The 144,179-nt window shown below is 40.5% G+C and overlaps 1 protein-coding gene across 1 annotated transcript; it reads left to right on the forward strand.

The window, feature by feature from the left end:
* The first annotated feature begins 61,061 nt into the window (after positions 1-61,061).
* cdkn1bb (cyclin-dependent kinase inhibitor 1Bb) lies at positions 61,062-63,993 on the forward strand. Its single transcript, XM_039769972.1, has 3 exons — positions 61,062-62,276; positions 62,546-62,680; positions 63,795-63,993. The coding sequence occupies exons 1-2, from the start codon at positions 61,814-61,816 to the stop codon at positions 62,671-62,673; spliced, it is 591 nt and encodes a 196-aa protein (XP_039625906.1). The 5' UTR covers positions 61,062-61,813; the 3' UTR covers positions 62,674-62,680; positions 63,795-63,993.
* Positions 63,994-144,179: the final 80,186 nt, after the last annotated feature.

The raw sequence follows: 144,179 nt of genomic DNA on the forward strand, positions 1-144,179 counted from the left end.
CCCAATAGAGATATTACATCAATACTTAGTTGAGCCTCCTCTAGACACCTCCTATAGCCTTTGATGAGAGTCTGGATTCTGGATGGAGGTATTTTTGACCATTCTTCCATACAAAATCTCTGCAGTTCAGTTAAATTTGATGGCTGCCGAGCATGGACAGCCTGCTTCAGATCATTCCATAGATTGTTAGGGGACTGACATTCCAGAACGTTGTACTTCTCCCTTTGCATGAATGCCATTGTTGATTTCCAACTGTGTTTTGGGTCATTGTCTGGTTGGAATATCCAACCCCTGCGTAACTTCAACTTTGTGACTGATGCTTGAACATTATCCTGAAGAATTTGTTGATATTGGGTTGAATTCATCCACACAGCCCCACAGCATGATGGAACCTCCACCAAATTTGACAGTAGGTAGTAGGTGTTTTTTTTGGAATGTGGTGTTCTTCTTCCGCCATGCAAAGCGCTTTTTGTTATGACCAAATAACTCAATTTTTATCTCATCAGTCTAATGCACTTTGTTCGAAAATTAATCTGGCTTGTCTAAATGAGCATTTGCATACAACAAGAGACTCTGTTTGTGGTGTGAGTGCAGAAAAGGCTTCTTTCTCATCATCCTGCCATACAGATGTTCTTTGTGCAAATTGCGTTGAATTGTAGAACGATGTACAGATACAGCGAGTTGGATAATGGATGGATGTACAGATACACAATCTGCAGTAATATCTTCTTGCAGATCTTCTGTAACCATTCTCACAATCCAGCGCGTATGCCGCTCCTGTATTTTTCTTGGCCTGCCAGACCTGGGTTTAACAGCAACTGTGCCTGTGGCCTTTCATTTCCTGATTACATTCTTTACAGTTGAAACTGACAGTTTAAACCTCTGAGATAGCTTTTTGTAGCCTTCCCCCTAAACCATGATACCGAACAATCTTTGTTTTCGGATATTTTGAGAGTTGCTTTGATGATCCCATGCTGTCACTCCTCAGAGGACAGTCAAAGGGAAGCACAATTTGAAATTGACCACCTTAAACACCTTTTCTCATGATTGGACACACCTGTCTATGAAGTTCAAGGCTTAACGAGCTAATCCAATCAATTTGGTTTGGCAAGTATTGAGCAATTACATGCATTCAAATCAGCAAAATTACAAGGGTACCAGTTTTTCACATTTGATTTTGTTTCATACACCTAAATACTGCTTCACTAAAAATCTTTGTTTGGAAAACACCACAGTACTCAGATGTTCCTAGGAAATGAAAGACATACCACTGTTATCTTTTTTTTTTGAAAGTAGAGTAAATTATTATTAGGCAGGCTGATAGGGGTTCCCAAAATTTTTCATATGACTGTAAATGTTAAAAAATGCAAGCTATTCTATTATCAGTCTATTCACCAAATCACAACTAAAACCTGAATGTATTGTTGTAAAAATTCAGTTCTTAATTTAAACTTTGGTTTCCTGTTATGTTTAAAACCAATTTAGCTTTCTTCTTTTTACATGTAAACTCTATATTTTATACAGCTATCTTTCAGAATATTCATAGTGATTGTAAAACAAAGGTCCTCTGAAAATTGATAGAATGAAAAAAACTACTACAGGAGATAGGATCTTTAAATACAATGCCCCATACTCTAAATACCAATATCCATTCTTTTGAAATGTTTCACACAATTTGCTATTATTTTTATTGATAGTAGTATTATTTACTCATAAAATCAATTTAATATTATGCCTCCAAAAGTTTGCAAGAAAAAAACTATTAATTCACAAAATAACAGAAATGCAACTTTCATATACAGTGTGGTGGATGACCAGCACCCTTGCCCAGCCAGGACACCTACTTTCCGGAAGGACCAGAACATAGAGTGTGCATAGGGAATTATCTTCCTAGAAAGCGAGATGGTAGAACTCAAGGTAGTGATGGGCTGCTCGACACTGACGTTTCTACACTGTGTCGAGCTTTTGAAGCACTGGTGCTCAAAGCGCCACTTTGGTGCATGTTTCAAATGCGCCCATCATGTGATTTTGAGGCATGCTAGCATAATGACATTGTTGATATCTGCGCAGTCAGCAAATGATTTGGTCAGATACTTGTCTACTGATTTTCTTCAAGTAGATATTACTGCAGACCGGAGTGAAATGGGTGTGACACATCAGTTTTGACTTCAGTCAATCAAATATTAAATTTGTGTATGTCAGGCACTTATCAGCCAATCGAAAATTTAAACATCGCGGTCAATCACCTTTTAATTCAGCAAATTGCCAATCGGTGTTATTTGCCATTCACATTCCACTTTAGCCAATGTGGGAGTAATTTTTAAAGGTGGACGGTCAAGATTAAGTGTATATTCGTGAAATGCATCACAATACAATGGTAGTCTACTAGTGCCAATATCTTACACTATAGCATTCTATTGAGTGCATTTTTAAGACTGCAGTGTATTTCTACCACTGTCGTTTATGATTAGCGGTTTTGAAAATAATGATCATAAAAGTTTGGATATGAGATATTTATTGTTACTAAACAACATCTGAACAAAATTTCAATAAACGTATGAATACAAATTTGTGTCCGCCTAATTTTAATGGATAGACGTGGACTTAAGTGTAGGCTATACTTGATTAATCATTCAGATTAAAACAAATATTTGACTGTTGTTGTTTACTTCAATGTCCAAATGAAGCAGTCACCTAAATTTAACAAGCCACCTTAAAGACAGGCTATAAACATATTACAATTTTAAACTTTGAACAAATCAGAAGAGTTACATTTTTTACTTCTATAATACACAACAATAATATGTGTTTATTACTTTCATTACTATTTATTAACATTTATTTATGTATTCTTAATATTCCATTGTAGCCCCTTCTGTCTGCAGATCAACCTCGTTCTTTGTTTTGCTAATGTGTGTCAAATATTCTGCGGTATTCATGTCTGTTCTCAACATACCAGCAGCTCTAGTGAGTTTGTTGCCTGTGGATCTTGTATTCAGGTTGTTTTAGCTGTATTATGATTACAGAATACTACAAATCAAATACTTGACATTCTCATGTTTATGTATTAGGGAACTGACAACAATAAGAAAGCTGGCAACAAAATTGTGAATTGAAAGCGTTCTTTGGCTGCCTCTACATGTTATCAATGTTAAATGTAAGGAACACAGTTATCATAGAACTAATAGTCACCTTTCAATTATTATTTATATAATGAAATTTACTATGTTACTCTGTGAAGAACAAATATTATGCCTTAAAAAGAGTAATAATTTTGCAGTTTTTGTGACTGTGCACCTGTTAATCAGGCTATTCAATTAGTTGACTTAATTGGACCTTTATTACTTTTGGGATTATTAATACAGTACCTCTTTAAGACCATCAAATACATGTTTATTATAATACATATTACTTATCTAAAAGTTACATTTAGAGATTGCAACTTGACAGATGTTTGTTTGTAGTTTATGTCTCATTTAGCCTCCATTTGACTCCAGACAGGTCCTAGTGGTGTTTTAAACACATCATCCTGTCTATAGTGTCTCTGAGACATCTGTCAAGGCCTTACTGACAAGAGTCAAACTGTATAGCAGGCGCTGATGTGCTTCAGCATCACGACTGTTAACAAGATAGAGATGGCAGATATTTCAGCTGGGCATAATCCTATATGACTACACAAGCAAACAGCATATTAAGAGCACACAGCATGTGTCTACTCCAGTAGAACTGACCCCTATGGCCCTGACATAACCTGTACAATCTATAAATGACTCCACTTTACTGGTCATTTTAGCACACAATACACTGAGTCTGTCAAGTCTTAGCTATTAAAAAGTTCAGTCTGAACAGCTGGGAATTTATTTGGCAATGATATTTCTGGTAAGGCATTTTTTATTCTCGTTTGTCATAGCAAAAAAGTAAAAAACTGGTTTACATCAGTGTAGTTTTCTATAGGAGATATATATATATATATATATTTATATATATATATATATATATATATATATATATATATATATATATATATATATATATAAATATATATATATATATACAGTATCGGGATACAAATTCTACATTTGTGAAATCCATACTTTCTCTGCAAAGAATTATTTGTTTTTTTAAGTACTTGAAATGTACTGATGGCACTGATTGTGCTTAAAATATACCTTTTTAGCCGATCTAATGAAGAGCTTCCAAACGGGCTGCGAGGCGTGAACTCAGCTCTTCGATGCACCTCATTTGATTTTTTCTGGCAAACAAATTTTCAAAAGAAACTGTATTTTACAACTCTAATCAAAGTTGGAGTAATAATTTTGTTGGCGTGGTCATTTTAGATCTGAGATCGGCTAAAATTTAAACGATGACCGTTGTTAATACCCAGCCGTCATTACTCAGTTTGCCAATAGATGTCAGATGCCAAAACCAAAGTGCCCAAAGACAGATTTCGATGTACCAAGCAAATGGTGATACGTTCTAAATTACTTACGGTTCCGGAGCTGTAGAAGGGTTTAAGTCAGTCGACGATGTTACTCCTGGAAAGTACGCCCCACCAAACCAAAGTTCCAAAAACCAACCGAACTTACTGTTATCTGCTCGAACCAACACCAACTTACTATACTCGGCTGTCCAGCAGTGTCACTGAAGCATTCAAACATTGTTAGACAATCATGCAATACTGCGTCCGCGTTTGCCATGTTATGTTCTAACTATAGTGGCAGAGTCCCATTGAATGGATCTAACTTGTATTGAGTCGAGGTATTGACACGAACACCATACATACGGGGTATTGATGCTAACACCATACATACTGATAGTATCAAATTATATATAAGGATATATATATATATATATGTGTGTGTGTGTATATATATATATATATATATATATATATATATATATACAGTATATTGAGAGAGGTCACCCGAACACCATCAGACAAACACCTGTAAGTATAAAACACACGTTTATTTATGGGTGAGGAAGGAATTTGTGAAAGTAAAAGTGATTGGTGTAGTCCGGTTGTATTAGTCCCAATGCAAGACGGTTTGGTTTGATTCTGTATCGATTTCAGGTGCTTGAATACGGTGTGGTGAGGCGGAAGTGCCGTACGAGCACCCGGAAGCACTCTGGGCGTCCCTAGAAGGTTCTTCTTCCGGCTGCCCAGGTGTGGCAGAAGTGCAAATTTCCCAGGCTCAATGATGCTCGGGGCGCCCCCTGGCAGTGGCCACGGGCCCCAATGGGTGTGAGCCTCCTGACGTATAAGCTGCCTTGCGGTCCTTCCAGGCGTACCGGCTGGGTCTGTCCCCCAGCCTCCTGCCACAATATATATATTGTCACACTTGGGTCACAGAATTGCACAGAAAACTCAGGAGATTGTAGAGATGTTGAAGTTTACTCAAACACTTCATGTCTCTTTCAGAAGTGAAACGAGCTCAGTATGTAGTTAGCTGTAGATTAAAGAATAGACATCATGGGAGAGCACAATGGGAGCGGGAACCCCAACAGGAGCAGAGGATGACCGGGGAAGGAGAGAGAGAAAACAAAGCAACCAAAAACCAACCGACAGGTGCTGTTCAGGCTTTTAAGTATGCGGAGTACTGCACGGAAAGCATATTGCGCGACAGAGCAGCCGCAAGTAGGAGGAATGTGGTAGTCTGTCAGTGTTTTTAGGAGGGGTTTTTAGAGAAGCATCCGTATCTTCTAAGGGTGCGTTCACCCCCCCCGCTCACAATATATATATATATTGTCGTCTATGGCCGGCTTGTCATCCCGGCCAATAGCCCAGGCCACCAGATAGAGCCCTCCCTGCAGTATGGAGGTGCCCCGAAAACCAGCAGGGAATCATGGACAATGGAGTTTTCATCCACAGCCCTGCTGGATACCACAGGGGTCACTAGAGGGAGCTGCAGGGAGAGGTAAAGAGTCATATGTGCCCTATAACCTGGAAGTGCGTCATAGGCAGAGCAACGGCAGAAGTGACGTACTTCTGGGATGAAGAAAAGGACTTTTTATCTGACCTGGAAGTGATAAGGATCACATGAACTGGGGATTGGAACACTTCCGGGTCAGGGACTATAAAAAGACTGTGACCGCTCCCACACAGTGAGTGGTGGAGAGTATTGTTAGTGTAATTGATTATTTGTATAAGTATTGTGGAGAAGAGGGTGCTTTGTGCACTGTTGCGTGAGAATAAAGTCAACATTTGGACTTTTATCTGGTGTCTGGAGTCTTGGACAGGGTTTCAAGGGAGCGATACTGCTCCCTATCTGTCACAGTGGCGTAGTCGCAGGATTCTCTTGCGTCATTTGCAGAGGACCTGTTTGCAAATTTTCTGTGGGCAGAGAACCCTGAGAAGACGGCGTTCAGACTCACCACAACAACGACAGAAAACCCGTTTCTCAAATCCGTTATGGGGAACAAGAAGGGTAAGCAGAGCGACAGCGTCGGCGGAGGTTCCACGCTTGTCACAGAGGATGCTCGGGATGAGCTGAAGAACGACTGCACGAGTTGGGAAAGACCTCCAGAGAAGGACGACTGCCAAGAGGTATATGCCGGGGATTCAGTTCCTACCATCTTTAAAATAACACATTTTGTTCCGTGCACATATCTCAAGGAAGATCATCCGGAGGTCTTGCAGGATGCAGACAAAAAATCCGGCGAAAGGGTTACTTCTCGGTCCAGCAGATGAGCAAGAAGGACTTCTGCATGTCGGCTGCTGGTGAGTGACACGTAACTCAAACCGAAGCATTGCGGGAAGGAGGAAGTTCGCATCCTACTGCTTACAGCCTTACCCTTGAAAAGACGGACTCAGACATTCCTAAGGGGAAGGGGGAGATGAGCAAAGCACCGTTTAACCCACGAAAAGGTAAGGAGGGCTAGGAAATGGCTGATTGATCCTCTGACAAATTGATACATGCGGATCGCAGTCAACCAAAGATGGTGGCCCGGTCCTCCGAAATTAAACTCCAAGTCCCAGCAGCCTCCGCGACACCTGTCGGAGCATGTGCCGACAGCAGATGTGCTCATTAGCTCCCGACCGGTAAGTAGGCAGAAGGAGGAAGTAAGCCTACAGCCAGTCAAATTAATTAACTCTTTTGAAGTACTTGAACTCGAAAAACTGATCGAGCCCATACGAGGTGTTTTACAGATGATAACCAAAATCAAGAAGATAGTCGGAGACCTGGGAGCGACAGCTGAAGCGCCAATAAAGAAGGTCGAAGAGTACCTGAGGAGATTTGGTAGGGAGCTTCTAGTATTAAAAAATGTGGCGGTACAGGTAAGCGAGACCTGTACCGTATATAATGAAATAGGGACGCAGAGTGAAAAGGGCACGCATTTAATCCATAGTGGGTGCCAGGTGGATGTGTGCCCTACAAGAGAGGCTGAAACGTATACAGAGTGGTCGGTGGAAGGGCCGATCGAGCCGGAGAAGCTGGATGGTGCTGTCTCTCAGAGCGATTCGGTCCTAAAGACCCCGACCCGGGTTATTAATAAATCCAAAGGGGTGCAGACAGGAAAGGGGCTCTCTTTCTCTCATAGAGAGACCCAAACTGTCGACAAACCCCAGAGTAAGCAGGAGATCCCAAAAATAAAGCGGGGGTCTCCTGACAAAGTGGAAAAGTGCCATAAAAGCACAAGGGTGGCCAATGAATCTTCCTCAGCGGAGAAAAGGGTGGAGCCAGAGAAAGACTACCAAGGGGACCGCGGTTGTGCTATGAATGCCGCAGGCCGGGCCACGAACGGAGAGGTTGTCCTAGGAGGGCTGGGGATCAAAATATTTATTCTTATACTGTTCCTCCTAGGTTTGCACGGGAGTGTCAGCTGTATCACCAAGGCCCGACCTTTGGATCACCTTGGATGAAGATGTCCCTCGCGGGACAGGATGCTCCAAACCAGGGTTTTTCACTGGGGGAGGAGTACTGTGGTCTATGGCCGACTTGTCATCACAGCCAATAGTCCCAGGCCGCCAGATGGAGCCCTCCCTACAGTATAGAGGTGCCCCGAAGACCAGCAGGGAATCATGGACAATGGAGTTTTCATCCACAGCCCTGCTTGATACCACAGGGGCCGCTATAGGGAGCTGCAGGGAGGAGCAAAGAGTCTTATGTGCCCTATAACCCGGAAGTACGTTATAGGCAGAGCGACGGCAGAAGTGACATACTTCCGAGATGAAGAAAAGGACTTTTTATCTGACCCGGAAGTGATAAGGATCGCATGAACTGGGGATTGGAACACTTCTGGGCCAGTGACTATAAAAAGACTGTGACCGCTCTCAGACGGCGATCTGAGCTGGGTGGTAGGAGGGCAACACGTCTGGAAATGGTGGAGAGTATTGTTAGTGTAATTGATTATTTGTATGAGTATTGTGGAGGAGAGAATAAAGTCAACATTTGGACTTTTATCTGGTGTCTGGAGTCTTGGACAGGGGTTCAAGGGAGCGATACTGCCCCCTATCTGTCACTATATATATATATAGCTTCCACAATCCTTTTATATTCCCTGACCCGGAAGTGTTCCCAATCCCCAGTCCATGTGATCTTGTATCACTTCCGGGTCAGGTAAAAGTCCTTTTCTTCGCCCCGGAAGCACGTCACTCTTCCTCTGACACACTTTCGGCTTATAGGGCAGAAAGGAATCTTCGGTCCTCTCTGCAGCTCCCTCTTGCAGCCCCTGTGGTATCCAGCAGGGTCTTGTATAAAAAACTACATAGTCCATGACTCCCTGCTGGTCTTCAGGGCACCTCTATACTGCAGGGAGGGCTATTGGCCATGATGACAAGCCGGCCAACAATCACAGTACTCCTCCCCCAGTGGAAAACCAGGGTTTTTTGTGTCTTGTCCCCCAAAGGACATCTCCCCCCAAGACCGGGTCCCGGAGATGCAGTCGACACTCCCGTGCAAACCTAGCAGGAACAGTATAAGAATAAATATTTCGGTTCCCTGCCCTCCTAGGACAACCTCTCCACTCGTGGCCAGGTCTACGGCATTCATAACACAGCCGCGGTCCCCTTGGTAGTCTTTCTCGGCGGGACTTGAAGCACCTAGGTACCTCTGGCTCTATCCCTGGTCTGGGCCTCTATTTTAAATAAAAAGAGCCCTCTTACTGTCTGCACACCTTTTGTTTTATAAACTGTCCCGCTGCCCCGGATCGATCGGTCCTTCCCCCGACCACTCATTTATCGATCCGACCTCTCTTGTAGGGCACGCCGTGTATTGGCACCCGCTATTCATTAGAAGCGGGCCCGAATTACCCTGCGTCCCTATTACTTTCTTTACGGTACCCGCTTGACTTACCTGTACTGCCGCATAATGACTTACAGGAGGCTCTTCTCCAAATTGCCACATTTAACTCCTCACTTTCTCCAACGGCGCTTTGGCTGCAGCTCCCAATTCCCCGACGATCTTTTCTATGGTCGTCAGGACCTGTAAAAAACTCACAACGGGCTTGATTAGCCTTTCGAGATCCCGTAAATCAATAAGATTATTTACTTCGGACGACAGAAGACTCACTTCCTCGTTTGTCTTACCTGTCGGCCGGGAGCCAATGAGCACGCCCGCTTCTGGCACGTGCTCTGACTGGTCTCGTGGAGGCTGCTGAGATATGGAGTTCTTTTTGGCTAAGGTCGATGGTTGGGTCACTTCCTTCAGCGGACTGTGGTCTGTCTTATTTAATTTACCGACATCCCGAACAGCCATTTCCCAACCTTCCTTACCTTTTTCCGTGGTGAGTGGTACTTCGCTCACCTCCCCCTTCCCCTTTGGAAAGTCCAAGTCCATAACTTCGGGCTCGAAGGCACAAACAGCGAGACGCGGACCTCCTCCTTCCCAGAAAACACCTGGTTTGTTGCCGTGTCCGTCGTTGCCTGCCTCATGCGGAAGTTGTCTTCCTTGTGCCCTGGCTCGAACAGGAGCGTGCCATCGTCTTTGGGGTAGTCTTCATTTCCCCGCGGAGCCTCCAGGTGATCATCTCCGAGGTACATGCACGGAACAAAGTGAGTTATTTTAAATGGGTTGTTAATGACGTTCTCGGCATGTACCTCAGAGTGATCGTTGGTCCCTGGATGTTTCTCCATACTTGTAAGGCCGCTCTGTGACTCCTCCTGAGCGGCGGCCATTGCACACAAGGCTCTCCCATTGGCGTTGTCGCTCTGCTTGCCCTTCCTCTTCCCCATTCCGGACTTGGAAATTTCGGGTTCTGGCGATGCTGTGGTGAGTTCTGACGCCGTTGTCTTCTCAGGGTTCGCTGTCCACAGAAAATTTATATTCAGGTCCTCTGCAATAGACGCTGGAGTATCCTGCCGACTACGCCACTGTGACAGATAGGGGGCGCTATCTCTCCCTTGAACCCATGTCCACAACTCCAGACACCAGGCAAAAGTCCAATAGTTGACTTTATTAAATTGCCACAGTGCACAAAGCACTCTCTCCTCCACTATACTCATACAAATAACAATAATCACAATAATACAATCCTCTGACTCCCAGACGCGTTGCCACCCTTCCACCCAGCTCAGCTCGCCGTCTGGGAGCTCCCACAATCCTTTACTATTCCCTGACCCGGAAGTGTTCCCAATCCCCAGTCCATGTGATCTTGTATCACTTCCGGGTCAGGTAAAAGTCCTTTTCTTCACCCTAGAAGCACGTCACTCTTCCTCTGACGCACTTTCGGCTTATAGGGCAGAAAGGAATCTTCTGTCCTCCCTGCAGCTCCCTCTTACGGCTCCTGTGGTATCTAGCAGGGTCTTGTATAAAAACTACATAGTCCATGACTCCCTGCTGGTCTTCGGGGACCTCCATACAGCAGGGAGGGCTCCATCTGGCAGCCTGGGGGTATTGGTCGTGATGACAAGCCGGCCAAAGTTCACTATATATATATATATATATATATATATATATATATATATATATCTACATACCATAGACACATACATAATGTCAAGATCTTAGAATAACAAGGTTCTAGCTGTGAGTCATGGCTTTAGAATACTGAACTTCAAAATTTTTGACTCTCCATTTATCAGGGGTATATAATCCAGGAGACAGAGCTGGTGGTGACATAGTTAAAGATGTTAAGATTTTTATTGGGTGTGACGAGGATGGACAGACAGATTAGAAATGAGGACATTAGAGGGTCAGCTCAGGTTGGACAGTTGGGAGACGAAGTCAGAGAGGTGAGATTGTGTTGGTTTGCACATGTGCAGAGGAGAGATGCTGAGTATAATGAGAGAAGGGTACTTAGGATAGAGCTGCCACATAATAGGAGAAGAGAAATGACTAAGAGGAAGTTTATGGATGTGAGGTGATGGGTGTAACAGAGCAAGATGGAGAGGACAGGAAGATATGGAAGAAGATGATCTGCTGTGGCAAACCCTAACAGAAGCAGCCGAAAAAAGATGAAGTTCTTCAATCCTTTTCCTTTAATTTTGTACCTATATGTAAAAGATGCATTTTTAGTTAAAAAAGGCAAGTTTTATTGAAAATATGACTCCCAAACAAAAAGATAAGAATCGTATTGTTCTAGACTATGTTTGTAAGTGAACAGCAAAGTCTTGATCACAATGCTCAGATTCCAAGCTGTTTTATCCTGCTGGATTACCAGCGACTCCAGCATGCCATCTGCAGACCATGTTGTTACAAGTGAAGGCTCTGCTCAAATCTATCAATTCTAGTTGTGTTAATACGCAAATTGATTGGGCCATTACAGCTGAAGTATTAAAACTGTAGTATGCCCACTTCTATATTTTATATATAAACAAGCAGAATACCCGCGCTTCGCAGTGGAGAAGTAGTGTGTTAAAGAAGTTATGAAAAAGAAAAGGAAAAATGTAAAAAATAACGTAACTTGATTGTTAATGTAATTGTTTTGTCATTGATATGAGTGTTGTTGTCATATCTATATATATATATATATATATATATATATATATATATATATATATATATATTGTGAACTTGAACCCGGACACAGGCAGACAGACATTGTTGTTTTCACCACACACTCGTTTATTTACACTATGTACAAATCCCGCGCTCAACTCCCCAGTGCCTCTTGCACCGATTCCCCAAGTCCAGGCCTTACAACGCCTCTCTTCCAGGCCTTACAATGCCTCTCTTTCTTCTCCAGGCCTTACAATGCCTCTCTCTTCTGGCCGCCTCCAGTCCTCCCGCTAGCTCTGTCCTCTTCCACCCGACTTCCGCTCTAGACTGAAGGGAGGCGGCCCCTTATATAGTGCTCCCGGATGAGCACCAGGTGTTTCCGGCATTCCCTCCTTGGCCACGCCCCAGCGTGGCAGAAGTGCTGGCTGTCCTCCCAGCAGCTCTCCGGGCGCCACAATAAGTCTTCCCCCCAGCACTTCCTGGTGTGGCGGAAGTGCTGGGCTCCAGGGTTCCTCAGGCTCCAGGGCGCCGCCTGGCGGTGGCCACGGGCCCCTACAGGGTTGGGCTTCCAAGCCCTCTACCCGTGGCCCCCTATACAACCAGGGCGATCGCCCACTTGTGGTCTGGGGGAGGCACAAGCCTTCCTCTGGTCTTCCTGGGCGTCCCGGCCGGGCTCCATCCCCGGCCAGGGACCACACGGGATAAACCGGCATCGGGGCGCCACCTGGCGGTGACCTCGGGTCCCTACAGGGTTGGGCTTCTAAGCCCTGTACCTGAGACCCCCAACCTAACCAGTACAGACGCCCCCTTGCGGTCTGGAGGAGGCGCAAGACCTGGACCACAATATATATATATATATATATATATATATATAGCAAAATACCCGTGCTTGGCAGCGGGGAAGTAAAAAGAAAAGGAAACATTTTAATAATAACGTAATATGATTGACAATGTAATTGTTTTGTCATTGTCATGAGAGTTGCTGGCATATATATATATATATATATATATATACACACACATATATAAACATATATATACACATATATATATAAATATACATATACATACATATATACATATACACATATACAAATATAGACATATATATATACATATATACACATATATATATATACACAGTTAAAGAAGCAAAGAAAAAGAAAAGGAAACATTCTGAAAATAACGTAAAATGATTGTCAATGTAATTGTTTTGTCACAGTTGTGAGTGATGAGTGTTGCTGTCATATATATATATATATATATATATATATATACATATACACATATATATACACACACACATATATACATACATATATACACATACATCCACATATATACATATATATATATCTACATATACACACATACATATACATTGTGACAGATTAGGGTTTTCTCGCACCCTTGTACCCTCAGACCACACGTCAGACACCAGATAAAATCCAATTATTATTTATTATAATAATAATGTGCACAAAGCACGCTCCTCTCCACAATTCTCAATAAACAATCACAAATAACCAATCCTCCACTCCCAGACACTTAGCCACCCTGCCTCCCAACTCAGCTCATTGCCTGGGAGTTCCCACAGTCCTTTTATATTCCCCGACCCGGAAGTGTTCCCAATCCAAAAGTCCACAAGTCCTTATTCCTTCCGGGTCAGGGTAAACAATGCTTTTTCTCACCCCGGAAGCCTGTCGCTCTCCCTATGACGAACTTCCGGGTCATAGGGCATGAAGAACTCTTCGGTCCTCCCTGCAGCTCCCTTTCGTGGCCCCCATGGCATCCAGCAGGGCGGTGCATAAAAACTACATTGTCCATGATGCCCTGCTGGTCTACTGGGGACCTCCATGCTGCAAGGAGGGCTCCACCTGGCGGCTTGGGGGTTTTGGTCAGGGTACATGGCCGGCCATATCTTACAGTACTCCCCCCCCAGTGACGAATCATGATTCGGAGTGGCCAGTCCCGCGAGGGATGTCTTCCTCCAGGAGTAGTTGTTGTTCGGGTCCTGGCGAAGTCCAGAAAATTTCCGGGAGAACCTTGGGGGAATATTAAATAAAAGGATTTGTATTCCACGTCCTCCCAGGACAACTTCGCCATCCATGTCCCGGTCGGCGGCATTCATAGAACAGCCGCCTTCCTCCAGTGTGTATCCCTCTGCGAGTCTGGAAACAGTCTGGAAACTTTCGCTCCGCCCCTTTGTCCACTGAGGAGGGTTCCACGGCCGCTCCTGAGCTCTCAGCTCGCTGCTCAACTTTGTCAGGAGACCCCAACTTTATTCTTGGGATCTCCGGTTTACTCTGGGGCTTGTCCACAGTTTGGGTCTCTCTATTAGTGAAAGAGAGCCCTTTTACTGTCTGCACGCCCTTTGATTTATAAATTACCGGTGGCGGCGTCTTTAGGGCTGTCTCGCTCCGGGAGTCAGCACTGTGTAGCTGCCCCGGATCGATTAGGCCTTCCGCCCACTTTCGGTTATCGTACCAGCCTCTCTTGTAGGGCATGCCGTGTATTGGCACCCGCTATTTATTAAAAGCGGGCCCGGATTACACTGCGTCCCTCTTATTTTATATACGGTATGGGTTTCACATACCTGTACCGCCACATCATGATATACGGGAGGCACCCCACCAAATCGGCGCACGTAGTCCCTCAGCTTCTCCAACGGCGCTTTGGCTACCGCTCCCAATTCCCCGACGATCTTCTCAATGGTCATCAGGACCTGTAAACAACTCTTTACGGGCTCGATCAAGCGCTCGAGTTCCCACAAATCAATATTATATATTTCGACCGGCATAAGACTTACTTCCTCATCTGTCTTCTCTGCCGGCCGGGAGCCAATGAGCACGCCCGCTTCTGGCACGTGCTCTGACGGATTCCGCAAGGGAGCCTGGGACTTGGAGTTCTCTTTGGACGAGGACCGGGCCGCCATCTTTGGCTGACTGTGATCTGCCTGTATTAATTTGTCATCAGATCGACCAGCCATTTCCCGGCCCTGCTTACCTTCTCGTGGGTTGAGCGGTGCTTCGCTCACCTCCCCTTTCCCCTTCGGAAAAATCAAGCCCGTCTTTTCTTGGGCGAAGCCACAAACAGCTGGACACGGAGCGTCACCTTTCTGGAATCCTTCGTGGTACGTCCCGTGTCCCTCGCCGGCACCTGTAATGCGGAACTCCTTTGGGTTACTCGTTTGCCTGAACGAGAGCGCACCATTGCCTTCGGGTTTATCTTCTGCCTCCCGCAGAGCATTCGGATGGACATCTGGGAGGTATGTACACGGGACAACAGGTGTTAAATTAAAAAGACTGTAAAGTACATTCCCTGCACATACCTCGTCGGAGATGTCCTCCTCCGGAAATCTCTCCCGAAACACGTAGCTGCTCCATGGCTCGTTTTGAGCGAAGGCAATGTCGAGCGCTAGACCTCCACTGTTGCTGGTGCTCTGCTTTGTCTTCTTCTTCCCCATGACGGACTTGAAAAAAGTGAGGTTTCTGGCGAATTTTAAATTCAGGTCCTCCGCCAAACTGACGGCCAGAGAATCCTGCCGAAGCTACGCCAATTGTGACAGATTAGGGTTTTCTCGCACCCTTGTACCACACGTCATACACCAGATAAAATCCAATTATTATTTATTATAATAATAATGTGCACAAAGCACGCTCCTCTCCACAATTCTCAATAAACAATCACAAATAACCAATCATCCACTCCCAGACGCTTAGCCACCCTGCCTCCCAACTCAGCTCATTGCCTGGGAGTTCCCACAGTCCTTTTATATTCCCCGACCCGGAAGTGTTCCCAATCCAAAAGTACACAAGTCCTTATTCCTTCCGGGTCAGGGTAAACAATGCTTTTTCTCACCCCGGAAGTCCGACGCTCTTCCTATGACGAACTTCCGGGTCATAGGGCACGAAGAACTCTTCGGTCCTCCCTGCAGCTCCCTCTCGTGGCCCCCATGGCATCCAGCAGGGCGGTGCATAAAAATTACATTGTCCATGATGCCCTGCTGGTCTTCTGGGGACCTCCATGCTGCAAGGAGGGCTCCACCTGGCGGCCTGGGGGTATTGGCGGGGAGACATGGCTGGCCATATCTTACAACATACACACACATATATACACACAAATACATATCTATACTAATAAAAGGCAAAACCCTCACTCACTCACTCACTCACTCACTCACTGACTCATCACTAATTCTCCAACTTCCCGTGTGGGTGGAAGGCTGAAATTTGGCAGGTTCATTCCTTACAGCTTCCTTACAAAAGTTGGGCAGGTTTTATATCGAAATTCTACGCGTAATGGTCATAACTGGAAGCAGTTTTTCTCCATTTACTGTAATGGAGATGAGCTTCAACGCCATGGGGGCGGAGTTTCGTGTGACATCATCACGCCTCCCACGTAATCACGCAGTACATAGAAAACCAGGAAGACCTCAAAAAAGCGCTGAAGAAAACATGCATTATATAATTGAGAAGGCAGCGAAACAATAAGAAGCGAGCGAGTGACATATACAACCATATTCATGAGTTCTGCTACTTCGGAAACAAAGCACGATGTAAACCTACACTTTAAATTAAGTTCATAGACAGGCTGCGCTGGCGTTTGTAATTTAGTGCCTGCCCATATAAGGCCGTCCGTCAGCGGCAATCCAATAGCAAACTGCCACGGGTAAATATTCACGGGTGAAGGACTGTGCTTATGGAGAGGAAGATGAGATGGTCAGGGTGGTGTTTGACACAAACTCAGCGAAACTGCGAGAGAAAGTTTTAAGTGCCAGGACTAAGGTAACATTAAATACAGCCATGGACATAGCACGAGATGGCACCAGCACAGCTGGGAACCTTCGATGCATGTACACCGAGTGGCTCACGTGAACTGGCGCAGTGCACAGATAAAAGCAACAGTTCCAAAGAGCTGAACAAAACCGAATTACACAATTGAAAAGGCAGCAAAAAATATGAAGCGTCTCATACATACAAGCATATTCATAAATCCAACTACTGCGGAAACAAAGCACACGTTGGAAAAAGTCAATGTCCCGCTAAAGGAAGACAGTGTAAAAAAAACCCGTGCATGCAGTGTGTCAGGTCTCAGATAAAGAAGAAGACGAGCTGTTTATTGATGCAGTAAGAAACGAATCGATGAATGAAACCTGTCATCTTTACAGCGATTGACAAACACGGAATGTAACTTGAACACAACACATCCTACAAATACGAACCTGATTGAAAGAAATAATGATAATCAAATCCTTGATGACAGCAACACTCAGTAACACTCACAAAACAAATACTGTATATTGACAGTCATGTTACGTTATTTTTAAAATGTTCCCTTTTCTTTTCTAGCTTTTTAACACACTACTTCTCCGCTGCGATAGCGGGTATATATATATATGTATATATATATAACCCGATCTACATACTCGAATAATGGATACTTTATTAGCCATCAATGATTGTTTTGGTAAAGCCATACTCAGTGTATTCATTAGATGAGCGGTAAAAAGTAAGGGCAGGGAGGATGACTTATTGAGGCATGCAGGCTGTAGTCTTGCGTCAACTCTATCTGAATTGCGCGATCACATTTGAAAAATATATCTTTTCAAGTTCTATTTAGTCCATATGTGTCAAACTCAAGGGCCGGGCCACATCCGCCCGGCGTGTAATTATATCCGCCCCGAGATCATTTTATATACTGTATTATTGTTATTAAAGCCGGGTATATGAAGCGCTGGTAACACAATAAACTACAGATCCCATAATGCAGCGCTTCAGCTGCCTTGCCGAACAGTTACGCGTTAATCAAGTCTACCTTAAGATGCTGCAAGTTATTGCGAAGCTAGCTCACACGATGCTGAAGAGAAAAGTTGATTCTGAAAATAGAGCCTTTAAAACCGATGGGAGGCTGAGTATATGTTTACTGAACCCGTGTGTCTCATTTGTGGAGCTAATGTGGCTGTAATTACAGAATTTAATCTAAGAAGGCACTATAAAACAAAACATCAGGGTAACCTGAAAGACCTGAATGCAATGCAGAAGATACAGAAAGCAGAAGAATTAAATAAGAATCTGACACTTCAGCGGACGTTGTTACCGTGCACAATCACAAAGTGATTTCAATTGAAGCTGCTTTTATGGGAGACACAACCACTTGCCCCACTTTCCCTGTTGCCAAGTAATGTTAAACCAAGTCGTCACTACGGTGTTCCCAAATCGCACTTTGCTGATAAACTGAGCGCACTGAGTTTGCACGGCGCTTTGGTGACTTTGAAGAACAAAAAGTCCGTCTACATGCGGCTCGAACCTTGTGCATGTTTGGTAGCACATATCTGTGTGAGAAGCTCTTCTCAGTGATAAAGACTAACAAAACAGCACACAGGAGTCGCCTCACTGATGAGCACCTGCAATCCATCCTGAGAATCTCCACAACACAGAACCTCACACCAAACAGAAACGAACCTGTTGCCAAAAAAGATGCCAGGCGTCCAGCTCTAAAATGACATATGAGCAAAGACAACTGAATGATTTGATTTGTTATTGCTGAAAGGAACACATTTTATTTATATTTCCAGGTTTTGTTATGCAGCATGTTCATATTTGAATTTGTATAATTTTGACAGGATATATTTTTATGGAGAGCAAAATCTTTTGGGATATTTAAAATCTAAGTTTATTTTTATATATAAAATTACATAAGAGTAAAGAAATTTGAATGTTTGTTCTTTTAATGTTTACTTTATTTCTAACTTGTATAATTTAGACAGGATATATTTTTATGGAGAGCAAAATATTATAAGTTGTTTAAGGTTTGAGTTGATTTATTCAGGAATAATATTCCTGTCTGTTTTACCATTCCTACCAAAGATATTTCTGTCGACTAAATAAAAATTCCTTCTATTTAAAATTTAAATAGAACTTGAACAAATCGATAGTTCATAATATCCACGCAGACTTGCACGTAAGAGCGGGTGTCATCCGTTTTAACAAACAGCGTATTGCACTGATACGAAATAGCTGTGTGTGTATATATGTAGATATGTATGTATATGTATATATATGTTTATATATGTGTGTGTGTATGTATATATATATATGTATTTGTGTGTATATATGTGTGTGTATGTATGTGTGTATGTATATGTATGTGTATATGTATAGATATGTTTGTGTGTGTGTGTAAATATATATATATATATTTATATTTATATTTATATATATATATATATGACAACAACACTCATCACTCACAACAGTGACAAAACAATTACATTGACAATCATGTTACGTTATTTTCAAAATGTTTCCTTTTCTTTTTCATTGCTTCTTTAACACACTACTTCTCCGCTGCGAAGCGCGGGTATTTTGCTAGTATATATATATACATACACACACATATATATATACATATATATACATACATATCTACAGTACATATATACATATACACACACAAACACAACTATCATATATGTTCAAGTTCTATTTAAATTTTAAATAGAAGGAATTTTTATTTAGTCGACAGAATATTATTCCGGAATAAATCAACTCAAACCTTAAATAACTTATAATATTTTGCTCTCCATAAATATATATCCTGTCTAAATTATACAAGTTAGAAATAAAGTAAACGTTAAAAAAACAAACATTCAAATTTCTTTACTCTTATGTAATTTTATATAAAAATAAACTTAAATTTTAAATATCCCAAAAGATTTTGCTCTCCATAAAAATATATCCTGTCAAAATTATACAAATTCAAATATGAACATGGTGCATAACAAAACCTGGAAATATAAATAAAATTTGTTCTTTTCAGCAATAGCAAATCAAATCATTCAGTTGTATTTGCTCTTATGTCATTTTATCAGAGCTGGAAGCCTGGCATATTTTTTGGCAACAAGTTTGTTTATGTTTGGTGTGAGGTTCTGTGTTGTGGAGATTCTCAGGATGGACTGCAGGTGCTCATCAGTGAGGCCACTCCTGTGTGCTGTTTTGTTAGTCTTCATGACTGAGAAGAGCTTCTCACACAGATATGTGGTACCAAACATGCACAAGGTTCGAGCCGTATGTAGACGGAGCTGGAGCATTTTGCGGGAATGGAGTGAATAAACTGTGCGGGCCGTGCAGTATCGTACTTTGCCTTTAGTGTGCCATTACACTGCAGCTCAATCACCTCCATCTGAATCTGCACAGGTGCAGTTTCCACATCGACGACAAATGGGTTGCTAAACAACTCAAAATTCTTTTTGTTCTTCAAAGTCACCAAAGCGCCGTGCGAACTCAGTGCGCAGTGCGCTCAGTTTATCAGCAAAGTGCGTATTTGGGAACACCGTTGTGCCAACTTGGTTCAACATTACTTGGCAACAGGGAAAGTGGGGCAAGTTGCACTGGTGCATTTGTGTCTCCCATAAAAGTAGCTTCACTTGAAATCACTTTGTGATTTTGCACGGTAAAATCGTCTGCTGAAGTGTCAGATTCTTCTTTAACTCTTCTGCTTTCTGTATCTTGTGCATTGCATTCAGGTCTTTCAGGTTATCTTGATGTTTTGTCTCATAGTGCCGTCTTAGATTAAATTCTGTAATTACATTAAATTAAATTCTGTAATTACAGCCACATTAGCTCCACAAATGAGACACACAGGTTTACCGGCAATGTCAGTAAACATATACTCAGCCTCCCATCGGTTTTTAAAGGCTCTATGTTCAGAATCACCTTTTCTCTTCGGCATCGTGTGGGCTAGCTTCGCAATAACTTGCAGCATCATAAGCTAGACTTGATTAACGCGTAAGTGTTCGCAAGGCAGCTGAAGCGCTGCATTATGGGATCTGTAATTTATTGTGTTACCAGCGCTTCATATCCCCGGGCCATTAATAACAATAATATATAAAATGATCTCACGGGCCGGATATAATTACACGCCGAGCTGGATGTGGCCTGTGGGCCTTGAGTTTGACACATATGGACTAAATAGAATTTGAAAAGATATATTTTTTCAAATGTGATCGCACAATTCAGATCAAGTTGACGCGCACTACAGTACATCGAGCCCGCGTGTTATTGCGGTTTTGCCTGCCTGCCTCAATAAGTCATCCTCCCCTCGCTCTTACTTTTTTACCGTTCATCTAATGAATACACTGAGTGTGGCTTTACCAAAACAATCATTGATCACGAATAAAGTATCCATTATTCATAAAGCTTCAATTGGTGATCTGTCTTTCTGCGTTAACCGCATATTGTTTCATATGTCTCAAACCAAGGGGATGCGAGGCTAAAATGTATCGGGAAGCGCGCATACATACTCAGTACATCCCCTCTCAGGAATCGAACCTCGGAAGCCGGCGCTAGAGGCGAAGCCTCTACTATTGCGCCACGGCGTGTGATTTGTCTATTTGACCGTAGCAGTGTAATTCAGTTTTTGTTCAGCCCTCTTTGGAACTGTTGCTTTTTGTCTGAGCACTGCGTCAGTTCATGTGAGCCGCTGAATATGGTTTTATATGTCACTCGCTCGCTTCTAATTGTTTCGCTGCCTTCTTAATTAGATAATGTATGTTTTCATGAGCGGTTTTTGGAGCTCTTCCTGGTTTTCTACGTACTGCGTGATTACGTGGGAGGCGTGATAATGTCACATGAAACTCTGCCCCCCACGACTTTCGAGCTCAACTCCATTACAGTAAATGGAGAAAAATAGCTTCTATTTATGACCATTACACGTAGAATTTCGAAATGAAACCTGCCCAACTTTTGTAAGTAAGCTGTAAGGAATGAGCCTGCCACATTTCAGCCTTCTACCTACACGGGAAGTTGGAGAATTAGTGATGAGTCAGTCAGTGAGTGAGTGAGTGAGTGAGTGAGTGAGTGAGTGAGTGAGTGAGGGCTTTGCCTTTTAAGGCATTTCCAAAACTCTATCAAGCTTCTCACAAAAATCTTTCTACTATAAAATGGATAAGTTAACACAATGCTTGCCTCTATGTACTGCTTAGCGATATAATGTTATTATATCAGACAGGGAGTGTCCTGCCCCACATGTTGTTAGCTGTTAGCTATTACTTGTTGAACTGTGCTCCCTCTTCATCTTGTCATTTATTAACACACCAGTCAGTCATGTCCCACACTCACAGTGGTGCTATAAAAGTCTATTAAAAATTCACGTAAAGCACATAGGTCCCATAATAAACATTTGAATTCAATACACCCCAAGTGTCTCATGTAGGCACCCCTTTATCTCTTATTTCGGTCACGTCCGAAACATATCTTTAGTGTATATAAACCCCTGGGTCTGGTTAGTTGTTGTACGCAGCAATTTGAACCTCTGTCTACACGCTTCTCTTTCTCTTGATCCAAATCACTTGCCTTGTAAGTGTCTTTTAATGCTTTATTGTTTAATATACACTGTCTTCTGTGCATTGATTTGTAAATCATTCTTTATTGTCTTTGGTTGTATACCTGTATATACCTGTATGTTTCTTTTGTATATATTTCAGTTTACAGCGAGGTACGTCCAGTAAAAGCCTTCAAGAAAGCTGACCCCTTGTCGTTTTTATGTGGCTGTACCGAGTTGTTTAAGCTCTCTGCGGAATGAGGCAGAAAAAGTAGGGATGTCCTAGGAAAACAAGGAAAGAACAAAATACATGTGAAAGTCAAACGCTACAAGTAAATTACAAGTTTAACAGATGGTTGTTTGAAATTTACCTCATTTTTCATTAACATCCAATTTCCAGAGAATGTTCTTGTAGCAAGTCGGGTGGAACGAAAAAATATAAATGTCACTTGTAATTAAATTCAAAAGGCTCTGTGCACATCGCAACTGTCAGTCTGAGTCACATACAATTTAGTGGTGCACTGCCCATTGCAGTAAATTCTTTAACAGTTTAGAAATGGCAGGCATCATCTGCACAAAACTACCATGAATTTTAAATTGACGGTACAAAAACATGGCAGATTACTTGATTTTAGACACATTGCTCCAAGAACTCCAACTTAAGAAAGTAAACTGAAAAGAAAAAAGGTAATATTGTGCACCACTGTAGTCAATCTGAACTTTATCAAAAGCCTGGTTCATGACAGAATAACTAATCAAGCGTTTCAAAGATGCTTGTAAATGTTTTTTTTTGTCTTCCATGCAACAGTCAAAGAGTCCTCGTGAAACTTGCCTTGTGGAATTTGAAGAGTTGCCGGGACTGCTGAGTGCCAGCCCACTTCAAGCACTGAATATGCATTAATTACTACAGCGAAAATTATTATTAATAGAAACGTAAAGGTTCACGGTGCAAACATAACCATGCAAAACAAAGTTAGTAAAAATATAAAGAAAACTGTACAAATGCAAATTTCAAATGTTTTAATATTGAAGCACACTCACTTCCATTGTCCAAAATACGAGCAATTAGTTTCGTCGCTTATTCTTCTTTTGTCTAATGGTGTTTCATCGCTTCTGCTTCTTTGTTTGTTTTCTTCTTTTGTTTAATGGAGTTTCGTACAATGGCAGGTTATTTAAGAGTAAACTCTATAAGGCGGAACCTCAAAGAGGTAGGGATCATGAACTGTGTAATGATTGGTTAAAGTTACACTTGATAGACAGTTGATAATAGGACAGGTGAGTTTTTGATTGTCATACAGTAATAACAATCTCATTCGTTGAAGTTCTGAATTAGCACAATATGATTTGCTGTAGTGGGCGGCATGGTGGCGCAGTGGTAGCGCTGCTGCTTCACAGTTAGGAGACCCGGGTTCGCTTCCTGGGTCCTCCTTGCTTGGAGTTTGCATGTTCTCCCTGTGTCTGCGTGGGTTTCCTCCGGGCGCTCCGGTTTCCTCCCACAATCCAAAAGACATGCAGGTTAGGTGGATTGGCGATTCGAAATTGGCCCTGGTGTGTGGGTGTGTTTGTGTGTGTCTTGCAGTGGGTTGGCACCCTGCCCAGGATTGGTTCCTGCCCTGTGTTGGCTGGGATTGGCTCCAGCAGACCCCAGTGACCCTGTATTCAGATTCAGCGGGTTAGAAAATGGTTGGTTGGTTGGTTGATTTGCTATAGTTGAATTTGATTGACAGTTATCCTGCCTTTAGGTCCACCCATAATGTCTCCCATCTGCAGCAATACCCTTTTCATTTTCTTTGGCTCAAAGTGTAAAAGCATTTGTCCCTGCTGCACCGGTAAGGTGTGTTGACACGAGTTCAAATCATAATTAGGGCTCACATATGCTCCATGCCCAAATTAAAAAAAGGATTTTTTAAAAAACAAAGTTATGCAGTACTTGTCTGTAAGTTTACAAATACGTTTAGGAGACATTATGAATGATTCACATGGTGCACCTCGTTCCTTCGTGTGGAATCGCGTCCACCTAGAATCTATAACAAATTGATAAGCATATTTTGCATAAGGCAGCACATATTATAACAATAGTGAATCTATTCTACCCCATGTCAATCATATCAGAGAGGCTAACAAATGCTTCACTAAAGCCGACGTGGTCATTATACCAGTATATGTGCAAGACATTCTTCATTAAACATTTTTACTATCACTGATTCCCAGATCTGTAGCTGATATGTATTTTTGATTTCCAAAAAGCAATGTGAGTAAAAGCGTGTACTGTATAACTAATCACAAATGTCTTTAAAACAGAATCAGTGCAATTGACAGTGTCTTCTACAATTTAGGGAAAGCCTCAGGATTTCTGCTTTAATGCACCTCACTATGCAAACCTATTTATGGCAAAATTGGAGGAAGATTTCATGTCAATGTGCATCTTAAAACCAATGTTATATCTCCGCTACATAGATGACATCTTCATAATCTGGACTGCCATTGAGAAGGACCTCCTCCATTTTCATAACGAATATAATTCTTTTCACCCCACCGTTCAACTGAAAAACAACACCCTTGTAACTTCTGTTTTTCACAAACCAACAGACAGATGGACCTACCTAAGAAGTGACAGCTTCCACCCCAAGCATATAAGGCGCTCCATTATTTTTAGCCAAGCAATACGGTACAATCGTATTTGCTCAGACCCGACAGACCAGGATCAATAACTGCAGGAGCTCAGACAAGATTTCATTAGACAAGCTTATACCCCCAAAACAACAGACACTCAAATAAGAAGAGCTACTGCCATACCCAGAGATAACCTTCTGGAATATAAAAACAAAAACAACAAGAACCGCATCCCCCTTGTTGTCACCTACAACCCACATCTTGAAACACTTCGAAAAATTATAAAAGAACTTCAGCCAATGCTAAACAACGACCAAACACTGAAAAATGTATTTCCTGAACCTCCCCTCCTGGCATACAGTCAACCGCCAAACCTGCAGCAAATAATTGTCCGAAACTCCCTAAATGAACCGACAGAAAATGGCACATCTCCCTGCCTACAGAAAAGATGTAAAACGTGTGCCCACATCTACAATACATACCGTATAGTTATACCAAACTGACGACTTGAACATCACATAAAGGGATCATTTTCCTTCAGATCATCTAATGTTGTCTACCTAATTCTCTGCATGAAAATGTCCTGACACTGCACTCTATGTGGGAGAAACTGGACAAACACTCCGCCAGAGAATGAATTTACACAGGCTCCACATTAAACACTGTCACGCATGCGCGAATAGGAGATCGCGGACGGACCTTAAACCGCTTCGGAAGATGTTCGCCGGCAGGGAGTGGCGGGGTACTAACCTTTCTCCTTTAATTTCTTCCAGGAAAAAAGACGCTCCGCCATCATAAGCCTTCCCGCAGTACGTCTACTTCCGCCCTTCCTCCGCCATCTTTCCTGATGTCATTAGTCCCATCCTCCCTCACGGTTCCTTCCCAGCATTCCTCCACTTCTGGCTCCTCCCCTATAAAATGGCCGCCGACGCCTAGAATGGCGTCGCGCATATGAACCTGTTTTGTGTTTATATTTTGACCAGAGTTTTTGTTTTTTGAATTGTGGAGCAGTTACAATATATGGGGGCGGAAAACCCCAAACCTTTATGCTGTTTATTATTGCATCTTTTACAACACAGTAACACAGATGTTCCTGTAGCGGCCCACTTCAACTGCCATGGACACTGAGAGGGACTTTAAAGTCACAGTGCTTATGGGCAACTTCAAAACACAGCAAGAGAGAAAAGAATGGGAAGTTAAACTCATGTTAAAATTTAATGCATTACAACATGGCTTGAATAGAGACAAAGAGTTTTATAGCCAGGTATGAGGACTGTTTGCACCTCTCAGAATGACAAAGACAACCTGTCTACAGACCCATATTGTTTTCAAAAACTCATCACAAACTTCAAAGGACTTTGTTAGACAGTTATCTTATCTAAAGATCTTGACCATACATTGTTCCTCTCTCTCCTGTTTAATTAATCTTAGCCTGAATGAACCTATTAATTTTTTACATTTAAGATTTTTCATTTAAAATTACTGCAGCACAACAGAGTAAATTATTTATGTAAATAGAATTACTGAATGACTAAGCTTTGTCGCTTCTATATTCTCAAACCATCTTCCAGTTACACAATCCCCTGCAGTCACTGACACGTTTAACGTTCCCTGCTCCTTACCTGATTGTGACCCAAAGAATCAACACTCAGTTTCATTCAAGGCTTTACCATCCTTCCTTTCATACACTTAAAATAAGACACACATACGTGTTCTCTAATAATAATAATAGTAAACTGGCAGGAATGAGAAAAAGCACAAGACAGGAATATGTATGAGAACAGCCTGCATGGCATCAGGGTGAGGAGGTGCCTTGTCTCCCATTACGTAAGCTCATCTGCTGCCCCTCAGTTACACTGGCATGCATTACACTGGGGGCAAATGCAACGGACACCTTCAGAAGTGGAATAAATCGACTGTATACTGAAGCATTCCATTGCCAAACGTAAAAATACAAAGTAGAACATTTCAGATAAATGAGTTTTATTAATCATAATCAATGCAACCTAACTATTATATGTGTTGTTACTTTTTAATTTATTCTCACCAAATGTTACATATTTACATGGGAAATGAACATGGGTAATAACAAACTGAGACACACTGGCCTTTAGGAAATATAAAAAGCATGTGAGTTGTCAATTAAGATAGAATGCATTAACGCCACGCATTCTCTACTGACACAATGTCATGAAAAAAAAGAAACAGTACAGTCCATACAAACTCACATCCTCCTTGATTTTTGACCTGATGATTAATTGTAAATATCAAATAAATAAAGTAATTTTAAGAGGATGACAAGTCTGCTATAGTCAGTTCAATTAACTCTCCATTTAAAATGTTTGCATATCTATACTAATAAAAGGCAAAGCCCTCACTCACTCACTCACTCACTCACTGACTCATCACTAATTCTCCAACTTCGCGTGTGGGTGGAAGGCTGAAATTTGGCAGGTTCATTCCTTACAGCTTCCTTACAAAAGTTGGGCAGGTTTTATATCGAAATTCTACGCGTAATGGTCATAACTAGAAGCTGTTTTTCTCCATTTACTGTAATGGAGATGAGCTTCAACGCCGTGGGGGCGGAGTTTCGTGTGACATCATCACGCCTCCCACGTAATCACGCAGTACATAGAAAACCAGGAAGACCTCGAAAAAGCGCTGAAGAAAACATGCATTATATAATTGAGAAGGCAGCGAAACAATAGGAAGCGAGCGAGTGACATATACAACCATGTTCATGAGTTCTGCTACTGAAACGAAGCACTATGTAAACCTACACTTTAAATTAAGTTCATAGACAGGCTGCCGCTGGCGTTTGTAATTTAGTGCCTGCCCATATAAGGCCGTCCGTCAGCGCAATCCAATAGCAAACTCCCACTAAATATTCACGGGTGAAGGACTGTGTTTATGGAGAGGAAGATGAGATGGTCAGGGTGGTGTTTGACACAAACTCAGCGAAACTGCGAGAGAAAGTTTTAAGTGCCAGGACTAAGGTAACATTAAATACAGCCATGGACATAGCACGAGATGGCACCAGCACAGCTGGGAACCTTCGATGCATGTACACCGAGCGGCTCACGTGAACTGACGCAGTGCACAGATAAAAGCAACAGTTCCAAAGAGCTGAACAAAACCGAATTACACAATTGAAAAGGCAGCAAAAATATGAAGCGCCTGATAAGCATATTCATAAATCCAGCTACTGCGAAACAAAGCACACGGTGGAAAAAGTCAATGTCCCGCTAAAGGAAGACAGTGTAAAAAACCCGTGCATGCAGTGTGTCAGGTCTCAGATAAAGAAGAAGACGAGCTGTTTATTGATGCAGTAAGAAACGAATCGATGAATGAAACCTGTCATCTTTACAACGATTGACAAACACGGAATGTAACTTGAACACAACACATCCTACAAATACAAACCTGATTGAAAGAAATAATGATAATCAAATCCTTGATGACAGCAACACTCAGTAACACTCACAAAACAAATACTGTATATTGACAGTCATGTTACGTTATTTTTAAAATGTTCCCTTTTCTTTTTCTAGCTTTTTTAACACACTACTTCTCGCGATACGCGGGTATATATATATATATATATATATATATATATATATATGCCGATCTACATACTCGAATAATGGATACTTTATTCACCATCAATGATTGTTTTGGTAAAGCCATACTCAGTGTATTCATTAGATGAACGGTAAAAAAGTAACAGCGAGGGAGGATGCAGGCTGTAGTGCGCGTCAACTCTATTTGAATTGCGCGATCACATTTGAAAAATATATCTTTTCAAGTTCTATTTAGTCCATATGTGTCAAACTCAAGGGCCGGGCCACATCCGCCCGGCGTGTAATTATATCCGGCCCCCGAGATCATTTTATATACTGTATTATTGTTATTAAAGCCCGGGTATATGAAGCGCTGGTAACACAATAAACTACAGATCCCATAATGCAGCGCTTCAGCCGCCTTGCCGAACAAGTTATTGCGAAGCTAGCTCACACGATGCTGAAGAGAAAAGTTGATTCTGAAAATAGAGCCTTTAAAAACCGATGGGAGGCTGAGTATATGTTTACTGAACCCGTGTGTCTCATTTGTGGAGCTAATGTGGCTGTAATTACAGAATTTAATCTAAGACGGCACTATGAGACAAAACATCAGGGTAACCTGAATGCAATGCAGAAGATACAGAAAGCAGCATAATTAAATAAGAATCTGACACTTCAGCGGACGTTTTAACCCGTGCACAATCACAAAGTGATTTCAAGTGAAGCTGCTTTTATGGGAGACACAAATGCACCAGTGCACCTTGCCCCACTTTCCCTGTTGCCAAGTAATGTTAAACCAAGTCGTCACTACGGTGTTCCCAAATACGCACTTTGCTGATAAACTGAGCGCACTGCGCACTGAGTTTGCACGGCGCTTTGGTGACTTTGAAGAACAAAAAAAGTCCGTCTACATGCGGCTCGAACCTTGTGCATGTTTGGTAGCACATATCTGTGTGAGAAGCTCTTCTCAGTGATAAAGACTAACAAAACAGCACACAGGAGTGCCTCACTGATGAGCACCTGCAATCCATCCTGAGAATCTCCACAACACAGAACCTCACACCAAACAGAAACGAACTTGTGGCCAAAAAAAGATGCCAGGCGTCCAGCTCTAAAATGACATATGAGCAAAGACAACTGAATGATTTGATTTGTTATTGCTGAAAGGAACACATTTTATTTATATTTCCAGGTTTTGTTATGCAGCATGTTCATATTTGAATTTGTATAATTTTGACAGGATATATTTTTATGGAGAGCAAAATCTTTTGGGATATTTAAAATCTAAGTTTATTTTTTATATAAAATTACATAAGAGTAAAAAATTTGAATGTTTGTTCTTTTAACGTTTACTTTATTTCTAACTTGTATAATTTAGACAGGATATATTTTATGGAGAGCAAAATATTATAAGTTGTTTAAGGTTTGAGTTGATTTATTCACGAATAATATTCCTGTCTGTTTTACCATTCCTACCAAAGATATTTCTGTCGACTAAATAAAAATTCCTTCTATTTAAAATTTAAATAGAACTTGAACAAATACGATAGTTCATAATATCCACGCAGACTTGCACGTAAGAGCGGGAGTCATCCGTTTTAACAAATGCAGCGTATTGCACTGATACGAAATAGCTGTGTGTGTATATATGTAGATATGTATGTATATGTATATATGTTTATATATGTGTATATGTATAGATATGTATATATATATATGTTTATGTGTGTGTGTGTAAATATATATATATATATATATATATATATATGACAACAACACTCATCACTCACAACAGTGACAAAACAATTACATTGACAATCATGTTACGTTATTTTCAAAATGTTTCCTTTTCTTTTTCATTGCTTCTTTAACACACTACTTCTCCGCTGCGAAGCGCGGGTATTTTGCTAGTACAGAATATAAAACAGAATCTCAATGATGCAGGACTTGTCAGTAGTAACAAATAATATGTGACACTGAGAAATTATAATTCATAATAACGGGAACAAGTAAAATCTACGACTTCCTGAAATGGACACTGTAAATATAGGCATTTCAATAAATATTTTAGGAGGCTTGTGTGTGCATTTCAATATCGATTTAAGAACAAAGTAGGCCACCTGTTGTACTAAATGGTAGCTCAAGCAGCACTTAACAGTAAATAGTCTAACAACTAAATATAAGTGAATGAAATGAAGATGCCACTCCACTACAATAAAGGTTCACGCTGTCATTCTGCATGTTTAGATGGCACTGAATGGCTGAAACTGTTTATAGCAAATTGTCCCAGGATGGAAGTGCCGTATAGCGATCAGAAATGAAAAGACATATTTAAGTTTGTTTTTCTACAATACAAATTCAGTACGACACCAGGGTCTCCAAACACTCAAATATTAAGCGTTTTATGTTTTACAGTGAAACTCTTTACATACACATTGTAATTAGGGATATGTGTCGCCTGGCCTACTACGGCGGCCCAACCTTCCCTCAATAGCTCCATTCGCTCGCTATCCGTCCAAGTTGGATTTTTTTTATTAAATGGAGGAATAGAAAAAAAAACTTTTCACAAAAGGAGGATCAACGACACGAACCACTGGTGTCTTTACTGAGAAACAGTTGCAATACCATTGAGCCACCTAATCGGTAAGATTAAATAGCTCCAAACAACTGAACTACTACTGTTCTTACTGCAGCGGATGTAGACAATATATATTGTTTGACATATGCACGTTAAATTGGTTTAATTGACACGAGAGTATCATTGTTGTATTCTCCTAATGAAGACCAAAAAATTATATTCATAGATGTATACTATATGATGTGCGGTTATTAAAAAAATTAAGCGCATAAAAAGGTTGCATGATTTAACTCATCTTTATATATACATACATTTGATATACAGTAATCCCTCACTACATTGCGCTTCAACTTTCGCGGCTTCACTCTATCAAGGATTTTAAATGTAAGCATATCTAAATATATATCACAGATTTTTCCCTGGTTCGCAGATTTCTGCGGACAATGGGTCTTTTAATTTATGGTACATGCTTCCTCAGTTTGTTTGCCCAGTTGACTTCATACAAGGGACGCTATTGGCGGATGGCTTAGAAGCTACCCAATCAGAGCATGTATTACATATTAACTAAAACTCCTCAATGATATAAGATATGCTTCCCGCGCGGTGCTTGATTGTTTGCTTTTCTCTCTGTCTGACATTCTCTGCGCCTGATGGAGGGGGTGTGAGCAGAGGGGCTGTTTGCACAGAGGCTGTTTGCTTAGAAGATACGGACGCTCCTCTAAAAAATGTGCCTTATCGCGGTGCTTCAGCATACTTAAAAGCCCAAAAGCACGTATTGATTTTTTGATTGTTTGCTTTTCTGTCGGGTGCTCTCTCTCTCTCTGACATTCTCTGCTCCTGACACGCATTCTTTGAAGAGGAAGATATGTTTGCATTCTTTTAATTGTGAGAAAGAACTGTCATTTCTGTCTTGTCATGGAGCACAGTTTAAACTTTTGACTAAAGGGTGTTATTTCATGTCTAGAGGGCTCTAATAATGTTAACAGTGTGGGAGAGTTTATAAGGGCTTAAAATATATAAAAATAACCATACAAACATATGGTTTCTACTTTGCGGATTTTCATCTATCGCAGGGGGATCTGGAACGCAACCCCCACGATCGAGGAGGGATTACTGTATGACAATATATCTTTGACACTATGTATCAGACAAAGGCAATCACAAAAGTACACAATAACAATAATGAATTATCAGCAACTACCTGAATTGTTGTTTCAGGCCATCACTTAACTATGTCAACTGAAGTGTGTAGTGTCAATACAAATTACAAAATATAACTAGAGAGTTAAGCGTCAGTAAGACTCTCAAAAATATAGAGGTCAATGCCTCCGAGTGTGTTGAGGCTTCACAAAGCCTCCTTTAACTGCTCACCGCTTCAACCACCTTGACGGTTCATTAACCAGTCTGCATGTCTGCTCGGTGCTTTGAACCGTGTGTCATGATGCAATCCCAGTGCGCATATATGCTTGGTGCTTCGAAATGCCTTTCATGATACAATCCCAGTGCACATGTCTGCTCGGTGCTTCAAACCACGTGTCGTGATACAATTCCAATGTGCATGTCTGCTCAGTGCTTCGAATCATTATTCATCGAGCTCCCATTTGAAGTACATATGACATCAGCAGAGTTCATAAACTCGACAGAATTGCCAGGCGAAATTAATGTTTGTGGATAATCAATACATTTTAAATGATTGTGCCCGATAATACTCAGTGGCAAAAAAATAAAACTATAAATTATCCATCCATCCATCCATCTTCCAACCCGCTGAATCTGAATACAGGGTCACGGGGGTCTGCTGGAGCCAATCCCAGCCAACACAGGGCACAAGGCAGGAACCAATCCCGGGCAGGGTGCCAACCCACCGCAGACTATAAATTATACATCATACAAATGCCGACTTGTAGAATGCATAATGCAGCAAAGAAAATCTTTAGTAATATGGATGACGACCCCTCTCTCATTATAATACTCTTATAAATATCCATTCTTCACCTCATTCAATGTTTTCATGCAACGCTCAACGTACGTCATATAGCATACATCTATATATAATTGTTTTCGTCTTCATTACATGCATAAATAAAAAATATGCGTTATATACATCCACTCTGCTAAAAACAGTAGGGGTGCAGTGCTAGCGCTGCCACCCCATAATAAGGCATGAATGGGTTCAGGTCCCAAATCCACCCAGTGTGAACTGTTACCCAAAAGAGTCTGTTTTTATTTTTTTCTTATTTAACGGCAAATTCCGAAATTTTGTTAATAGCGAGTGTAGCCACCGAAGTATAAGGCGAAGTTGAGCATGGGCAAAACGCGTGCTGAAATTTGTTTTGAAAATATTTACTGAAAGTTAAAAGCAAATAATCCACACAAGAATAAAAGAAAAATAGTTACACATAGAATAAAAAGCAAAAAAAAAAAAGAAAATTGTATCTTGTCTAAACTTAGCTTTTCTTGATGAGCTTTAGTTATTTCTACACTTAAAAGTTCTTCTTCTGTACGCTATAGGCGTACGGCTCTGCGCTTATATAAGCACATTATCTTTACATGTTACTTCACACACACTCAAAGAGCCCGTAGGTGTGGGCGTGAGCATGGTTTAAAATCGTATGCCTCTATACCTTACACATGGCAAGGCTGTCACTAACTGAAGAATAATGTTTGCTCAAAGCTGTTAGAAATGGCAAGAATATACCAATACAATTCTACTTATAGGTATTATAGGAACCTCCCATAGATTATGCATTGTCATCTAGTAAAATATTCATGAATCTTATAGAACTAGGAAAATGGCTCTTATATTTGGCTCTAATTGTTTATGCTAGGGCAGAAGTCAATTACTTTAACTTTACTTAATAAAAGCCTTTACAACTTTTCTGAACTTAAACCAAACTTTAGAAACTTAAAACTTAAATTCTACTGTAAAAACACAAACACAATTAAAATTAGGCATGCAAAAAGAAAAAATAGTCATTTAAATCATTTGCTGCTTCCTGGAGCAGGCACAGTTTGTTCACAGGTCTGTCCAGTGTGCTGGTCTTGGTCTGCACACAAACTCTTCTGACTGCCCCTTTTGCATCTGGCATTGTCTTGATGACTTGACCCTTTAACCAGGAGTTACAGGATGTAGCATCTTGTAATTACACTCACAATGTCCAATTTCTTTATGAACTTGTTGCATAATGACAGTAGCAATATGTGAATTCTTCTGAATGATTGCAGGGTGTTTTGCCTCTTCTGGCATAACAGATTTGCTGAGTCTTCCTCCAACTCTCAATATTCTTTCTGGCAGGACTGGGTACAGTTTGTTGATTTTACCTTTCTTTACAAGCTGATCTTTGCGCAAGGCTTTAACCTCCTCTGGGTAAGCTTGTAGTTGACTGAGGCGAATAAGTTCATCTTCTGCTTTAGGCAAGTCATTTAGAGACATTGGCTTTAGTCTCATTGTTGATTTGTAGTCCTTCAAATGTTCTGTTGTTAGTGGTTTTTGTCTTTCTGGGCTGTGTCCAGATTGACTGACTGTATATTGAATTGACTTTCTCTCTTCTTTCAGATGCAGTGAACCTAAGGAACCAAGCTATTGCTTTCTTTAAACTGAACCATTTTGAGTAATACTTTACAAGTCTTTTTACTGGTTCAGTTTTTTCTTCTACACTTGTAAGGTTTACTACACACCTTTTGATTTCCGGATCGTCGCTAGTAGACAGCTCCACTTCATCCGGTCTCTTAGGCCATTCGTGCTCTGGCTGTAGCAGGATATTTGGGCTTTGTATCCAAGTCTTACTTTTGATGAAGCTTTCTATTATCAATCCTTTTGATGCCTGATTTGCAGGATTTTGTGAAGATGTGACATACCTCCATTGCGAGGGTTGTGTGTGCTCTCTTATCACTGCGATTCTGTTGGCTACAAAAGTTTTGTAATGTGCACTTTCATTTGCAATGTACCTTAGTACTGTGGTGCTGTCAGTCCAAAAGATTGATTCTTGTAGGGGAATCTTTAGTTCTTGTTTTAACATTTTGTCCATTTTGACTGCTACCACTGCTGCTGTAAATTCTAACCTTGGTATAGTGACAGGTTTTAGTGGTGTCACTCTTGATTTCCCCATTAGAAATGAACAATGTCTATTTTCTTTATTAGTCATAAGGAGGTAGGAAACAGTGCCATACCCATTTTTTGAGGCATCTTAGGACGCCTTTCAAAGGATACTTCTCTTGATCAGTTTTGTCCTTTTCCTTCTTGAAGGTATGGCTTTGTATAGCTGAGCCATACACAGGATTCAAAGCTGATGTTGTCTGTTTGTCCAGAAAGTTCACTGAATCAAAGAGAAGGGCTCGCCTGCTTTCCATACTTTCAATACGCTGAACTTTAAATTTCCACGATGCTAGTAGGTCTTGAGGAAGTTTGGAGACTTTAGTACAAAGGTTATTATTACTTTCAAATTGTTGTCCGCTTTGTAAGTCGGGCATAATGTTCATAATGTTTGTATATCCGCCAGGAAATTTCGCATAATCGTTCTCACCTTCTCCATCATTTTGGGTTTATTTGAGGCCAACCCTTTGTCTTTACTCACATATGCATCTGCTTTCTATACCTGGGGCCTCATGTATAAACGGTGCGTACGCACAGAAACGTTGCGTAAGAACTTTTCCACGTTCAAATCGCGATGTATAAAACCTACACTTGGCGTAAATCCACACACTTTTCCACGGTACCTCATACCTTGTCGTACGCAAGTTCTCCGCTCGGTTTTGCAGACTGGCGGCACCCAGCGTCAAAGCAGTGCTACTGTTCCTGTGTGGTTACACCTTATTTTCCTGATGCGGCTTTATAAATATACCGAAACTAACCGCATATTGTTTATTAGTGTAATGCATCTGATTGTAATTAACTTGTAACAATATAATGGTAGAGGGAACAGCCATAGTATTCCAAATACCATAACTGCTTTAGCGTTGTTACTCTCACTTCTTCTTCTTCTTCTTCTTTCAGCTCCTCTTGTTAGGAGTTGCCACAGCGGATCATCTTTTTCAATATTTCTCTCACTGCACCACTCGGAGTATTTATATCACTGTATCTGAGTGTGAATCACAGCAGCAGCTGATCGGAAAGGGAATTATCAGTATACAGCTTCAAGGACACGCTGTCTCAGCCACTGCAAAATGTTTTAAAGTCTTTCCTGTACGGACCTCGCGGTTCAGAAACAGAAACGATATCATTTATAAGGTGAAATTCAGCAAAATATGTTTATTAAATTATACAGATAAAACTTTAACTTCATTTAAATAATCTATATTCTTCACTGGGAGTGTCGTTAAGGATAGAATAATTAAACATGTACTACGAAGATATTTCAATGTTCTTTAAACATTTTGAAGAATCGGCGCTAAGCTTACAGACGGCTTAACGTCTATTACAGAGCTGATTGTATGGCGATCGGTTACTTGGGGAAAGAAAAGCACTGACTGCAGTGACGGCTACGCCAATATATATTGAATATAAAACAGAAAGAAAATAACAACACAGCTAAAAACACAGCGACAAATTTCGGCAAAAGTTAAATGCTTGTGTCATGAGCACGAGGCGGCTATGCAGTGTCCACAATGGACGTAGCCATCCACTGTGCATAAGCTACCTTACTGACAGGCGGGCGAAAGAGCCACCGATTCTTCCTCTGCCCAGTGCCACCACAAGCCTAGAGCCACCCCTGATTGTACTGCTGCAATAAATTATTTCATCGAAGTGAAACACATGTTTAATAACGTGCTTTAACTCCTATCATCATGAAAATGACATCACGTATACATCTCAGTATTTTAGTTATTCAGAGAGCTGTAATGTCATGAATGTAATGGACTCTGTGTCCAGTTGGAGGAAGAGAGCTGGTTTAAGAAGCAAGTAGTGATTCACACACATAGAGCACATAGAAGATCAAATACAAAACAAAGCATTTAACGTGCTACTTTAATTACGATGTGATTTGAGAAACTGGTTAATTAAACGATTTTAAGATGAAGTTTATGATGTTCTACTTTAATGACAAAATAAACTACGTGATTAAAGTGGAAATGTCGAGATTGAAGTTGACATTTCGTGCTTTTTCCTCACTGTGTGCCTTTTTTCTCTGTACCCTAATAAGCTTTCATATGACACTCAGACAGTGGGCTTACAACTCGGCTTTTCACTGCGACTTTGATATGTGACTTCTTTTTTATTTCCGGCACTGTGCGATTTGTGAATGTGAGCTTTCAAGTTTCTCCAACACGCTATGTCACTCGATCAACTTCCTTTTGTTGATTATACCACGGTTTATTTGAACAAATAGTATGTTTTTCATTTGCCTCCACTTGGTATTCGCTGAAATTCTTATATTTTCCCCCGTGCATTTCCCATTGTCTTTTCACAGAAGGCTGCGCTTAAGGGCGATTTATATTGATTTGCATATTCAAATAGGCGTAATTCTGGGAGGATTTGGGGCGTTACATAATGCGCGTGCACGAGCGTTAGTTTTCACGCTAATCGGGATTTATGTAGCGGAAGAAAGTGGAAGTAGGAGTATGCCCAGATTCCTGCATCTGGATTTTTCTGTGCGTAAACACATTTCGGCTTTTGTGCTTACGCCATGTTATAGTGCGAGTTATACGCACGGCGTTATACATGAGGCCCCTGGTTTCCATAAACTTTCGAGTTTCATTCTGGCTTTTTGATAACATTCTAACGGTGAAAAGTATTTACAGTTTTTAACAATCTCGTGAGGTGAACCTTTAATAAACTGTTCCAATAACTCCAATTTACGTTGCAGATTCTCTATTACTTCATCAATAGCTCGGTCAAATGCACCAATAAAATCCACATATTTCAGGGGATTGCCATCAAATATTGGAATCTTTCTGTATGGCACATAAGGCACTTGAGTCTTATTTTGTTGTTCTTTCAGTTGATCATGACACTGTTCATAATGTGGTTGTTGAGGTGCAGGTGCTTTATTCTGTTGATCATAAAGTGGTTGCTGACGATTGTTTTTATTTTCATTGTTACATGGAAAGTCACGAATACTTGCTTCTTGTGGCTTATCGTTTCTCACATCTGGTTTCAGAGGCACATTATAAGAATCCAGTCTTTTTGGGCTGCGATTGCGCCCATTAAGTGCTCTCAATTTTGCATTGGATTTTGCTATAGCTGCCTCCAAAGCCAATTGATCTCTTTTAACTATCTTTCAACTGAAGCATCTGTGCTTCTTCCATATCTAGCGCCTGTAGCCTTCTTTGGTTCTCTGCTTTAGCCAACAGCACAGTGTGTGCTGCCTCTTGAGATCTGATGGCACCACTTGAAGTAACCACTGATCTTGCACAACTTTTAGATTTTGAAAAAACTGCAGGGGAAATGTCATCTTTCATTCTGTAATCCATGAATTGGTTAACAGAAAAATCAGGTTGCAGGCTGAGGCTTTTATTTTGACGTACTTCGAATATTCTAATCAATGTATTTCCCGAAAATGTACGAAAGGTTTTCATTTTAGCATCAAAGTCCTTTTGTAACATTTTCCGTGTATCTTCGTTGCTCTGGATAGATAAAAGTGTGTCGTATAACCTTTTATATTCTTTTCTCAGGTTGAGAAAGTGATTCTCAATAATTATTTTAACATTTTTCCAGTTAAGTTTATTTTGTTGTAAATCCCTTACAATCTTCATCAGAGGATAAAATTGTTTGTATTTGTAATCCATTTCTGATTGAAGTTGAGTTGTCACTGAATTGAATGGCTTTCTGTCGTCTTGGAAATGGTCCCTCATTGAAGCATCATAGTCGTTGTGACTTCTGCTCACACCACTGATACTTTCGTTGGGGGTTCGAAATTTCTTCTGGCTCCCGGATTCAGACGTCAAGGCGATCCCACAAGGTACAATACTTAAACTGCTTTGTAATTTTGACAGTCTCGCGAAGAGCGCAAGCAATTCTCAAATATGTCCAACTCCAATTAAAGACAAAGATTATAAGTACCTGTCAAGTCTTTTCAAGTTGTCTTTGCTTTCTTTCATCTCAGTCCGATTTCAGGTGTGGAACACGCAGGTTACTTTCTTTTTATAATCCATAGCAATTTTCAAGCTTTCAGTCTTAGGTTGGTTTCAATCCTAGGCTGGTTTTAAATTTTAGTGTAGCCACCGAAGTATAAGGCGAAGTTGAGCATGGGCAAAACGCGTGACGAAAGAAATCTCACAGTCCAAAAGTTCATTTTGAAAATATTTAGTGAAAGTTAAAAGCAAATAATCCATACAAGAATAACAGAAGACTGTAAAAAAAAAAAGAAAATTGTATCTTGTCAAATCTTAGCTTTTCTTGATGAGCTTTAGTTATTTCTATACTTAAAAGTTCTTCTTCTGTATGCTATAGGTGTACGGCTCAACACTTATATAAGCATGTTATCTTTACATGTTACTTCACACACACTCAGAGCCTGCCGCGAGCACGGTTTAAAACCGTATACCTCTATACCTTTCACATGGCAAGGCTGTCACTAACTGAAGAATAATGTTTACTCAAAGCTGTTAGAAATGGCAAGAATATACTAATACAATTCTACTTATAGGTGTTATAGGAACCTCCCATAGATTATGCATTGTCATCTAGTAAAATATTCATGCATTTTATAGAACTAGAAAAACAGCTCTTACAGCGAGCAAGGTGAGCTATCGATGTGGGCTTGGATTGCCGTAGGAGGTTGCGCACACCCCTAGTAAAAATATGTCAAATGTGTTTATATATATTTATATATATATATATCATAAATATATATTAATGGGCATCTTGTTTCATGTTTATAACAAAACAAATCATTTGAGTGATGATTTCAACTGTTATTGGGGTTGTTGATGGCGGTTTATATTTTTAAATATTAAATTAATCAGGTGGAATGTGTTCTTACTTTGAGTGTTGGAGGGGCTACATGGTAAATGTGTTAGTGATTGGGATTGCGCCTCTATAACTGGAAGATTGCTTAGGAATGATACAGACTGGACTACTGTCATATTTGTTTAAGGAAATGCTTTATTATTGTACAGTACTGTGACTAAGACAACTTTTTACTGATTGCCTATCCGGACCTTGAACAGTGTGTTCATGAGGGAGGGATGCTGCTGGTAAAGGCAAATGCTTTTTCGACAGCAGATCCAGAAGTGTTTATCTCGCTGCTTTTTGTTGCCTCAGCACTCAAGAGGATCTTTAATGCTGAACTTGATACATGCAATGCTCACCTTGGAGTGTCCTGTGTGTGTCTGTGTGCCGGTGACTAATCTGTGCTGTGTCTCTCAGCCTCTCTGATGTGCTCTGGATTGACACCTTTGAATGTTTGGTGCAACAGAGCAAATTCAACCTGATCTACCACAGTGGGTTTGTTATCACCTTATTTAATGACGGGATTCATGGACGTGAAATGGCAATGAATAGAAAATGGATTATTGTAAATACGTCAGCTGCCTTACGCAATTAATCATCGCATTTTGATGGCAATCGTAAGTGGGGATGATTCCCGAACAGACCTCATATGCAATCCTTCCACTGTATCTCTCAAAATTATTTAGTTCAAATTGGTTATAAAAATCATTTAGTTCAAATTGGCTATAAAGATTTCACTCCTCATCATTTTTTTATTATTGTTAATTTTAGTGACTCTTTAATTTGAATTGAACTCGGGCTTGCACTACGCTCAGTAACATCTGTGATTTAAGGATTTCATCTTTTCTTTCTCAAATGTGCTTTCCTACATCAGTACAGGGATAAACCTTTATTTTCTGTCTACTCCGTTTTAATTAAGTCAGAACAAAGAAAACATTTAAGGATAAATAACATGGCTCATTTTCAATTTATGTTTTTTTTTAACTACAGCATTAGATAAAGGGGATTATCAGAGAAGGACTGGAACAGAAAATCTCCTTATATGCAGATGACATGGTACTGTATATATCGGACCCAGAAAATTCTGTGCCTGCAGTCTTAGCAGCACTCAAAGAATTTCAAAAGATCTCTGGTCTCAGAATTAATCTGAATAAAAGTGTACTCTTTCCAGTGAATTCTCAAGCATATAATATTAGATTAGACACCCTACCTTTTATCATTGCAGAACAGTTTAAATACCTCGGGGTAAACATCACAAGTAAACATAAAGCTCTTTATCAACAAAATTTCGCAGTCTGCATGGAAAAAATTAAACAAGACTTGCATAGATGGTCAACCCTTCATCTCACACTAGCTGGAAGAATTAACACTGTTAAGATGAATATTCTTCCTAAGCTCCTTTTTTTATTTCAAAACATCCCAATATACATTAATAAATCATTCTTTAAGCAATTAGATTCAACAATAACCTAATTTATTTGGAACTCAAAACATCCACGCATCAAAAGAGCGACCCTACAAAGACAAAAGGCAGAAGGTGGCATGGCTCTACCTAACTTCCAGTTTTATTACTGGGCAGCAAATATACAGGCGATAAGAACCTGGACACAAATAGAAGAGCATACACAGGCTTGGACCGCAATAGAAGTAAAATCTTGTAGTACTTCTTTGTATTCCTTGCTCTGTGCTCCAATAAACACACGCTATCGGCAATACACTAATAACCCAATTGTGCTCCACTCACTTAGAATCTGGAACCAATGTAGAAAGCATTTTAAGACGGAGAAGCTTCTATCTGTGGCACCTCTGCAAGAGAACCACCTCTTTCAACCTTCACAAACATATGCAGTTTTTAATATCTGGAAAAAATTTGGAATTAACTTGCTTAGAGATCTTTATATAGACAACGTCTTTGCTTCCTATGAAAATTACATTCCAAATTTAACATTCCAGTTACACATTTCTTTCACTATCTTCAAATCAGGAACTTTGTTAAACAGAACCTTCCAGATTTTCCTCATCTTGCACCCTCAACCATGCTGGAAAAATTATTGCTCAATTTCAAGGAGTTAGACTCCATCTCTACAATATATAAAATCCTTTTACAATCCCTCCCTTTCAAAGATCCAAGAGTACACTGGGAAAAAGATCTCTCAATTAATATATCAGAAAAGGAGTGGAAAGTAGCAATGCAGAGAATTCACTCAAGCTCCATATGCAAAGCATACAATTATACAACTCAAAATTATATATCGAGCACATCTGTCTCGACTAAAACTCTCAAAATGTTTCCAGGACATGATCCAACCTGCGAACGTTGCAACCAAGTCCCAGCCTCAACAGGTCACATGTTCTGGGCCTGCACCAAATTAACATTATTCTGGACAAAAATTTTAATCACCTGTCAGACAGCCTTGGACTCACAATCCCTCCTAACCCATTAACAGCTGTGTTTGGGGTTCTTCCAGAGGGGTTTAAAGTGGAGAAAGACAAACAAATTGTGATTGCATTCACTACACTGTTGGCACGCAGACTCATTCTGATAAACTGGAAGAATCCAAACTCTGCTCTTTGAAGTCAGTGGGAAACCGATGTGTTATATTATTTGAAATTGGAAAAAATCAAATACTCAGTTAGAGGATCTGTACAGACCTTTTTCAAAACATGGCAGGATCTAATCAGTAATATTTTAAAATAAGTTCATAAAGCACAGAGAATTTTTTTTTTTTTTTTTTTAAATTAGGTATGTTTACAAGCCTTAAATTTAACGTTATTTGGCTTGCTCTCTCTCTCAGGGTGGGGATCGATCTGTTCTTAACTAAATTTTTCTTTTTGTAAAATCTTGATTGCTTTGTATGGATTGTAATAAAATTAATAAAAATAAAAAAAAATAAAAAAATAAAAAAACTACAACATTAGGGCCGTGGAACCCCAAACGTCGGGCTATTAAATGTGATCACAAGAAAAGATCAGGTTTAATCATAATACTAATAACAGGATTAGTATTTTGGAATAATCAGGATAGAATTGAGGGTGTAGAGGTGATTGAACCACTAGGGTCAAGTGACTATAATATAATACAATTCTCAGTATTTTGTAAGAGTGCAGATGCAAAGACTAAAATTGTTAAGCTGATCTTTGGTAGGGCTAATTTTGAGCAGATGCTACAATATCTAAGTATGATACACTGGGATAAGCTTTTAAGTGTGAAGACAGTCGAGGAGCAGTGGAACAGGTTTAAAAATGTTTTACATGTAATGCAGGACAGATACATACCTAAATTTGGAATTAATAGGAAACTAAAAAAAACTCCAAGGTGGATTCATAAAGATTTAAAAATGAAATTGCAAAGGAAAAAACTGCTTTATAAGATATATAAGACTAATGACTGCAAAGTGAATAGTAGAGTGTAATAGAACATGAGGGCAACCATTAAGAAGAATATCAGGAAGGCTAAAAGACAGTTGGAGAGGAATATAGCAGATAAGGCGAAAGAAAACCCTAAGAGATTCTTTCAGTATTTTAGTAGTAAAAGAACAGTCAAGGAGGAGGTGAAGTGCATCAGGAATAGTAAAGGGGAATTAAAAGACACGGACAGTGAAATAGCGGATGCCCTAAACTTACATTTTTCTGAGGTGTTTACAAGTGAGCAAGTGGACAACCTCCCAGAGGTAAACGCGACTACTAAGGAGGTACTGAGGGATTTGGAAATTGTAGAGGGAGAAGTGCTGATCAGATTAAATAAGATGAAATCAAACAAATCACCAGGGCCAGATAATATTTATCCTCATGTTCTTAAGGAGGCTAGTGAGTACATATATAAACCCTTGACACATATTTTTAGGAAGTCACTATGCACTGGAGAGATTCCGAAGGACTGGAAAATGGCAAATATCATCCCATTATATAAAAAAGGTGACAGGGCAGATCCAAGCAACTATACGCCAGTAAGCTTAACATGCATCACAGGAAAATTAATGGAAAGAATTATTAAGTATAAGATTAAGCAATACATGGCAAGGACAGGAGTTATTCTGAACAGTCAGCATGGGTTCAGAAGAGAGAGGTCGTGTTTTACTAACATGCTGGAATTCTATGAGGAGGCAAAAAAAGGATACGATCAAAGTGGAGCTTATGATATTATTTATCTGGACTTTCAGAAAGCATTTGATAAGGTGCCACATGAGAGGTTGGGCATCAAATTAAAAGAAGTGGGAGTTCAGGGTGATGTTTTTAGATGGGTGCAGAACTGGCTCAGACACAGGAAGTAGAGGGTGATGATGCGAGGAACCTCATCAGAACTGGCCGATGTTAAGAGTGGTGTTCCACAGGGGTCAGTGCTAGGGCCGCTGCTATTTTTAATATATATAAATGATTTAGATAGGAATATAAGTAACAACCTGGTTAAGTTTGCAGATGATGCCAAGATAGGTGGATTAGCAGATAATTTGGAATCCGTTATATCATTACAGAAGGATTTGGATAGCATACAGAATTGGGCAGATTTGTGGCAGATGAAATTCAATGTCAGTAAATGTAAAGTATTATACAGTACATGGGTAGTAAAAATGTTAGGTTTGAATACACAATGGGTGATCAGAAAATCGAGAGTACAGTGATCCCTCACTATATTGCGCTTCGACTTTCGTGGCTTCACTCCATCGCGGATTTTAAATGTAAGCATATCTAAATATATATCACGGATTTTTCGCTGGTTCGCGAATTTCTGCGGACAATGGGTCTTTCAATTTATGTTACATGCTTCCTCAGTTTGTTTGCCCAGTTGATTTCATACAAGGGACGCTATCGGTGGATGGCTGAGAAGCTACCCAATTAGAGCACATATTACATATTAAATAAAACTCCTCAATGATATACGATATGCTTGCCGCGCACTGCTTCGCACACTTAAAAGCTCTAACAGCCCGTACTGATTTTTCATTGTTTGCTTTTCTCTGTCTCTCTCACTCTCTCTGAGAAATACAGGCAAATACTTATCCATCATGCAATACCATCAGAGAGGTGTATGATTGGCCCCATTATCTGCTCCTGACGGAGGGGGTGTGAGCAGAGGGGCTGTTTGCACAGTGGCTGTTTGCTTAAAAGATACGGACACGCCTGTAAAAAAATGCTGAAAGGCTACCTTCACATTGATCCCTTCATTGCGCCACTTTACCGCGGTGCTTGCATACTTAAAAGCGCAACAGCCCTATTGATTTTTAATTGTTTACTCTCTCTCTCTGACATTCTCCGCTCCTGACGTGCACCTTGAAGAGGAAGATATGTTTGCATTCTTTTAATTGTGAGAAAGAACTGTCGTCTCTGTCTTGTCATGGAGCACAGTTTAAACCTTTGACTAAAGGGTGTTATTTCATGTCTAGAGGGCTCTAATAATGTTAAAAAACATATTTAGAAGGTCGTAAACAGGTTTTCAATGCTCTAACTAACTAAGAAGTAAAGAAAAAGAAAAGGAAACATTTTGAAAATAATGTAACATGATTGTCAATGTAATTGTTTTGTCACTGTTATGAGTGTTGCTCTCATATACTGTATATATATTTACTGTATATATATATATAGCAAAATACCCACGCTTCGCAGCGAAGTTGTGTGTTAAAGAAGTTATGAAAAAGAAAAGGAAACATTTTAAAAATAACGTAACATGATTCTCAAAGTAATTGTTTTGTGTATTTGGCCGTAGCATCACGAAGTTGTTTACGTCTAGCTGCATCAGAAAATGTACCATGATGTCTGACACGCCTCCATTTTAGTGTTTTCTCACAGCTTGGATTGCTGCTGTTATAATTGTTTTGAGTGTACATAAATATATATACATATACATACATATATACATATATATATACACATACATATATACATACCTATCTACATCATATATACACACACATACATACATACACACACAAAAATTATATATATGTGTGTGTGTATGTATGTATGTATGTATGTATGTATGTGTGTGTGTTGTCAGGGATGCCAGGGCCAACGACCCGGCCGAGACGCCGTGGGGGACCGGAAGAGGGTCAAGGCCCACCCTGGATCACGTGGGGGCCACCTTCCTGGTTGCTCTGGGGGCCATGGTTGAAGGCATGGAAGCCCCACCCTGTAGGGGCCCGTTGTCACCGCCAGAAGGCGCCCCAATGCCTTGGGGACCTGTTACCTCAGCACTTCCGCCACACCAGGAAGTGCTGGGGGGAAGAATAAGGACGATACCCGGAGAGCTGCCGGGAGAACAGCCGGCACTTCCGCCATGCTGGGGCGTGGCCAACGGGGGAGTGTCGGAAGCACCTGGAGCTCATCTGGGTCATGTATAAAAGGGGCTGTCTCCCTTCATCTGAGGCTAGAGTCGGGTGGAAGTAGGACGAGGCACGAGTAGAGTGTGGAGGCGGCCCGAAGAGAAGTCATTTGTGGCCAGGACTGTGTTTGGGGTGTTTTGTGCACAATTGACTGGGTCTGAGTGACCATATTTGTAAATAGTTTGTAAATAAAACGTGTGGTGGTTTGATGAACAACATGTCCGCCTTTCTGTGTCCTGGTCGGCTCCACAGTGTGTATATATAATGTAGATAGGTGTGTGTGTGTGTGTGTATATATATATATATATATACAGTAATCCCTCCTCGATCGAGGGGGTTGGGTTCCAGACCCCCCCGCGATAGGTGAAAATCCGCGAAGTAGAAACCATATGTTTCTATGGTTATTTTTATATATTTTAAGCACTTATAAACTCTCCCACACTGTTTATAAATATTCCCCGCAGAGTTATACAGCATAATCCCTTTGTATTCTCTTAGATATTAGGTAAGATTCATTGAAATTGTGTATATAAACACACTGTTTATATACAGTAAAACCTAAATATTATTTTAAAGATATTGAGTGTCTCCGATATCACATGTTACAGCAATTACGATAGACATGCCACCAGCAATAAATACGTACAATGCAACAAAAATAGTATACAGTAAATGTGTGTATAGTGACACTAAACGTACGTACATGTACTAAGTACTGTAAGTAGAAAATTAATTATGGTTACTCACCAACAATGACACGATGACTTGTCTTAAAACAATGAGTTTTATTTTACTGCACAACAAAGGAGAGCGTTACAGCCCTTAAAGGAGCCACTTCAGGCGATTGTGTAGCACTGCCGTTGTTCTTCTTCTGGCAGTCTTCAATCCAAATCCCTAAAGCAGATTCCATCCAGACTACTGCCTTATTACATCCACTTAAAACTCATTTTGCACCCTGGTTAAAAGGACACTGCGGCCGTAGATCTTATATTCCTTTCCTACTTTTTAAATAAAAAGAATCGTAGCCTTCAACAAATCCAAAACGTTTATCTTTTCGACAATCGTTAACATCTTCCGTTTGCGCTTGGGCACGGCCCCTGAAGCAGTAGCAGATCGTTTTGGAGCCATAATGAAGGGCTTGACTATGCACAAAGATAAACACAAAAGAGCACAGCTCTTTACACAGCGAAACACATTGATGCTGAATGAGCGAGACGAGACTTCCTGGTTAACACTGCATTCAGCAAGCAGGAACTTAACTGCGTGCTCTGATTGGTTAGCTTCTCAGTCAGGAGAACTTAACTGCGTGCTCTGATTGGTTAGCTTCTCAGTCATCCGCCAATAGCGTCACTTGTATGAAATCAACTGGGCAAACCAACTGAGGAAGCATGTACAGGAAGTAAAAAGACACATTGTCCGCAGAACCCGCGAAGCAGCAAAAAATCCGCGTTATATATTTAGTTATGCTTTCATATAAAATCCGCGATAGAGCGAAACCACGAAAGTCAAAGCGCGATATAGCGAGGGATTACTGTATACATATATATCTATACTAATAAAAGGCAAAGCCCTCACTGACTCACTCACTCACTCACTGACTCACTCACTCATCACTAATTCTCCAACTTCCCGTGTAGGTAGAAGGCTGAAATTTGGCAGGCTTATTCCTTACAGCTTTCCACTGCATAGTACGGCACGACACGGTTCAGTTCAGCTCACTTTTGGGGGGTTTTCCACTGGGAACAGTACCTGGTACCTGGTCCTTTTTTAGTACCACCTCAGCCGAGGTTCCAAGCGCGCCGAACCGTTACCAAAACGTGACTTGTAAACTCTGCTGGTCACAGTTTGGCCGGAGAAAATCATCATTACTGCGTCACTGAACTTGCGACACGAGACACAACAGATCCGCTAGATTTTTAGCACAGCCAGCGAAGGTTCGGACGCACCATTTTGTTTTAACCAAAAATGGCTGTTTCATGGTCTATTGAGGAAGTATAGACGTTCCTCTCATTGGTAGCCGAGGAGCGGATCCAGCGAGAGCTGGATGGGGCGACGCGGAATGAAAAAGTTTTTCAGGAGGTCGCTTGTGGCGCGTTTACGATGATGTCACGGCAGTAGAGGCGGCGCAACTATAACGACACATGAATAATCCCGCCCACTCTAAAGCGGTACTAAACTGCAGTTGAAACGCAAACCGAGCCAAACTGAGCCGAACCAAGGTGAGCTGTACTGAACCGTGCTATGCCGTACTATGCAGTGGAAAAGCGCCTTTACAAAAGTTAAGCAGGTTTCATTTCGAAATTCTACAGGTAACGGTCATAACGGTCGACAACATCCGCCATGTTGAACTTTCTTATTTATGGCCCCATCTTCACGTGTAGGTAAAAGGCTCAAATTTGGTACTTATTTCGGTGGTATGATGTCACTGTCGGCCGCCATATTGAACTTTTCAAAGGTCTTTGTTACTTATGGGCCCATCTTCAAGAAATTTGGTACACAGGTTCCCAACGCTAACTGAATCCTACTTATGTACATATATACGTCCATAGCCTGCAGCTCGGTCACCGTGTGAGGCGGCGTTGGGTCCCCCATCCAAACGCCTCCCACGTTGTTGGCTGCCTGCCTATATAAGGTCGTCTGTCACTCCAGTCTCTACATTCCCTTCCTTGCTTCGCCATGGGATTCACGTCTCCCTGCTGATAACTACAGCCTTTTTATTTAATCCACGGCTTCTCCGCTGTTTTATTGTTCATTTATTACGATTATAGTTATTGTGTAGGTATTTTAGACTTACTTTACATTGTTCAGGTACCCATTTCCTTTATTATTCCAACCGTACCTGCATTAACATGTCTATCGAGGTGATCACCATCGATTAAAGAACTGTCACTTATCCAGTGGCTTCCATGCCACCTGCACCTGCCTTTTCCATTCTCTTTGTTACATATTGCACGGCCATATCAGGCTCACTCTTGATATCCGGAGGAACATTGTGTCTTATGTATTGAATGACTGAGACAGGTTCAAGGTGTGGACTGATGACAGTACAGGAGATAATTATACTACACAGGACCACTATAAGGCTGAAATGCTTAAGCCCTTCACCTATGCATTTGCATGTGAGTTGATGGCTGCCGCTGAATTTTCGGTTGTCGCTTTCAAGTGTACCTAAATGGCCAAATATTTTACACCTTTGGACAACCACCAATGCCTCTTAAACATCTTAGATTCACAGGTGACGATTTCAGTAGTGGACACTTCGATGTTTATAAATGTTTAAACTCTCAAAAGCTGGATGTTAAGTTATCAATGAAACTGGTTGTATACTTACAACGCTTGATAGATGTCGAATGTCTTTTCAACACAAGTCCTACAAATACTGTCGTAATTGAAACAAACCATGAAACTCAAACCGATTATGACAGCAGCAATCCAAGCTGTGAGATTTGAAACAAGATTACTGTTCACATTGCCAACTGTACGTTGCATGCTTAAGAGTAAGCTCAGCACGCAGCTTGGTCATATTACAACTGGAGGGCCGAACTCACAATGTGCTATACAAAGAGACCCTTAACAAATAATGATTGGTATATTTTCCCTCAGTTTAAAAAGGTTTAATTTTCTTCTTAATAAACATTTTAAGGCAGTATTTCGCCACTGCAAAGCGCGGGTATTTTGCTAGTATATATATATATATATATATATATATATACACATACATACTGTGGAGCCGACCCGGACACAGACAGGCGGACATGTTGTTTGTCACCACCACACGTATTTTATTTACAAATATTTATAATAAATGGTCACTAAGATCCAGTCCAAAATAGTGCACAAACCCCAACACACAGTCCTGGCCACAAAATGCCTTCTTCTCGGGCCACCTCAACTCTGTCTTCTGCCTTGTCCTGCCTCCACCCGACTCCAGCGCTGAATGAATGGAGACGGCCCCTTTTATACAGTCCCCGGATGAGCGCCAGGTGTTCCCGGCATTCCTCGCTTGGCCACGCCCCAGCGTGGCAGAAGTGCCGGCTGTCCTCCCGGCAGCTCTCCGGGTGTCACCCTAAATCTTCCCACCAGCACTTCCTGGTGTGGCGGAAGTGCTGGGGCAACAGGTCCCCAAGGCATTGGGGTGCCTCCTGGCGGTGACCACGGGCCCCTACAGGGTAGGGCTTCCATGCCCTCAACCCGTGGCCCCCAGAACAAATAGGAAGGCGGCCCCCACGTGATCCAGGGTGGACTTTGACCCTCGGCCGGGTCGTTGCCCCTGGCATCCCTGACAATACATACATACACACAGGTATATATATGTGTATATATATGTATGTGTCTATGTGTGTGTGTATAGCTTTGGTCACTGAGTGCAAGGGAAAAATAATAAAATGTAGTCTATAAGTTATTAAACAGTAAAACATTAACGTTTTAAGAAGTAAAGCTACATTGAGCACTACTGGAGTGGTTTCGGGTAAACTACATTTTAAAGACGGTGTAACAGAACAGGTAAGTAGTACTAACAGCAGCTAAAATGTATATGGATGATCTCTCGGTAGTAGATCCCTTTTGAAAGGCGCTACATGACGGCTGTGATATAGAAATTACATTTTCAAAGTCAACGTCCAAATTTCTGCCTCTGGTTATGTGCCTTACCGGCATTACCAGCAATTAAAGAAAATTAGTTTTGTGTCCTCTGCTTAAGAGAGAAAGGCTTTGGTTTGGGATAAAAGGAAAAAAGGTGTAAAGAAAGGAAAGTTGCCTTTTTCTTTAATATAGTGTAGAGAGAGGTCTTCGCTGACGATATGAGCATCGCGTTGGGTCTCGTGTAGACTGGAGAGACTGCCATTAACTGTCCGGGATGGCACTGTCGGTCCTCCACTTCTGTGCATGTCTTCATAATCCGACCTGACGACCTCATAATCGTATACGTGTAAAAGAAAGTGCGAAACGCCTTAATATTAGTTTGCCATGGTCTAGAAATGGGATCCCGTTTTTACAGTTGTCTGGGCTATAGCTCATGGGAAGGGGGAAAAAAATTAAAAGTGTTTACTTTCACTTAAGTCTGAAAGGCTGGCACAGCTACGCACGCACTGGCTGCCCGACTTTTGTAGTATTTTTGCAGTGCAGGAAACGCCACTTTTTGCAGACACGTTCATGTGAGCAAAACTCTCTGCGCTCTTTAGAGGTCTTGCTTTCTCTGCGTACTGCGTTAATAGTCAGTTCACATGAGCCGCTCGGAGTGCATCAAAAGCTTCTGAGCTGTGCCTGTGCTATCTCGTGCGATCTCGCGATGTCTACGGCGTTATTTAATGTTAGCTAAGACCCGGCACTTAAAAGTTTCTCGCTACAGCAATTTTAACTACAAAGTTAAAAGTTAAAGTTAAAAAGGTTACAAAGTGATCCAAAGTCTCGTTTATACCTCGTGTCTTCTCATTAAACTTGTATCTCACGAATAAAGTATTCGCCGTTTTTCTTCAGCGCTCTTTGGGAGCTCTTCCTTCTTTTCTACGTACTGTGGTCACAGTCAGTTCACGTGATTACGTGGGAGGTGTGATGATATCACACGCAGCTCCGCCCCCCATGGCCATCGGGCTAACGTCCATTACAGTATATGGAGAAAAATGGGTTCCAGTTATGACCATTACGCATAGAATTTCTAAATGAAACCTGCCCAGTTTTTGTAAGTAAGCTGTAAGGAATGAGCCTACCAAATTTCAGCCTTCTACCTACACGGGAAGTTGGAGAATTAGTGATGAGTGAGTGAGTGAGTGAGTGAGTAAGTGAGTGAGTGAGTGAGTGAGTGAGTGAGTGAGTGAGTGAGTGAGTGAGGGCTTTGCCTTTTATCAGTATAGATAACCATACAAACATATGGTTTCTACTTCGCAGATTTTTACCTATCTCGGGGGGTTCTGGAACGCAACCCCCGCGATCGAGGAGGGATTACTGTACACCTTATGAGGAGGATTTAGGAGTCATAATGGACTCTAAGCTATCGACTTCCCAACAGTGTTCAGAAGCCATTAAGAAGGCTAACAGAATGTTAGGATATATAGCATGATGTGTGTAGTAGAAGTCCAAGGAGGTTATGCTAAACCTTTATAATGCACTGGTGAGGCCTTATCTTGAGTACTGTGTGCAGTTTTGGTCTCCAGGCTATAAAGGACATAGCAGCTCTAGAAAAGGTCCAGAGAAGAGCGACTAGACTGATTACAGGGCTACAGGGGTTGAATTATGAGGAAAGATTAAAAGAGCTGTGCCTATACGGTTTAAGCAAAAGAAGATTAAGAGATGACATGATTGAAGTGTTTAAAATTATGAAGGGAACTAATACAGTGGATCGAGACTGTTATTTTAAAATTAGTTCATCAAGAACACGGGGACACAGTTGGAAACTTGTTAAGAGTAAATTTTGCACAAACATTAGGAAGTTTTTCTTTACACAAAGAACGAAAAACACTTGGAACAAGCTACCAAGTAGTGTGGTAGACAGTAAAATGTTAGGGACTTTCAAAACTTGACTTGATGTTTTGTTGGAAGAAATAATTGGATAGGACTGGCGAGCTTTGTTGTGCTGAATGGCCTGTTCTCGTCTAGAGTGTTCTAATGTTCTATCTGATAGCAAAGAAATACACAAAAAGTAATATTTAAGCATCCCCAGATACAAGATATACATTTCTCTTGATAAAGCTGATAATGTGGAACTGAGATGTATGAACAGTTAGACAATGTATGCATGGCATAACATTCATTGTTCATTCGGGGACTGAGGAGGCACTTTAACCCTCATTGCAGAGCAATATCATTTCTGGGGAGTGGGACTAGACTATGTGTCATCCTGGGGTATTGCAAACTGGGATCCTGAGCTGTTTCGTTATGTGGTGGGTGCAGTAACAAGCTGTACCAGTGCATGCCCCTCATCCTGACCTGGCCTGACCTGAACAGGTGTGCAATAGTTCAAAAGTACTGACAATAACTGTGATTTACAGAGCACATTGCTCCTTGTTTGAGACCATTTTTCTTGGGTTCAAGACACAAGTAAGTGGTTTACTGGTGCCTTTTTAAGAAACCTGGCGAAGAGTGCAATCAGAAAAAGTTTATATTCCATCTTTATTACAAGTAACTGCCCTTCTGAAATTTCCTTGAATTGACTGAGGACATTCTCTGCCACAAATTCAACACCCACCACTGATTGATACTTATTTTCACTGGTTTCCTGAAAAGAGACCTGGACAATATTCATTGTAGAAGTTGCTTCTCTCAGGGTCTTTTCCTAACAAAATATGCCATGAACCCACTAGACAAGGCACAAATAAAAATTACTCACAAACAATTTAATCCAATTACTTATTTTTTTTTTATAAATGTATTTAACAGTGAATGTCATCACATATAAATACATTTATTTCAACGATAATTCAGAAATTTATTGGTAATATTCTACTCATATTTTAATTACCTGTCATGTAATCTCATTTAATGTACGGTCTAAATTTTTTTTCGTGCCACATGGGGGGATTTCACCAACAGTTTTGGTCCAGTTACTAAAAAATAAAATATTATTATGGTAGCACTACATGTATTAGTGAATAGCAATATTATTCAGGATATAAGAGGCCAAAGAACTAATGCTCTTTCACATACTGTATGACCATATTTTCTATTCTAGTGGTGTTGACAAAATTTCAGCATAAATGTGTCGCAACCTGTGATTTTAATGAAGTTCTCTCTGTGTGCCGGACTGTTTTTGAATAGTGTGATCTAATTCCTACCTACTGAATCTACATTAACCTCAAATTGCATATTATCCTATGTTAATCAATGTCTTGTTCACATCATATAAAAGCTCTGATTGTAACAACCTATTTCCAGTTAATACCGGTCCCACCAATGGACAACTGGACAATATTATTTAGTCCAACCTCTGTTATAGTGTTATTTAATTTCTATTTCTCCATAATGTCTCAAACAGTTACATGTCCCATAAACTCCTGACATACATACCTGTACAGTCAGACCCCATAATTATTTGGACAGTGACCAAATTTTCATAATGTTGTCTCTGTACACCACAACAATGGATTTGAAACAAAACAATTGAGATATGACTGAAGTATAGACTTTCAGCTTTAATTTAAGGGGTTTAACAAAAATATTACATGAGAGGTTTAGAAACAACGAACATTTTATTTCAAAGCCCCCCTATTTTCAGGGGCTCAAAAGTATTTGGGCATACTAACATAATCATAAATATAATTATCATTTTCAATATTTGGTTGAAAATACTTTACAGCCAATTACTGTCTGAAATCTGGAACCCATGGCCATCTCCAAGTGCTGGGTTTTCACTCTAACATGCTTTGCCAGTCCTTTACTGCAGCTGTTTTCACTTGCTGCATGGTTGTTGGAATTTCTGCTATCAGTTTTGTCTTCAGCAAATGTAATGCGAATCCAATTGGGTTGAGGTCAATTGATTGATTTGGCCTTTGAAGCATATTCCACTTATTTGCTTTGAAAAGTACTTGGTTTGCTTTCATGGTATGTTTTGGCTTATTACCCAACTGTACTGTGAAGCATCATCTAATCAGTTTTGCAGCATTTGGCTGAAACTGAGGAAATAGTATAGCCCTATATACTTCAGAATTTGTCCTTCTACTTCTGCCAGCAGTCATATCATCAATAACCACTAGTGACTGACTTCCATTCGTAGTCATGCATGATTACGCCATAAAACTGCCTCCACCATGTTTCACAGATGTTGTGATATTCATTGGATCATGAGCCATTTCTTTTCTTCTCTATACTCTTCTCATTCCAGCATTCTGGTATATATTGATCTTAGGTTCCTTTGTTCAAAGAAAATTGTTGCAGAACTGGACAGGCTTTTAAAAATGTTTTTTTTTTTAGCAAAATCTAATAGCTAATCTAAAATCTAATGTCCCTTCCTTTGCTTGAGGTTTACCAGTGTTTTCCACTTTGTAGTGAATATCTTCAGATATACCTCCCAGAGAGTGATCTTAGTGTGGCTAAAAGTTGTGAAGGGGTTTTTCTTCACCATGGACGTAATTCTGCAATTATCCAACACAGTTGTCTTCTGTTTTTTTTTTCTCCACACCTTCTGGTGCATTCCTTCTTTATAAGAATATAACAAATGGTTGATTTGCCCACTCCTTGTGTTTCTGATATCTCTCTAAAGGGTTTGTTTTACTTTATCAGCCTAATGATGAATTGTTTTTACTTGCATGGAGAGATCTGTGGACCTCATATTGAGAGTTTACAGTGACACCTTCTAAATGCAAATTCCACAGTTGGAATCAATTCCAGATCTTTGATCTGCTTAATAGTTAAGGAAATAATGAAAGAACTGCTCCCACCTGGCTATGGAACAGCTTGTCAGTCAAATGTACATCTACTGGCTTTCATTCCTAAACGGTTCATACAATACTTTTGGTAAACTCCTTAAATTAAAGCTGAAAGTCTATACAAATGATTGCTTTACTTCAAATCCATTGTGGTGGTGCACAGAGCTAAAATTATAAAAATTGTGTCACAGTCCAAATACTTATGGGCCTGACTGTAAATCTGTTTGTTTGAGCTGCAATGTGTGATTGAGTCTCATCAAAATGAAGGTCTTCCTCAGCTTGTTGAGATAATTTTCTGACAAGCATTGATTTACAATAATGAGCAATACCCGATATGCACATTTGTTTCACTACCTGCAATTTCACTGTTGGTGAACATTGTTTTAAACAGATTTTCTGAGAATGGTGAATGATTTGTAAAAATTCTGTCAATCAATTACATTTAACAAGGCAGTACATCGGTTTTGGACAAGGATATTTTGTTTGCCTGGCTTGGAGATCTATTTGCTGTCAGAAAAGACTATTGGAGGTGAAAATGGAAAATATGTATAACATATAAGTTGGTGTAATAACTGCTCTCAAGGTAATATTGAATCTGTAAACTGATTTGTAGTTGAAGTCATACAAAATGCTTCTTTGTTTTAAGATAGAAACTTTTGCAGATTCAATGATGCTTTTCAAATGGAGATTTTGACATTCAAAAGAAGGACTGAAAATTTCTAATGTTTTATATGCCAAAAACCTTTTTTTTTGCCCACCTTAACTTGCATCCAGCCCTGCATGTAGGCCCTCCAACCTGCAGAGAAACATCTGGGGGTTGGTGGCAGAACTGGCACTCCAGCCACCATAAAAAAAACCTCATACTGTTCCATTCCATCTGAACTAATGTGGTGCTGAGGTGTCACCTGTTGCATGGCTGCTATGGGATCCTAATCTAAGATCCTGAGTTGGTTTGTCATGTGGTAGGTGTGGCAATGTGCTGTATCAGTGTGTGCTCCTAACCTCCTCTTCCTACTTCACCTGCTACATTATTATAATATGATATACCTGTTCTTTTTACCTGCTATTATCTAAAAAATGCTTGAAGGTCACTCTGAATATGCCACCCAGTAGCACCCGCTCTGAGAAGATTTATATACATCACAAGTCTCTGATAATAAATTAATGCATTCCCTCTAAAATCCATTGGTCTTGCTCTGCGGTTCTTGGCAATCCTTTAACAAAAAGTATGGCTCATTGAGTTGGGGAGTGAGAGAGATGCTGCCTTGGACCCCATGTGAGGAGCACACAACTCCAAATTGGTAAAGGCAATTAGTTACTACCCTTTCTCATGTGGTTCTAATTGGGTCTAATTAGTTAACAAATAAATCAGCAATTTCCTTGCATGTCATAACACTAAGTTTATATGCACTTTTTGCCATAATAATTTATATTAGTTTGATTATTGAAATAAATGTTAGAAGTTTGCTTGCCTTTAAATTGTTTTCTTAAACTAGTGTAAGTTGATATAAGTGGTATTGCTCTTGTGTTGCACAGCTTCTTATGAAGAAATGGCATGGTCATGGAACTCATAGAAGATTTAATTGCACACCAGTTATATGTTGTCGTACTCTGAGGATTTTTCTATTTTACCATTAGTTCATCCTTAAGTTCCCTTTTTCAGACCAATTACAGACCTGTTCAGATTATTTGTAAAGGAGTCAAATCCACCAATGCTCCATACAGTAACAACAACAACAACAACATTTATTTATATAGCACATTTTCATACAAACAGTAGCTCAAAGTACTTTACATAATAAAGAATAGAAAAATAAAAGACACAATAAGAAAACAAAATAAATCAACATTAATTAACATCGAATAAGAGTAAGGTCCAATGGCCAGGGGGGACAGAAAAACAAAAAAACTCCAGACGGCTGGAGAAAAAAATAAAATCTGCAGGGATTCCAGACCATGAGACCGCCCAGTCTCCTCTGGGCATTCTACCTCACATAAATGAAACAGTCCTCTTTGGATTTAGGGTTCTCGCGGAAGGGCTTGATGATGATGGTCATGTAGACTTCTGCCTTTTAATCCATCCATCATTGTTGGAGCATCATGAAGCTTTGAGTGGGTGGTGGTGGCACACCACCGGAAAAAGGAACAGAAAAAGAGAGTAGGGGTCAGTACGGATTTTAGAGCCACCATGAGTAGTTATTATGAGGAAATTGAACATACAGAGTATCAGGATTAAGTTAAATTGAAGTTATAAAAAGGCCATGTTAAAGTAATGTGTTTTCAGCAGTGTTTTAAAGTGCTCTACTGTATTAGCCTGGCAAATTCCTATTGGCAGGCTATTCCAGATTTTAGGTGCATAACAGCAGAAGGCCGCCTCACCACTTCTTTTAAGTTTTGTTCTTGGAATTCTAAGGAGATACTCATTTGAGGATCTGAGGTTACGATTTGGAATATAAGGTGTCAGACATTCCGATATATAAGATGGGGCGAGATTATTTAAGGCTTTATAAACCATAAGCAGAATTTTAAAGTCAATCCTGAATGATACAGGTAACCAGTGTAGTGACATTAAAACTGGAGTAATGTGTTCAGATTTAGTAAGAATCAACTTAAACTATGTAACATTCTTTGAAGAGATGTAGTCAATCAGCATTAAATAAATCACACCATTGCAGTCACCAGCTAAATAATTAAAACCAATCAAGATCAATAATGAATTGTCAGATAGTCTAAACTTAGCTCTAGGGGGCACATAAAGCTCAGGTTTTCCGTATAGTACACTTTATATACTTCTCAAAACAAGCTGACATGATTGTAGGGTTGGTATTTCTTAAATGACAAGCCAATAATATTAATTTTAATAATAACTAAAAATATACATATTTTAGGAAGATAAATATGAAAGTCTTGCTCTTAATGTCATAATTTATAATGTTTAATTTTTAAAAGTTCTGACTCCAAACACAGCCTTCATTGGATTCCTGTTAAAAATGTTTTGCATGTATGGCATTCAAATCACACCCCACAAAGTATAGTATAGATAATAGGTAAGTATTCGGGGATAACATGTACATAATTGATGATTTCTTGTTTGAATTGTTTTACAGTATAAGTGAATTATTTTCTGGTGGTTTGTGTGCACTTACTTTTTAATTTTTTTTGCTGTGTTTAAATGAGAGGAATATGTTTATTTTTGGAACATCCAACATTTATTGCATACTAATAGTGTGTTTAAAAAAGTATATGGAATAAAGTTCATTTTAAGTAATACTTTTTAACAATTAAATATATTTTTAAAACAAAAAAGAATACAAGATAAAAAAGTAGAAGATACTGAAAAAGACTGTCCTTCCATGCTTATTCTTAACCTAATAAGATGACTAAAAGGTCCCTGAGAGAAAAATAAAAGTAATTAAAACACTGGTCAATTAAAATGGATGTGAATCCCGGAGCTTTCACAATCTGCATGTGAGGTGGAGTTTGCATGGTCTGTGTGTGTGTGTGTGTGTGTGTGTGGAGTGGTTATCTCTCTGTATAGTTCAGATTTCTTCACACATGCTAATTGTGTTAATTAGCTGCATGACTGTGTCTGAATTTGTCTATGTCCAAGGATAGTTTTTGCCTTCTCCAGAGCTGCCTATAAGCTTTGGCCAAAAATTTGAATTTCAGTAGGTTAAAAATTTCATAAATAGAAATCCTATGAAAGTGTAAATTTGACAGAAACAATTGGCCAAGAGTAGGCATGATGAATTTAGCTTTTTAATAATTTGGTATGGTAACACTTTAGTTTAGGTGTTCTTTATAAGCAGCTATTAACAGTCAGTAAGCATTTTATTATTAACATTAATAACCAATTATTGCACACAATAAAATTCTTGAATTATGCTATTCTGATTTTGGTTTGTCTTATATCCCAAATGACACTTTATAAAACCTCTTATAATATGTCTTATATATTAGGTTATTAAATATTACTTGTAAAACATTGTCCTGAGGGCAGCACAGTGGTAGCGCTGCTGCCTTCCAGTAAGGAGACCTGGGTTTGCTTCCCCATGTCTGCATGGGTTTCCTCCAGGTGCTCCGGTTTTCTCCCCAGTCCAAAGACATGCAGGATAGATGCAATGGCGATCCTAAATTGTCCCTAGTGTGTGTGCCCTGCGGTGGGCTGGCACCCTGCCCGGGGTTTGTTCCTGCCTTGCGCCCTGTGTTGGCTGGGATTAGCTCCAGCAGACCCACTGTAGTTAGGATATTATGTGGAAAAAAGCAGACTGATGATGGCATTTCAAAACGGAAAACAAAAAGAGAAACAAGTCACTGCAAAACAGGAGTGTACATAGAAAGCAAGAACTGATTAAGAGTCTATTTGGTCAGCTTGTAGACAATCACGGCATGCATCCACATTATTCATAGATATTGCCTTTTGAATATGTATTGAATAAATTTTAATACAAAGGCAACCTCACAATTGCCCGGTGTTAATGGAAATGTGCTGAAAGTATATAAGCAATAATTCAAATGTATCACTAAATGTGGTGAATCCCACACCTGCTAGTTGCTGTTTGCAGGTTCTCCCGGTATTGGACAGGCTGTTCCTCACATGTCTACAAAGAGTTGCAGGTTTCGTTCATTGTTTATTTTAAGCTGGCAGCGTATGGATGTATGAGTGGGTGTACCCCGTGATGAACTGATTCCTTCCTTCCACCCTATGCTGCCTGGGTAGGCTACAGTAACAATTACCCCAAACTTGATTAAGTACGTTTGAGAATATGATGTTATTTCGAATATTATACATATTAATACAAAACTTTCAAACACTCCAGTCACTTAAACTTAAACAAAACGTGCCATGTCCGATTATAGCAAGATTTTCAACTTTTGCCTGTTATTTTATCACATAAATGTTCCGAGATTAGCGATGCCGACTGATAGCTTCGGGATACTTGATTCTAATCCAACCCAGTCGTCTAGGTGACGTTTCAAATCTCTCCCCGTTTTCGCATGGGTTTTATCTAGGTTATTCAACTTTCCTCTAACATTCAAAGTATGTACGTACTCTGTGTAATTGCTCCTTATTGCAATCGACCGACGACCCATCTATACCTGGTTCCTGTTTTACAACCTCGACCACTCTAAAATTTAACTAAGTTGATAATGCGAATATGTAGTTGCATTTTCTGCAACACTGCGAATCGTTTTAATTTTATCCTATGTTTATTCAAATCTTCTATTATCTTAAAATATAACAACTGGTGTGTGTAAGGCCCAATATGTTGTACCCATTATTATGTCGCTGGTTGATCCCTAGCTGAATGTGATGCACAACAGTTCTAGTTTTCATGTATTTATACTGATAGAAACAAAAAGCAGGTACTTCTCAATATGACCCGCATACTGCATTGCGCGATACTTCCTGTAGTAAATTACGATTTGCACGAGCTGCGCGCGCAAGCATCCAGCATTGGAGTATTTACTCGCTGGAACTTCCTGTGCCGCAATCATATTGGATAATCCGAGGAAGGGTGTTCTTAATGTACTCCGCCCAGTGGCCCCGTTGAAATCGTTCCCGATGGAGGTGCAACATTCTGCAACGATGCGATTTGGTGTGTTCAGTTCTAGTTTAGTATTTTTCGAACATCTGCAACACATTTCTCCAAAGTAATCGCTTTTCAACTAATGCTACTAGTTTCAACATTGATCTGATTACCGACTTGTTTATACAGGATACCCAGAATACATGGCGTTCCTTATATTGAAAACTATGCTAAAATGCGTATTCCTGTCTAGAAGCATAACGCACATACCATCATGAAACACTTGAAAAAATAATGAGTCTTATGTTTCCGCCGGCGAAAAATGCAAGTCCAAAGAACTGTTTTCTATAGGCTACATATTATAATGGTTGAAAGGTTGCATACCGCTTTAAGAAAAGTTGGGCGGTTCCCGTCATTTAACCAATGGGTCTCTTCTCTGTTTAAATAGATTTGGATGTCAATCAATTTCTTGTTACTCAGCCTCCCTTCAATCGCCATATTGGTTCGTAACAGTGACTCGTCTTTTTTACTTTTGTTTTACTACAAAGCGAAACACACTGGAATGACTTTATCTTGTGCTTGTCATTTCGACCATCACCGATTATATTAGCATAGGCTTGGACTACCACTTATTGCATGGACGATTTTGTTTATTGCTGTATCCTCACTGGTATATGCAGAAACAATATTGTGTTTTTGATCGAATTTGTGCGTTTTGTTTAAGGATTTATTTTTGTATTCCATAATTCAGTTTTATGGGAAAAGGATGTCAAACGTCCGCGTTTCCAACGGTAGCCCAACTCTGGAGAGAATGGATGCGAGACAGTCAGATAACCCGAAACCTTCTGCTTGCAGGATTCTTTTCGGTCTACCGGATCACGAAGAGTTAAAGAAAGAATTTAAGAAGCAGAAGGAAAGTATTGAAGCATCGTCCCGCGACAGGTTCAATTTTGACTTCGTCAATTACCAACCACTGCCTGGGAGGTACAAGTGGGAAATTGTTGATGGGAAAGATTTACCTGAATTCTACACTCGAGCCCCCCGGGTTAAGAGGAAACCAGACCAAAATAACGTGGATCATAACGGGAATTCTAATACTTCTAGTGTGACATCGTGCCAGGGCAGTTTTGAAACCAAAATATCGCAAGAGCAGGGCCCAGGCAACAGTGCCATGCATAAAGACTGCAAAGATAATAGCACCGGGCAAAGAAAAAGAACTGCGTCCAACGGTAAGTCTGGACTTCTGCATAGATCACATTGGAATAAGAATGTATCCTTTCGATGCCACCGTTAAGCATATCCTGGCATTAACCTTTGTAAATAAAACCTCAATGTACGGTCATTTGCCCTGTTCCGCCCAACACTCTTGCGTCTTCTCTTGTTTTGGCTGACGGTGTGAATTTGTTTCGGAAATGCTCATTGAATCGGATTTGCAAGCGTAAGACACATACACGCCCCTTCCCTAACTTTTATTTATTTATTTTTTGTATGTTCAAAGAGTTTTCTTCTCAGAGTAAAAGGGCAAATACCGGCACAACTTTGGAAGAAGATGAAAAAATCCGTTGTCAAGCTGTGGCCATGATCGAGCAGACTCCAAGGAAATCTAGTCCAAGTCAGCACACGTAAACACCAGGTAAGTTGTACTACAGTGACTATTCAATTTGGGAAAGGAATCATTATGGAGCTTGAAACCATTTTGCGTTAAGTTTTACTGTATATTTTTTTTTATTTTGGTTTTGCTAAAGTTTGCATTTCGCTTTCATTTGCTTCTGTCAAAGCATGAGAATGGACAATTAACGGGGATTTTCAGCATAGTTAAAATGGGATCGGAGCAGACTCGAGTCTTCTTTCTTGAAAGGCAAGTTCGAAAATGCATTAGCAACGGCTCGTTCGTATATATGTAATCATTTGTAATTTTTGTTGCATTATATTTTGGGGCAGCTGCATAAATGTCAGTTTATCTAGTGTTAGTCAATGCTGCAATCCTGATTTATTTTGAGTTCTTGAAGGGGTAAAAAAGCAGTCGGTAAAAACTGTAAAACGGGCCAAGACCGTTGTAATAACAATGAATAGAAACATATATATATATAAGTCGCTTTTACAAACATTTACCCTTGGGTACTTTTCAGAACCAGCGGTCAAAGGTTATTTTAAGTAAATACCATCTGGTCTGCGAATGTCTTGCTTTGGCATTTGAAAATTATCATGGTTTCTAATCATAGTAAATGTGGTTCAGTATGTGCTCTCACATTAATAATACCTACCGTTGTATGTTGTAAACCATGACCACGTTTTCAGATATTATAGAATAATCATTGTTTGTGTTAACTTTTTATAAAAATTCTAACCAATACCGTACTTTGAATCTGGAAATAATGCCATTTAATTCAAATATCTAATGCCTTCCATTTACAGGCATGGCTCCTCGACGTTGTCTTGTTCAGTAATAAAGGCTCGTGAAGCAAAATTTGAATGCATCTGTGCACAGAAGAAATATATGTGCAAACATACAAGTATTCTTCCATCCATTATGAAATCAATACCATTTAGTATTGCGTTGATATTGGCTGTAATTATATGCAGACTTTTTTACTCCACGGATTCGGCGGGTTGGACAATGGATGGATGGACATACGGTGTTAAGAAAACAAATAAGGGAGGGAATCCATAAGTTAACACTTCATTAAACAGCCTTTAGTTAAGTATAGATGCAGTAGCTATTTTAACTAATTCTTATTTTTTTGTAGGCCAGAAGATCTGAATCCTTCGTCAGATACAAAATGTCTTTGATCTCGAAACATTGGGGAAAAAAACAGTTCAAATATACATATCTTTTTTTTGTGATAGAAATACTGTACAAGCACTGAGGGGGGGGACACTAATTATTTGGCACTTAAATGTCTCTAAAGCAGTGGATGTAGCGGTGTTTTAATTAAGATGACTTTTTTTTTTATTAAAAACTACCTTTTGTATATATAATTCTTATATGTAGCACATACAAATATGGTCCAGCAATACTTATTACGTGTTGGAGTATTTTTGGCTTTTATATATAATTTTATATAAATTTTTTAAACTTGAAAAGATTGCAGTGCAGAATGTTTTCTTTTTAGGTGATCTCTCTCTCTCTCTCTCACTCTCCACTTACTTAGAGTGAAGATACATATGTAGCATTTTAAAGCCAAATGGCTTTTTTTTTTTTTGTTGCTTTATTGTTATTTTGATGTAAATGCACTATTGATTTGTAGTTTTCTTTCTCTCTCTCTCTCTCTAATTTGCCTAAAAATATGCAAAGAGCTGCATGCATCAGGGACACAACCAATTTTCATGTGATTGCCAATATAAATAATGACTCCTAGAGTTTTTTTTTTAACCCCCTAACTTCTGTGATTTTTGTTTCATTCTGGTAATGGATATTTCACAATATATAATTTTAAAATCAGTGGTTGCATGCCTGTTGCACAAATCAGTTAATTATTGCACATATATTCCTATATTCAAAACTGATTAAACTTTAGGAATATATCCCTTATGTTTTTGTATGTTCAGAATTGTGTAAAAAACGTTAATGTAGGAAAACTTTCATAAACGTTATTTGCAGAGTATTGTTGTTATAAATCCTAGTTTTTTTTACTTAAATATATACATATTATATACAGCAATATGCAGATATTTGATTTGACAGATGACTAATTTTAAAATACATTCTGAAAAACAGTTCAAATTCGGTAAAAACATAGAATTGTAAAACAAGATACTGTTGAATTCAGCAAGCCCTTCCCCATCTGTTACCATCTATTGTACTAATTTAGCCATATGAAAATGTTTTGTGAAGTTAACTTTTTAAAACTGTCATGCTGATTTGTTGCCAGAATAAATTTTGAATACTTCTTCTGAAATGTCTTTTGCAGTGTGATCCGACTTTTACAGTGAAAATCATTCCACACACACAGTGTGTGTATGTTTGTATATGTGTGTATGATATATATAATTTTTACTTCATGTTACCTGTTTGTTTTCTTTTGTAAAAATGTACCTGTTGTACATAAACACACTGAGAAATTATACTAACTTATTTATGTTTTTTTTTTTTTATTGTCATTTATTTGTACTTGCTTTTGTTATTTTGTAGAATTAGCAGCTGCATTTTTAATCATAATATGCAGACTGAGCCAGATTGAAATATTTGATATATTCTGTGTGTTTTTAATATGCTGTTAATAAAAAAAACTGAAATACTGTGGTGTTTGAAGAAAATTCTGTGCATGTAATGTTATGCTTTAAATATGTATTTCTTGTATTTTGCCTTTTTCAAACAATTTTGTAATAAAATTTGACAGTATCATTGAACCTACAAATACAATTTTAAGTAGTTCTTGATAGTTATGCAGAAATCTTCAATAATTTCTGTTACACTTTCCACACTTTTGTATTTTTTCCACAAAATAATTTTGAAAGTTTATCTAGTTCTGTTACTGTTGTGTTCTTCAGATTAATTTTGCAGACTCAAGTAAGCAGCAATAACAGACAGGTCCTGCTGAAGCTTCAGTTTACCTACCTTTAGTTCATACTCTTTCGTACTGGTTGGTGGTGTGGGGTTTTTTTTTTTTTTGAAACCACAGATCAGTTCTTGCCTTCTAATGATATGAAATTTCTGCCTCATGACACTTAAGTCCTTTTTAAGAATTTGTTCCTTTAAATTGAAGTACATGTTCCTATGTGAAATGCAAGTACCAAATTGGCTCAGTTTTGAGTGAATGTGTACCATCCAGAGCAGGGTACCTGTCTTAGTCCCTGTTGCCCAGTGCATGTTTTCTTAGGGTACATTTCTACCCTTGCTAGGCAAGTTTATACACCAATTTAGAACTGTTTGCTTTTTTTTTTTTTAAAAAAAAAAAAAAAGTTGACGATCTGAGTTATGATTGTGTCTAAAAGCTTTTAAACAAAATCTTCAATCATTTTTCTAAGCAAGTGGTTTCTAATCCCGGTCCCTTGGGAGTACTGGGACAAATGGCTTTCAATCATTTTAAAGTTCTTAATCAAAGGTCAGTTTCTTCCTGTATCTCCTTTCCAAAAAAAAAAAAAAAGTTTTTATTTTATGATTTTGGAAATGTCTAACAGTGTAGGTTAGCAGAAATTTGTATTTAAATCTAACAGAAGGCTTTGCCCCTTTAATATTCCTACTGTAAATATTTGCTTAAGTAATAGAGACACACACATAGGTGTAACACAAAGTTACCTTCTGTGATGTTTGACTTTTTGCACCTAATTTGAACAGTGCTTTTCCCATGTTCAAAGTACTGTGCACATATAGATCTATAGGACATGTAAATCAAATTGTGCACAGATGGATTGTGACTTCCTGAATGTCACGCAGGGAGTTAGGTGGTGATAGAGCCAGGAGTCTTACAGTTTTTAATCTGATGCTCGGCCATTAGCTGTTAAGTGGACATGGACTTTTCTAAAAATACTGTAGTTTGGTGGTTTCAATCTTAGTGAGAAAATTTCATGTAGTTGTAAAGCAACGTATGTAATTTTAGTTTTAAAAGCTTATTAAAGTAAAAACATTATTTCTGAATTGGCATATCAAATCTATTCTGAGATCCATGTTCTGTAGTCATTAGTGTATATCCTGCAGGAATTAAGGGTCCAGCACTTCCAGCCCATGGTCATTTTATTGAATGCATTTATTCCTGGAGCCTAGGAAACCTTGAATTAATAAAGTAGCACTACATTTTGGAAATGATCAGTTTTCAGCTTTCAATAGGTTCAGATGTGATATTGAAAAGTGATTCAATGGTTTAAAACGTCTCGTGAGTCTAACTACCAGAACAGTTTATATAAACTTCTTTACTAGGGATGGAGTTTGTTATTGAGGCTGATATAGATAATTGTGCTTGTATTGATGTTTACATTAGTTGATCAGCTTGTTGACATTTAATTTGTTTAAAGTACTGTAAAAACGTTACATTTTGTAACCACTATTTCAGCATTGTCCTATAATTTACCTCATATGCAGCTGGGTTCACTAAATGACCTGAAATTCTTGATGTACAGTACATCCTCTTTTGAAAGGAGTTTAATTCCATTACACTGATATACAAGCATATGAGGAGGATAATAGTAATAGCAAATTGCTATTGCTAAACCAGGGGAGATTAGACCCAAGTTCTTGCATTGTTTGACACTTCTTGTTAATTTTTAAATTCACAGTGAATGCAAAAACAAGAAAATTGCACACATTTAGTGGAGCACCAGTTTACAGCCAAGAAGTGGTTTCTGATTAAATGTATGTTTAGAATGAAAATATGTAACTTTTTTGAGAGCCAAGGTCAATTTCTATGCTTTAGAGCTTAAGGAAACATTTGCATGGGATAATTTTTGAAATTAGCTTAATTTCCAGTGGTTAGCTGATGGTAGTACTCTATTATGTACTGAAACTGAGATTACCAAATCAACCCCCTTACATTTAGGTGGCATTTCACCCAATGGGTCTTGTTTTATATGGAGAAATAGGCTGAAGGGGACATTCTGCTATTTAAAGGACTATATACAGTATTCCTCCATGATAATTCCAGGACATGCAACAAAAATTTTCACTCTTGGATGGTCTGGGAAACCTACAGAGGGGTGATTGCTGAGGAATAGAACACCTGTCCTGGACTATTCTACTTTACAATATAACTCATGCTGGGAGAGGTGGATGAAAAAAATAAACCACTATTGTACCATTTAGTTGAGTGTCTTTTGAAGTTCAAATATTCTAAAAACTGAATTTTCCATAATCCTAATATTTTTCATGTACACTTTACTATATTTCTAATTCTTTATAGGTTTGACAGCTGAATTGTTTTAATGTTTTATATGAGACATTCTCAAGTAAAGTTTTTTTCTTTATTCTCATATTTAATCTGTGAATCTTTTTTTTTCCTTTTTACAAATTAATGCTTTAACATTCCTAATAAATTATTTAAGTACATTTCACCCACTTTCAGTGTTCTTTTAATTATACATTTGACTTCTTCTGTTGGCTGCTTGCTCCCATTAGGGGTTGCCACAGTGGATCGTGTTTTTCCATTCCTTCCTGTCCTCTGCATCTTGCTGTGTTATACCCACCATCTGCATGTCTTCTCACACCACAACCATAAACCTTCTCTTAGGCTTTCCTCTTTCCCTGTTGCTTGGCTGCTCTATCCTTAGCATTCTTTTCCCAATTTACCCAGCATCTCTCTTCTGCACGTGTCCAAACCAATGCAATCTCGCCTCTCTTGACTTTGTCTCCAAACTGTCCAACCTGAGCTGATCCTCTAATGTACTCATTTCTAATCTTGTCCATCCTTGTCACACCCAATGCAAACCTTAACATCTGTAACTCTACCACCTCCAGCTCTGTCTCATGTTTTTCTGGTCGGTGCCATTGTTTCTAGCCCATATAACATAGCTTGTCTCACTGCCGTCTGTCACAAATTACTCCTGACACTCTTCTCCACCCATTCCACCCTGCCTGCACTCTTTTTCACCTCTCTTCCACAACCCCATTACTCTGTACTGTTGATCCCAAGTATTTAAACTCCTTCACCAACTCTATTCCCTGCGTCCTAACCATTCCACTGACCTCCCTCTCATTTGCACACAAGTATTCTGTCTTGTTCCTCTCCTCTCTAGAGCATATTTCTACCTCTCCAGGGTCTCCTCAAACTGATCCCTACTCTTGCTATACAGGGAGTGCAGAATTATTAGGCAAGTTGTATTTTTGAGGATTAATTTTAATATGGAACAAACACAGTGCTATCAGTCAATCCAAAATGTTAATAAACCTGAAACCTGAATGTTTCACAACGGAAATGTGAGTGTGAACATCATCAGGGGAATAAATATGTGCGCACAATTATTAGGCAACTATTAGTGTGCAGATTTATTATGCAACTAAAGGAAAAATGAAAATTTTCCCATCTCACTTGTTTATTTTTATCTGTTATAGTGAGAATAATAAACAAACACCTCAAAATTTACAAATAAACATCTCTGACATTTCAAAAAAAATAAATCAATCAATCAATGACCAATATAGCCACCCTTCTTTCCAATAACAGTCATAAGCCTTTCCATTCATGGAGTCTGTCAGTTTCTTGATCTGTTGACGATCAGCTTTTTGTGGAGCAGTGACTACAGCCTCCCAGACACTCTTCAGAGAGGTGTATTGTTTTTTCTCCCCCGTAAATCTAGCGTTTAAGAAGTGCCCACAAGTTCTCGATAGGGTTTAGGTCAGATGAGGAAGGGGGGCCATGTCATTATTCCTTCATCTTTAAGGCCTTTACTGGCTGGCTGGCTGGCCACGCAGTGGAGAACTTCGATGCAAGTGATGGAGCATTGGCCTGCATAAAAATCATGGTCTTTTTCCTGTATCACTGTTTGAAGAAAGTGTCTTGAAAAACTGGCAGTAGGTTTGGGAGTTGATTTTGAGTTCATCTTCAATGCAAAAAGGTCCAACTAGCTCATCTTTAAAAATACCAGCTCATACCAGTACCCCACCTCCACGTTGGCGTGGAGCTCTGTGCCCATTACTGATCCACAGGTCCATCCATCTGGTCCATCAAGAGTCACTCTCATCTCATCGGTCCATAAAACTTTTGAAAAAATCTGTCTTCAGATATTTCTTGGCCCAGTTTTGACGTTTCAACTTATGTTTCTTGTTCAGTGGTGGTTGGGTTTCAGCCCTCCTTACCTTGGCCATGTCTTTGAGCACTGAACACCTTGTACTTCTGGGCACTCCAGGTAGGTTGCAACTCTGGAATATGAAAGTACTGGAGGATAATGGGTTCCTGGTAGCTTCACGTTTGATTCTTCTCAAATCTTTGGCAGCTAATTTGCGTCTTTTGTTCTCAACACGTTTCTTCCGACCCTGTTGACTATTTGCAACAAAATGTTTGATGGTTCTGTGATCACACACCAATATCTTAGCAATTCCAAAAGTGCTGCATCCCTCTGAAAGACTTTTTACAATTTTTGACTTTTCAGAGTCAGTTAAATCTCTTTTTTGGCCCATTTTGCCTGAGGAAAACTAGCTGCCTAATAATTCTGCACACCTTGATATAGGGTGTTGATCTCCTTAGGCCACACCCTCCCTCATTACACAAATACACATCACCTGATGTGCTTAAATCCAATAAGCATTCAAGTTAATACAGCTTGGAGTTGGAATATACGCATTAAAAATGATGATACGGTCAAAATACTCACTTGCCTAATAATTGTGCACACAGTGTAGATTACAATGTCATCAGCAAACATCATAGTCCACGGGAACTCATCTAATCTCCAGGGTTCAGAGCTGATCCCTGATGTAATCCCATCTCCACGTTGAATGTATCAGTCACTCCTACCGCAGACTTCACCACTGTCACACTTCCCTTGTACATATCCTGTACAACTTTTACATACTTCTCTGCCACTCTTGACTTCCTAATACAATACCACAACTCCCCTTCAGGCACTCTGTCCTATGATTTATCAAGGTCCACAAAGACACAATGCAGCTCAATCTGGCCTTCTCTATACTTCTTCATCAACACCCTCAGAGCAAACATCATATCTGTGGTGCTTTTTCCTGGTATGAAACCATACTGCTGCTCACTAATCATCACCTCCCTTCTTAATCTAGATTCCACTACTCTTTCCCATAACTTCATGCTGTGGCTCATCAGTTTTATCTCCCTGTAGTTACTGCAGCTCTGCACATCCTCCTTGTTCCTTCCAGTTCTTAAAATATGTATTCACCATAGCCATGTTAATCCTTTTCTCAAAATCCACTGTCATCTGAGCTTTTTCATTCCTCCCCTTGACAGCATACCTATCCATCACCTCCTCATCTCCTCTGTTCGCTTCACCAGCATGTCCATTGAAATCCATTGCAATCACCACTCTCTGTTCCTTGGTTACACTCAACATCACTTCATCCAACTCACTCCTGAAATCTTCTTTCTCATCGAGTGTACACCCAACTTGCGGGGCATATGCAGTAATAACATTCATCATCACACCTTCAATTTCCAGCTTCATAATAATCACTGTGTCTGACACGCTTTTCACCTCCAAAATACTCTTGACTGTTCCTTCAGAATTACCCCTACTCCTCCCATCCACACCATGATAGAACAATTAGAATCCACCTCTGATCCACCTGGCCATATTCCCCTTCCATTTAGTCTTTTGCATACACAATATATCAACTTTCCTTCTCTCCATTACATCAGTTAACTCCCTTCCCTTCACTTCCCTTACCAGTCAAACTGCAAACATTCAAAGTTCCAATCCTCAGTTCCACTTTCTTTACCTTCTTTCCTCCTGCCTTTTCTTCTTCTTCAGCCAACCATATCCCAATTTTCACCAGCACCCTGTTGGCTAACAGTACTGGTCGCTGCCATTGTTAACTTGGGCCTTGGAACGATCCAGAATGGATCTGTATTATTGCCTGCTTATTGGCAAAAGTTTATGCTGGATGTCCTTCCTGACATAATCATCCTCATTTATTTGGGCTTGGGACCAGAACGAAGAAACACACTGGTTTGTGCATTCCCTTTGGCTGGGTTTAGTTATTCATTTGACATTTCACGCAAAACTATCTATATATATATATAATTCACTAAGGGCACGCAAGACAGTGAGCGCAAGCAAGACAGAGAGCCACGCCCGCCAACTCTAAGACCATGAGATATGCTCGACAAATCCCCACCCGCCAACTCTAACTAAGGGCAAGCAAGACAGAGAGCACACTCAAGACAGAGAGCCATGCCCGCCCCCCCGCCCACTCTAAGGGCAAGCAAGACAGAGAGCTCCGCCCACCAACTCTAAGACCATGGGATACGCATGATAGAGCCCAGCCCGCCATCTCTAATCCTCCTTCCGCGTCCACCGTCGCTCTCGATCAAACAGCAATAATTAGCAAACAAACAGATAACTGGCAGTAACAGTGCAAAATTCGCAATTGGTATGCCAATTTGAAAAGATAAGTTTTGAGGGTAGTTTTAAAATGTGTTATTGAATCGAGCTGATGTATATGAGAGTGAAGAGAATTCCCCAGTTGAGGAGCACTATGAGAGACGCTCAAGCTCCCATTGCACAGAGCTTGATGTGTGGTACAGAAAGTACAGCTGCAAATGAGAATCAGAGTGAGCGAAACGAGTGTCAGTCTGTAGGAGATCAGTGAGGTTGTGGAGAGCTTTAAATGTTAAGAGCGGTATTTAGTATTGTATTCTGTAGTTAACAGGGAGCCAGTGAAGTTAAGAGAGAATAGGTGTAGTATGTTCACTGGATTTCGAACTGGCAGCAGAATTTTGAATAAATTGTAAGCGATGGATACGTTTTTGTGGGATGACAGAATAGCATCACAGTAATCTATACGTGAGGTGACTCGGGCATTAACAAAAACTTTAGTACTGTGTTGCGTAAGAACAGGACGAAGTCTAGAAATGTTTCAGAGATGGAAGAAAGCAGTCCGAGAAATGTTACTTATACAGGAGGAATTATTTAATTATTTTAGAATTGGCATTATTAGTTTATAAATGGATATAAATAATTGCATGTAAATGATTTGCCAAAATCTGTTGTATGTAAATGATACTGTTTAAAACATTACTGTTTTTTCATCAGAAAACCCGGTTTCCACGTCTACCTGTATTAGTTTAAATGGCACTTTTACCACTCGCAATAGGGCGGACGCGCTGACTTATCGTGTAGACTGGGCAACACAGGGATTGTGGCATCTATCTATATATGTCTATGTTTTCCGTAGCCTGCTACAGGAAGGTATTCTCTCGACCATTGGCATTGGTTTCGCTCCTTGCTATTTTCGTAATACTGCGACGGTGGTTTCCTAAGCCTTTGTTATACTGAATTCCTTTCTCACCGTTTTCCGTTCCTATTCTTACACCGGGCTTTGGCTAGTTTTAAATATAACTTCAAAATACTGTCATGTCATTTTCTAACTGCTTAATGCAGACCAGGGTCTTTGGGTGGCTACAGCCTATCTCAGCTACCATAAGTGCATTGCAGGGCAATCCCACAACACCACACGCCAGGCACACACTAGGGCCAATTTAGAGTTGCCAGTTCACCTAACCTGCATGGCTTTGGGCAGTGGGAGAAAACCGGAACACCTGGAGGAAACCCATACTGACATGGGGAGAACATGCAAACTCCTTTGAATCTACAAGGGCCAAAGGAGATACTGAACATTAATGAACTGATGAAATAAAATAAGGGGCAGCCTGGTGGCGCAGTGGTAGTGCTGCTGCCTCGCAGTAAGAAGACCTGGGTTCGTTTCCCAGGTCCTACCTGCGTGGAATTTGCATGTTCTCCCTGTCTCTGTGTGGATTTCCACTGAGTGCTCCAGTTTTCTACCACAGCCCAAAGACATGCAGGTTAGGTGCATTGGTGATCCTAAATTCTTCCTAGTGTGTGACTGGTATGTGTGTGTCCTGTGGTGGGCTGGTACTCTGCCTGGGATTTGTTCCTGCCTTGCACCCTTTGCTGGCTGGGATTGGCTCCAGCAGAACCCCGTGACCATATGGGTTGGAAAATGACTGACTGGAATAAAATGATCATTTTCCACAGGGAGCATCTGAGCAGACAATTGTGTCGTCAGTATAAGTACAAAATTATCATTGGAGCTGATTAATTAGATATGACTAATATAAATAGCTTGCCGAGGATGACCATCACATTTTACTTTTATTCTTCCACATTGTCAGCAATTAATAAGACACAGCTCTCCGATAAAGGTATAGGGTTTAAATTGGCAAATCATCACAGGAAAGTGAATGCTACTTCTTTATCTAAGTACCGTTGGTAATGAACCCAACCCCATGCATTTTTTTGCAACGTAAGTCCAATTAGAATCGGACACTTGTAAACAGTATAGGGTGGTCCAGATCTAATTATGCAATTTTCATTACGCTATAACTTATTAAGTTTATTACATAGAAAATCACCCAAAAAATCCCGGACCATCGAGAAGTGTGCATACTGACAACATGAATCTTCGCACCGAACTGGAATCGTCCCCGCATAAATCAAAGTCATCCAGATGATCTGGATCTACATAGTTAGATCTGGACCACCCTATACAATACCGAATTTAATTGCGTATATCCAACAGTAACATTTCAAGTATATTCATTTAAAGTGAATAAAACATTCAAAGATGTAAATGTTGATTTGTTGGATGAGCACAGTAGCACCACCATGGATAGATTACATTTTTTAAAATGTTAAACTATGTTTTGCAACCTTTCGTTCCATCTTTTGTGTAGTCATATTAGAAGAAACTATGTGCTTATATAATTTTTGTAAACACAGCGCTGTTAATGTAGTAAGTTGTAATAACAAAATTACTTTTAGAAAAAACTTGGTAAACAAGTCGATACTGCAAAAAAACGGGAAGTCCTTCCAAAAAAAGAAACTGTTTAAATGATTCACACATTTATGATCCAATCATGATTTTACTTTAAAAACACACCACTCAAACTAACTAATGGAAATAGGAAATTGGCAAGGACCGGTCCTTTTTTAACCCCTCCTAATATATTCAGCTAGAAAGAATATTACTGACTGTCCATGACTATGACATAGTATATTTTTTAATTTGTGCGACATTGATAAGTTGCTGATGCAAGCGTATTTTAAAGTTGGGTGTGGCTACGCCCTAAGTTCGTTGTTTTGGTCAGTTGTTTTGTGAGAAAAAACGGTGGCAGAGCAGTTAAGCTTTACAAATACTTAATTTTTTTTTTATCTTTTTGCGTTGATGTAAATATATCAAACTGCAATGCTTTCAGCAGTTTAAAATTACTTTTATGTTCATAGGTACTGCATTTCTTTCTTTCTTTCTTTCTTTCTTTCTTTCTTTCTTTCTTTCTTTCTTTCTTTCTTTTAATAGCTGTAGTCAATCAAAAATACTTGAGGTGCAGTACCTGTTAATGCTTGTTTAATGATTAACATTGTTTTAATTTCTTCCTTTCTAAAAAAGAAAATCATGGACATTAAAAAATACTGTGCATTCATTTTTCTCAAAATCAAAATCTCCACTTGCTGCAGGGACATCGAACTGTTGGCCGTAAGTGTGCGTCCCTATTACTTGCCCAGAGAGTTTGGACACGTGATTGTTGTTATTGTTTACATCCCCCCTCAAGCGAACACGGAGATAACGAGTGACATCATCCATTCCACAGTTTGTTATTCCACAGTTGCTAAGTTACAAACGCAGTACCCTGAGGCACTTCTGCTAATCTCTGGAGACTTTAACCATGTGACGCTGGACAAAACATTACCTGCCTTCTCCCAGTATGTGGATTGTAACACCCGGGGAAATAGGACTATTGACCTACTGTATGCAAACGTTAAAGACGCATACAGCGCCACCCCGCAGCCTGCGCTTGGGAAAGCAGATCATAACCTGGTTCTGCTTCAGCCTCAATACAAACCAAGAGTGAGGGTGCTACCTACAACCACACGCTCATTCAGGAAGTGGTCCCCTGAGGCAGAGCAGGCTCTGAGAGACTGCTTTGGAACAATGGACTGGGATATCCTGCTGGGGTCACATAGTGAGAACATTGAAGAGGCTGTTGAATGCACAACTGATTACATCAACTTCTGTATGGACATTGTAGTTCCAGTAAGAACAGTATGCTGCTATGCTAACAACAAGCCATGGATTACAAGTGACATCAAAGGGCCTTTTGAACCAGAAGAAAAGGGCTTTTAAAGGTGGTGATCAGCATGAGCTCAAGTGCATGCAGAAGGAACTCGAGTCCAGCTCAGGGCGCGAAAGAGCAGTACAGGAGAAAGCTGGAGCAGAAGTTGCAGAACAACAGCATGAAGGAAGTGTGGGATGGGATGAAAATTATCACTGGCTGCAGCTCGAAGCAGGGTGCCACCATCAAGACAGACGTGGAGAGAGAAAACCAAATGAACAACTTTAATATGTTTGATCACCCTAACCCACTCTCACCTCGGATTACTGCATCCTCCAACCATCCTTCTGCTGATACCAGCATAGGTGAGACATCCCCACCCACAATTACAGCAGCCCATGTGCGCAGAGAGCTGAGAAGACTTTGTGCCAGCAAAGCAGCGGGTCCAGATGGTGTATCGCCACGACTGCTGAAGGCCTGTGCATTGGAACTGGGGAGTCCTCTACAGCACATCTTCAATCTGAGCCTGGAACAGGGGAGAGTCCCAAGGCTTTGGAAAACATCTTGTATCACCCCAGTTCCAAAGATATCACATCCTAGTGAGCTGAATGACTTCTGGCCTGTTGCTCTGACGTCACATCTGATGAAGACCATGGAGCGGCTGCTGCTTCACCACCTGAGGTCACAGGTCCGCCACGGCCTCAACCCTCTGCAGTTCGCATACCAGGAGAAGGTGGGAGCGGAGGATGCCATCATCTATATGCTACACGATCCCTCTCCCACTTGGACAGAGGCAGTGGTGCTGTAAGAATTATGTTTTGGACTTCTCTAGCGCCTTCAACACCATCCAACCTCTGCTCCTTAGAGACAAGCTGACTGAGATGGGAGTAGACTCACACCTGGTGGCATGGATCGTGGACTATCTTACAGACAGACCTCAATATGTGAGTCTTGGGAACTGCAGGTCTGACATTTTGGTCAGCAACACAGGGGCGCCGCAGGGGACTGTACTTTCTCCGGTCCTATTTGATCTATATACATCATACTTCCAATATGACTCGGAGTCCTGCCGCATGCAAAAGTTCGCTGATGACACTGCTATTGTGGGCTGCATCAGGAGTGGGCAGGAGGAGGAGTACAGGAAGCCAATCAAAGACTTTGTTAAATGGTGCGACTCAAACCACTTACACCTTAACACCAGCAAGACCAAGGAGCTGGTGGTGGATTTTAGGAGGCCCAGGCCCCTCATGGACCCTGTGATCATCAGAGGTGACTGTGTGCAGAGGGTGCAGACCTATAAATATCTGGGAGTGCAGCTGGATGACAAATTGGACTGGACTGCCAATACTGATGCTCTATGTAAGAAAGGGCAGAGCTGACTATACTTTCTTAGAAGGTTGGAGTCCTTTAACATCTGCAATAAGATGCTGCAGATGTTCTACCAGACGGTTGTTGCAAGTGCCCTCTTCTACGCGGTGGTGTGCTTGGGAGGCAGCATAAAGATGAAAGACGCCTCAGGCCTGGACAAATTTGTTAAGAAAGCAGGCTCTATTGTAGGAGTAAAGTTGGACAGTTTAACATCTGTGGCAGAGCGACGGGCATTAAGCAAACTCCTGTCAATCATGAATAATCCACTGCATCCACTGAACAGTGTCATTTCCAGGCAGAGGAGTAGCTTCAGTGACAGACTTTTGTCACTGTCTTGCTCCACTGACCGACTGAGGAGATCGTTTCTCCCCCACACTATGCGACTCTTCAATTCTATCCGGGGGAGTAAATGCTAACATTATTTAAAGTTAATGTCTGCTTTTACATGCATTTTTATTACTATTTAATGTAATATTTTTTTTTATATCAGTATACTGCTTTTGGATTATGTGAATTTCCCCTTGGGATTAATAAAGTATCTATCTATCTATCTATCTATCTATCTATCTATCTATCTATCTATCTATCTATCTATCTATCTATCTATCTATCTTTTTCATGATGCACTATTTTTAAACATCATTAATACAATTTTTCTTTTCTGTGCAAGAAAGGCTTATCAACAGTTTTCACTTTTTCAGTTTCTTCTCTGTTTCATACTTAAGTACAATAATTTGTTGATCCTGACTGAAAACATAAACATTTATTTATAACAACAAAATGAATAGTTGCCATAAAAAAGTTGAAAGGAGCTTGCCAAAAAGTCATGTTCAGTACAAAAATAAGTATTTCACTAGGAGAAATATAATATCCAATTAAAGGCTGTTGGCTCATACTGTAAATTAGGAGGAAATAATAAATGATGCATTACTCATTTGTCTAACAACCCTTTCATACATTTTCCAGTTCTATTAATCCAATTCATCCAGTTCAGACTTGTGGGATGGCAAAAGACTATGCAGGCATAAATCAGCCTCACCAATTCATCACAGGGTGAGTTTAAAGGCATGTCCAACTCATATATAATGAATTATATTCATTTGTATGTAGTACTATTATATTGATATATTAATTTTTTATTCTTTACTATGGGCTTTACTAGCATCAAAAATTGGTATACATTATTAATTACTATTATTAATGGTATACATATATTATTACAACACCATATCAAGTACAAACAATGCAGTATTGTCAGATTAAAGAAGTATCTGGCAAGTATTAAGCTGCATGTACCAAAAAGATCTATTCATATCAGCCATGCTATTATATTCAACTACTAGCATTGGCACATTACACCAAAGACAATACAGAATAAATTCGAAGTTGAGCTTCTGTTGCCAGCAGAGCAGGATAGTTTATTATACAATGGTTGTAACTGTATTTTCTCGGTAAATAGTAGGAAAATACTACTGAAAACTTGTGAATGATGGGACCAAAATGCAAAAGTTAGAACAGGTGGTTTTTCATTGTGCACTATATATCAGGACAAAGGCAGTGTCTCAAATAAAGATTGGAAGAGACCCATGAAGAGCAGGTTGTACAAGTGCTTTAAAATCCATTAAAAAACAGTTTGGGTAGAGGATCCTCTGCAGTTTTATGATTTTAGGGTTGCTGTTTGACACATTCAGCATTTCTTCTAGAGCACACCATGCAAACCCATAAGGAAAACAAAAACAAAAAGGCTGCCTAAGAATTAAATAAATTCTACAGAGCTGGATATCCATTTTCTAAGATGGTTATCAAATTCAGGATCTTGGGGAGCTGACTCCTACTTCAGTAACCCTGGACACAAGACAAGAAGCTTGATGGGATTCCAGTCCATTTTAGGAAATGCACACACACACACACACACAGATGGCCAATATAGAGTTGTCAATTAACCATACTCATATATGTTTTGCAAACTTTGAAATACATACACAAACATCAATAGAGCAGGTAAATTCCAGGTAGGCAGTGCTTTCGCTCGAATTCAAACATTGAACTCTGCATCTGTTATGAATCAGCACTATATACAGGTTCTGCTGAAAAAGTAGGATTTTGTTTAATTTCATTTTGGTTACCTTTGTTTTTTCCTTGTCTAATTGTTCCTTGTGTGAGCAGCAGTTAGATTAGATTAGATTAGATTAGATTAGATTAGATTAGATTTGATTAGAATAGATAAAATGTATTAATTCCATTGGGAAATTCAGATGCATACAGTAGCAGAAACATAAAAAACAAGGATACAGACGTACAGAATAGATAATACAGCCAATCATTCATAGATAGATAGATAGATAGATAGATAGATAGATAGATAGATAGATAGATAGATTCATTTAACAAGTACATATGTGGAAACATTGAATTGACTGATAGCAGAGGACAGAAAAGAGGCATTTCTTAGCACCCCGTGGTGGAATAGGCCGGAGGCTAAAATGACTGGGGCTTAGCACTACCTATTTTGAAAGATGAAAAATTCTAGTATACCCAGGAGGTGGGTAAACACAAAAAGCATTTTATTGTCATTTAAAAGAAGCCAGGGCATACCAGCTAGTGAAGAGAGGGACTGTTTTGTTTGTGTTATATTAGAGAATGCTTTAACTGACTTGTTCACAGTGTGACACTGCCTGTATGGCATCAATATACAATAATTCTAGTAACCATGACTTTCACTGTCAAATGTCAGGAACCAATCATTTTACTGTGAATAAAATAAGAAATTGTGTGCCAAGGACAAAAGACAAGATCATATACAGTATATGATTATAAGAACAAAAGAAGGTTGGATGGTAGTTGGGCAAAAATACTCAGTCTATTAAGCTTTCTTAGCCAGCAAACACCCCAGCTTATCCCAATATTTCAGCCAGATGCTTTTTAAAGACTAACAAGATTTCTACTTCATCTACGTGACTTATTATTATATTCCAGATCCCTATAAGTCTTTGTGTGAAGAAGTACATTCTGGCTTCAGTCTTGAATACACATGGCTTTAATTTCTACCAGTGTCTTAAGTACACAATTCACTACTTAGTTGAAGGAATTCTGCCAGATCCACTTTACCAAGGACTTTGAAGAACTAAGTTAAGCCCCTACATACTGTAGCCCAGGGGTGCCCAATGTGTTGATCGCGATCGACCGGTAGATTGCAAAGGTAGTGGAGGTAGATTGCGTTGCATTCAAAAAAAATTTTTTTAAATGTTAGTTTATCATATATTCTTCCTATGGCATTTGCCACTTAATTGACATATAGCGCGGCCATCCTGAGATCTCCTTTCTTCTAATACACTGGTCATCCCGCACGCACGATCAAACACGCAAGCTACTGCAAAACTTCGGCTGTGATCTAGTTAGCCTTCCAATTTATATTGACTGAAGAAGGTATTTTAAAAAAAATTGTTTGGTGAGGGTATGGTCTGGTTGTGGAATTGGAAGAGGATTTTTTTCTCACAATGTCACAATCGAAGTGCGTTTGTCTGATCTGTCAATCTTTCATTGCTATTCCAAAGAAGGAAAATGTGGAAAGGCACTTTCGAACTGTTCATAAAAACTACGAAACTGACTTACATCCAAAAAATGATCTGAGAAAGAGAAAGGAGAGAGAAATAAAATCACAGTTAATCGGACAGCCATCATTTTTCACTCAGCTGAATTCAAATGCTTCTTGACTGCATTATTCGGCTCTACTTATTTATGCGAGTCAGCCTTTTCCCACATGAAGATTATTAAATCCAAATACTGTAGTGACCATAAATGTATTGAATTGTTATTGTGCCATAAAGGTTATTCAGTTATGCAAGGTACGACAACATATATTTTATGTATAAAGTATATCTCTCGCTCTCTCTCTCTCTCTATATATATATATCTTCTATACTAATAAAAGGCAAAGTCCTCACTGACTGACTGACTGACTCATCACTAATTCTCCAACTTCCCGTGTAGGTAGAAGGCTGAAATTTGGCAGGCTCATTCCTTACAGCTTACTTACAAAAGTTAAGCAGGTTTAATTTTGAAATTCTACGCATAACGGTCATAACAGTCGTCCGCCATGTTGAACTTTCTTATTTATGGCTCCATCTTCACGAAATTTGGTAGGCGGCTTCCCTGCGCTAACCGAAACCAATGTACGTACTTATTTCGGTGGTACAACGCCACTGTCGGCCGCAATATTGAACTTTCCAACGGCAGACTCAATGACTCACTCATCACTAATTCTCCAACTTCCCGTGTAGGTAGAAGGCTGAAATTTGGCAGGCTCATTCCTTACAGCTTACTTACAAAAGTTAAGCATGTTTCATTTCGAAATTCTACGTGTAACGGTCATAACTGGAACCTATTTTCGTCCATATACTGTAATAGACTGCAGTTCGATGACCGTTGGAGGCGGAGTTGCGTCCTTATTTCGGTGTTACGACGCCACTGTCGGCCGCCAAATTGAACTTTCCAACGGTCTTTGTTACTTATGGGTCCATCTTCAAGAAATTTGGTACGCGGCTTCCCAACGCTAACTGAATCCTACTTACATACATATATACTTCCATAGCCTGCAGCTCGGTCGCCGTGTGAGGTGGCGTTGGGTCCCCCATCCCATTGCCTCCCACGTTGTTGGCTGCCTGCCTATATAAGGCCGTTTGTCATTCCGGTTTCTTCATTCCCTTCCTTGCTTCGCCATGGGATTCACATCTCCCTGCTGATAACTGCAGCCATTTTATTTAATCCGCGGCTTCTCCGCTGCTTTATTGTTTGTTTATTATGATTATAGTTATTGTGTATGTATTTTAGACTTACTTTACATTGTTCAGGTATCAGTTTCCTTTATCATTCCAACCGTACCCCCATTAACATGTCTATCAAGGTGATCACCATCAATCAAAGAACTGTCACTTACTGAGTGGTTTCCATGCCTGGAGATGGCACCTGCATTTTCCATTCTCTGTGTTACATATTGCACAACCATATCAGGCTCACTCTTGATATCCGGAGGAACATTGTGTCTTATGTATTGAATGACTGGGACAGGTTCAAGGTGTGGACTGATGACGGTACAGGAGATAATTATACTACATAGGAGAACTATAAGAGTGAAATGCTTAAGCCCTTAACCTATGGTTCTGCATGTGATTTGATGGCTGCTGCTGAATTGTTCGGTTGCCGCTTTCAAGTGTACCGAAATGGCCAAATATTTTACACCTTTGGACAACTGCCAATGCCTCTTAAACATCTTAGATTCACAGGTGACGATTTCAGTAGTGAACACTTTGATGTTTATGAATGTTTAAACTCTCACTGGATCAAAGTTATCGATGAAACCGGTTCTACGCTTACAACACTTGACGGATGCTGAATGTCACTTTAACACAACAAGTCCTGCAAATACTAACGTAATTGAAACAAATCATGAAACTCAAACCAATTATGACAGCAGCAATCCAAGCAGTAAGATCTGAGGCAATATTGCTTTTCACATGGTCAACTGTATGTTGCATACTCAAGAGTAAGCTCACAGCACAGCTTGGTCATATTACACCTGGAGGGCGAAACTGACAACATGGTATACAAAGAGATCCTTAACAAATAATTATTGGTATATTTTCCCTCAGTTTAAAAAGGTTTACTTTTCTTCTTAATAAAAATTTTAAGGCAGTAATTCGCTGCAAGTGCGGGTATTTTGCTAGTATATATATATCTCAATATATATATACATATATATATATATATATACTAATAAAAGGCAAAGCCCTCACTGACTCACTGACTGACTGACTCACTAATTCTCCAATTTCCTGTGTAGGTAGAAGGCTGAAATTTGGCAGGCTCATTCCTTACAGCTTACTTACAAAAGTTAAGCAGGTTTCATTTCGAAATTCTACACATAACGGTCATAACTGAATCCTACTTATGTACATATATACGGCCCCAACCTGCACCACCACGCCTTCCACGTAATTGAGTGCCTGCCCATATAAGGCCGTCCATCAGCAGCAATCCAAGCTGTGAGAAAACAGTAAAAAGGAGGCATGTCAGACGTCGTGCTACATTTTCTGATGCAGCTAGACGAAAAAAACTTTGTGACGCTGCCACCAAATACTCACACAAAAATCCACAAGTTAATAGACATGCTGCCGCTAAATACTTGCGGGCTAATCCACAAGTTCATAGAGACACTGCCGCTAAATACTCTTGGTCTAATCCACAGGTTCATAGAGACGCTTTCGCTAAATACTCGCGGGCAATTCCACAAGTTCATAGACACGCTGCCGCTAAATATTCGCAGGCAAATCAAAAAGTTAATACCGGGAATGACTGTTAAACATCTTAGATTCACGAGTAGCGATTTGTGTGGTGAGATGTCTATCGAGGTGATCACTGTAATATTTATATGTCATTGAAATGTATTATCAGGCATGGTTTAGGCACCCATGTCATCAGGAAGACACCAGAAAAATAGACCTCAAGGTTTACTATTATGGAAGTTAATTTAGAGCACGGATGCCGTGAATGTTAGAGCTGTAATAAATAAAGTTCCCTTGCATACTTTTAAAGAAAGTCTTGCCATCATTTCATTTTTCACAATTTGTCAGAATAGAGAACAGTCATGGATTTTGTTGGAGTTCCCTCGCCACGAATTGACTGGGATTCTCTTAACCTGCCGGGAGAATGGAAAAAGTTCCGACAGCACGTGGAGCTGATGTTTTCTGGTCCGCTAAAAGGCAAAGACGAGAGTGAGAAATGCAGCTACCTGCTCTTGTGGACTGGGGAAAAAGGAAGAGACATTTTTAACACATGGACTTTCACCCAGGAGGAAGCCAAGGTACTGAAAACTTATTATGACCGTTTTGAAGCGTTTGTCATGCCTAAGACAAATACGATATTCGTGAAATACAAGTTTAATGAGAAGACGCAGGGTATAAACGAGACTTTTGATCAGTTTGTAACGCAGTTAAAATTGCTGGTGAAGGACTGTGCTTATGCAAACGAAGATGAGATGGTCAACGATAGAATAGTGTTTGGCAAAAACTCAGCGAAAGTGCGATAAAAACTTTTAAATGCCGGGTCTGAGCTAACATTAAATAAAGCCGTGGACATCGTAAGATCACACGAGATAGCACAAGCACAGCTGAGAACCTTCGATGCATGTACTCTGAGCGGCTCACATGAAATGACTGTGAACGCAGTATGCAGACAACAAGCAAGAGCTCCAAAGAGCGCTGAACAAAAAACGCATTACACAATTGAGAAGGCAGCAAAAGAATATGAAGCGAGTGACGCATACAACCATATTCATAAGTGCAGCTACTGCAGAAACAAAGCACACGGTGGAAAATGTCAATGTCCAGCTAAAGGAAGACAGAGTAAAAAATGTGGTACATTGAACCACTTCGCTAAAGTTTGCAGGACTGGGAAAGGTAAACCCATGCATGCAGTGTGTGATGTTTCAGATAAAGAGGAAGACGAGCTGTTTATTGATGCAGTAAGAAAGGAACAACCCTCTGAAACTGAACAAGCCTTTGTAGACATATCAATAGGAACACAAGGTATAAAGCTTAAGTATAAATTAAGTTCATAGACATGCTCCCGATACATATTCGCAGGCAAATCCACAACTTAATACCAGGAATACCCGGATGACAGCAACACAGTCACAAAACAATTACATTGACAATCATGTTACGTTAATTTTAAAGTTTCTTTTTCATAACTTCTTTAACACACTACTTCTCTGCTGCGAAGCGTGGGTATTTTGCTAGTATATATATGTGCCTCCTCCAGTCCTCGAGGGGGCGACCGCCCTGGAGGCCTCGGGTAAAGAGCTGGGAAGCTCGACCCTGTAGGGACCAGGGGTTACCACCAGGGGGACCCCAATACCAGGAAGACCCGATGCCTAAGCACTTCCGCCACACCAGGAAGTGCTGGGTGGAAGAGAAAACGGGGACACCAGGAGTGCTTCCGGGGAGACAGCCGGCACTTCCGCCACACTGGGGCGTGTCGGTGGGAGATTGCCGGGAACACACCTGGAGCACATCCGGGTGCTTATTTAAAGGGGCCGCCTTCCTGCAGAAGGGACAAGAGTCAGGTAGAAGATAGGACAAGGTCTGGAGAAAGCAGGAGGCGGCCTGAAGAAACAAGAAGAGAGAAGGCATTGTGTTGGCCTGGACTGAGGGGAATTGGGGCTGGTGAGCATGGACTTTTGTAAAATAGAGATGAAAAATAAACGTGTGTTGGGTGACTTGAGTGTGTCGGCCTGTCTGTGTCCGGGGCATTATATATATATAATTTTTAATGTAGGTAGATCATTTCGACCTGGTCATTTTAAAAGTAGCTTACAACCCGAAAAAGTGTGGGCACCCCTGCTGTAGCCTTATCTACCTGAGACTAGAGACGTTTCACTTTCTGAGCATGTCAGAATAGGATGTGCCCTTTAGTGCAGATCTTGTAGTGCTGCTGTGTCTTTTTACTTTCTTGTATAGATAGTTTAGAGAAAGTATAGGAATCATGAAAAAAATTCAACCTCGAGATTTTCTGAGTCAAAAAATCTAATTAAATCAAATCAAAAAATCAAAATCTTTATTGTCATTGTAGCAATGAGACATTGTACAACAAAATTTTAGGTGCAATTTTCCAGTGCAAAAAAAAAATAAAAAACATACCACAATAACTTAAGTTAAAGCTAAAATAAAAAGTGAATAAAATAAGTACCTAAATAGTCCATAACAGCAGAACAATGTTTTCCACTCATACATATGTCATATTTCACTTGTCCCTTATCCAAAGTTAACTTAGAGCTGTATTGTGAACATGAGAGTGCATTGTATTGTAAACATGAAGGTGCACTAGGTCAGATTGACCACTTAGCAGCATTCAGCATGGTGATGGCTGAAGGATAGAAACTGTTTCTCAGTCTATTTGTCTTAGGCCTTGTTCACACGGGCGTTAAAATCGAGCGTTTTTGCGTTCGTAGTGTCCGGTGAGCGTGGATCAAGCCGGTGTTTTCTACACCTAGGAGTCAATGAGAGTGTTCACATGGGCTTTGGTGACATGCGTTTGTCCGGCAGCGCATTTATACGGCATCAAAAACATTGCATGCAGATTTTTCTTGGCGTTCAAAACCCAACGAACGCAAGGAAACCGCTTCTAGTTCGTTTTCTGCGCGTTTATTTTACGCTTCGAAGGACCAGATATATCCCATGATATTAATATTTTTATGTTTTCATATACAACAAATATTTTCATATATGCTTATTTTATTTTATTGTCTCATGTAATTTGTAAACCATGAACCTATTAATATAATATTTGATAACGATTATGTAGGGGGGCAATCCATGGCGGGGGGGCATTTCAGTGCATAACACCGGTGTAAGCGCACACTCGACTACTGTTTCCTTACCTCAAAGTGACAACTAGTGTTTCTTCGGGGCTAACACCAAGTCGCATATTGGTTGATCGGCGTGCAATGTGGCATTGCACCAGCTGCAGCAGACAATCAAAAGTGGAAACCGACATCCGACAGTAATTAAAAACTTGCGGAAATTTCCGCATTTCTTCATAAAGCACAAAAAAACTTCCTTTAACCCGACGTTGTGCAGTCAGAGGATGAACCCAGTAGCGGCGGCGATTTTTCTCTCCTCGCGCCAGATACGGTATTTTAAAACAAGAAGATTAATATCTAACATAGCAAAATGGTCCATATTGAAAGGAGGCACCTCAAATAAAACGACAAGGGCTTTCATATCCAGTTCCCGACACTGCCTCCACAGGTTAACACACAAACTACAATTTGGGCTGCAGGCTGGCGTTAGAAGTCAATCGATCGCCACCACAAAATGCAACATAAACGTCTAGGACGTTCAGAGCAAGTTCGTTTATCCAAAAACTTAACGCCCGTGTGAACAAGGCCTTAGTCTTTATGAATCTGAAACATCTGCCTGAAGGCAGGCGTTCAAACAATGCATCTCCTGGGTGTGATGGGTCCTGAAGAATTTTCTTGATGTTCCGGAGACAACAGGAGCTATGTAGTTCTTCTAGTGAGGGTAGAGGACAGCCGTCTATCTGCTGGGTGACCTTAATGACCCTGTGGAGCTCTTTCCTCTGTGCTGCTGTGCAGCTGGAGAACCATACACCGAGACAGTAGACCAGGATGCTCTCTACTGTGCAGCAGTAAAAGGACACCAGCAGTTTCTTAAGGATTATGTTGACTCTGGTGCTTCAGAACAGGGCTCTTGACAAATAAATGAGGGAAGGAAGCAGCTCTTCAATTCAAAAGCATGCTTCCTTGTATACAGGCTTCCTGTTTGTGGATACTTTCATTTTCTGGCAGTATATATTTAATAATAATTTAGCAAAAATGCATGAGTTTTGCACGTGCCATATGAATGAATGAATACCTTAAAGTGGATTATGCGACATTAGTAATGTGAAATGTTTACATGAGCATTGTTGATGTTTGTTGTTGTCCAGCCTTGGTCAGCCTAGGCTCTCATTCTATCACAAACATTGCTATGTCCATTCTTCATGAAGCCATGAAATTAAAATTGTTTTTCAGCCATCATCACAAACCACATGGAGTAACTAACATGCAAAATATATAAATTTTGTGTGGAGTATTCCTTTAAAGATCCTCTTTGCAAGAAAGAACATATTGTCACTTTTTATATTATTCATTTTTATTTTCTTTACATTCATCCATTTTTTTCAGTGTAGGCATGCAGGAGGTAGAAGTCAATATTTCAGCAATAGGCACCACACCAGATTTAATTCTAAATGGATTACTCATATACAGGGCACACACTTATCAAAGGCGAGTTTAGGATCACCATTCAATCCTAATGTGAATGTTTTTAGAATAAAGGAGGAAACCCATGTGAAGTCACGAGAACTTGCATTGCCAATGCCAAACAGACTACATGGAGTGGGATCTGAACACATAAATGTGCTGATGCAAATAAAATATATTTATAGGGAGTTATCTATATTTTACTGAGAACTTTGTTCAAGTTAAAGTTTATTGACATGTATATATAGCATACCTCACATAATTACATTCTTTCATATTTTTTCATGAAAAGTACCAACATAAACATACAAAAATATATATATAATGAGGTTCTCAAACTCAGTCCTGGGGATCCACTGTGGCTGCAGTATTTTGTTCCAGCCAGATTTATAATCAACAAGAACAATTGATAACACTGGTCTTATTTAATTGGCTGGTATTTTTTTCTCTTCTCTTATTGTACATTCAGAATAGCACAAGAGTATGATGTTTACAATAATAAGAGATTTAGAAATATTTCTGCTTTTGGTACAGATTTAAATACTTAACTATCTTTAGTTCATTTCATTATATTTTGTCCTTACTCAGTGCAGTTTGCTCCCTTCATTGTATCTTATTAATGACAATTAATAGAGCAGACACCAAGGCAAATACCACTAAATAATCAAAGTACACAACTACTTTAGCGTCAGACCCACTAATTAGTAAATAATGAACTAATTAAACAATTAGAACACCTGGAAAAGTAAAATGAAAATCAAGATGAAAATATTGTTAAAAAGAAAAAAAAAACATTATTCTCACATAACTTCTTGGTAAATTTTAATATACAGCGTGAGTCAAAATTATGTTAACAGTAATGGTCCTGCTATGCATATACAGCCATATGAAAATGTTTGGGAACCCCTCTCAGCCTGCATAATAATTTGTTCTACTTTTAACAAAAAAGATAACAGTGGTATGTCTTTCATTTCCTACGAACATCTGAGAACTGGGGTGTTTTCCAAACAAAGATTTTTAGTGACGCAGTATTTAGTTGTATGAAATTAAAGCAAATGTGAAAAACTGGCTGTGCAAAAGTATGGGTTACCCTTATAATTGTGCGGATTTGAATGCATGGAACTGCTCAATACTGATTATTTGCAGCACCAAATGGATTGGATTAGCTCATTAAGCCTTGAACTTCATAGACAGGTGTGTCCAATCATGAAAAAAGGTATTTAAGGTAGTCAGTTGCAAGCTCTGCTTCCTTCTGACTCTCCTCTGAAGAGTGACAGCATGGGATCCTCAAAGCAACTCTCAAAAGATCTGAAAACAAAGATTGTTGAGTATCTTTGTTTAGGAAGGCTACAAAAAGCCTTCTCAGAGGTTTAAACTGTCAATTTCAACTGTAAGGAATGTAATCTGGAAATGGAAGGCCACAGGCACAGTTGCTGTTAAACCCAGGTCTGGCAGGTCAAGAAAAATACAGGAGCGGCATATGCGTAGGATTGTGATAATGGTTACAGACAACCCACAGATCACCCCCAAAGACCTGCAAGAACATGTTGCTGCAAATGGTGTATCTACAGTGGTGTGAAAAACTATTTGCTCACTTCCTGATTTCTTATTTTTTTGCATGTTTGTCACACAAAATGTTTCTGATCATCAAACACATTTAACCATTAGTCAAATATAACACCAGTAAACACAAAATGCAGTTTTTAAATGATGGTTTTTATTATTTAGGAAGAAAAAAAATCCAAACCTACATGGCCCTGTGTGAAAAAGTAATTGCCCCCTGAACCTAATAACTGGTTGGGGCACCCTTAGCAGCAATAAATGCAATCAAGCGTTTGAGATAACTTGCAATGAGTCTTATACAGCGCTCTGGAGGAATTTTGGCCCACTCATCTTTGCAGAATTGTTGTAATTCAGCTTTATTTGATTCAGGTCAGGACTTTGACTAGGCCACTCCAAAGTCTTCATTTTGTTTTTCTTCAGCCATTCAGAGGTGGATTTGCTGGTGTGTTTTGGGTCATTGTCCTGTTGCAGCACCCAAGATCGCTTCAGCTTGAGTTGACGAACAGATGGCCGGACATTCTGTTTCAGGATTTTTTGATAGACAGTAGAATTCATTGTTCCATCTATCACAGCAAGCCTTCCAGGTCCTGAAGCAGCAAAACAACCCCAGACCATCACACTACCACCACCATATTTTACTGTTGGTATGATGTTCTTTTTCTGAAATGCTGTGTTCCTTTTATGCCAGATGTAACGGGACATTTGCCTTCCAAAAAGTTCAACTTTTGTCTCATCAGTCCACAAGGTATTTTCCCAAAAGTCTTGGCAATCATTGAGATGTTTCTTAGCAAAATTGAGACAAGCCCTAATGTTCTTTTTGCTTAACAGTGGTTTGCGTCTTGGAAATCTGCCATGCAGGCCGTTTTTGCCCAGTCTCTTTCTTATGGTGGAGTCGTGAACACTGACCTTAATTGAGGCAAGTGAGGCACGTAGTTCTTTAGACGTTGTCCTGGGGTCTTTTTTGACCTCTCGGATGAGTCGTCTCTGCGCTCTTGGGGCAATTTTGGTCAGCCGGCTGCTCCTGGGAAGGTTCAGCACTGTTCCATGTTTTTGCCATTTGTGGATAATGGCTCTCACTGTGGTTCGCTGGAGTCCCAAAGCTTTAGAAATGGCTTTATAACCTTTACCAGACTGATAGATCTCAATTACTTCTGTTCTCATTTGTTCCTGAATTTCTTTGGATCTTGGTATGATGTCTAGCTTTTGAGGTGCTTTTGGTCTACTTCTCTGTGTCAGGCAGCTCCTATTTAAGTGATTTCTTGATTGAAACAGGTGTGGCAGTAATCAGGCCTGGGGGTGGCTACGGAAATTGAACTCGGGTGTGATACACCACAGTTAGGTTATTTTTTAACAAGGGGGCAATTACTTTTTCACACAGGGCCATGTAGGTTTGGATTTTTTTCTCCCTAAATAATAAAACCATCATTTAAAAACTGCATTTTGTGTTTACTTGTGTTATATTTGACTAATGGTTAAATGTGTTTGATGATCAGAAACATTTTGTGTGACAAACATGCAAAAGAATAAGAAATCAGGAAGGGGGCAAATAGTTTTTCACACCACTGTATACATCGTTCTACAATTCAGCGCAATTTGCACAAAGAATATCTGTATGGCAGGATGATGAGAAACAAGCCCTTTCTGCACTCACGCCACAAACAGTTGCTTGTTGTATGCAAATGCTAATTTAGACAAGCCAGATTTATTTTGGAACAAAGTGCTTTGGACTGATGAAACAAAAATTGAGTTATTTGGTCATAACAAAAAGCGCTTTGTGGAAGAACACTGCATTCCAAGAAAAACACCTGCTTCCACTGTCAAATTTGGTGGAGGTTCCATCATGCTGTGTGGCTAGTTCAGGGACTGGGGCTCTTGTTAAAGTCAAGGGTCGGATGAATTCAACCCAGTATCAACAAATTCTTCAGGATAATGTTCAAGCATCAGTCACAAAGTTGAAGTTATGCATGGGGTTGGATATTCCAACAAGACAATGACCCAAAACACAGTTCGAAATCTACAAAGGCATTCTTGCAGAGGGAGAAGTACAATGTTCTGAAATGTTCAAGTCATAGTCCCCTGACTTGAATGCTAACATTATTCAAAGTTATTATCTGCTTTTACATGCATTTTTATTACTGTTTAATATTGTTTTTTGTACCAGTATACTGCTGCTGGATTATGTGAATTTCCCCTTGGGATTAATAAAGTATCTATCTATCTATCTATCTATCTATCTATCTATCTATCTATCTATCTATCTATCTATCTATCTATCTATCTATCTATCTATCTTATCATCAAAAATCAATGGAATGATTTGAAGCTGGCTGTCCATGCTCGGCAGCCATCAAATTTAACTGAACTGGAGAGATTTTGTATGGAAGAATGGTCAAAAATACCTCCATCCAGAATCCAGACACTCATGAAAGGCTATAGGAGGCATCTAGAGGCTGTTATATTTGCAAAAGAAGGCTAAACTAAGTATTGATGTAATATCTCTGTTTGGGTGCCCAAATTCATTCACTTGTCTAATTTTGTTATTGCATATTTTCTGTTAATCCAATAAACTTAATGTCACTGTTGAAATACTAGATAGATAGACAGATACATACTATTTCCATAAGGCATGTCATATATTACATTATAGTTGCTACTTTGAAAATTCAGCCAATAATAAACAAAAATCCAAAGATTTAAGAGGGGTTCCCAAACTTTTTCATATGAATGTACCTATGTACAATTTTTGTGCCACATATGGTACATGTGTTGAACATGGTGGCGAATAGGTTGAAACAGTCCTGTAAATCATCTTGCGCATATGAAGTATGTTTTGTGAATAAACTGTTTCTGCCATTGAAATGTTAGCATAATTTATATATATATATATATATATATATATATATATATATATATATATATATATATATATATATATATATATATATATATATATATATATATATATATATATGTATATACACAGTATATTTGTAGTTGGAGATCCACAAAGGGAGACAATGAATCATGTATCATAAAGTAGTTTTTATTCCTGAGCTTTCATAGTACATAGACATAGTAAATTCGTCACTAGATACTGGGGTCTTCCCAGACTGTCTTAAGACTGCTGTAGTTAAACCCCTTCTTAAGAAACATAATCTTGACCCCTCGGCTCTTGAAAATTTTAGACCCATCTCTAACTTGCCCTTCTTAAGTAAAGTTCTAGAGAAGGCAGTCATTATGCAGTTAAATGACCACCTAAATAAACATGCTATTCAAGATAAATTTCAGTCAGGTTTTAGAACAAATCACAGCACAGAAACGGCACTCGTTAAAGTAGTAAATGACTTGCGGGTAAATGCAGACAGAGGCCATTTATCTGTTCTCATCCTCTTAGATCTGAGTGCTGCATTTGACACCATTGATCACAACATTCTTAGAAATCGCCTTAGTCAATGGGTGGGCCTCTCTGACAGTGTCTTAAATTGGTTTGAATCCTACCTGACAGGGAGAAAATATTTTGTTAGTTGTGGGAATTACAACTCGAAGACACATGATATCCAATATGGTGTTCCACAAGGCTCTATCCTGGGTCCGCTGTTATTCTCAATCTACATGCTTCCATTAGGTCAGATTATCTCAGGGCACAACGTGAGCTACCACAGCTATGCTGATGACACACAGCTGTACTTATCAATAGCACCTGATGACCCCAATTCTATTGATTCACTAACAGAATGTCTGACTAGTATCTCAGAATGGATGAATAGTAATTTTCTCAAGTTAAATAAAGAGAAAACTGAAATTTTAGTGATCAGCAATAATGGATACAATGAAGCTATTAGAAATAAACTGGATACATTAGGATTAAAAGTCAAGACGGAGGTAAAAAGCTTAGGGGTGATTGTTGACTGTAATCTGAATTTTAAATCACATATTAATCAGATCATTAGGACAGCATTTTTTCACTTAAGAAACATAAGTAAAGTTAGACCTCTTTATCACTGAAAGATGCTGAGAAATTAGTTCACGCGTTTGTTTTCAGTAGACTAGATTACTGTAATGCACTCCTCTCAGGACTACCCAAAAAAGATATAAATCGTTTGCAACTAGTGCAGAATGCAGCTGCTAGAATCCTAACTAGGAAAAGAAAATCAGAACACATCACACCAGTCTTAGCGTCACTACACTGGTTACCTGTGTCATTCAGAATTGACTTTAAAATTCTGCTTATGGTTTATAAAGCCTTAAATAATCTCGCCCCATCTTATATATCGGAATGTCTGACACCTTATATTCCAAATCGTAACCTCAGATCCTCAAATGAGTGTCTCCTTAGAATTCCAAGAACAAAACTTAAAAGAAGTGGTGAGGCGGCCTTCTGCTGTTATGCACCTAAAATCTGGAATAGCCTGCCAATAGGAATTCGCCAGGCTGATACAGTAGAGCACTTTAAAACACTGCTGAAAACACATTACTTTAACATGGCCTTTTTATAACTTCATTTTAATCGTAATTTAACTTAATCCTGATACTCTGTATGTTCAATTCATCATAACAACTATTCATGGTGGCTCTAAAATCGGTACTGACCCCTACTCTCTTTTCTGTTTCTTTTTCCGGTTTCTTTGTGGTGGTGGCCTGCGCCACCTCCACCTACTCAAAGCTTCATGATGCTCCAACAATGATGGACGGATTAAAAGGAAGAAGTCTACGTGACCATCATCATCATCAAGCCCTTCCGTGAGAACCCTAAATCCAAAGAGGACTGTTTCATTTATGTTAGGTAGAATGCCCAGAGAGGACTGGGCGGTCTCATGGTCTGGAATCCCTACAGATTTTATTTTTTCTCCAGCCGTCTGGAGTTTTTGTTTTTTCTGTCCCCTGGCCATTGAACCTTACTCTTATTCGATGTTAATGTTGATTTATTTTTTATAATTATGTCTTTCATTTTTCTATTCTTTAATATGTAAAGCACTTTGAGCTACTGTTTGTATGAAAATGTGCTATATAAATAAATGTTGTTGTTGTTGTTGTTTCAGCTCCTGCCAGGAGCCGTCATCAGAAGATAATGATTAGACATTTGGATACGAACCCAGCATATGCAAACTTAAGAAGAAGAACATCCTCATAATAAATAAATCTTTATGACCACCACCCTCCTAACCCCACCTCATTACCCCCATACCCCCACACCTAATTTTGCTATATATTGCCTTTGATTCTTGTATGTCTGATCATTATCCTTTGATGACAGCTGAGCAGGAGCTGAAAGCTCAGGGATAAAAACTACTTTATGATACATAATTCATTCTCTCCCTTTGTGGATCTTAAACTACAAATATGCAAACTCGTATCACAAACCTTCGCTTAAAATATATACAGTGTATATATATATTTATATATATATATATATATATATATATATATATATATATTAGCAAACTTAGTTTTCTAATGTCTATGTTATTCCCAAAACACTGAACCTGGTAAATAACAGTTTACTTAATTAGCCCAGGAGTCAAATTAAAAACAGAAACTGGTTGGAACAAAAACGTGCAGCCACAGTGGGTCCCAAAGACTGAGTTTGAGAACCCGTGGCATACAACATATACAGCATTTTTTCTATGTGTTGTATATGGTGTATAGAATTATGTACAATACATATTTCAAATATTTGTTTATATTAATTTAGTGCTGTTCCATCATTATTTCCACTGAAGCGGTTGCCAGGTTTGCTCCTTCATGTACAAAGTACAAATGGAAACAAATGACCACACTTTTGCACATTTATGCAAATGAAGCAATCAATAGGTACTATTCCATCCCCAAATGCTGTATTTGTGAGGCTTCTCTCCTAAGACCCAGTCCGTATGGAGTGTGTGTCGCCCCACTGGTTGTAGTGAATGTGGACAGATAGCTTTACTCAAGGCTGAGAATCCGTATACTTTAATGTAGATTTCTGGCAAGAAGTCATACAGAGTATTAGGACGTGAAAACTATTGACAACTTAAAGGTAAAAGGACAACAATTTCCTTAACCTAATATACAACTTGGCGGAAGGTAAAGCAAAGACTAAAGAAGCACCAATAGCAAAAAGGGAGCTAGGGACATACTAATATGTATTAATTAAATGGGGTGGGGGTAGGAAACAGGACTGTACCAAACAGTCTAATAACAATATTAACACAGACTGCTGTAGCAGCATACTCCCCGTCTGTTATCGTCAGGTGGCACCATTAATCTTGAATACTAACATTACAATCATTACATTTTTTTTTCTATAACAAGTCTGTAACATAGTAGGTATCCATCCTTGGGAACCTGAAAAAACAAGAGAACAGCCACAATCAATAATAAACTTTAAATGAGTTCTCAGATTCAATAGTCACTAGTAAAAACTTCTTATAAACTGAAGATGGTGGAGATTGGTGTGACTTCTGAAAGTTCAGGTTACATCAGCAGTGGTAGGTACTGAATTGGTCTTTCTGATGAATTAACAGGACAACCTCGTGACTGGTCTGCAGAAGGTCTTAACAGTCCAGTCTCTGGCAGTCTTCATTTCAATCTTGCAGACCCTTCTGTCATCACTGGGCATGGTTTTTACAATGAGACCCATGGGCCAATTGACCTGATGAGCTTGGTGATCCTTCAGTAAGACCAAATCCCCTTCTTGAATGTTAGGCATTTGTACTTGCCATCTTCTGTGGTCTTGTAAAAGGTTCAGATAATTCTTTCTCCATCTTTTCCAGAAGCAATTGGCAAGGTGTTGTACATGTCTCCACTGGCTTTTGTGAAGGTCGTGGCTGTCAAAGACTCCATGTGGAGTTGGAATAACCCCATTTTTCTGTGTCAACAGGGCAGCTGGGGTCAGAATAATGGGATACTCTGGATCTGAAGGAATTGGGCTTAAGGGTCTTGAATTAATTATTGCTGTCACTCCGACTGGTTCTTTCCTGAATTGTGTGAGCATTCCAATAAGGTTCTTAGGTTTGGACCTGTTAAAAGTACATTTTTGAGAGATAGGCCTCTGTATTGTGTACTCGAATCAAAGATCACTCTAATTTGTCCTGACTTGCGAGGATGGCATACGCTAAGGGTTGAAAGACACCAGCATTCTTCATCTTCCCTCAATGGTGGAGATGGTGCAGCATGATTGTTATCCAGTATTTTCTGCATGAATGTTATGAAGTGCTCATTCATCTTTGGTCGATTCTCCATTGTTCTCTTTAGTGAAGCCAATCTTGACACCACTTGCTCATAATTATTTGGAAGAATAAGTCTTGGATTGTAGAACGGTAATGGAGCTACCCAACTGTTAGAACTACAGTATCTTTATAGAATCTTGGTCCATGATTTTGATGAAGTCCTTATCTTTAACAGAAGGAGCTACCTTATTGTTGTCACTGGTGGTCTGGAAAACTTTATGACCAGGGTCGTCTTCAGGCATAACCATACTGAGCTCTTGTATGTTATCATGCGTCTCTGTATGCAGATTAGGTCTCTCTTTCACGAAATAGTGGCATGGGAATTGTTTAAAGTAAGAGACACTCCCCCTTCTAGTCACACTTGTATTGTAAGAATGGATGCTGCAAGGTCTGTGTGTTTTATTTATGGAGACATCTCCCACGGTGACCTAACCTAAATCAAGTCTATGGACATAAGGGGCATCATTAGGGCCATTACACTGTTGACATACATTATGGACTCTTAGAATGTCTCTGCTCAGCAAAAGCAAGATGTTAGCATATTTGTCAAGAGGTGTGATACACCTGGCTATATGCTTCAGGTGAGGATGGCACCGTGCTACTTCAGGCGTGGGAATTGCCTCCCTGTCACTTGGTAATTGATCACATTCAATCAGCATAGGAAGTGGAAACTGTGTATTCCCTCGCACAACTTCCACAATTAAACCATCCACTCTTCTTCCTGTAGCATTCACTAGGCTTCTCTAGAGTGAAGAGTTCCCCTTTATATTGAACAGGTCAAAGAACTCTGGATTTGCAAGTGAATGATTGCTCTGTTTGCCTAAGATAGCATACATTTTAATGGCTTTCTCTGGCAGTTCCTTGTGGAACACCTTAACAAGACATACTGTATTTTGGCACAGGATTTTCCACAAAGTCCTTCTCCACATACTTCGGTACATTTAAATGATACTGGCCTTGGCACTTGTTCAGAGCTCTCCCCGCCATGCCTGGAGAAGGGGATAGAGTCCTCTTGGGAATTTGGATGGACAGCAGTAACATGCTGGTCGCTGCCACACTCATAGCAATGAATAGTAGCCTTACTTTTTCTGGCAAAGTGCTCCGTTGAAGCACAGCACCTGTAGCAGATTTCATGTCTTTGAAGAAATTCCTTGCGCTTTTGCATGGGTTTCTCTTGGGTTTTTTATGTATTGGGCAGTAGTGGTTGGGATTGTCAACTTTCTCTTATGTTACATCCTTGCTGGCAGTTGATGTGTTATCTGAGATTCCTGTCTTACAAATGGAAATAATGCCCCTTAAGTCCTTATATCTAGCACTCAAGTTCTCATACCGTGCTGTTGTTGAGCTTGGCACGTGTGCTTCATTCACTGAGAAGCTTGGATCATGTTTGGCCTTGGCAATCTGTCTAACAAATTCTGAGAAAAAGGAGAAACGTGGAAAAAAGACTTGATATTGCTGTTTGTACTTGGAACCCGTCAAAGTCCACTTCTCTTGAAGATGGTATGGCAGTTTTGCCACCAAGGGGTTAACACCATGAACAGTATCTAAATAACTGAGGTCGGGCAGATGTGGATCTGTTTTAGTAATTTCAAGTTCAAGAAGAAGGTCACTAAGTTCCAAAAGCTTGCCGTCATCCTTGCTGGACAGTTTAGGAAAGTCCTGTAGTCTTTTGAATAAGGAAAGCTCAATGACTTCAGATCCTCCAAACGTTTAGTTTAGTCTCTCCCAGACAAGGGTGAGGCCTGTGAATGGATTGTTTACTTTGACATTTTTAAGTCTTTTGGCATATTCTGTCGATTGGGGCCAAAGCCATCTCACCAGTAGATCTAGGTCTTCCATAGGTGAGATGTGTAAGTCGTGGATTGCTGTCTTAAATGTGGATCTCCAGCTCCTATAGTTTTCTGGGTGGTCGTCAAACCTTGTGAGACCAGTATTGATGAGTTCTCATGTATCTTGTAAATTCCGATATTTCAGCTCTTTCAGATTTCATGCCCACAGGTATTCCTTGTACATTACTGTAGCTGATGTCATCTGGTGGATCATGCTTAGGTACTAATGGGGTAAATGGAGTTGCAGATGGATTCAGCTCAGGTTGTCCAAAGCATAACACAACTCATTGAAGAAAACTGAGTCTCTGGAAGCAAATGGCATTTCCTTGGAGGTTTAATGAAATTCTGATTATCTGCATCTGGGAAAGGTCTTTGGAGTGCATGAGTAGGTGGTATGACTTTTGAATACTTGTGGGGATTCATGGCACTCACAATGGGGGCTGGATTAGAGTAGTCTTCCCAACTGGGTGGTGTGGCATCTTCTGGCAGGTTATGTGCTTGGGCATTGTATGTAAAGCTTTCTACTGTGGGCTTAAAGGCATTGTCAGTATTCTGATCTAAGACAAACTGGAAAGTTAATTTTGCGGGATCTTCTGTGGTGGTCAGCTTGAGAGGATGGTAGACTTTGTCCTCTTCTTCTATGGCCTCTTCCAAAATACTCAATTTAGCCAAAGCTGCTGCTTCCTCTCATTGCTTTTGGATCAATGAATGTACGTCGCCCAATATACTCGTCCCCTGCGTGCTGGCAAATTACACTGAAACACGACTACAGCCGGTTGCAGCATTCAATGAATATACATCGCCGAATATACTCGGCGCCGGCGTGCTGGCAAATTGCACTGAGAAACAACTTTAGCTGGTTGCGGAGTTCAATGAATGTATGTCGCTGCATATACTCGGCTTCGGCATGCTTCCAAATTGCACTGTAAACTGACTCTAGCTGGTTGCGGTGGTTTAAGGGTTAAGTGAATAGAATTTCAGTTATGTTTGCTAACGTGATTGGAGCTGTATTAAACGAGTAAATAGTTGTAGCTGGGGCGGCGTGTTGGCGCAGTGGTAGCGCTGCTGCCTATCAGTTAGGAGACCTGGGTTCACTTCCCGGGTCCTCCCTGCGTGGAGTTTGCATGTTCTCCCTGTGTCTGCGTGGGCTTCCTCCGGGCACTCCGGTTTCCTCCCACGATCCAAAGACATGCAGGTTAGGTGGATTGGCGATTCTAAATTGGCCCGTGTGTGTCCTGCAGTGGGTTGGCACCCTGCCCAGGATTGGGCCTGCCTTGTGCCCTGGGATTGGCTCCGGCAGACCCCCGTGACCCTGTATTCGGATTCAGCAGATTAGAAAATGGATGGATGGATAGTTGTAGCTGAGTCGTCCTTGTTTTTTTTTCTTCTTTTTTTGTATAATATTTGAGTTCATATGAATAGTAAACCATCTCTAACGTTAGGTAACTTGTGTTTTGGAGTATATCAGTAACTAGCAGAATACCCGTGCTTCACAGCGGAGAAGTAGTGTGTTAAAGAAGTTATGAAAAAGAAAAGCAAACATTTTAAAAATAACGTAAGATGATTGTTAATGTATATATATATATCAAAATACCTGCGATTGGCTGCGGAGAAGTAAAAAGAAAAGGAAACATTTTAATAATAACGTAACATGATTGACAATGTAATTGTTTTGTCATTGTCATGAGTGTTGCTGGCATATATATATATACACACACATACACATATATATACAGTTATATATATATATACATATACACACATACATATATATACATATACATATATATACACATACTGTATATATACACACACACATATATACATACTGTATATACAACATATACATATCTACATATATACTGTATATACACATATATATACAAATCTACATATATATATCTACATATATATATATATTAGGTGGGACTCGATTAAAAAATTAATCCAATTAATTAGAGGCTGTGTAAGAATTAATCTTGATTAATCGTATGTAATCGACACGTAAATTTGCCCCAAATCGCAAATGTTTTTTTTTAATTTAAAACGGTTTTAGTGGGCTTACAGAATCAAATAATAGACATGGACATGAATATTGTAAACTGAAGCTGTTTTAATTTCTGAAAAAAGCTTTTAAACTGCATTTGAATTCAAAACAGAAACAAAAATATCATCCCTGGTTAAAATTGGGCAGACTTAAAAATAAAGTGGTAGTTTAAGTACTTTAAGTACATTTTCAGAATAGTATTGTCTTTAAATAATAATAACCAAAATTTCAACATAAAGTGCAGTTTTTCTTCTTAAAAAAATAAGTCAGAAACATAAAAGGTAATTTGACCAGCTTACTCTTTAAACTCTGAGTAACATTAGCCAAAATTATTTTGTACATTAGGCTAAAACAGTGTGATCATTGAACATTTTGTAATTAGATGTATTTAGAATTACTAACGGTCACGGAAGTCCAATGATCCCCAGTAAGAGCCACAAAGTCCGCTTTCTGTAATGCATCTAATTTTGCTTGCTTTTCAGTGTGCACAAAACCATGCTTTTATCAAGGCTTCGCTCGGTAGTCGAAATGATCAGTCGTAGGAACGCGCTTTATTCCGACTCTAACATTTTTGTAGCTGTGATGTGTGCATCAGTGTAATGGATGTACCAGGAAATCATGCATTGACAAAAGTTCCCGTTTGCTTGGAATTGAAAGTGTGATTAAATGCGTTATTTTATGGAGTACATGCATCGAAGCTTCTCAGCTGTGCTTGTGCTAAGAAAGGGAAAATTTTAAAAATAACGTAACATGATTCTGCTAACCTAATATTTTTTCATACGTCCCAAACCAAGGAGATGCTAAGGTAAAATGAAGCGGTAGCGCGTACATAGTCAGTACATCCCTCTCGGAATCAACCTCAATGTCGGCGTTAGAGGTGAAGACTCTACAATTAGCCACAGCGTGTGGCTTGTCTATGCTAAAGTATGTATTGTAGATCGGGTATATATATACATTTATATATATACCCGTACCGCAGTGGAGAAGTAGAAGTTATGAAAAGAAAAGGGAACATTTTAAAAATAACGTAACATGATTGTCAATATACAGTAATTGTTTTGTGAGTGTTATTGAATGTTGCTGTCATCAAGGATTTGATTATCATTATTTCTTTCAATCAGGCTCGTATTTGTAGGATGTGTTCAAGTTACATTCCGTGTTTGTCAATCGCTGTAAAGATAAGAGGTTTCATTCATCGATTAGTTCCTTACTGCATCAATAAACAGCTCGTCTTCCTTTTATCTGTGATGTGACAAACTGCATGCACGGGTTTTTTTACACTGTCTTCCTTTAGCAGGACATTCACTTTTTCCACCGTGTGCTTTGTTTCCGCAGTAGCTGCACTTATGAATATGATTGTATGTATAAGACGCTTCATATTTTTTTGCTGCCTTCTCAATTGTGTAATTCGGTTTTGTTCAGCACTCTTTGGAACTGTTGCTTTTGTCTGTGCACTGCGCCAGTTCACGGAGCCGCTTGGTGTTCTTGCATCGAAGGTTCCCAGCTGTACTGGTGCCATCTCGTAATGTCAGCTAAGACCCGCACTTAAAAGTTTCTCTCGCAGTTTCAATGAGTTTGTGCCAAACACCACCCTGACCATCTCATCTTCCTCTGCATAAGCACAGTCCTTCACCCGTGAACATTTACCGGCAGTGTTTGTATTGGATTGCCGCTGATGGACGGCCTTATATGGGCAGGCACTAAATTACAAACGCTAGTGGCAGCCTGTCTATGAACTTAATTTAATATAAACTTACGGTTCACGCCGTGCTTTGTTTCCGCAGTAGCTGTACTTATGAATATGCTTGTATGCATCATTTGCTTCATAATGTTTTCCTGCCTTCTCAATTGTGAAATGGCGTTTTGTGCTCATCGCTGTTTGGAGTTCTTCCTTATTCTCTACGTACTTACGTAGGAGGCATGATGATGTCACACGAAACTCCGCCCCCCACGGCCATCTCCAACTCAAGACTCCATTACATTATATGGGGAAAAATAGCTTCCAGTTATGACCCTTATGCGTAGAATTTCGAAATGAAACCTGCCCAACTTTTGTAAGTAAGCTGTAAGGAATAAGCCTGCCAAATTTCAGCCTTCTACCTACACGGGAAGTTGGAGAATTAGTGATGAGTGAGTGAGTGAGTGAGTGAGTGAGGGCTTTGCCTTTTATTAGTATAGATTAGCTTGTTACATATTTTAGTCTGTTGCACTGCAATCAGGAATATATGAACTGAATCTTTTATAAACTGCACATTATTGTTTTATTTTATTTGTGTTGAAGCTTTATTTAAACTTTTGGACTTTAAGACACACCAGTGGCCATTTTTGGTTAAGTTAAATGCACGTATTTTGTTTAAAGACTATGTGCACTTTAGTTTGTATTGTTTAATGTATTTCTCTTTTATTGTGATGGTCACACTAATATAAAACATGATTATTTTCAAATTCATATGTTTCACTGGTTATTTTAATTTAATTTCAAAGATGGCGCAGACTGGTGTAGCTGGCCCTCTGCTCGTCTCCCTGATCTATGTTTTAGTTTATCTCAATAGCCACTGTCCTACGAACGTGATTCTTTACTTAACATATTTTCTTGCTTGCTGTCCTCTCAATTTTCATCTCCTAATGGGATATTATGTGAACCTCCACCTTTGTTTTATTCATCTGCTGTCTTCTTCGCCTGGACGCCGGTTTTCACCTGTATCAGTGAGGTGAATGCCTCACAGAGACGCAAATGCACCCGCCGCTGTTGTGGAAAAAGAGCCGGTATTGCTGTTAAACAACGCCAACTCACGTCCCAGAGCTTGGATTCCCGATGCCTGAGAGTCGTCTATGACCCATCTTCTCCTGCACAGGACTCCATCCCTGGTTCATCGGTGCTAGATTTAATTCCTGTATTTCAAGGCCGCGGCAGCACTCTTCCTTGGTGTGCTCTGGGGGAGTAAATGCTGCTAATCTTCGCACGCTCACCCATGTTTATCCTGCAGCAAGCTCTTCAACTTCTATCAAGGCTGCTCTCTTGAAAGTGAGATCTGTGTTTAATAAAACTTTTATTCTGCAAGTCTTTATTATCTCAAACAATATGGATTTCTTTTTCATCACTGAGACCTGGATTGTAAATGGTGACTCTTCATGTTTTACTGACTTGGTACCATCAGGTTATTCATTTTTAAACTATCCTCGGCTGACTCGTCATGGTGGGGGCATTGCCATTGTTTTTAAAAGTATGTTCTTGTGTCGGAGCCTTACAAGGGGTCTGTTTAGTAGCTTCGAACTACAACTTTTCAAAGTGTGCAACTCCCCTTCTTTGTTGTTTGCTGTGGTTTATAGACCTCCTGTAATTAATGATATCTTCATTTCTGAATTCTCTATCTCCTGGCTGATATCACCCTCTCCTATGACAAAGTATTTATTGTTGGTGATTTTAAAATTCATGTTTGTTGTCAATCAAAATCTTTGGTTAATAACTTTTTATCACTATTGTACTCATTTGATTTTATCCAGCATATTAATACGGCAACTCTCTCTCTCGGTCACACCCTTGATCTTGTTCTTACACGTGATATTTCAGTTAATAATATTGATTTATCGATGTTTCCTTTACTGATCACTTTTCTATAATGATGGATTTGAATATTACTGTAGATGTCCCTGCTACTAATTGTGCTCCGTGCTGCTCTCACAATTAAAATTCTTCTATTATACCCGATTTTAAAACCATATTCTCCAAACTTGATGTGCATGTCCAATATGATGGTATAGTCTGTCTTATAATTTAATTCTAATTGTAAAATGGTTTTAGACTTAATTGCTCCGCTCAAGATACGCTGTAATAAGGGAAGACCTGCTCCCTGTCTAAATGAAACTACGCGATCATTGTGCCACGGAACAGCGTTGGAAAAAAGATGGACTGATTGTTTCTCAACAGATTTTTAGGACTTCTCTATTCAACTTCCAGGTTGCAGTTAAGAAAGCTAAACATGATTTCTTCACTGATGTAGTATCCCGTCATTCTAAGAATCCTAGGGTCTTATTTATTTCAATTAATGCGGCCATTCACCCTCATTCTGTGATGGGATTAAATAGCACTGTTCTTTCATGTGAGCAGTTTCTTTCATTCTTTGTCAGTAAAATTGATAAAATCCACTTTGGTATTGTTCCAACTGGCTATGAACTTCCTACTGTTAATCATGGTATTGTCTTGGAATCTTTTGAGCTTGTCTCACTTTCACTGTTAAAAGAACTATTGACACCCTTAAACCAGCTCTCAGTCCTCTTAATATTGTACCACCATGCCTCATTGTGGAAGCCTTTGATGTTTTGTGTCCACCTTATGATGTATAATAGTGACGCACCTTTACTACTAAGAATTTGACAGGTGTATGTCCTGCCCCCTTGGCATTTCCGGTACTCACCTGCTGCCAACTTGGTTATTGGGCGGGGGTGTTTCCCTGGCTCTCTTAGGTGTCTCTGCCCCCGTTGTCCTAGGCGCGATGTTTGACAGGCATCAGACCTTTTGTCAGTCGTGCGTAAGGAAAATGGTCGGCCGATCTTGGCCTTGGTCCTAAAAACAGAGTGATCGGTTCTGTAAGCTGAGACGGAGCTTCGGGAACCTGTAAGGTGTTAAAAAGGTTAGTCAGCAATGGGGCGGAGCAGACATCCTGCTCCTATCTGCGTACAGCGCCAGTGTGTGTACAGAGAGTACAGAGAGCATACAGGTGCCGGTCATAAAATTAGAATATCATGACAAAGTTGATTTATTTCAGTAATTATATTCAAAAAGTGAAACTTGTATATTAGATTCATTCATTACACACAGACTGATGTATTTCAAATGTTTATTTCTTTTAATTTTGATGATTATAACTGACAACTAATGAAACACCCAAATTCAGTTTCTCGGAAAATTAGAATATTGTGAAAAGGTTCAATATTGAAGACACCTGGTGCCACACTCTAATCAGCTAATTAACTCAAAACACCTGCAAAAGCCTTTAAATGGTCTCTCAGTCTAGTTCTGTAGGCTACACAATCATGGGGAAGACTGCTGACTTGACAGTTGTCCAAAAGACAACAATTGACACCTTGCACAAGGAGGGCAAGACACAAAAGGTCATTGCTAAAGAGGTTGACTGTTCACAGAGCTCTGTGTCCAAGCACATTAATAGAAAGGCGAAGGGAAGGACAAGATGTTGTAGAAAAAAGTGTACAAGCAATAGGGATAACCGCACCTGGGAGAGGATTGTGAAACAAAACCCGTTCAGTACTGTGGGGGAGATTCACAAAGAGTGGACTGCAGCTGGAGTCAGTGCTTCAAGAACCACCACGCACAGACGTATGCAAGACATGGGTTTCAGCTGTTGCATTCCTTGTGTCAACCCACTCTTGAACAAGAGACAGCGTCAGAAGCGTCTCGACTGGACTGCTGCTGTGTGGTCCAAAGTTATGTTCTCTGATGAAAGTAAATTTTGCATTTCCTTTGGAAATCAAGGTCCCAGAGTCTGGCGGAAGAGAGGAGAGGCACAGAATCCATGTTGCTTGAAGTCCAGTGTAAAGTTTCCACAGTCAGTGATGGTTTGGGGGTGCCATGTCATCTGCTGGTGCTTCCTGCTGCTGACGAACTTTATGGAGATGCAGATTTCATTTTCCAACAGAACCTGGCACCTGCACAAAGTGCCAAAACTACCAGTACCTGGTTTAAGGACCATGGTATCCCTGTTCTTGATTAGCCAGCAAACTCGCCTGACCTTAACCCCATAGAAAATCTTGTATTGTGAAGAGGAAGATGCAATACACCAGACCCAACAATTCAGAAGAGCTAAAGGCCACTATCAGAGCAACATGGGCTCTCATAACACCTGAGCAGTGCCACAGACTGGTCGACTCCATGCCACGCCGCATTGCTGCAGTAATCCAGGCCAAAGGAGCCCAAACTAAATATTGAGTGCTGTACATACTCATACTTTTCATGTTCATACCTTTCAGTTGGCCAACATTTCTAAAAATCCTTTTTTTGCATTGATCTTAATTTATATTCTAATTTTCCGAGATACTGAATTTGGAGCTTTCATTAGTTGTCAGTTATAATCATCAAAATTAAAAGAAATGAACATTTGAAATACATCAGTCTGTGTGTAGTGAATGAATCTGATATACAAGTTTCACTTTTTGAATGGAATTACTGAAATAAATCAACTTTGTCATGATATTCTAATTTTATGACCGGCACCTGTAAGTGACTGACCCAGCAAGAGGACGTACAAGAAAACTTTAGAGAGAATTTATTACACACCCAAGGAACCTGGCAGTTTTGGTGGTATTAACAGCTTGTTGAGAAATGTATCAAGTCGTCGGAAAAGTGTTAAGCGAAAAAACATATTGGAATTGATGAGTGGACAATATACCTACAGTGTGCACAAACCAGCATGGCTCAGGTTCAAGAGAAACAGAACCATTGTTTCAACGATTGATGACCAGTGGCAAGCAGATTTCATAGAGATGTCCATCCATCCATCCATTTTCTAACCTGCTGAATCCAGGTCACGGGGGTCTGCTGGAGCCAATCCCAGCCAACATAGGGCACAAGGCAGGAACAAATCCTGGGCAGGGTGCCAACCCACTGCAGGACACACACAAACACACCCACATACCAGGGCCAATTTAGAATCGCCAATCCACCTAACCTGCATGTCTTTGGATCGTGGGAGGAAACCGGAGTGCCCGGAGGAAACCCACGCAGACACGGGGAGAACATGCAAACTCCACGCAGGGAGTACCCGGGAAGCGAACCCAGGTCTCCTAACTGCGAGGCAGCAGTGCTACCACTGCGCCACCGTGCCGCCCTAGAGATGTCTTATTACTCAAAATTCAATGATGGTCATAAATTTATCCTTACGTGTATCGATGTGCTTTCAAAATATGCTTGGGCTGTGCCATTAAAGTCTAAGACTTTAAGAAAGAAAGAAGTTATTCGGGGTTTTAGTTTGATCTTTAGACAGGGTAGAGTTCCTAAGAAGCTACAGACAGACCAAGGCGAAGAATTTCATAACACATTGGTATAAAAACTTCTAAGACAGAACAATATTGTACATTTTGTCACGAACAGCGATGTAAAAGCCAGCATAGTACAGGGTACGCACAAAGTCCGTATACCCATATCTTTATGAGCATTTACAGGAATAACCATGACAATTTGGTTCCTGTGGACATCAGCCCAAGTCTTCCTGGTATTTCGAGGTATGTTTCCGACATCCTGTCTGGTGCTGCCACCTGCTGCCACTCAAGAAATCGCAACAACATGGCGGTCGTTCCAAGATGAAGCAACGGGTGGCACAAGTGTTTTCACGATCGAGGAGCGTTTGGTGGCCACTATGTGGGTTCATGAGCAGCCTGTTACTGGGAAATCGATCTAAAATGTCATGGATGACTTTGTTGTGCATTTTGGGAAGGCATCGCTGACAAAGAGGACGTTTTTTTCAGTGGGAGAAAGAAGGCTTTTGCAACGGGCAGCGTCCAAGATATGCCGCGAAGTGGAAGACCATCCACAAGGCATGAAATGTGTGCAGATGTGGCAGAGTCTGTCCAATAATCCCCAATGAAATCCACTTGTAAACCTGCTGCTGAGTTGGGAATAGCAGAATCGACAATGCGAAAAAACATCAAATAGGTCTTGCAAATGAAATTTTGGCGTCCATTGCACGTTAACGAGTTATCAGATGCTGACTTGGATTGATGTCAGGAAGCTTATGATCTGATGCTGCACCAATTTCCAACAAATGCTGAGAAGGAAAAGATTATGTTCTCTGATAAGTGCGCGATTTATCACAGCTCCCACAATCGAAACGCGTTTTCAAAATCCTCCAAAAGATAGGAGTATACAGACTTTGTGCGCACCCTGTAGATCAGTTCAATAGAACCTTAAAATCCAAAATGCGGAAATATTTTACATATGCCAATACTTTTCGGTATATAGATGTCCTGTCAGACTTTCAGCAGTTATAACCACAGTTTTCACACCACGATTTAAACAAGACCTGTAAATGTGACTTCTGAAAATGCTCTGTGTGTTTGGAAAACAGTCTATGGTAGGGCCGGGCAAAGAAATTCTACTCCGTGCACTTTGAAAATAGGTGATCATGTCCGAGTTTCAAAATTAAAAGGTGTATTCGAAAAAGGCTATGAGCAGTCGTTTACAGATAAAATATTTATTATCGTGGACTGTTTTAAACGGATCAAACCTGTATATAAACTAAAAGATTACACAGGTGATGAAATTCAAGGGACGTTTTATGCAGAAGAGTTACAAAAAAGTAAACCCTGATGCTAACCAGGTGTACCGCATCCAGAAAATTCTAGCCACTCGTGGGTGTGGTAGAAATAAGCATGTATTGGTAAAATGGCTTGGCTGGGAAAATAAAATAAATAAAATAAAATAAATAAACTGTTAAATAAATTTAACAGTTGTGTCAAGGCTTCAGAAGTGAAAGACATAAGGAGTTGAGAAAGCAAGAAAAAAAAAATGTCTACAGTCAGAAATGGATTTTATGTGACACTGCCAAGTAATTCATCAGCCAGGACTTTTCCCAACAACATGATAGCATCATTCACCATTCAGCTAGCCAAGACAATAGAACTGTGCAGAGACTGGGAAGTGGCATTGGTGGAACTGACTTATCCAAAAACGTTCAATTCCATCACTCAGCCAGCAACTTTTATACTAATGAATGAGGAAACAAGATCAACAAAATGGATATACACTTTAAACAAAGGCTATTTCAGCAATATAGAAGCATTGTTGTCGGAAATTAATCATGTCATTAATACCAACCCATCATCACCTAAGCCAATACTTAAATACAATCCTGCCAGTAGAACTGTTCGTCTGATGGATGATTAAAGCATTTTGCTCCAAGTGTCCGGGGAGCTGGCTTACATTCTCGGGTTTGATCCAGATAAGCCATCTAACAAGTCACATCACTCTGCTGATATCACAGGTGGTAATTCCACCATGTTTGTGTATACAGATACTATTGAACCAGAACTTGTTGCATGTGCCATTACTGAGATGTGTAAACATAAAAGGTGAAGACGGTGCAAATGTCACCATATTTTTTGAAAAGCCACACTACATACCTCTTGCCATGCAAAGCTTCAATACTATAAGGATTGAAATTAAGATGGACCAGAATAAACCAGTTCCGTTCCAGTATGGTAAGGTAATAATCAAGTTGCATTTTTGTCCCGCAAGATCTATGAATTTTTAAACATGCTTGTAACAAAAAACTATGGAGATCCACTCACCTAAGCATCTTATTACAAGATACCAGCTGGCTATGGTCTACCAGGGTTTCATGGTCTCCCGGTCCAGTACGGTGGTGGTATTGGTGGTGTTTTTAAAGCTCTCTTCAGAAAAGCAGTGCCTCTGTTTAGACGTGGGCTAGAAATTGCTAAACCTCATGTCAAGTCTGCAGCGAAAAGCATTGCTAATTATGTTACATGGCAGGTGCTGTAATGAATAAAGTTGCAACACCCCAACAAGAAAGTTCTGGTATGATTGTTATAAAAAGAGGTGTTAAAAGAAAAAGACACACACCCCATCTAGCACTGCTCAGGCCACCTGCACGGCCCAGGAAGAGAGCAAAAAGGAAAAAAGCTCGACAGTCTGTCAAAAGAAAAAGAAAGTTAACCAAGAGAAGATCCAGAACTAAGCAAAATTCTGGTGATATATTCTAAATATGGCTTTTGTACATTGTGCATCAGAAGAATGTGCAAAATCGGAAGCATTGAAAAAAGCTACTATGTTGAAGTGCCGCCTCTCACAGCATTGTCAGAAAGTGCTCCACTTGAGTTTTCGATTGCCGAAAATGATCAATACCTGGACTTCAACAACACACTCACTTCAACAACACAACACTTAAGCTGTAAAATAAATAAAAATGATGGAACAAATCTGGCCGCCGATGCACGTGTTGCCCTTGTAAACTACCCGATTGCTTCTCTGTTCAGTCAGGTGGACATCACCATCGGGGACAGACTGATTAGCCAGAGCAATAAGTATTACCCATATCGAGTGTTTATTGAAACCGTACTAAATTACGGAGACGAGACCCTGAAAACAGAATTTTCAGCTAAACTGTTCTATAAAGACACACCCGGTCACCACAAAGCCACTGCTCTGGATAGCCCAAATTTGGGGTTCAATAAAAGGGCTGCTTACTCTTCCAGAAGTTGCAAGGTTGATTTATTGGGTCACATCAATGCAGATCTGTTCTTTCAAGAGAAATTATTAATTAATGGGGTTGATATGAAAATAAAGTTGGTACGGAATAAGGATGACTTTTATCTGATGAGCAATGGTGATCAATTTAAGGTCACCATATTATCAGCATCATTGTTTGTAAAAAGAGTTCAAGTCAACCCTGGAGTCAGACTGGGTCATGCAGAAGCCTTGATGACCAGCACCGCAAAATACCCAGTCGACCTGGTTCAGATGAAGGTGTTCAGCATACCTACAGGTAGTCGTGTCTGCAACCAGGAAAACCTGTTTCTGGGACAGCTGCCAAAATTGGTTGTTTTGGGATTTGTTGACAATGCAGCTTTCAGTGGCAACTTTACACACAACCCCTTTAATTTTAAACATAACAACATCAACTTCATGGCTCTTTACCTGAATGAAGAGCAGATACCCAGCAAGCCTCTGCAGCCTGATTTTGCTAATGGTCACTGTGTCAGAGAATATTTTCAACTGGTGGAAACCGCAGACAAGAGGATGAAAGATAAGGCCCTGTTTAGTCGATCGTGAAGAGTTTGCTAAAGGCTATTCACTTTTTGCATTCAACCTAAGCCCTGATATGGAATCAACAGGACACTATTCACTCAACAAAACAGAGAACCTCAGGACTGAAATAAGATTTGCTGAACCGCTGCAAGATACAGTGAATATGATTGTGTATGCAGTTTTTGACAACATCATTGAAATTAACATGCGCCGGCAAGTTATTTACAACTACAATTAAGCCATAGACATGTTCAGACATGCAGCCTCTGGACACCGAGCAGCTCAGGACCACCTTTGCATCTGGGCCACTAACACGCATCCATTTTCTGGATGTATTCCCTTCAGATCAGCTGCCCAAGGAGAAGTTGGTTGCCAGACCTCTGTTTATGATCGTAAACACAGACCCCCATAATAAACCCAGAAAGCACTGGATTGCCATTTACCTTGCAGATTATGGAAAAGCTGAATTTTTTGACTCGTATTGCATTCCCCCAGATTCTGAAATATTTCCCGAAGTTATTATGAAATTTCTGAAGATTAATGCTAACTGCATTACTTACAACCATATTCAGTTACAGGAGTTTTTATCCACAACCTGTGGTCATCATTGTATTTACTATTTGAATCAAAAAAGCAAAGGACTTACCATGAACCAGATATTGGAGTTGTACCCAGGAGATGTTCATCTAAATTATCAGATGGTTGTTACTGTAGATATTTTCATCAAATAAAAAGGAGACAAACTGAAAATATGAAACTGGACATGTTTACCCAGAAATCAGAAATAAGTCAGTCATGTGTTTGCTTTTGCTGAATATTATATCCAAAATATTATATGCAGAATATTATATGTAAAAAAATTATATATAGAAAAAAAAACTATGTTTATTCCCTTTGGTTGAAAATAAATAAATGAGCTATTAACCAACATAAAATTGTCTGTGGTTATTATAGCGAAGAATCCAATAATCAGACGGATAAAAATTAAAGGGTTTGTATGTTTATATTTTATTTATTTATTTATTATTTATTTTTTAAAATGTTCACACAGTAATAACACATGTTGTAAAAGTATTTTCACAGAGTTTTCAGAGTCATGATACATTCAAACAAACAAAATGATCTAAATGAAAATACTAATAATAGTCATAATACACAATAATAAAAATCTGTACATTAAAAGAAGTTGCTTCATTAATTTTCTAATCATTAATACAGTAATGTAAAAGTATTTTCACAGAGTTAACAGTGTTTTGACACAATTAAACAAAATGATCTAAATTAAAATACTAATAATAGTACAATACTATACAATACAGTTTATTTTTGTATAGCCCAAAATCACACAGGAAGTGCCACAATGGGATTTAACAGGCCCTGCCTCTTGACAGCCCCCCAGCCTTGACTCTTGACAGTTCAAAGAGAGACCCCTTTCCAGGTAGGTTGGACGTTGAGTTGCAGTGCATGTCAAAAGAAGGGGGTCAATACAATACAATACACAGAACAAATCCATAATACAGCATAAAAATCTAAATTTTAGAAGCAGAATTTAACAGTAGATGATACCACATAATAAGATTTGGATATTTCTAGAGTCCTGGAGACCTCCTCCATCAAGCTGCTTCACCCATTTGGCCATTCCACGGCTGAAACTGTGCTGGGCCAGCCAATCCGATGAAAGGACCCCTCTTTCCCATGATTCCTGTGATCCTCCATCAGGGATGACTTTACCTTAGGCAGGCAAACAACTTGGCAGGTGGGCCGTGGCACCAATTGCCACATTTGAGTACCGAGAACAGAACCAGAATAGGTGAGGGTTAGTATTCAATTATAACTATCATGTTACTTATGTTTTAGTGCTAATGACTAACAACAGAGATGCAGTATGTACAGTTATTCAGCAGCTCTAGTCAGGATATGCTAAACTGAAGTAGTGAGTCTTCAGCCGGGATTTAAAGGCTGAGACCGAAGGGGCATCTCTTATAGAAGCAGGAAGACCATTCCACAGTTTAGGGGCCCTGTAACTAAAAGCTAGACCTCCCACTGTTATTTTATTAATCCTTGGAATCATAAGCAGACTGGCATCTTGAGATCTTAATGTGCGCTCAGGTTTGTAAGTCATGATAAGATCTGACAAGTAAGCCGGACCTTGGCCATTTAATGCTTTATATGTTAAAAGGAGGATTTTGAAATCTGCCCTAAACTTAACCGGGAGCCAGTGTAAGGATTTAAGAACTGGAGTTATGTGTTCATATTTTCTTGTTCTTTTAATAATTTTTGCGGCCGCATTTTGGATTAACTGGAGGCTGTATAAAGAACAGTTTGAACAGCCAGTGAACACCGCATTGCAGTAGTCAATCCTACTAGAGATAAATGCATGAATTAATTTCTCAGAATCCTGTTTATTTAGAAAGCGCCTTAATTTCCTAACATTTTTAAGATGGAAGAAACATGTTTTGGACAACTTTGTAATATGTGCTTTAAATGACAAGCTAGAATCAAAGATAACTCCTGGATTTGCGGGCTGATTCAGTAAAATTAATTGGGATTCCAACTGAGTTAAATGATGACAAAATATTTCTGTGATCAGCGTCATTCCCTCCAACAATTAACATCTTTGTTTTATCTGTATTTAAAGACAAGTAGTTATCATTCATCCACTCCTTTAACTCATTAACACAACTAATTAAAGACAACATCTGAGAAACTTCATTTGATTTAAATGAAAGGTATAACTGGGTGTTATCTGCATACAAGTGAAAATTAACATTATGTTTCCTAATGAGAGATCCCAGTGGAAGCATGTAAAGTGAAAACAGTAAAGGTCCCAGTACTGAGCCCTGCAGGACACCATATTGAACTTCTGTGTATAATGATGGAGTACTGTTAGCACATTTCTGTGCATATTGGAATCGATTTGATAAATAAGAACTAAACCAAGCGAGCACGGAGCCTGTAAGCCCAACATCGTTTTCTAGCCTGTGCAGTAAAATAGAATGGTCAATGGTGACAAATGCTGCACTTAAGTCTAACAACATAATTACAGTGGAATTTCCTTCATCAGAGGATATCAGAATGTCATTTACAACCCGTGTTAGTGCAGTTTCTGTACTATGACCAGTGCGAAAACCAGACTGGAATTTCTCAAATAAACTGTAATGCGTAAGGTGTGACTGAAGCTGACTGGCGACTACTTTTTCTAGTATTTTAGAGAGAAACGGTACATTTGAAATAAGCCTATAATTATTTAGTATGTGTGGGTCTAGTTCTGACTTTTTAAGTAAAGGTTTAATGACTGACACTTTTAGTGCATCAGGTACGGTGCCATGCAGTCATGAACTATTGATAATGGTTAGAATAGGCGCTGCAAGAACATCCATTGCACTTTTTACTAATTTTGTTGGCACTGGATCTAGGGAACAAGTAGTGGGCTTCATTTTAGTAATTAAAGTTAAGACTTCCTGCTCAGCAACAGGATTAAAATTATTAAAGTGCTGAAGCAATGTGAGACAGGGTCTGCTAAGCTAGTATTTGGTTTGTACTGTGATGCTGAGATCTGGGATCTTATATTTTTAATTTTCTCATTGAAGAAATTCATAAAGTCTGTACTGCTAATATCTTTTGGTATTTTGCACCGTTCATCTGAATTCCCATTTGTTAATTTAGCCACTGTTCTAAACAGTACCCGAGGATTTTTATTATTGCTATCTATTAATGTAGAATAGAATTCTGAGCGAGCTTTAAGGCACAGTTCTTTGCTAGTTGCCCCAGAGTAACGGAGTTAGGAGTATATACAACTGTCTTTTGATTAGCCTCATGCTCGACACGATCAGGCATTAGAAATCCATTCTTTTACTACTCCATCCCGAACGCCATATTAACGAGGCTTCCCTCCCAAGACCCAGTCCGTACGGAGTGTGCATCGTCCCACTGGTTGTAGTGAACGTGGACAGATAGCTTTACTGTCCAAGAAACTCAAGGCTGAGAATCCGTATACTTTCATATAGATTTCTGGCAAGAAGTCATACAAGTATTAGGACGTGAAAAACCATTGACAACTCGAAGGTAAAAGGACGAAAATTTCCTTAACCTAAAATACATTATAGCAGAAGGTAAAGCAAAAAGGAAGGTAGGGACATACCAGTATGTATTAATTAAATAGGGGTTGGGGTAGGAATGTACCAAATAGTCTAATAACAATATAAACACATGCTGCTGTAGCAGCACAGGTAGAAACAAATGTAAACAAATGATTTGCATGAAACTTTTTCAGCTGCAGTAGTCTTTTTTTCAGAAAATAACTACTATAATTGCAAAGTTGATTTATCTGCCTGCTTCAGGTAAACTTTGTTTGTAAGGAACAACATTCATCCTTCAATCCAACTTTCCATACATTAAGCCACCTTACAGTGCTTGCAAAACTGTATTTACCAATTCATGTATAAATTGTGTCTAAAAGTATTTTTAAGTAAAATTGTGTTTCTTAGCTTGTTTCATACTGTATGATATATTATTCTAAACCAAATTTAAGAATAATCTGACCACAAATTCACCAAACATTTTATTTCTTAAATTGTTATTTAACAATTTCAAATTACGTTATACTAAAAATTCATTAATAAAAGCCAATGCAAATGCATTTTTCGGTGCCAATTAAATGACAAGATGTAACACATATTTTGCAGGTAATTGAGCCTGTTTACATTAATTCTTCTGTTTGTAAAGCAAACAGGTAATGAGTAGAAAAGCCTAAGATAGGTACAAAACTGGAATGTGTAAACTACATTAAAGTACTTGACAAGTTAAAAATATATAGTTTAAATATTAATTATTATTAAACCATTTATATTTTATTAAATCAATTTACTTTTTGATATGGAATATGTTGTATAAAATCATTTCTGAATGAAATTAGCTAAATAAATTCAGTAATGAGAATGGAATCACAATCTACATTTTAAAAGTAAAAAAATTCCTCCCCAAATCTGGACTGAAATGGCAAGGATATGTTAAAATCAATGTTACTTCTTTTCCTGCAATAATATTGAAGAGCATAAATGTTCACTCTCTGTAGCAAAAATGTGCAATCACCATAATTAACTCAAAATTGGACTGGTCCATTGTAATTGTCTGGTTTACCTGTTGTTTCCTACCTGCTGGTTCCTGATTGGTTTATGACAGCAGGTGTAAGAGGATTCAGAAAACAGCAAAATTTAAAAAGTACATAATTAATTAATGGAAGTGTTTCAGTTTATATCTCTGACCTTTTCTGGATTTTATTTCTGTGATTCTTACGGAGAAATTATCATTCATGCTACAGGTTGGAGTATTAGGAATCCTGTCGTTATTCATTGTATGTGTGACCTCTGACTTTTCCTTGAAATGTATCCGTTATTTTGTGTTTGAATTTCATCTTTGATCAAATATAATGACAAAGATGCTAGCCTGAGAGTACAGTACCATTTATTTATTAACATGAGATGTACTAATAGTCCAGCATCCATGTAAGCTGAAAAACTGAGAGAATGAATTATTATCTACAAACATATGTAATGTTGGGGATAGTTTTTAATTACTTTGTTCTATTGTTTTTGTTCAAAAAATGAAGAAACAATTAGAAACTATCTAGGCCTACCAGTTTCTTCACTTCAGATATGTAAGACATGCCCTCTTCCACCAAGTAAACCATGTTTCTACAGAGCCCAGCCAGACTTTTAAAAATAAGCAGCACTCTGCATGGGTTTCATCCTTCCTGCAGGTGTTACAGAAATCGCAGGATGCTTCTGCAGTGCTGACCAAGGAAAGTCATGCAGCCACACTACTGTGAATTTGTTAAAGATAAAAAGAGTTTTTAGGTGTGCTTGTATTATAGTATGACATGCACCTTCTGCAGTTGTTGATCATGTTTATCTGTCCATGTGAAAAGATACTGATTTTGTTGAAATTTGTCAAACGTATTTCGTGAACTGTTTAGAATGTCTCCCTTTTTAGTAATCTGTCTTGTTTGGCCAGTTTAACAATGGCAACTAAACTAATAACAATAATTCTTTACATTTATAAAGTGCTTTTTTCACTCCTCAATGCACTTCAGTGAGTGGAGAGTCACTGTGTAGCATCCACCTGGATGATTTGACAACTGCCATTTTTATGTCAGAACCCCGTACATTCACCATACATTAGCTTTTAGGTGATGAAGTGATATGAAAGATAGTCAGAGACAGGGAATAATTAGGGGGCCAGAATGACATGGCTGTTGTAAGCAATTTAGCCTGGACATTGGGATACACCCTACCATTTACGAAGTATGCCCAGGGATCTTTTATAATCATAGAGAGTTAGGACCTCAGTTTTATGTATCCTCTGAAGGGCACCATTTATACAACACAGTGTCCCAATCACTGTACTGGTGCATTGGGATCCACAATTCAGACCACAGGGTAAACTCCCCTGCTGGCCTCACCAACACCTCTTCCAGCAGTAGCCCAGGTTTTCCTTGATGGTCTCCCATCCAAGTAGTGGCTAGGCACGAACATGCTTGGGTTCAGGTACATATCTTTGAACCTTGGAAGAAAACCTATAGAAGCATAACAGACATAATCTTCAATGCAGAACATCTCAGAAAAGACATGAATCAAAGCCTGATTGCGGTGATGCAGCTGAGCTAGCTACCTTTTATGTCTGAACATCAGCAATATGACATTATCTTGTTGTCACTTACACAAACTATTGCTTGATGCACATTTGCAAGTGTTTTACAGTTATGTATATTAAGTCTCATACATCTACATAGTTTTCTAGTGTCAGGTTCTAGGGTTCTTTAACATCACTTTTAGATTTTTATTTTTACTCTTCTTTCAGTAAGTGCTCAGAGATTGTTTATTACTGTTCATTTTTTCACTCGCTTTAGTTCAAGGTAGTGCAGTACTGACTGCAAAGCAGAAACCCACCCTAGGTGGATCATCAATCCATCACAGGGTACATTGGCCCACACATGCCAATATAGCCATACTCGTCAAATTTAGAGTTGCCTCACAAAATTGTAAATACATTAGTTCCTCATGTGCTTTCATGTTGCTTGTTGTTTCTCACCACATATGCACACTATTCAGTGTAATGCTACCCCTGCCATTTAATAAACAGAAAAGTTTCACATATGACAATAGGGTTTAATATGTGGATGAAAGTTTTGAATCTTTCTAGGTTTTCAAAATTTTCAAATTAATTGTGGCATTCTAATGATGCTGGCACACTCACAGGAGGAATAACATGGACTTTGTTGATCGAAATACTGGACTGTCATTACTGATTTTGCTTGAGATTAGAGTGGAAATGTGGATTTTAATCTTGACATAAATGACGAGAATAAAGTGGAAATGTTGAGAATAAAGTCAACATGTCAACTTTAATCTCAACGTAAATGGAGAGAATAAAGTGGAAATGTTGAGAATAAAGTCAATATGTCGACTTTAATCTCGACATTTAGTTTTTTTTTTCTTCACGTGTCTGTATTTTTTTTTCACGGTGGCCCTAATACGCTTCCGTAGAGATTGAACCAATATCAAAGGATTTTCCACAGAAAAGTGGAAAAAGAGTTTCTATGACAAACACAGTTAATAGTGGATATACTATTTTTCACGTATAGTAATGTTACTAGTCAAAAGTTTGAATACACTTAGGTCACTTTAGATCTTTTTTCATAGTTCTGTATATATATTTACAGTACATAATGGAAGATTTTAACAAGTAGCTACAAACAAAGTTCAAGTGTTAAAGCAATATTCAATTACTTCCTGTTCAAGAAAGTTCAAATTAGACTCTAGACAATGGGGAAAAGAACAGCCAGTTATTATTATTATTGTTGTTATTATTATTATTATTATTATTATTATTATTGTTATTATTTTGTGTACCACAGGTAGTGCTTCCTAATTCTCAGTTTAAAGATTCTAACCCTAATTTTATATATTTGAACTTCACAAAAGATCTTTGACCAACATGTCACAAAACAGGCCTCCAGTGAGGCCTTCACTGACTTGTGTCTTTCTTCAGCCCTATGTTGTGTCAATGGCATTATGAGGGCAGAGAATAGTGGTCTTAAAAATGGGAGTTTTGTGTGCTCTAACTAATTTATTAAATGGCAATTATTTCTGTTTCCAGTAATTCCAGACAAGATAGGGAACAGCAAGGACCTTTCTCTCTCTGCCCCTTCTTTTCCATTACTGAAGCATATGCTGCCTATCTCTCCTTTTCTCACTCCCTCACACATTTCTCAAGGGCTTGATATTGTGTATGCTTATTCCATATGTAATAATGTAAAATATATTTTGTAAAAGTATAATGTGGTATGAGGCTTTTGAACTGGAATACAGGAAAAAGTCAAGTGTTTTCACCAATAAATACCCAAACATTTATATAAAATGCATGTATTTTTGAAAATGTTGACTGAATTATTTATGCCAGTACAATTAATAGTATCACATTTAGTTTACTGTTCCTAAAATCTGGACAATGAATGGATTCATAGGCTTGCTTTTTAACTTTTTTCCTTGTTCCTCAAAGATCAGTTTCATCTGTGGCATTAAGTAGCATTAACTGAATTTGCAGCTCAGCGTATTTATGGTTATGTGGTGTTGTTAGCAAATTGTAATGTATTAAAATTATTGAAATGCTACATAATTGACTTGCAGAAATGCATAATATTTAGTAATCTGTATTACTGTGCATTGTAGCATGGAAAATGTGGTTCTCACAACCTTCTTTATCCAAACAAAGGGTCACGGGTGTCTGCTGGAGCCAATCCCAGCCAGCACAAGGCAGGAACAAATCCCTGGGCAGGGCGCCAGCCCACCGCAGGGCACACACATACACACCCACACACCAAGGGACAATTTAGGATTACTAATTGACCTAACCTGCAAGAAGTCTTTGGACTGTAAGAGAAAACCCAAGCAGACACGGGGAGAAGTGAACCCAAGTCTCCTTACTGCGAGGCAGCAGCGCTACCACTGCACCACCGTGCCGCACTGTTTAATAATTTCCATCTTTTGTAATGTTTAAAATGTGCCCATCTATTTATTCATCCTTTTCATGTCCATAACAGTCAGTGTGTTGTATGTGATAACTCATTTTATAACTAACTACACTTACTCAGACTTCATACTAAATTTTAACTTAGTACAGTTGTGGTTGAAAGTTTGTCAACCCTTTAGACTTTTCTATATTTATGCATAAATATGACCTAAAACATCATCAGATTTTCACTCAAGTCCTAAAAGTAGATAAAGAGAAACTAGTTAAACAAATGAGACAAACATATTATACTTGGTCATTTATTTATTGAGGAAAATGATCAAATCTATACTAATAAATGGCAAAGCCCTCACTGACTCACTCACTGACTGACTGACTGACTCATCACTAATTCTCCAACTTCCCGTGTAGGTAGAAGGCTAAAATTTGTTAGGGTTATTCCTTACAGCTTCCTTACAAAAGTTGGGCAGGTTTCATATCGAAATTCTACGCGTAATGGTCATAACTGGAAGCTGTTTTTCTCCATTTACTGTAATGGAGATGAGCTTGAAACCCGTGGGGGCGGAGTTTCATGTGACATCATCATGCCTTCCACGTAATCACGCAGTACGTAGAAAACCAGGAAGAGGCCCAAAAAGCGCTGAAGAAAACATGCATTATATAATTGAGAAGGCAGCGAAACAATAAGAAGCGAGCGAGTGACATATACAACCATATTCATGAGTTCTGCTACTTCAGAAACAAAGCACGATGTAAACCTAAACTTTAAATTAAGTTCATAGACAGGCTGCCGCTGGCGTTTGTAATTTAGTGCCTACCCATATAAGGCCGTCCGTCAGCGGCAATCCAATAGCAAACTGCCACGGGTAAATATTCACGGGTGAAGGACTGTGCTTATGCAGAGGAAGATGAGATGGTCAGGGTGGTGTTTGGCACAAACTCAGCGAAACTGCGAGAGAAAGTTTTAAGTGCCAGGACTAAGGTAACATTAAATACAGCCATGGACATAGCGAGATGGCACCAGCACAGCTGGGAAACTTCGATGCATGTACACCGAGCGGCTTACGTGAACTGACGCAGTGCACAGACAAAAGCAACAGTTCCAAAGAGCACTGAACAAAAAACGAATTACACAATTGAAAAGGCAGCAAAAAATATGAAGCGTCTGATACATACAAGCATATTCATAAATGCAGCTACTGTGGAAACAAAGCACATGGTGGAAAAAGTCAATGTCCCACTAAAGGAAGACAGTGTAAAAAAAAAAAACCCGTGCATGCAGTGTGTCAGGTCTCAGATAAAGAAGAAGACGAGCTGTTTATTGATGCAGTAAGAAACGAATCGATGAATGAAACCTGTCATCTTTACAACGATTGACAAACACGGAATGTAACTTGAACACAACACATCCTACAAATACGAACCTGATTGAAAGAAATAATGATAATCAAATCCTTGATGACAGCAACACTCAGTAACACTCACAAAACAAATACTGTATATTGACAGTCATGTTACGTTATTTTTAAAATGTTCCCTTTTCTTTTTCTAGCTTTTTAACACACTATGTCTCCGCTGCGATACGCGGGTATATATATATGTATATATATACCCCGATCTAAATACTCAAATAATGGATACTTTATTCGCCATCAATGATTGTTTTGGTAAAGCCATACTCAGTGTATTCATTAGATGAACGGTAAAAAAGTAAGAGAGAGGGAGGATGACTTGTTGAGGCATGCAGGCTGTAGTGCACGTCAACTCTATCTGAATTGCGATCACATTTGAAAAATATATCTTTTCAAGTTCTATTTAGTCCATATGTGTCAAACTCAAGGGCCGAGGCCACATCCGCCCGGTGTAATTATATCCGCCCGCGAGATCATTTTATATACTGTATTATTGTTATTAATGGCCCGGGTATATGAAGCGCTGGTAACACAATAAACTACAGATCCCATAATGCAGCACTTCAGCTGCCTTGCCGAACACTTACGCGTTAATCAAGTCTAGCTTATGATGCTGCAAGTTATTGCGAAGCTAGCTCACACGATGCTGAAGAGAAAAGTTGATTCTGAAAATAGAGCCTTTAAAAACCGATGGGAGGCTGAGTATATGTTTACTGAACCCATGTGTCTCATTTGTGGAGCTAATGTGGCTGTAATTACAGAATTTAATCTAAGATGGCACTATGAGACAAAACATCAGGGTAACCTGAAAGACCTGAATGCAATGCAGAAGATACAGAAAGCAGAAGAATTAAATAAGAATCTGACACTTCAGCGGACGCTTTTTACCCGTGCACAATCACAAAGTGATTTCAAGTGAAGCTGCTTTTATGGGAGACACAAATGCACCAGTGCAACTTGCCCCACTTTCCCTGTTGCCAAGTAATGTTAAACCAAGTCGTCACTACGGTGTTCCCAAATCGCACTTTGCTGATAAACTGAGCGCACTGAGTTTGCACGGCGCTTTGGTGACTTTGAAGAACAAAAAGTCCGTCTACATGCGGCTCGAACCTTGTGCATGTTTGGTAGCACATATCTGTGTGAGAAGCTCTTCTCAGTGATAAAGACTAACAAAACAGCACACAGGAGTCGCCTCACTGATGAGCACCTGCAATCCATCCTGAGAATCTCCACAACACAGAACCTCACACCAAACATAAACGAACCTGTTGCCAAAAAAAGATGCCAGGCGTCCAGCTCTAAAATGACATATGAGCAAAGACAACTGAATGATTTGATTTGTTATTGCTGAAAGGAACACATTTTATTTATATTTCTAGGTTTTGTTATGCAGCATGTTCATATTTGAATTTGTATAATTTTGACAGGATATATTTTTATGGAGAGCAAAATCTTTTGGGATATTTAAAATCTAAGTTTATTTTTTATATAAAATTACATAAGAGTAAAGAAATTTGAATGTTTGTTCTTTTAATGTTTACTTTATTTCTAACTTGTATAATTTAGACAGGATATATTTTTATGGAGAGCAAAATATTATAAGTTGTTTAAGGTTTGAGTTGATTTATTCAGGAATAATATTCCTGTCTGTTTTACCATTCCTACCAAAGATATTTCTGTCGACTAAATAAAAATTCCTTCTATTTAAAATTTAAATAGAACTTGAACAAATACGATAGTTCATAATATCCACGCAGACTTGCACGTAAGAGCGGGTGTCATCCGTTTTAACAAACAGCGTATTGCACTGATACGAAATAGCTGTGTGTGTATATATGTAGATATATATGTATATGTATATATATGTTTATATATGTGTGTGTGTGTATGTATATATATATATGTATTTGTGTGTATATATGTTTGTGTATGTATGTATGTGTGTATGTATGTATGTATATATATGTGTATATGTATAGATATGTATATATATATGTTTATGTGTGCGTCTAAATATATATATATATATATATATATATATATATATATATGACAGCAACACTCATCACTCACAACAGTGACAAAACAATTACATTGACAATCATGTTACGTTATTTTCAAAATGTTTCCTTTTCTTTTTCATTGCTTCTTTAACACACTACTTCTATGCTGCGAAGCGCGGGTATTTTGCTAGTATTACATATTTGTGAGTAGCAAAAGTATGGGAACCTCTAGGATTAGTAGTTCGTATGAAAGTGAAATTAGAGTCAGGTGTTTTCAGTCATTGGGATGACAATCAGGTGTGAGTGGGCACCCTGTGTTATGTAAAGAACAGGGATCTATCAAAGTCTGCTCTTCACAACGCATGCTTTTGGAAGTGTATCATGGCACAAAAAAAGGAGATTTCTGAGGACCTCAGAAAAAGAGTTGTTGATGCTCATCAGGCTGGAAAAGGTTACAAAATCATCTCTAAAGAGTTTGTACTCCACCAGTCCACAGTGAGACAGATTGTGTACAAATGGAGGAAATTCAAGACCATTGTTACCCTCCCCAGAAATGGTTGATCAACAAAGATCACTCCAAGAGCAAGGCATGTAATAGTCAGCGAGGTCACAAAGGACCCCAGGGTAAATTCTAAGCAACTGAAGGTTTCTCTCACATTGGCTAATGTTCATGCTTATGAGTCCACCATTAGGAGAACACTGAACAACAATGGTGTGCATGGCAGGGTTGCAAGGAGAAAGCCACTACTCTCCAAATAAAACATTGCTGCGCGTCTGCAGTTTGCTAAAGATCACGTGGACAAACCTGAAGGCTATTGGAAGAATGTTTTGTGGACGGATAAGAACAAAATAGAACTTTTTGGATTAAATGAAAAGCGTTATGTTTGGAGAAAGGAAAACACTGCATTCCAGCATAAGAGCCTTATCCCATCTGTGAAACATGGTGGTTGTAGTATCATGGTTTGGGCCTGTTTTGCTGCATCTGGGCCAGGACGGCTTGCCTTCATTGATGGAACAATGAATTCTGAATTATATGAGAAAATTCTAAAGGAAAATGTCAGGACATCTGCCCATGAACTGAATCTCAAGAGAAGTTGGGTCATGCAGCAAGATAACGACCCTAAGCACCCAGGTCGTTCTACCAAAGAATGGTTAACGAAGTCCTGACCTTAATCCAATTGAAATGTTGTGGAAAGACCTGAAGCGAGCAGTTAATGTGAGGAAACCCACAAATATTCCAGAGCTGAAGCTGTTCTGTACAGAGGAATGGGCTAAAATTCCTCCAAGCCAGTGTGCATGAATGATCAAAAGTTACCGGAAACTTTTAGTTGCAGTTATTGCTGTAAAGGGGGTCACATCAGATACTGAAAGCAAAGGTTCACATACTTTTGCCACTCACAAATATGTATTACTAGCAAAATACCTGAGTAGTTATATGCATGGACCTTCTGTCACAATGATTTATGACCCTTAAGCCCCGGCCCTTTGTACTTTGGACCGGAAGTCCCGCCCTATGATTGATGACCCTTAAGCCCCACCCCTATGACGCAATACCGGAAGTCCCACCCTGCCGATGCAATACCAGAAGTCCCGCCCCTGCTGACGTAATTTCTCCTCCCACGTGACCTGGCCCCTGATTGGCTCAACTTTCTGTCAAGGGCCTTTTGATGGATGTCTGCCCCTCCTTGAACCCGCCCACCAGCACCTGATTGGCTCTACTTTCTGTCAAGGGCCTTTTGATGGATGTCTGCCCCTCCTTGAACTCACCCCCGGCACCCGATTGGCTCTACTTTCTGTCAAGGGCCTTTTGATGGATGTCTGACCCTCCTTGAACCCGCTCCACGTCACCTGATTGGCTCTACTTTCTGTCAAGGGGAATTTGATGGATGTATGACCCCTGTTTGAACTCATCCCACAGGTGCTTAATTAAACAAACTGTCAAGAGCAGCCCCCCTCCTTGAACGGGCATGCCCTGGGCATGTCCTGACAAATCCAGGCCATTTACAGACCTGTTGGTGCCCTGCTTCTCTCGAAGACACACAAGCGTTTCAAGGGGCAGAGCTGCCTGCCTCTACGGTTTGGGTAAGAACTCCTGTATCTATCTATTATTTAAAATAATCTACGACTTTAAAGATTGTCACGCTCGCGCGAGTAGGAGGCCGCGGACTGATTCGACCGCACCTGGGAATGTGTTCGGCAGGAATGGTGGGGTACTAACTTTCTCCCTCTGCTTCCTCATAGGAAAAAGGACCTCCCTCCCTCATAGCCGGGTTTTGACCATGGTGCGGCACTTCCGCCCTTCCTCCGCCATCTTGCCCTGACGTCACCCTTCCCAGCCACCCTCACGGTCCTTCCCAGTATTCCTCCACTTCCGGCTCCTCCCCAATAAAATGGCCGCGACGCCATGCTTCGGCGTCACGTTATGAATGTTTATTTTGACTGCATAACTAGACTGTGGATTATTATTTTCTGTACAATATACAGGGCTGGCGGACCCCAAAACTTTGTGCTGTCTCCTGTTACGTATTTTACAGTGGCGTAGCCGGCAGGATAGAGGATCCCCAAGAATGACAGAGGGACAGGACCTTAACACCGTGCTGCAAGGTATGAATGCCCAGCTCCAGGCCCTGCAGCAAGCGCAAAGCCGCAACCACCAGGGAGCTGGAGGCTACCAAGGCCAGGTTGGTAGAGGCCCAGAGAGCCCGGCCAGACCCGACTAAACTGACGCCTCAGCCGTTGGTGCCAATGACCGACGCCGACAACGTCGAGGCTTATTTGGGCGTTTTTGAATGGACGGCCACCCGGAACGAGTGGCAGTGGTCCGAGTGGGCGTCCATTCTGGCGCCATTCCTGAAGGGACCCGCACAGCGGGCCTACTATGACCTCCCAGAGGAGGAGGCTGCGAGCTATTACCTCCTGAAGTCTGAGATCTTGGCGCGCTAGGGCATCACTCCGGGCCAGCAGGCATCAGAGTGGCGAAACTGGGCATTTGACCCTGAAAAGCCTGCACGCGCCCAGGCGTTCGAGTTCTGGGGCAAAATGGGGCGCTGGCTACGGCCAGAGGGACCCCAGGCTCGGAGAGTTGTTGAGCAGGTGGCTTGTGAAGGCCTGGTTAACGCAATGCCCAGCGCCCTTGCCCAGCAGGTCCGGGGGCACGCTTATAAGGACATGCCAGGCCTCTTAGACGTTCTGGAGCGTCAGCTCGCGGTCCTCCAAGCCGGGGGGCTGGGAGGATCTGCTCGTGGGAACCGACAGGGTCGGGCGGCCCACCCCGAGCCCTCTCGACGCGCTGCAGAAGCGCAGCCGAGGCCCAGAGAGAAACCAGTCCCGCCGCGCTGTTACAAGTGTGGCGAGACCGGCCACCTGCTACCAACCTGTCCCCTCAACACCATGGCGGAGCCCATGGATTGCACCTGGACGACCCTGGAGAGGTACTGTACCCCGCCGCATCCCTTGGCGACTCCGAACACGGGGGTAGTGTTGTTGAATGGGCACTCAGTGGTGGCTTTGTTCGATTCCGGCAGCAACATTACCATTGTATTTGGTCTTACCGCGACAATGGCGGAAAGAACATTTGTTGGTCACTTGTGTACATGGGAGGACCAAGTCGTATCGTTCCGCGCAGTGCTATATCACTTGGAAGGGGGAAGTAACCCAATTGACGGTCGCTGTGCTACCTGAACCCCCCTATCCAGTGATTTTGGGACAAGACTGGTCAAAAAGAATGAGCGGTAAGACCCCCACTGCCGGGGCCTTGTTGGATCTAGTGATGGAGGGGGCAGGCAACCCTCCCGCGGTCTCCACGCCGTGCATAAGGGCAGGCCCTAGTGGCGCTGGTGCTTCGGGGGACGTTCCGGCGGCTATGGACTCGGACCCGGAGGACTCCGCCGGGGAAGGGACTAGCCAAGGAACTCTTCCGGGGGCCAGGTCACAAGACCCTCTCGGCAGCCTGGACCACCAATACCGGTCCACGCCAGCCTCATTTAAGAGAGAGCAGTGGAATGATGACTCCCTGCGCTTTGCCCGGAATGCTGTCGTTTTGCCAAATAGCTCATTAGCCGACGGTACCACGCCCCGGGAGCCCTTTTTCATCCTTGAAAATGATCTGAAATACCGGGTGGCAACCCATGGGGGCAAGGTGCGGAAGTTGCTGCTAATCCCGCGTACCTTCCGGCGGGAGGTATGTGAGTTAGCACACGCTCACCTCCTTGGCGCCCACCTCGGGGCCGAAAAAACACTGGAGAGAATTAAGCTCCATTTTTATTGGCCGGGAATTAATGAGGAGGTCCGGCGTTTCTGTCAATCCTGTCCGGAGTGTCAGATACACCAGATTCCTAGGAGGGACCGTGCTCCTTTAGTTCCCATACCCCTGATTGATGTCCCTTTTGAAAGAATAAGGGTCGACCTAGTAGGGCCCCTGGAGCCCTCATCCCGTGGCTATAAATACATACTTGTCATGGTGGATTATGCCACTCGGTACCCAGAGGCGGTTCCCCTGCGCTCCGCTAATACTAAGAGCATCGCACGGGAATTAGTCAACTTATTTTTCAGGGTCGGTATTCCCAAAGAAGTCCTCACGGACCAGGGTACGCCCTTTACTTCAGATACGTTCAGGGAAGTAGCCAAATTACTGAAAATAAAGCACCTGAAAGCGTCTGTCTATCACCCGCAGACTGACGGGCTGGTCGAGCGATTTAACCAGACGCTTAAGCAGATGCTCCGCAAGGTAGTCAGCGCGGACGGTAGGAACTGGGATCAACTCCTCCCACTTGTGCTTTTTGCTTACCGGGAGGTACCTCAGGCCTCTACAGGCTTCTCCCCCTTTGAGTTATTGTATGGGCGACAACCCGAGAAATTCTCGACATAGTAAAAGAAGGCTGGGAGGCTGAGGCCCTTCCCTCCTCCAACATATTAGAGTACGTAGCGCAACTGCGCGATCGACTCACTAAAATTGGACCCCTCCTAAAGGAACACGTGACTCGTGCGCAGGCAGTGCAGGCCCGGTGCTACAACCGCAATTCCGTCCTCAGGGAGTTCCGCCCTGGAGACCGAGTTATGGTGCTCGTTCCTACCTCCCACTCCAAGTTGCTCGCTCACTGGCAAGGGAGAGAAAAGGGCTCGTCGACTATTTGGTAAAACAACCCAATCGTCGACCGAGTGAGAGGATCTATCACATTAATTTGTTAAAACCTTGGAAAGACCGGGAGGAGCTTCCTACCTCCCATAGGTCACTCTCCCTTTTCACGAGCACAACCGCCCTTAACCTCGGCGAAGAGCTAACCCCCAGGCAGCGGCAGGAACTGACCCAAACCCTCCGTGCCGGACCTCGCTGATTGCCCATGACATCGTCATGGACCCCGGGGTGATCGTCCGGGAGAGACCCTATAGACTCCCGGAGGCAAAACGCGCAGAGGTAGAACTGGAGGTGCAACGAATGTTGGACATGGACATAATCGAGGAAAGCCATAGTCCCTGGTCCAGCCCTATCGTCCTCGTGTCCAAGCCGGACAGCTCCTGGAGGTTCTGTAACGACTTCCGGCGTCTGAATCAGGTCTCCAAGTTCGATGCCTACCCGATGCCCCATATTGACGACCTCCTTGAGCACCTGGGTACGGCACGCTACTTGACTACTCTTGATATGACAAAAGGGTATTGGCAAATTCCCTTAACGGCATCCGCCAAAGAGAAAACAGCCTTTAGCACCCCTAGCGGGCACTGGCAGTACAAGGTTCTCTCATTTGGGCTGCACGGGGCCCCAGCGACTTTCCAGCGTCTGGTAGATAGAGTGCTAAAGCCCCACCAGTCCTATAGTGCCGCCTACCTGAATAACGTCGTCATCTATTCCGGCACCTGGGAGGAGCATCTACTGCAGGTCGCAGCTGTCCTCCGAACACTGGCTAAAGCCGGCCTCCGCATTAACCCCCGGAAGTGTTATTTTGGCTTAAAGGAGGCCAAGTATTTAGGCTACCTAGTAGGACGGGGACAGGTGCGACCTCAGTGCTCAAAAGTTAAAGACATCCTAGAATGGCCCCGTCCGAGTACCAAGAGGCAGGTGCAGGCTTTCTTGGGGCTAGCGGGGTACTACCGCCGGTTTGTTCCCTGCTTCTCCGAAAGGGCAGCACCCTTGACTAATCTGACAAAAAAGGGCGCTCCCCTGTATGTGGTGTGGACCGACAAGGCGGAACGAGCATTCTCTGACCTAAAGAAGGCCCTGACGTCGGCACCTGTGTTACGGTCGCCCGATTTTGGGCTCCCGTTTATTCTCCAGACCGACGCTTCGGATACAGGCCTGGGCGGCGTGTTAAGCCAAAGCGTCGTCGGCGTCGAGCACCCTGTGATGTACTTAAGCCGGAAACTGATGGACCGCGAGACTCGGTACGCGGCAGTGGAGAGGGAGGCCTTGGCCATTAAGTGGGCAGTGACCCATCTCCGCTACTACCTGTTGGGCCGCGAATTCGCTCTGGTGACCGATCACGCTGCACTTCAGTGGATGTCCCTACATAAAGAGACGAATCCGCGGGTCACCAGGTGGTTTCTGGATTTACAACAATATAAGTTCACTGTCGCTTATCGCCGGGGCACCCTTCAGGCCAATGCCGATGCCCTCTCTCGTGTTCACGACCTCTCGGTTAGGTCCGCCCGACCTGACGGTCATGGGCTAAGGGTGGGATCGTGTCACGCACGCGCGAGTAGGAGGCCGCGGACTGATTCGACCGCACCTGGGAATGTGTTCACCGGCAGGGAATGATGGGGTACTAACTTTCTCCCTCTGCTTCCTCATAGGAAAAAGGACCTCCCTCCCTCATAGCCGGGTTTTGACCGCGCGCACTTCCGCCCTTCCTCCGCCATCTTGCCCTGACGTCACCCTTCCCAGCCACCCTCACGGTCCTTCCCAGCATTCCTCCACTTCCGGCTCCTCCCCAATAAAATGGCCGTGACGCCATGCTTCGGCGTCGCGTTATGAATGTTTATTTTGACTGCATATCTAGACTGTGGATTATTATTTTCTGTACAATATACGGGGCTGACAGACCCCAAAACTTTGTGCTGTCTCCTGTTATGTATTTTACAAGATCTAAACCTTAGTTCAGCACTTGTAAACCGTTTTTTTATTTTTTCTAAGTCAAGCCCCCAGACATTCTCTGCACTGACAAGCTGTCCCTTCACTCACTCTACACAGTTGATGCGTGAGAGCTGAGAGCTGAGACAGCCTCTGCTGGGTCGAAGCTCCAAGCGTACATGCAGTCAAGTTCGAAAGACACATCCCAGTCCCCCACACGTCCTTGCCAGTTCTGAAAGGCCGGTATAAAAAGCGAAGCATTTTGTTCTATCTACGTTTTTAAGATGAACACACAATTAAAACATCTCATCTTTGCTTCAAACTAAGTCAAGCTGCTTTTTTTCCATCTCACAGACAGATCCTGCAGTAAAAAGCAGCCTTAACGGTGGTTCGAGCTTCCCACCTCACAGAAATCAAGCAGCCCGGCTTTTTAGCAGCCCCTGCTCTCTCAAAAAAAATGACAGGCTCTGTGTAGACAGAGAGAGTCGGACAGGCCCCTGCACGGCCCTGCGAGGTCTATAGCTGCAAACTGTATGAGGCCGGAGCTCTGCTGACAGAAACACCCCCACACCCTTGCTGTGTTCTGCGAGCGCATGCTTGTCAACCCCCCACCCTAACCTGGAACGGGAGCGCGCATCAAGCTCGCACATTCGTTCAGCTGCTCAGTCCGGGAGAACAAGTTACGTTTGTAACTTTTAAAGTTAAAGGATTTAAAAATCACTCGCACAGTTAAATAATAGGCAACAGGGACCTTTTAAAGAACGTTTGAGACGCTAACCTCGGATGTATATTTTGTATATCTGTAAAAAAAGCCCTGTTCCATCCATCATCTCCCATTTTAAATAATCAGCTGCCCCTAAGGAAACAGATCGCTAAAGCACGCTAATAGTTTTCTAAAAGTTAGAATTGTATTCAGATAATCCCAGAGTGAACGGAGCACAAATATTTACCAGAAGCGGTATTCGAAAACCACGCTAGCATTTATCCCTTGAATCTTAAAACCATAGCCGTAAACAGGTCGGACCTCTGGGGATACAGAAATGCGCTTCACAGCCCAGAGATGGCAGGTGTTTGTGTGACCGGTTAGGGGGAAAGGATGGGGCGCTATTCAGAGCACCTAGCAACAAAAATTGCCTTACCTTGTGGAATGCCGCTTGTAAAACAAAGGATGTTTTTAGGAGACATTCCAAAGACGCTGTGCAACGAGCATGGCTTGTGTCCGGTTCAAATGATTGGCAAACATAAAGCACTTCCAAAATAATGCTTTATAAAGAGAGATGCTTTAAAATTGTTCTAAAACCTTTTTCATCCCCATTTAAATATATTCCGGTTCAAATGATTGGTAAACATTAACATAAAGCACTTCCAAAAATACAGCTCTATAAAGAGAGATGCTTTAAGAATGATCTAAAAACTTTTTCCATCCCCGTTTAAATATATTTTGATATAAGCCTTGTAAAAATCACACAGTTAAATAATAGGCAACAGCACCCTTTTTAAATGGCTTATTTTTTAAAAAAGCTATCCTCGGTCTATAAAAAGTATTTCCCCAAACTTAGATTTTATTTTTTTTAGACATTTATAGGTCTAAAAGTTAGATCGCCTTCAATATGCCGTCATTCTGGGGAAAAAAGGTAAAGACGCTTTGGCAAGCCACGGATACGGAGGACATTTTCCCAATACATGTGACGCTCGCCTAAAGCTAAAGTGGTGATGGGGGGGTGCACTTCACAGCCCAGAGATGGTAGAGTAGGGAGGAAAGGATGGGGAGCGATTCAGAGCACCTAGCAACAGATTGCGTCCCATGTGAAAAATTGCCTTACCTTGTGGAATGCCGCTTGTAAAACAAAGGATGTTTTTAGGAGACATTCTAAAGACGCGGTGCAACGAGCGTGGCTTGTGTCCGGTTCAAATGATTGGCAAACATAAAGCACTTCCAAAATACCGCTTTATAAAGAGAGATGTTTTAAAATTGTTTTAAAACATTTTTTTTATCCCCATTTAAATATATTCCAGTTCAAATGATTGGTAAACATTAAAATAAAGCACTTCCAAAATACGGCTCTTTTCTCAATAAAAAGAGAGGCTTCCATAACCAAATCCATATCTCCGATCGCCCTGAGAACGACAACATGAATTTCAGCCACCACGGTGCGTTTTGACGAACTTCTTAATGATTTCTACTTTTAGCAACTAGAATTAAATGAAAAATAATTATCGTTCATACAGGAATCCCTGCAGAAACCGGGCGCTCTCCGAATCAAGGTAAGTCCCTTTCATGATTCTTATAAGCGTTAAACGAGCATGTTTTTAAAATGGAGTTTTGAATCCTTTTTTTATATTTTTAGAGGGTTATATCCCCGTAGAGTCTCCGATTTATTATACGGATTCAGGTAAGACCCTTTTTTAAAAATGCTTTAGGCTTGCAAGGTGCTTCAGAGCACTCATGCGTTTGCATTTGGGCACGCGCATGTGTCCAAAGTCCGGGCGACTTGTAAACGTCTCCAGTGTATTGTTCATGTGTAAATGAATAGGATTAAGAACTAGGGTGTCTGTTTTGAAAAATGTTTTTATCTTGGTGTAGGGATTGAGGTTTCAGGTAGTTACAAAATAACCTATTTAGTTTGAGATTCTGTTTAGCTAACGTAAAATAGAATTTTTTATACGGACAAGCATCTAGCGGAATAGAGTCTGCAGGGAGATGCATGAGCTGTGGTTGTATGTATGTGTGTGTGAATGGATTGATATAAAAAGAGCGCACGCGTGTTTTTTAATGAACCGAGGCAAACCTTGGAAGCTTAGGACTTTTTGTTTTTGTTTTTAGAAGCTAGTCCTTTGCACACTGAAGAAGTTTCTCAAAAGGGCTTCCTCAGGGTTGAACAATTGCAGTGTCATTTCAGTTTATCGACGGCATACAAATGTGAAATGATGCCTTGTACTAAAAAAAAGTTCATACGTTGTATTTACAGACCACAGTCTCCCGGGTATTTTAACGCAAGTGCTGGACGGTTCAGAAATTCTAAACCTGTATCGTAACTGGAAGAATCTACAAACCCCTACTCTCTCCGAGATCGGTGTCCAGTATTCTCCGGCGCATTTTGAGAATTGTGTCCAGTATTCTCCGGCGCACCCTGGAAGCGGTGTGCAGTATTCTCCAGCGCCCTCTTTTTCTAACAGGTGTTCGCCTTTGTCGCCATCGCTTCACTCTGAACACGGATATCAGCCTATAAACCGTTATTCCCTCCGTCCTGAACACCAACGGAGACATCGACAAAGACTGGAGCGGCTGACAGAGCAACTTCGCCAATTACTGGTGGACTTTGTAGAATTGGAGGCTCCTGTGTACAACTCCACACCCGAAATGTGTTTAGACTTGATGCATATGAATGCCTTTTACATCCATCTAACCCGTAAGTAAAGGAGCCACTTTATATTATTTTTTATGAAAATAATATTTTTTGCAAAATATTATATTCTGTGTTCATAATTGCATATTATATTCTGTGTTCATAATTGATATTATATTCTGTGTTCATAATTGTAGGCTTTGATTAAATTTAGGTCATGCCTGAAAACAGTTCTAGCGGAAGCAGTGACGGTAGTGACGGTAGTGGCAGTGAATGTGAACATCCTGAAGGGCGTAAATGTAGGAAAAGACCGTCCAGTGAAAACCTGAGACTATTAAAAGAGATGTCTGATAACTTAGAATATTCCATAAAGCCCCCTAAAATTCCCGCCCCTCCACGATCTCCTCAAATTGTTCAGTCACCACATCCTGTGACCCATCCGATCGACAATTTTGATCTCATTAATAATGCGCTCCAGGTTCTAAATTCTGATGAAATAGCTGTAGTTAACGCTCTGCTGGAGCTTTTGAAGAATACCTCTTCTGAGGCTGGAACGTCTTCAGGTCCGGCCCAACAACCTAAGACCCTAGATCCGAATGTAAAAAGCCCACAACCTTCTACTTCAGGTACCTCTGGGGCAAGTAGTTTCTCGCTTCGACATCACCCTGTCAGCGAAGCGTTAATACAACGTTCTACCTCGCATCAGCACGCGCCTGCTGATGATTTAACAGAGTCGGATACTTCCGAAAAACAGACTCTCCACAGCCATCTACCTCGCATCAGCACACGCCTGTTGACGCTTTAACAGGGTTGGATACTTCCGAAACAGACTCTCCACACCCGTGTACCTCGCAGCAGCACATGCCTGCTGACGCTTTAACAGGGTAGGATTCTTCAAATCCTCAGACAGGCTCCGGAGTTACTAAGCCGTCCGGGGTAAACTCGAGTCTCGGCTCTCCACAGCCCTCTACTTCGAATACAGACAATCCTTCCTCTCCAGATCCGCATCCGTCCACTTCTATAACGGAGCGTCCAAAATTTAACAATATCGAGATTAGACACCGTTTCAATTTTTCTGAGGCCTACACACTCGATTCATTCGCCGAGGTTTTTAATCATATACACGAGACCGTTCAACAAATATTAGACAGTTTTACGAGCACTTTGGATCCTAGGGATCTAGTGCAGTTAGAATTACAGGCTGAATCACTCAATCCCAGTGTTTTTTCCCCAACCCCCGCGGGTATGCTTTCTGTGGAGGATTTTTTTAATCAAATTGAATTACTTCTCCAGAGTCACGCTACTATTTTAGCCGATTCCAGTCTGACGCTAATCGTTCAGGTAGTGAGGGTTCCATCTGGGGGATCTAGGCGTACCGCTTCTGGTAAATATTTGTGCTCCGTTCATGTAATCGTTCAAAAGAAACGGAAACACCTATGGATCTCCTTCAACCCGGATGATCAGTGTTGTTTTGCCAGATGTTTGCTGGCTGTATTAAATGCTAGATTCAGAAACAATCAGAAACAATCAGAAATTGTGTGAACAAAAGGCTCGTCGATTGCACGTCAGGGTCGGATTATCAACGGATCAGAAAATAACGTTTTCAGATATTGAAAAGTTTGAGAGTTTAATGGGAATTAAAATTATCGTCTGGTACCATGAACCGAGCACTAGCACACTATCAAAATTTGAAGCGTCAGGGGCCAGAAATACAAAGAAGGCTTTCCTGTTTTTACATCACGAGCAGTATTACGGTATTTTGAATCTAAAAGGCTTTCTGGGATTTGACTACATCTGCGATTTTTGCTACACAGGGTATTCTAACCCTTCACGACATCGTTGTGAGCAACACTGTGACGTCTGTTTATCTACAGACTGTCGCTGGGTTGACGGAAAGGCTTTCCGATGTTCCGACTGCCAGCGTTTCTGTCGATCAATGCTTTGCTTCGAAATCCATAAAACGCCCAAATGGAATGAAAAGACGCGCAGGTCTGAAAGTATCTGCGACGTCCATAAAGTCTGCCCCCTCTGCATATTGAGATACACCTCGAAAGACAATTCAAAACCTCACGTGTCGAACCAAACAGTGTCGCGTTTGTAGAATGGTCCTGAAAAAATCGGATGAAAATCATCAGTGTTTTATTCAAAGTTTACCGCTAAGACCGCTCCAGGAAAAGTACGTGTTCTATGATTTTAAGTGCCGTCAAGATGACGGCATCCACGTCCCCAATTACATCCACTGCATGCATTGGAACGGTCTGTGTCACAGAGTTCTTCCACAGATATCGATGATCGAAATACCAAGAGTACACGTTCATAGCTCATAATTCTAAGGGGTATGACGGTTATTTCCTACTGAAATATCTTGTCGAGAGTGGGCAAACTCCGACAGTTACAGCTCAGGGTTGTAAACTACTTTGTTTTATAGAAGAAGATTATGAATTGAGATTTATCGACTCGTTGAGCTTCTTACCCATGAAAGTGAGCGGGATGCCCAAGGCCCTGGGATTCCAGGCTCAAAAAGGATACTTTCCCCATTTCTTTAACACCGCTGAAAATCAAAATTACATCGGACCGTACCCCGAGCCTAAATATTACGGCATTCAATACATGATGAGTCGGGAAAGAGAGGAATTTCTGTCTTGGTAAGAATCGATTAAAAGCGGTACCTTCAACTTTAGATGAGAAGTGGCTTTCTACTGTAGAAACGACGTGGTTATTTTGAGAACGGCGTGCATGAAATTTAGAGAGGAAGTGCTCAGGATCGGTAATATCGATCCTTTTCAGTGTATGACCCTAGCTTCTCTCTGCCTGTCCATGTACAGACAAAATTGCATGCCTGATAACACGATTGGAATCATTCCGAGTGATCATTACAAAAGCACTCACAAAGCTTATTCTAATGCTTCTATTCAATGGCTGATGTTTCTTTCCGAGAAGGAAAATATAAACATTCGACACGCCCTGAATCACGGTGAAGTAAAGATGGGGTCCTTTTATCTAGACGGTTACGCCGAAGTTCAGGGCGTCCCGACGGCCTTTGAGTTTGCCGGATGCTTTTATCACGGCTGCCCCAAATGCTACGACGCGAGCTAAACATCCTCTCATGGGGACGCATTTTGCCGAATTGTTTAAGACGTTTGACGACAAGGTGAAGGAATTGCGTGAAAAAATTAATCTGACGGTTAGAGTTCTCTGGGAACATCAATGGGTAAGCATGAAAAAAGAGGATTCGGAGCTTCAGGATTTCTTAAGACGCTTTGAGTGTCCTGAACCTATCAACCCCCGTGATGCCCTGTATGGAGGGCGCACCAACGCTATCAAATTATATCATAAGGTTCAAGGCGCCGAGCAAATGCATTATTACGATTTTACAAGTCTATACCCTTACGCCAACAAAACAAAAACCTACCCGATCGGCCACCCGACCTTTGTTTTTGAGGACTTTGGGGATCTTAAAGATTACTTCGAGCTTATTAAAATCATCATGCTAGCCCCTCGTAATCTGTATTTTCCGGTCTTCCCTTTAAGAATTTCCGGTAAATTGATGTTTACTCTGTGTTGTACGTGTGCAGAAACCCAAACAACTACCAGCCTTTGCCGTCACAATGATCGGGAAAGGTCTTTAACAGGAACCTGGTGCAGCGTCGAAATACTAAAAGCCTTAGATAAAGGGTATAGAGTTTTAAAAATACACGAGATATGGCACTACGAACAGAGCACATCCAATTTATTTGCCGATTACATCAAAATTCATCTGAAAGGCAAACAGGAAGCCTCCGGGTGGCCCTCGTGGCCCAGGAAGGGGCCTCCCGCTGGCGCTATGTTGACGACTATTTCATAAAAGAAGGCGTCTTATTGGAGAGTAAAAACATCACCTCCAATCCCGCTAAGAGACAAATTTCCAAGTTATTTCTGAATTCTCTTTGGGGAAAATTCGGTCAGAAACCTAATCAACCGACCACAACATTTGTTAAACACAGCCAAGAGTTCTTCGATTACCTGTTCTCAGACATGTACAGGGTGTCCTATTTTGGTTTCGTCAGCGACGAAACCGTTCAAGTGCAGTGGAGGTATGTGGATGACAGATACGTTGTACCCGGCCCCGTCAATGTGGTGATTGCTGCTTTTACCACGGCCTATGCTCGCCTAGAATTGTACGGTTTGCTGGAACGTTTAGTGTCGAGGATTCTGTATCATGATACAGATTCCGTTATTTTCACAGCCTCGCCTGGCAGTACACTCCGCCGGGGACTATTTAGGGAACTCACCAGCGAACTAGATCCTGACGATTTCATAGAAGAGTTTGTTTCTGGGGGTCCGAAAACGTATGCGTACAGAACGTTCAAAGGCAAGGTCTGCATGAAGGTAAAGGGCATTACTCTCAATCACGAAATGGCTCAAGCGGTAAACCTATACTCGCTATTGGATTTAGTGCTTAGTTTTGTGGAATGCGATCTCGCGAAAGAAATAACGGTTCATGGCGCTCAGATTGATAGGAACAAAAAGAACCTGACGTTACAAACTCGTCCACTCAGAAAAAGATTCAGAGTGGTGTACAACAAAAGGGTTCTGTTACCCGATTTCACCACTCTCCCCTATGGATACTAAAGAGGGTTTTGACGTTAGACTTCAACATCCGTTCTCGAAAATAGTCTCGGGACCCTCTTGTTCGGGCAAATCGCATTATGTGAAAAAGCTCTTGGAGCACGCGGACCATGTGCTTTCTCGCCGCCCTGACAATATAGTCTGGTTTTACAGCTGCTGGCAGCCTCTGTACGACAAGCTACTAGCTCGATTTCCCAAAACCAAATTTTTGGAGGGGCTACCCGTCTCCTTAAGCGACGACGAACTACTGCCCCCTGACCGCGTTAACCTGGTGATCGTCGACGATTTAATGGAACAGGCGAGTCATAGCGATGAGATAGAGAGGGCCTTCACAAAATATACTCACCATAGGAATCTGTCCATCATTTACTTGGTCCAAAATTTATTTTTTCAAGGCAAGAAAAGTAGAACGATAAATCTGAATGCCAATTACATTACCCTCTTTAAAAACCCTAGAGATAAACTGCAAATTACCAATTTAGTGCATCAAATGTACCCTGGGAGGGTTAAATTTTTCTTGGAGGCCTTTGAGGATGCTACAAGACAACCTTACGGTTATCTGTTGGTGGTTCTAAAAGCCCCTACGCCTGACGAATTTCGTTTACGTACCGGATTGTTTCCTCCCGACTGGCCCGCGGTCGTGAAAAGATAAAGACGGGCAATTTTCCGAGTATTTGAGAAAGAGCCGACATGTCGCAGAATAAAAAGAAATCTCCCTCTGCTCAAGACCCTACACAGGGTTCCTGTCGTCGAAGAAAAGCGTTGCTGAGCGAGGCTCCGGACGATTTAATTTACGCTCTGTCAGAAATAGCTCTCAATACTTTAAAAGGCCGTGTCCCCCTGACATCCAGACAGTTCAAGTTGTTGAAGAAGCATCGTTGCTCCGTTAAAAAACTTGCCGTTAAAAACTCACCGTTAAAAAGAAAAAAGCCCTTTTAAATCAGAAAGGGGGGTTTCTCGGTGCCCTATTAAGCGCCGCCATTCCTTTTATTACTAGTTTAATAGGGTCGAGAGTATAAATATGGAATACACGTGCAAGATGTACCTGGTCCCTCAACAACAAATGGCTCAATGGCATCAGAAAGCCCCAAATTCCACCGGCCTTTTAAGCGCTACGGAAAGTGAACTGGATAAGCAAGTGAAACTCATACCTGAACGCGGTGACTTGAGCGCCAACGCAAAAGTAAAACTTTATACGACCGTCTTGCAAAGATACCTGACCTTTGTGAAAAAAGCGGATAAACAATCTGGTTCTCTGACGTTATTGCTGCCTGACGAGAGCCAGGAGGAACCGTCGGGAGCTCTCAAACAGGCTCCTAGTACCCCAGAAGAAAGGGTGTACAACGAGATTTTGAAAAGTGCTCCGGATAAATCAAAGAAATATACCGAAATTATTTTACAGAAAATGTCGCATCACCCTAATACAACTTACTGGAATGGCTTGGGAGAGTTTGTGTTTCGCGGAGAACCTTTACCTGGTACGAATATGGTCGATCTAATGCGAAATTTAACCGCCCGTCACAACATACCGTCCTATCGGAGACCCAGGGGTGGAAAGAATTTATTAAGGCCCTGGCCGGTTTGAACATTCCGACCTCTGCCGTACCAAATATCGACACGAGAGAACTTCTAGAGAGTTTCAAAACTTCTCCTCCGGACGGGAGTTCTGCCTTTGCTGCCTCTGCTGCCTCTGCTGCCTCGGTCCCTGCTTCCGCTACACCTGTGAGCAAGAAAACCAAATCTCGCAAAAAGAATGAATGGATTCCTTATTGAAATGTAATTATATTTTTGTTTAATAAAATATTACATTTGATTATACAGACTGTCTATTCTTTATTAAGATAATGACAGGGCATAGAACTTTGCATGCAGGGAAGATCCTGAAAACCTCGGGAAGTGTTCTTAGACAAAGTTTTGATAACTTTTTGAACCATATCATCGTTCTTGGTGACTTTATTAAAATACAGGTTCATAACCTCTTGATAAGAACGTCCTTTTCCTCTGTGATGCAGGAAAAAAATACAGTTGCCCGCAGACGCTGGAAAACCAGCTTTGAAGCTGTCGGGTATGGTGAATAATTTCTTTACAGTTTCTGTTTAAAAAGTGGTATATTTCCTCAGGAAAATAGATAAAGTCTGGCGGACAGCCGTAAGAGTCAAAAAATTCACCAATTCCGTCTTCTCTGAGATGTATCGCCAACCAGTGCTCTCCGGGTTGGTTTTGACGGTGAGTATTGATGATGATCATGGCCGGGAGATTCGTAAGTATTTTTTCCGGCAGTTCGTCGCACGCCAACACTCCGTAAAATAGATTTCCTGTGTACGGATTACCAGTTCCTCGATCTGCAGTGTGTTCATGCTTTTTTAGTAATCATAAAGGATGTTTCTTCTCTGGATTATTTTAATAATGTTGTCAAAGACGGCGTACACTATTAGATTCACAGTATGGGGTAGGGGCTGTCGAAAACGGATTTCAATTCTCATGTTCCCGGTTTTCACCAAGGAGAAATGGTCTCCGCATTCTTGATCGGGCGTCAAATCAAAGGCAAACAGGGTGTATCCCCGGGAGAAGTCAGAACGACTGATGGCTAGAGGCTGGTCTTTCAAATGCTTTCCGGAGGCCAACACGAGGTTGTAATATTCTCTAGCTGTGATGTCATTCGCAAAATCAGGTTGAAATGGTTTGGCTGGAATCTGCTCTCCGTCCAAATACAAGGCCAGGAACTCCACCTGGTTATGCTTGAAATTGAAGGGGTTTCTGGCGTAATCTCCTGAAAAGGCATCATTATCCACCAGGCCTAGGACCACGTACTTGGGTATCTGTCCCAAGAACAGGTTCTCCTGATTGCTCACTCGTATCCCGGCTGGCATACTGAGAACTTTCATATTCACTCTTTCCACGGGGTACTTGGCATTGGCAGTGGTGAGAGCTTGGGCGTGCCCTATTTTCACCGCCGACGAAACTTGACAAAAAGAGCGGCAGATAAAATGTTTACTTTGTAACGCTCGGCATCTCTGGACATCAGACAGAATTAATTTTTTCTCCGTACCATTTTTATTCTGACATCCACCCCATTTAGAATTAATTTTTCTTGAAAAAATAGGTCGGAATGAATAGGCCCGAGGAGTTCTACTGCTTTTCCCTGGGCCATATATCCGTTTCTTTTTTTGAAACCCTCATTCGGTCCATCCAAGGCGGTGTTTTCATGTTCGTTGGCCGTGTCTTTGTAAAAAGACCCGAAGCAAATTGGAACTTGAGAGTTTCATTGCTGTAATTTAACAGTTCCTCAAAAAGGGCCCTGTACGGGTAAAGGCTGGAACTCTGGGATATTAAGCGATCTCCCAAGGTGACATCCACTTGTGAAAATAAAGCGGCTATCGGATAATTAACCAAGGCTACCCGGGCCCCTTGGCCCGGATTAGTTCCGTCGGCATTGACGATTTTGCATCGGATGTGTAGAAGCGTGTTATTCAGGTCCAAGTAGTCTTCCCCATTCCCGGTAATCAGAAACTCCAACGGGGCGACTTCCGATAGAGCTGAGAGAGGGGGGACCTCGACGTAGATGCTTTTTTCTACACTAGTCTGAGTATAAGGTACCGTAAACAAGTCCAGTTCAGATTTCACACACTCTTGAGACATTGGATGAACAAAAGACATCTTGAACTAAAAAATGTTTTTCGATTTCTTTTTTCTGCGGGACTTACCCTTGTGGCGGAGAGAAGAAAATGATGTAAAAGCCGAACGGCGCGTCTTTTTGAGGTCGAGTCCGGCTCGTGATCCGGGCGGTCTCTTACGCTTAGCTTTCCTCATCACCATCAGACCCGACCCCGATTGATTTTCTTCGCTTCCTCGAATCATCGCTCCCGACATGGCCCCAGCCACCACGTCTTCTTAGCGGCTGATTTAATGTGGGGTTTGACAATTTCGAAGCCTCTTTTTAAGAGAGGCAAAGCCTGTCTAAACAATCCGCGAAATATTCCGCTGATCCCAGAACCGTACATCACGGGGGCCCCAGAAAACCCGGGGAGACCGTTGCCTGCTTGGGTTTCATAATAATGCACGTATGGGCTAGGGTCCAGGTAAGATCTCATCTCTGTATTAGTCATGTATACAACTTTTACAGGGTCTGAAATGTATTTTGACAATGACTTTACCAAACTGAAATGGAATGGTTTGTTCTGATCCGTCTTTATTTCAACGGCCAAACTATCAAACTGACTCTTGCTGACTGGAGCGTAGTGTGGCCTGTCGTAAGTGATTGTGGTAATCTTATTCATCTCATCCTCAATATGTACGCATCTCAAGAGAGGGACGTAGCTGTCTCCGACTCTTTGGTGAGACACAATATCGCTATAGACGTACAAGGTATAAAACCCCGCTCTGATATCCGCAGGGTATGGAGCTTCATTCACCAGACCTATGCTCACGTCCCCATGAGCTCCTAAAAGCCTCGCCAACTGTCCCTTGACATGCAAAGATTCATCCTTCACGCTGCTTAAGACATAGAATCTTCGCTCGATAGCACTGTACCGGAATCTCATAGTGTTTTCAGGTATTGGAGTGTTGGCTGAACCGCCCTCGACAGCCTGGGGTTCTTTCGCCAACGCTTCATTCATCTTAGAAGTCACTTTCTCGAGGCTAGCGTAATACCCCGACGGAATAGTATAATATTTAACTATTCGTGGGGACACCACAATAAAATTATTATCCGGTTTATCTAGGGTATTCCAGGTGTGTGGATACTGAATTTCGGCCAATGCAACTTCCCAAGGGCCCAGTAGTTCGATGGGGGCGGCTAATTTGACGGTAAATTCGGCGATGGTGTTATTAGGGTAAACATCCCGGGAAGAATTGCTGGGGAGAAAGACGTAAAAGCTTTTTCTCTCCATCGTGAAAACCCTGTGAATGAAATACTATTTTTCATTCTCAGTATTTAACATCTTGCGCATAGCTTTCAGGGATCCAACTGTTAAACTTTTTGGGCCATCCGAGCCATTTCACCAAAATACGCTTTTTTCTACGGATTTTTTTTTCGCCAGAATCTTTTCAATCCTGAAGATGTCCGGCCCTCGAATCTTTTGTAACTCCGCGATTTCAGCAAGTCCTGTAACCCTTGCAGATAGGACCGGGTATTCCGGGAGCTGAAATAACGCCACATTTTGGTCTTTAGAGTTCGGTTAAATCTCTCCACCACCGAAGCCTTTAATTCACTAGCGGTGGTAAAATGTTTAATTCCGTGTTACTTGAGCAGGCTTTGAAATTCTCGATTGAGAAACTCTTTAACGCTATCGGTCTGAAGTTTGACGGGAACTCTACCTTGCTCCAAAATTTCTCGAAAAGCCCTTGTTACTTATTTACCTGTTTTGTTTTTCAG

This window comes from Polypterus senegalus, chromosome 11, assembly GCF_016835505.1.
Source record: "Polypterus senegalus isolate Bchr_013 chromosome 11, ASM1683550v1, whole genome shotgun sequence".
Taxonomy (NCBI): Eukaryota; Metazoa; Chordata; class Cladistia; order Polypteriformes; family Polypteridae; genus Polypterus; species Polypterus senegalus.

Excerpts from the sequence above, each read along its gene's own strand:
- cdkn1bb (XM_039769972.1), top strand. The coding sequence starts at position 61,814 with ATGTCAAACGTCCGCGTTTCCAACGGTAGCCCAACTCTGGAGAGAATG. Across the intron at positions 62,277-62,545 it reads AAAAAGAACTGCGTCCAACG|AGTTTTCTTCTCAGAGTAAA; the intron begins GTAAGTCTGGAC and ends GTATGTTCAAAG.